This window comes from Saccopteryx leptura, chromosome 4 (assembly GCF_036850995.1).
Source record: "Saccopteryx leptura isolate mSacLep1 chromosome 4, mSacLep1_pri_phased_curated, whole genome shotgun sequence".
Lineage (NCBI taxonomy): Eukaryota > Metazoa > Chordata > Mammalia > Chiroptera > Emballonuridae > Saccopteryx > Saccopteryx leptura.
In genome coordinates this window covers 89611018-89755196 of record NC_089506.1, presented here as the reverse complement: position 1 = coordinate 89755196, position 144179 = coordinate 89611018, and positions in this window count along the sequence as shown.

Sequence of the window (144179 nt, the reverse complement as noted above, 5' to 3'; positions counted from 1 at the left end):
CAGGACCAAAGCACAGAGGCCATCTTTTTGGCTCATTTATATAACAATAATACTTACAATTTTGTGGGTCAGGAATTACATCAAAACATAGAGAGAATGGATCATGTCTGCTCCTTGTTGCCTGAGGTCTCAGTTGTCTGATATAACAGGGGCTTGCATGGGTGGAGATGGTTAGATGAGTCAGCTAGAGCCTCAGTTCTGATTGCCTTATTCCATTCCTGGGTTCTTTCCTACATGACATGTCCTGGGATGAAATGATTGAGAAGCCTTCTTCACTCACATTTACGGTCTGTCTCTGTCTGTCTTTCTGTCTTTGTCATTCTCTATGTCTTCTTTGCAGTGATTATTTTGGGCTCCTCAGAGCATGGTGGCTTCAAGGCATTAGGGCTTCTAACAAGGTGGCTGGTTTCCCCCAGGGAAGGCATTTCAAGAGATCTTGGTATAAACTATAGGGATTCTTGTGGTCTAACCTTTGAAATAACACAAGGACACTTATATTGCCTCTGACAGGACAAAAGCAAGTTATAGTGTCAGTCCATACTCAGGTTAACTAGGATAAATAACGGACTGAATACTGGAAGTCATGGATCATTGGGGGCCACATTTGGAGACTACTGCCACAAAGATACATTTCATGTTATAATTAACATATTTCCTTAAATTAAATGACAGTAACTTAATAACTTGTTTCTTTTCCTTCTAAAAAATAGCTGGTTAATATATGATTTTCTAACTCTAATAATGTACAGGAGAAAATATTTAATTTTTACTAAGGCACTATTTAGTATGAGCTGGCTTAAAAATTTAATTTGATCTGGATTTGAATCAGGTATATCCATACCCACAGCATAAATGTTAAGAAAATATCTAAATATTTAAGTAGCTAGGTACGTTAATTAAGGTTTGTTTTCTTAAATTTTAGTTCTATATTTTGTAATGAAGACATAATACACTGTACTAATAACCAGAGTATCCCAAATGTATCTATTTATAATGGAAATTGTACTGCTTGCTGAATAAAAGTAAAATGGGATTGCAGAAATCATTATGAAATCTTTAGAATAGAAGTTATTTGGAATTAAGTGTTAATTGTTTATATTGTATTTGCTGTTATTAGTTTATTTTATATCTATTTCCAATTATTTTCTCCATGGGATTTATTTCTGTGATGATTTCATTAAATGCAAATTATTAAGTAGAAAGATATTAATATTCAGATTTATTAGAATTACTGAAAATTTTCTTTCACCTTGATATGCATGGGCATGCTTACCATAGGCACATAAAGTAATGAAGTGATCTAGCATGAATTAGAAGGAAATCTAAATGAGTTATAGAAAAATAAAATGAGAATATTTGTGACTATTATTATGTTTAAATAAGCAAACTCTAATTTGCCTTCTAGACCTCAATCTACCATGTATTGTGTTTGTACCATGAAAATACATGAAGTCATTTTATGGACAATTGATATTTGACAAAGGAGGTAATAGCATACAATGGACTTAAAGACAGTCTCTTTAACAAATGGTGTTGGAAAAATTGAACAGCTACCTACAAAAAAAAAAAAAAAGAGAAACTAGACCACCAACTTACACCATTTACAAAAATAAACTCAAAATGGATAAAAGACTTAAATGTAAGTCATGAAACCATAAGCATCCTAGAAGAAAACATAGGCCATAAGCTCTCTGACATCTCTTGCAGCAATATATCATATTTGCTGATTTATCTCTACAGGCAAGGGAAATAAAGGACAGGATAAACAAATGGGACTATATCAAACTAAAAAGCTTTTGCACATCTAAAGACAATATAAACAAAATAAAAAGCAAACCAAAAATGGGAGAACATATTCAACAGTATATCTGATAAGGGTTTAATAACCAAAATTTATATAGAACTTGTAAAACTCATCATCAGGAAGATAAACAATCCAATCAAAAATGGGCAAAAGAAATGAATAGACATTTCTCAAAGAGGACATACAGATGGCCAATAAGCAGATGAGAAAGTGTTTAACATCACTAATAATTAGAGAAATGCAAACTAAAACCACAATGAGATACTAACTCACACTGGTCAGAATGGCGCTCATTAACAAAACAACACATAATAAGTGCTGGAGAGGATGTGGAGAAAAGGGAACCCTCCTGCATTGCTGGTGGGAATGCAGACTGGTGTAGTCACTATGGAAAACAGTATGGAGATTCCTGAAAAAATTAAAAATGGAACTACCTTTTGACCCAGCCATCCCACTTTTAGAAATATATCCCAAGAACACCACATCAGTGATTCAAAAGAAGAAATGCACCCTCATGTTTATGGCAGTGTTGTTTACAGTAGGCAAGATCTGGAAACAGCCCAAGTGTCCGTCAGTGGACAAGTGGATTAAAAAGCTGTGGTACATATACACAATGGAATACTACAGTGCCACGAAAAAGAAAGAAATCTTACCTTTTGCGACAACATGGTTGGACCTGGAAACTATTATGTTAAGTGAAATAAGCCAGGCAGAGAAAGAAAAATATCATATGACCTCTCTCATTTGAAGAATCCAAAGAACAATATGAACTGAGAAACGGAATAGAGACAGAGGCGGGATCAATGGGTCCAGAGGGAAGTGGACAGAGGGAAAGGGGATGATAGGATGGTATCAGAAAAGGGAAAGAGATTGGTGAAATTATACATACATAACACAGAGAGCAGAAAAGCTAATCCTGAAGGGAAAGGGGGAGGGTGTTGCGGGAAGGAGGGAAAGGGGGATGTTGTGGGGAACATGGAGGGGGAGTGCATTTGGGGGGACACTAGAATCTATGTAAATGCAATAAATTAAAATTAATAATAATAATAAAGCAGGTCTTCAAATGACAAAAAAATAATCAAAATAAAACAAGGTACACAATAGGGAATGTGCAGGCACATATAAAGAGATGTGGCATGACCTTTTTTTTTTAAGTAGAATTTAGTTCAGAATTAACTGTACTTTGCAGAATGATCAATAACATTGTCTTCTTAACTATTCCCTTGCTCATTTGGGCAAGTATATTGAGAATAATCTGTTTTAGAAGCAGAATTTAATGCTAACTCTCAGAATAATGGATGAAACCAAAGAAGACCTTATCTTTTCATATTTAGTTGCTTGGAGATGAGTAGCTGGCATCAGAATCTGAAAATGCAACTAACGTGAATGTATTTTTTTAACAACATGTTACTTATGACTTGGATTTTGACTAGGATTATCCCAAAGTGTGTATGTGCATGCTCATATATGTATATATATATGTGCATGTATAATCTCAGAAAACACAATGAACAAATATATATATTGAAAGAAACAGAATTAAATTACATGAGATAAAGCTGTGTACAGGAGAAACTTAGAATGAAAGATCTAGATCGAGTTTATAGCTCTACCACTTGCTGACATGTATTCTTGATTATACTACAGACCTTCGAGTTTTGGTTTCTCTGTCTCTAAAATGGGGTTAACAATCTATTGCAGAGTTTGAATTAGGATTCAATATATAAGGAAAGAGAACAAATTTTAGAAGCTCAGAAGCCCTAATCAAAATTTATGGTACAGAATTCAATTTAAACTTCTACCCACCATATATAGAACAGTGGTAATATTTATATATAATTGCTAAGAAACTGAGTTTGTATTAACATATTAACAGATGAAACATCAGCATATCAGCCAATTTTCTTCTGTTACTAAGAGTTTATAATGTTGGTTTCTATTAGGAGAATACCATTTCAAGGCTGAGGGAAATACCTTTATTTTCTGTATGTATATAGCTGTTATCTTAATAAAGCTCTTATTGCATTGGGTATTTGCATTGATGCAGGTTGCCTAGAATTTCCATTATGTAAATTTAGTCCCTACACAAAATACTTTGTATGGCATTTGCTTTTTCAATTTAAAAGTTTGTCTCATTTTAAAAGCCCTCCCCAAACTTCCATTTTTTTCTTTTATTAACTTAACTCATTTGCAGTCTATAACTTAAACAACAGCTGAGATTAGAATGCCAAATATGAGTGACTTAGTTTTTTTTTTTTTTAAATCTGGACAGAAGATACATCACCTAATTTCTCTTTAGGCTTGCCCAATTTATGAAAGTTCAGTTTATGAAGTTACATGGCTAATCTGTCTTCAGAAACACAACTAAATTAATATTGGATTCAAAGTCTGGAAATTTATTTTTCTCTTAGACAAAAGAGAAACTTATGATGCAATTTGTTCTTCCCAAGAGTAAGGAGATACATTCTTTCTAAACCTGTTTCCAGTGAATCAGTAATTGTTTATTTCCTTTTTGATTATGGATTAGTAAAAATATTCACTTACTTCTAGATGAAGACAGGCGAAATGAATAGGAATTAAAAATTTTAGATAGAAATTTAGCAAGTTGATATTTTTCAGACTTATTTTGAATCTCAGAACCCTTTCCTCTAAGGAAATCAAGTATTGGATAGATGGAAACAAAAAGTGCTGCTTGAACTTTAATAAAACACTGAGGATCTGGTTAAAGTGCTGATTGTGGGCTGGAGTGGGGCCCAAGATTCTGCCTTGTAACTCTCTCCCAGTGGTGGCTGCTGAGGCCTGCAGATTCATGAACCACGTGTAAAAAACGATGCTGTAGTCAATTGGTTCCAAATTTAGCTGAACATTGGACCCATCAGGGAATATTTTAAAATACTGGTGCCTGGCCTCTCCCTGCTCCCACCTGGGATTCTGATTTAATTGATGTGGATGATTCCTGGGTATTAGGATTTTAAATGCTCCTCAGCATATTCTAATGTGAAGCCAAGTTTGAGTACAACTGCTCTAGTAAAAAAGTGTGTGTGTGTGTGTGTGTGAGTGTGTGTGTGTGTGTGTGTGTGTGTGTACGCGCGCGCGCACAGGCACATGTCCATTGGGTGGATCAGGTTAGAAATTTAAGTTTATCTTTCCAGTATCTCTCTCTTACTAGATGATAAAAGTTTAAAATCATATTGTGACTAGAACTATTGTCTGGTACCCTTTTTTTGAATGTAATATAGTAGTAGAAATACATCTAAAAACAGATTGTGGGTGGAAATTTTTGTCCTGTATTTCGTTTTTTTTTTTTTTAATTTTTAAAAAAGATTTAATTTATTCATTTAGGCCCTGGCCAGTTGTCTCAGTGGTAGAGCGTCGGCCTGGCATGCAGGAGTCCCGGGTTCGCTTCCCAGCCAGGGCACACAGGAGAAGCGCCCATCTGCTTCTCCACCCCTCCCCCTCTCCTTCCTCTCTGTCTCTCTCTTCCTCTCCCACAGCCAGGGCTCCATTAGAGCAAAGTTGGCCTGGGCGCTGAGGATGGCTCTGTGGCCTCTGCCTCAGGCGCTAGAATGGCTCTGGTTGCAACAGAGTGATGCCCCAGATGGGCAGAGCATCCATCCCCCCCTGGTGGGCGTGCTGGGTGGATCCCAGTCAGGCGCATATGGGAGTCTGGCTGACTGTTTCCCCATTTCTGGCTTCAGAAAAATACAAAAAAAAAAAGATTTAATTTATTCATTTAGAGAGAGTGGAGAGTTGAGGAGAGGAGAAGTAGGAAACATCAACTCATAGTTGTTTCCTGTATGTGCTTTGACCAGGCAAGCCCAGGGTTTCGAACCGGTGACCACAGTGCTCCAGGTTAACACTTTCTCCACCGTACCACCACAGGTCAGAATTGTCCTGTATTTCATTTTATTTAACAATACACCATGGGTGAACAAGCACAGAAAAACACCACCATTTTTAATGATTGTGAAATACAAATATCTCATGATTTATTTTACTAATCCTATAATATTAGGCATTTAGAATAATTTTTTTCTTTTAATACTAAAATAAGTAGGGTGGAGAATATGATTTATCAAATATTTTTGCACTTATTGCCTAGAACAGTAGAGTAGCAAGGTAAGATAGTAGAAGAAGTCTGACCTGGTGGGGAGGAGTATTTAAATCACTGATATTGTTTCAAACTGCCTATGCATGGTGATAATAAAAGCAAATTGTCCTCTAGTCAGCTTTATTATTGTTGTAAATTCTCCACACACAATGCCTTATTGCCTGCACACGGACATTCTGTTTCCACCACCCTGTCTTTGGAATGAATTCTAAGCCACTGCTTTATAATGAATTTTCAAAATCTCTGTGTGGAAAGATACAGGCTTACCTAGGGTTTTATATATTTATATATATCACCATATTATATGCAGAATGTTATACAGCTAAGATCTCCAATACAAAATAGAGAAATACATATGAAATGTTTATTTCAAGCATTGAGTGTTAGTACTTTTAATATTTAACAATTTGACAGAATTTTTGTATCTTTTTCTACAGAGAGACTGAATATTTATTATGTCTTTATTTGTACTTTTTACTTTGTGATTGAGTAGTTATGTCTTTAGTCAGTTTTTCTTTTTTTCTTTTTTTACAGAGACAGAGAAAATCAGAGAGAGGAATAGACAGTGACAGACAGACAGGAACAGAGAGATGAGAAGCATCAATCATTAGTTTTTTGTTGTGCATTGCGACACCTTAGTTGTTCATTGATTGCTTTCTCATATGTCCCTTGACCGCGGGCCTTCAGCAGACTGAGTAACCCCTAGCTCGAGCCAGCGACCTTGGGTTCAAGCTGGTGACCTTTTGCTTAAACCAGATGAACCCGTGCTCAAACTGGCGACCTTGGGGTCTTGAACCTGAGTCCTTGGTATCCCAGTCCGACGCTCTATCCACTGCGCCACCGCCTGGTCAGGCTCTTTTATTTTTTTTAAAGATTTTATTTATTCAGTTTTTAGAGAGGGGGGGGAGGAACCAGAAGCACCAACCTGTAGTTGCTTCCCAGATTGCCTTAACTGGGCAAGCCTAGGGTTTCAAACCAGCTATCTCAGCGTTCCAGGTCCAGGTCGACTCTTTGTCCACTGTGCCACCACAGGTCAGGCTTTACTCTATTTTTATAATGGTATTTGTGTTTTCTTATTGATATTCAAAAATAATTTATAAAAGCTGTCTTTTGTTTTCTGAAAAATATAAGTAATTTTCCCAGTTTGTTTTTGTCATTTTAATTATTTAGGAAGTAATTATATTTTAAGTACAGAAGTTTAAATTTTTTTTAAATATAGTTTGATCCATTGATCTTTTTCTTGTGGTTTCTTTTGGAGGTGTGCAGTCCTCTTCTCCATGCCTGTAAAATTAACTACCTAAGTTTTATCCAGAACTCTCAAGTTTATGTTTGCCTTTAGCTCTTTAACTCATCTGAAATAATTTTGTAGATTGGCATTATATAGAGAAATAATTCAAATGTTTCGTTGACAAAATAACCATTACTGCTTTGTTCATTCATTAACCAATTTGATATCTTACCTTATTATTATTTAATATATTGAAACATGCTTGTATTATTCCTTAATTCTCTATTTTGTTCTCTGTTTACATCGATTGCTTGTGACAATATTATGTTTCAGAAGTTTCAATTATTTTTTATTATTATTAATTTTAATGGGGTGACATTGATAAATCAGGGTACATATGTTCAAAGAAAACACCTCCAGGTTATTTTGACATATGATTATGTTGCATTCCCATCATCCAAAGTCAAATTGTCTTTCGTCACCTTCTATTTGGTTTTCTTTGTGCCCCTCCTCTCCCTCTCCCTGCCTCCGTAACCACCACCCTCTTGTCCATGTCCCACCTATGTATGGAATCATATAGTTTTAATTTTTTTCTGATTTACTTAATTCACTCAGAATAGTGTTATCAAGGTCCATACATGTGGTTGTAAATGATCTGATGTCATAATTTCTTATGGCTGAGTAGTATTCCATGGTATATATGTACGAAAGCTTTTTAATCTGCTCATCCACTGACAGACACTTGGGCTGTTTTCAGATCTTTGCTATTGTGTACAATGCTACCATAAACATGGGAGTGAATTTCTCCTTTTGAAACAGTGCTATGGTGTTCTTGGGGTATATTCCTAAAAGTGGGATAGCTGGGTCAAAAGACAGTTTGATTTTTAATTTTTTGAGGAATCTCCATACTGTTTTCCACAGTGGCTGCACCAGTCTGCATTCCCACCAGCAGTGCAGGAGGGTTCCCTTTTCTCCACATCCTCGCCAGCACTTATTCTGTGTTGTTTTGTTGATGAGCACGATTCTGACTGATGTGAGGTGATATCTCATTGTGGTTTTAATTTGCATTTCTCTAATGATTAGTGATGTTGAGCATTTTTTCATATGCCTATTGGCCATCTGTATGTCCTCTTTGGAGAAATGTCTATTCATTTCTTTTTCCTATTTTTTGATTGGATTGTTTGTCTTCCTGGTGTTGAGTTTTACAAGTTTTTTATGAATTTTGGTTATTAACCCTTTATCAGACGTATGGCCAAATATGTTCTCCCATTGTGTAGCTTGTCTTTTTATTCTGTTCTTATTGTCTTTAGCTGTGCAAAAGCTTTTTAGTTTGATATAGTCCCATTTGTTTATCCTGTCTTTTATTTCACTTCCCCGTGGAGATAAATCAGCAAATATATTGCTCCGAGAGATGTCGGAGAGCTTACTGCCTATGTTTTCTTCTATGATGCTTATGGTTTCACGGCTTACATTTAAGTCTTTTATCCATTTTGAGTTTATTTTTGTGAATGGTGTAAGTTTATGGTCTAGTTTCATTTTTTTGCAGGTAGATGTCCAATTTTTCCAACACCATTTGTTAAAGAGGCTGTCTTTACTCCATTGTTTGATCTTACCTCCTTGTCAAATATCAGTTGTCCATAAAGGTGTGGGTTTATTTCTGGGTTCTCAGTTCTATTCCATTGATATATATGCATGTTCTTATGCTAGTACCAGGCTGTTTTGAGTACAATGGCCTTGTAGTATAACTTGATATCAGGAAGTGTGATACCTCCCACTTTATTTTTCTTTTTCAAGATTGCTGAGGCTATTCATGTTCTTTTTTGGTTCCATATAAATTTTTAGAATATGTGTTCTATATCTTTGAAGTGTGTCATTGGTATTTTAATTTATATTGCATTGAATTTATAAATTGCTTTGGGTAATATATAGACATTTTAATGATGTTTATTCTTCCTAAATATGACCACATGTTTTTATCTTCCTTGATTTCTTTTATCAATGTTTTATAATTTTCCGAATACAAGTCTTTAATCTCCTTTGTTAAATTTACTCCTAGGTACTTTATTTTTTTGGTTGCAATAGTGAAAGCGATTGTTTCCTTTATTTCTCTTTCTGACAGTTCACTGTTGTTGTATAAAAATGCCTCTGAGATCTTAGTATTAATTTTATATCCTACGACCTTGCTGAATTCATTTATCAGGTCCAGTAGGTTTTTGACTGAGACTTTAGGGTTTTCTATATATAATATCATATCATCTGAAAATAATGATAGTTTTATTTTTTCTTTTCCAATATGGATGCCTTTTATTTCTTCTTCTTGTCTGATTGCTGTGGCTAGGACTTCCAGAACTATGTTGAATAAGAGTGGTGAAAGGGGGCACCCCTCCCTTGTTCCTGATCTTAAGGAGATTGCTCTTAATTTTTGCCCATTGAGTATGATGTTGACTGTGGGTTTGTCATAGATGGCCTTTATTATGTGGAGGTATGTTCCCTGTAATCCCACTTTGCTGAGAGTTTTGATCATGAATGGGTGCTAGATTTTATCAAATGCTTTTTCTGCATCTATTGAAATTATCATACGGTTTTTCTCCTTCCTTTTGTTTATGTGATGAATCACATTGATTGATTTCTAATATCGTACTAACCTTGCCTCCCCATCATAAATCCTACTTGATTATGTTGTATGATTTTATTTATGTTTTATATATTGCTGGATCTGGTTTGCTAATATTTTGTTGAGGATTTTAGCATCTAAATTCATCAGGGATATTGACCTATAATTTTCTTTCATTGTGTTGTATTTGCCTGGTTTTGGAATCAGAATTATGCTAGCCTCATAAAAGGAGCTTGGAAGTCTTTCTTCCTCTTGAATTTTTTGAAATAGTTTGAGAAGGAGAGGAGATAATTCTTTGAATATTTGGTAGAATTCACTTGTGAAGCCATCAGGCCCAGGACTTTTCTTTGTTGGGAGTTTTTTGATAACTCTTTCGATCTCATTTTTTGTGATTGGTCTGTTTAGGTTTTCTGATTCTTCCAAATTAATTTCTGGAAGATTATATGTTTCAAGGAATTTGTTCATGTCATCTAGGTTGTCTAATTTTTGGCATACAGTTCTTCATAGTATTTTCTTAAAATATTTCATATTTCTGTTGTCAGTTGTTATTTCTTCACTGTCATTTCTAATTTTATTTATTTGACACCTCTCTCTTTTTTCTTTGCAAGTCTGGTTAAAGGTTAATCGATCTTGTTTACCTTTTCAAAGAACCAGCTCCTGGTTTCATTGATACTCTGTATTGTTTCTTTAGTCTCTATGTCATTGACTTCCACTCTGATCTTTATTATTTCCTTCCTTCTACTACCTCTGGGTTATACTTTTTGTTTTTTTTCTAGTTCTTTTAGATGCAGGGTCAAGTTGGCTATTTGAGCTTTTTCTAGCTTCTTAAGGTATGCTTGTAATGCTACGAATTTCCCTCTCAGTACTGCTTTTCCTGTGTCTCATAAACTTTGAGTTAATGTATGCTCATTATCATTTGTTTCTAGAAATTTTTTATTTCTTCTTTGATCTCATTGTTAATCCATTCATTATTTAATAACATGCTATTTAGTTTCCAAGAATTTGAGTATTTTTTAGTTTTTCTGTTATGGTTGATTTCTAGTTAACGCCATTGTGATCATAGAAAATGCTTGATATGATTTCAATCTTCTTAAAATTGTTGAGACAACTTTTGTGCCCTAACATGTGGTCTATCCTAGAGAATGTACCATGAGCACTTGAAAAGAGTGTATATTCTGCTGCTTTAGGGTGAAATGTTCTGAAGATATCTATTAAATTGAATTGATCTAGTGCAGTGTTTCCCAACGTGGGGCTCACGCCCCACAGGGGGTAATTCGATAGTTAAGGGGGGAAGTTTGAAAATGGACTCAACACAACTTTAACTCTTTCACCCCAGGCCATTTAAATGCAATGCTAGATATCAGTGCCAAATTTAACAAAAAATGCAATTCTTAAATAATTGCGGTAAATAATTATTAAGTATAATTTCATTTGACGAGACCAAAATATCAACTGGGTGACTAGCATCGTCAAGTAAACTTCGTCCTGGGTTCACCGCGGAGCATGCCGTCTGCTGCGGGGAACCCCGGACGTTTTAAAAACTCGCTAAACAACGCAGTTATTCTCACCTAATTGGCCCATCGCAACTTCTGTAGTGTTTCACATCATTCAGTTGGTGTTAATTTGAAATAAGTGTCAGTCAAAACTGTTGTAAAAGCTCATTGATTTAATAAATATACATATATATTGTATAGATATAATTGGTAAGTATTTGATTTTATTTTTATCAATATTAAACTCTTTATTAAGTACTTCTTGCATCGGGACTAGAAAGCAATAATATTTTATAAATATTATTGGGGCTATAATAGTGCATACACGACAATTTTAATTTTAGAAGCATAACTTTCCAGAAAATTTTGTCAAGGAAAAAATATAGATACCTTTTGATTTGCGGTGGTAGTGTAGTAAATGTGTTATATACATTTAAATAAATATGAATTTTTAGTATACGTTTACTCTATGTCACATTGAATATATTTTAACACATATTTTAATATTAGTTTTTAATTGATCTTATTTTTATTTCTTATAGCCCATAGTAAAATCAGTGGTGCAAGCAAGAATAAAACTCGTCAATATTCGGTGGAATATTTAAAATTTGGGTTCATACCCGCTGTTCACTATGAGCGGATTCCTTTTTGTCTTTTATGCCAGCAATGCTTGACCAACGAATCAATGAAACGAGGTCGTCTTGAGGTGCATTTGAAGGTGAAACATAGTGCTCATATTAATTCAGATTTGAGTTACTTTAAAACTTTAAAGAAAAATTTTGAAAAAGGAAGAACATTAAAGTCTCTATTTACTGCTCATACTTCAACTAATAATCGTGTTTTTGAGGCCAGTTATCAAATTTCTTTACTCATCGCTAAAACTGGAGAAAATCACACTATAAGAGAGAATTTAATAAAAGCGTCAATATCAGCATTTCTTAAAATGGTTCTTGAAAAAGATGACAAAGATGTAAAAGCTATGCCACTCAGTAACAATTCTGTTAGCAGAAGAATAGACAAAATGAGTGAGGATATTGAAAAACAACTTATTGAAAAGCTGAAAACAAGAAAATTCTCCTTGCAAATGGATGAATCAACTTTGAGAGACAGTGAGGCAGTATTGATAACTTACGTAAGATATATTGATAAGGGACATTTTGCTGAAGAAATGTTGTTCTGTAAAAGATGAGAAAGCACCACTACCTCCAGAGATATATATAATAAGCTAAAAAACTACTAAGTTGTCAATGATATACCAATGAAAAATATAACATCTTGTGCTGCAGATGGTGCTCCCAATATGATGGGCAAGAAAAATGGCTGCTTAAAATTGATGAAAGATGCAAATCCAGAAATGATTCTTGTGCATTGTGTTATTCATAGGGAAAACTTGGTAGCTAAAAACATCTTGCCTGTTCTGAATGAAGTATTACATACAGTAATAAAGTGTGTTAATGCTATTAAAGCTAGTGCCAAATGTGAGCGTCTTTTCAAGCTATTTTGTGAAGAACAAAATGAAGACCATGTGAGACTTTTACTTCATACTGGAGTAAAATGGCTATCTAAAGGAAACTGTTTGAAAAGATTTATGGAACTGTTTGATACTCTTAGTGATTTTTTAAGCGACAAACCTGAAATGAAGTATCTGTTAACAATAGATGGTAAAGCATTTGTGAGTTACTTAGCCGATATCTTTGAAAAACTAAATATATTAAATAAGCAACTTCAAGGAACAAATAAAACTCTTGTTGATGCAAAAGCAAAGATATTTGGTTTCATTACCAATATTGAGTTATGTCAGAAACATATTAACAACAAAAACTTTAAACAGTTTCATTGGCTCCAAAAATGTGAAGTAACTGATACCGCTTTACTTGTTATTGTGAATCATTTGAATATTCTATCGGCTGATTTAAAAGAAAGATTTTCTGATTTAAAACAAATTGATTTCCCAACATGGATGATGTAGCCAATGTTAGTGGATTTGTCTGATATATCAAATATGCAGTATCAAGAAGAACTCGCAGAATTGCAAAATGATGAGTCAGTTAAAGCTTTATTTAATATCAAAGGAGCGATAGCATGGCTTTGTGAGGAAACAGAAATCAAATACCCAAATTCAACCAAATGTGCAAGAAAACTATTGCTACTGTTTCCATCTTCATTTTTAGCTGAATGTGGATTTAGTGCTGTAAATGATTTACTGGTAAAAAAAAAAAAAGAAATCGGCTGGATATAACACAACGTGGAGACTTGAGACTAAAGCTAACCAAATTGGAACCTAATATCAAATCTCTGTGTAGCAAGCATCAAGCGCAAGGATCACACTAAATTAAAATAATAAATTAATATAGAAAAATCTGTATTAAAATTATTTGGAATTTAAATTTCTGTTTTTCATTATATGTTTTGAAATTTTACTTACTGTGTTTTGTTAACAATTTCATAGTGATTTCTTCCTAGAACCTATCATTTATGTTTATTAAGTGAACAAATCAATTTTTTAATGTTAAATATTATGTATATTACATGGGGGGGACATAAAAATTTTAGAAAGGTTAAGGTGGGGCATGGCACAAAAAAGGTTGGGAAACACTGCTGTAAAGGCATCAGCCCCTATGAAATCAACTGTGATTACTAAACAGCAAAGTGGCATAATGATTGAGATGAAAAGATTGCTAGTTTTATGGCTGGAAGACCAGCATCCGAGGCATATACCATTTAGTCTAATGCTGATCCAGGACAAAGCTAAACGATTGTTTGAGGCAATAAAAAATGAAAAGGGGGAAGGAAGTGAAGAGTTTGTGGCTAGTAGGGGTTGATTCATGTGTTTCAAAGCTTGTGCCAACTTGCATAACCTTAAGGTGCAGGATGAAGATGCTAGTGGGGATGAGAAAGCAGCAAGCAAACTTCCTAATAGGTTGGCTGAATTAATTAAAGTGAAGAACTACTGCACTAAATAAGTGTTTAAGGTTGAGGAAACAGGCCTTTTTGGGAAGTGTGTGCCTAACAGAACCTACATCACCAAGGAACACCAGGCCATAAAGCAGGCAAGAAGAGACTGACTTTCTTCTTGGGGAGAATGCTACAGGTGACTTCAAACTCAAGCCTCTGTTGCTGTACCAGACAGAGAATCCAAAGGCACTAAAGGCCATTTGGAAGGGTCAACTGCCTGTCATCTGAAGATGTAACAAGAAGACATGGGTGACACTTCAGATTTTTGAGGAATAGTTTTCCAGCCATTTTGTGCCAGCAATGAAGGACAACTGTGTTAGCAAGGCACTACCTTTTAAGGTGTTGCTAGTGCTGAACAATGCCCCTGGTTACCCTGCCCACTTGAGTGACTTTAACCTTACTGTCAAAATGGTTTACCTTCTTCCTATTACCACTGCCCTTTTATAGCCCATGGAGCAAGGTGTCATTGCCTCTTTCAAGGCCTACTTCCAATGAAGGACATTTTCTATGACCATTAATGCAACTGAAAAGGACAATAACCTGACACTCAAAGACTTCTGGAAGTCTTTTAACATTTACAATGCTATACAAAACAGTGCTTTTTCCTGGGATGAAGTGAGGCAAACATAAATGGGGTGTGGAGAAAACTGTGCCCCAGTTTCTGTTTGACTTCCATGGCTTTGAGGAGTCAGTGGATGCTGTAACAGAGAAGGTTGTTGCCATGGGTAAACAGTTTAATTTGGAGGTGGAGGCTGAGGATGTCATGGAGCTACTGGCAACACATGGAGAGGAACTGTCTATTGCTGAAGACTTCATTCAGCTGCAGAAGCAGCTGCCTGAACCGGAAGAGATAGAAACCCCATAACCCAAGAGATTTACTACCAAGGATTTAGCAGAAGGCTTTTTCATGGTAGATGATGGGTTGGCAAAATTTCAGGCCGAGAACCCCAGCAATGACAGATTTAGTAAGAATCTGTCTACAGAGCCATTATGGATGCCTTGGAATGCTATAGGCAGATTTTCGAAAAGAAGTCACCAACATTCCACACTAGCCAGGAACAATTCTTTAAGAAGGTAAAGAGGCCTGCAACAGATCCTGTACCCTCTATATCAGCTGCTTCTTGAGATGAAACATATGTAGTAGAGGTAGAATCATCTCCAGCATCTGTTAGATTCGGGGAGGTGTGCTGTGGCTGCAGAGTGTAACTATTGAAGGAGCAGGAACAGGGAGGCGCTGATAGGGTCCCTGTGAGACTGAGAACTAAGAAGATCAGCATTCTATTGGTCAGAAACCCTTATCAGAATTTTATCTTTGAAATTCGCCACTAAGCTAAACCCTGCCCCTGTTGCTATGCTATGTGCGACCTCCCTAGTGAATAGCTAACTGCCACATCTGCTTCTGTATAATGCTTGCTCACTTAGGATATATAAGGACCTAGTTGTAAGTGCCAGGCGCGACTCTTGTTTGCAGCTCCTTGTGAATACGGTGTCTCTGGACATCTTGGGAGTTCGCCCCTGCGCAGGTTAAACTTGGCCAATAAAGTACGATCTAAGCTCCTGAAAGTCTCCGACATTTGTTCTCGTACCTGGTGGATGCAACAGCATCTATTGCATGTTCCTTAGGCAATCCTGATTCACCTGACCCAGTATCTCCAGCACCTTCTGCAGGTTCTCCTGCCTCTCCAGCTTCCTCCTCCCAATAGGTCACTCTCTCCCACCTTGCAATGACCCTTCCAGTGTGTACGACAACCACAGGAATAAAAGTATGAAATTTTTTTTTACATTCATTTTTTTTGTCATTTTTTCTGTTACTACAGTACAGTGTACAGTACAGTATATTTATGTCCTTTTCCTTTTTCTGTGGCTTAGTTGTGTTTTTATGTTCTGGATTATGATTTTGCAACTGTGTTATGATAAGTAAGTAACATAGGATAGGGTATGTTTTGACTTACACCAAAATTTGGGTTACATCACTGTTGAAGGAATGAAACTGTATTGTAACCAGAGGATCCTCTGTATATACAATCTTACATATACTATTAAGAATAAATAAGCATAAATGTAAAAAGATAGACTTGATCCTACTGAATATCAGTAAATAATTCTTAAATGGATGTGCATAAAATATTCTTGGATGAAAAGACTTCTAGTAAAAAGTTGCCAATGCCCACATATATTAATTTATAAATACAGTGATCATAAATAAAAATCATAAAACAATATTATTTAAAGTAAAAACATCATTCCTTATTATTTTAAAAAATGAACAAACATATAATCTGCAAAAGAGGATTCTGTTATTAAACACTAAAAGGTACTCAAAAGCTATAATAATTGAAACTGGGAACAGCAAGATGGCAATGGAGTAGGCGGACGTACCAACTTCCACCTCCCAGAACCAAAGTGGATTACAACTTAATTTAAAGAACCATCATCTGAAAAACCAACTTTGGACTAAACTAAGAGGACTCTTTAAACAAGGAACACCGAGGAAGCCACACTGAGACTGGTAGGAAAAGTGGAAATGCAGAGAGGGCTGCCCAGCTCCCGGGAGTGAACGGCAGCCCAGAGAGACTCACACAGTGGGAAGTGAGTTTAGCAGAGAGGGGAGGGTCCTGAGCCCCAGAAACAAAGCCCCAGTCTGCATCCCCAGAGCCTAGAAGAGGTGTACAAACAGTATTTAGCTGTGAAACAAGACAGGATACTATTTGTGAGAAAGAGACAGATATCTCAGACCCAGAATTATTCTTAAAGGGACCACGCAGAACACCTCTTTCACAACCACCCACCTGGGGCTCTGGGGGATGAGAGAGAGGAAAGGACTGGAGCAGTGAAAAGAGTGTAATATAGGAGGTACAGGGAGAAACATTTTGAGAGTCAGCCATCCTAACTCCTGGGCTGAGTCACTCCCCAAATCTGAAGCGAATATTTCCCTTGGAAACAGCAATACCAGCAAAGGGAAGCAGGACACCAGCCAAACAAGCTCTCCTGTGGCATTCAGAGCAGAGTCACTTAGAAGGAGGGAGCTTTCAGGACTAGAGTATGGAGTGCTAGGGTCTGAGCTGCAGCACCCCCAACCACAGGGCTGAGGGCTCACCCGAGGGTAGACAGTGGCGGGACGCAGAAGCGTGGTTCTGTCAGCAAGGGCAGAAGCCAGCCAGCCACGACAGAGGCCCAGGTGTGAGCTCAGTCTTGCCGGGCAGGGGCAGAGGGATGCGCAAAAGTGGTCAGGCCCAGCTGCGGGCCCGCATGCAATCCCGCCTGCGGGAGAAGGGCGGGAGCCCCGAAAGAGGTGGAGACCCACTGCTGAGCAAGGGTGCATGGGCATGCACACTCACCTGGCCTGCGGAATCGAGGCTTGTGGCCAGATGCGAAAGCCGGCTCCACCCAAGTGCAAGGGGCAAAAGCCCAGAACAGTCAGAGTCCTGTGACTGAGCAAAGGCACACAGCCCCACCTGGCCCACGGAACCTAGGCTTGCAGCCAACCCAAGCAGGCTCATCCTGCGGGGGTGGGGCGAAAGTCCAGAATAGGTGGAGACCATGACTGAGTGCGGGTGCACAACCCACCTGGTATGTGCAGCCAAGGCTTGCAGCCAACCTGCAAGTGAGCTCCTCCCATGGAGGTGGGGCGAAAGGCCAGAAACAGGCGGAGACCTGCAGCTGAGCAAAGGTGCTCACCCATGCCTGCAGTGCCGAGGCTTGCAGCCTAGAGGAGAGCCGGAAACCACAGCGACAGCCCCAGCAACCTGGCACCAGCAACACCCATACCTGAACACCCTAGGCAGCAGCAACAGAGGGTGTGGCAGGCCTCCAGACAGACCTACCTAGGGAAAACAGAGACCACACCCACTGGACTCCAGTGGTCAAAACCTTCTTATACATAGACAAAATGAGAAGGCAGAGAAATGCAACCCAAATGAATCAAGAGAAATCCCCAGAAAAGGATCCAAATGAGTCAGATATAACCAAATTCTGGAAGCAGAGTTTAAAATAATGATTGTTAGGATGATCAAAGATTTTAGAGCAACAATAGATGGTCATTATGAACACCAAATAAAGACATAGCAAATATAAAAAAGGACATTGAAATAAAAAAGAATCAGTCAGAAATGACAAATACAATGTCAGAAATGAAGACCACAATGGAAGAAATTAAAAGCAGGATGGATGGAGATGAGGATCAAATCAGAGAGTTGGAGGACAAGATAAATAAAGGCAAAAAGGCAGAGCAGGAAAAAGAAAAGAGACTCAAAAAGTCTGAGGGCATTCTAAGAGAGCTCTGTGACAACATGAAGAGAAATAACAACCATATCATATGGGTTCCTGAAGAAGAAGAGAAAGAATAAGGGATAGAGACTTTATTAAATCATATCATGGCTGAAAACTTCCATAAATTCATGTTGAAAAAGGTCTCACAAGTTCAAGAAGCACAGAGAACTCCATTAAAGAGAAAACCAAAGAAATCTATACCAAGACACATCATAAATAAAATACCAAAACTAAGTGATAAAGAGTAAATATTAAAAGCTCCTAGAGAAAAGAAGGCTATCACCTACAAAGGAGTACCCACAAGAATGAAATATGACTTCTCAACAGAAACACTTGAGGCCAGAAGGGAATGGCAAGAAATATTCAAAAAATGCAGAACAAGAACCTACAACCAAGACTATTTTATCAGCAAGACTATTGTTTAAAATTGAAGGAGAAATAAAAAGCTTCCCAGACAAGAAAAAACCCCACTACAACCAAACCAGTGCTTCAAGAAATGCTAAGGGGCCTATTGTAAACAGATCAAAGGGGATAAAGAATATAGAAAAGAGGAATACAGCTTTAAAAAACAAAATGACAATAAATAACTACATATCAATAATAACCTTAAATGTAAATGGATTAAATGATCTGATCAAAAGACATAGAGTAGCTGTGTGGATAAGAAAACAGGACCCATACATATGCTGTCTACAAGAGATACACCTTAAAACAAAAAATACACATAGACTGAAGGTAAAAGGATGGAAAAAAATATTTGATACAAATGGAAATTTAAAAAAAAGCTAGGGTAGCAATACTTATATCAGACAAAATGGACTTTAAAAAAAATGCTATAGTAAGAGATAAAGAAGGTCACTTCATCATGATAAAGGGCATAATCCAAAAGAAAGATATAACCATCATAAATATCTACGCACCTAATATAGGAGCACCTAAATATATAAAGCAGAGTTTGATGGATATAAAGAGTAAGATCAACAGTAATATTATAATAGTAGGGGATTTCAGCATGCCACTAACATCACTAGACAGATCCTCAAGAAAGAAAATTAACAAAGAAACAGCAGACTTAAAGGACATACTAGATCAGTGTTTCCCAACCTTTTTCGTGCCATGCCCCACCTTAACCTTTCTAAAATTTTTATGTCCCCCCCTATGTAACATACATAATATTTAACATTAAAAAATTGATTTGTTCACTTAATAAACATAAATGATAGGTTCTAGGAAGAAATCACTATGAAATTGTTAACAAAACACAGTAAGTAAAATTTCAAAACATATAATGAAAAACAGAAATTTAAATTCCAAATAATTTTAATACAGATTTTTCTATATTAATTTATTATTTTAATTTAGTGTGATCCTTGTGCTTGATGCTTGCTACACAGAGATTTGATATTAGGTTCCAATTTGGTTAGCTTTAGTCTCAAGTCTCCACGTTGTGTTATATCCAGCCGATTTCTTTTTTTTTTTACCAGTAAATCATTTACAGCACTAAATCCACATTCAGCTAAAAATGAAGATGGAAACAGTAGCAATAGTTTTCTTGCACATTTGGTTGAATTTGGGTATTTGATTTCTGTTTCCTCACAAAGCCATGCTATCGCTCCTTTGATATTAAATAAAGCTTTAACTGACTCATCATTTTGCAATTCTGCGAGTTCTTCTTGATACTGCATATTTGATATATCAGACAAATCCACTAACATTGGCTACATCATCCACATTGGGAAATCAATTTGTTTTAAATCAGAAAATCTTTCTTTTAAATCAGCCGATAGAATATTCAAATGATTCACAATAACAAGTAAAGCGGTATCAGTTACTTCACATTTTTGGAGCCAATGAAACTGTTTAAAGTTTTTGTTGTTAATATGTTTCTGACATAACTCAATATTGGTAATGAAACCAAATATCTTTGCTTTTGCATCGACAAGAGTTTTATTTGTTCCTTGAAGTTGCTTATTTAATATATTTAGTTTTTCAAAGATATCGGCTAAGTAACTCACAAATGCTTTACCATCTATTGTTAACAGATACTTCATTTCAGGTTTGTCGCTTAAAAAATCACTAAGAGTATCAAACAGTTCCATAAATCTTTTCAAACAGTTTCCTTTAGATAGCCATTTTACTCCAGTATGAAGTAAAAGTCTCACATGGTCTTCATTTTGTTCTTCACAAAATAGCTTGAAAAGACGCTCACATTTGGCACTAGCTTTAATAGCATTAACACACTTTATTACTGTATGTAATACTTCATTCAGAACAGGCAAGATGTTTTTAGCTACCAAGTTTTCCCTATGAATAACACAATGCACAAGAATCATTTCTGGATTTGCATCTTTCATCAATTTTAAGCAGCCATTTTTCTTGCCCATCATATTGGGAGCACCATCTGCAGCACAAGATGTTATATTTTTCATTGGTATATCATTGACATCTAAGTAGTTTTTTAGCTTATTATATATATCTTTGGAGGTAGTGGTGCTTTCTCATCTTTTACAGAACAACATTTCTTCAGCAAAATGTCCCTTATCAATATATCTTACGTAAGTTATCAATACTGCCTCACTGTCTCTCAAAGTTGATTCATCCATTTGCAAGGAGAATTTTCTTGTTTTCAGCTTTTCAATAAGTTGTTTTTCAATATCCTCACTCATTTTGTCTATTCTTCTGCTAACAGAATTGTTACTGAGTGGCATAGCTTTTACATCTTTGTCATCTTTTTCAAGAACCATTTTAAGAAATGCTGATATTGACGGTTTTATTAAATTCTCTCTTATAGTGTGATTTTCTCCAGTTTTAGCGATGAGTAAAGAAATTTGATAACTGGCCTCAAAAACATGATTATTAGTTGAAGTATGAGCAGTAAATAGAGACTTTAATGTTCTTCCTTTTTCAAAATTTTTCTTTAAAGTTTTAAAGTAACTCAAATCTGAATTAATATGAGCACTATGTTTCACCTTCAAATGCACCTCAAGACGACCTCGTTTCATTGATTCGTTGGTCAAGCATTGCTGGCATAAAAGACAAAAAGGAATCCGCTCATAGTGAACAGCGGGTATGAACCCAAATTTTAAATATTCCACCGAATATTGACGAGTTTTTTTCTTGCTTGCACCACTGATTTTACTATGGGCTATAAGAAATAAAAATAAGATCAACTAAAAACTAATATTAAAATATGTTAAAATATATTCAATGTGACATAGAGTAAACGTATACTAAAAATTCATATTTATTTAAATGTATATAACACATTTACTACACTACCACCACAAATCAAAAGGTATCTATATTTTTTCCTTGACAAAATTTTCTGGAAAGTTATGCTTCTAAAATTAAAATTGTCGTGTATGCACTATCATAGCCCCAATAATATTTATAAAATATTATTGCTTTCTAGTCCCGATGCAAGAAGTACTTAATAAAGAGTTTAATATTGATAAAAATAAAATCAAATACTTACCAATTATATCTATACAATATATATATGTATATTTATTAAATCAATGAGCTTTTACAACAGTTTTGACTGACACTTATTTCAAATTAACACCAACTGAATGATGTGAAACACTACAGAAGTTGCGATGGGCCAATTAGGTGAGAATAACTGCGTTGTTTAGCGAGTTTTTAAAACATCCGGGGTTCCCCGCAGCAGACGGCATGCTCCGCGGTGAACCCAGGATGAAGTTTACTTGACGATGCTAGTCACCCAGTTGATATTTTGGTCTCGTCAAACGAAATTATACTTAATAATTATTTACCGCAATTATTTAAGAATTGCATTTTTTGTTAAATTTGGCACTGATATCTAGCATTGCATTTAAATGGCCTGGGGTGAAAGAGTTAAAGTTGTGTTGAGTCCATTTTCAAATTGCCCCCCTTAACTATTGAATTGCCCCCCTGTGGGGCATGGGCCCCACGTTGGGAAACACCATTTTACAGCTTTACATGCTCTGGTCTTTATCCTTGATAATTGTTGCTATAGTAGAGCAGCTAAGACCTAGCATGTAGCTTATGTTTATTGCTGATCCTCCTTTTCCTGATCTTTTTACAATGTCTAATTTCATTTCCATCATGATGACTTTCCTCTTTTTCAGAGCACTACCATTTCAAGACTCTGACTTTCATTTAGATAAGAGCCAAAAAATCTCCAACCAAAGCAACACAAACAGAACACTTGCACTTTTAACAGTCCAAAATGACGTAGGTAAGCGTACTAGGGGACGCCAACTCCCTCATTCATACGCATTACTACATATTCTTCCGCCGCACTCAACCAAACTAGTTCACCCACATAGTCTGTAAGTACGATGCTAACAGCATAAGCCAAAACACTCACGTCTCAATTTTTTAATGTTTTTATGGGAATGAGCATTGTAAACTCAAAATGTTGTATGTCAAGAGACTGTTGTAACCTGAGGACACTTGAATAAATGCATTTGATGTTATTTTGTGAGAGAAAGAGAGAGAGAGAGAGAGAGAGAGAGAGATGGTGTGTACTAGTCTTCTAAAAAGAAATGGGGAATGTTCCTTTTGTTTCATTTTATTTTTTCCATTTCCTTGGAGCTACTCTAATGGCTTGGTAAAAAATCCTTTACAAGCCACTGAAAAATAAAAATTAAATAATGTTAAGAATAAATATATGCATGCTATAACAATGAGGAAATTGAGGCCCAGAAAAGCTGTCCTGCTTAAAAATCATAGCTTTACTAAGTACCAAATATTTCAAAATAGAATTAAAGTCAATGGACTGAATCATACTAACACCAAGTAACTTGTCATTAGTTAGAGACATTAAATGAGCACAAATGAAAGGTACAGTAAAAAATATGAGACTGTATATGGTAGAAGATACACAGATATAATAGGAAATTAGAATCATTGAAGTTAGAAATATATATGAATATATTAGTGTTTACTAAATAAATATTTTTGTTCAGAGTTCATTATACTAATAAGCAGGACCATGAGAATGTTCTTGGTTAGTTCAGTTTTGTAACATAGTTCCTAAGTCTGTTTTAACCAACAAAGAAGTGAAACGGAACTAACAGCCCAGGTAAGTGCACTCTGGTGTATTCAGCTGTGCTTGGGAATGCAGATAGAAACCTGAAAGTGACCTCTGGAAACTCTTCAGGCTCAGCAGTCTGTGAACATCAAAGGACCTTGAAACAAGTGTTCATTAATGTTGTTTTAAAGCAAGATAATTTCACTTACTGTTTTAACTTTTTTTCTACTCTATTTCTCTGTGTGTACTCAGGCACACATAGATCACTGTCAACCCAACCACCAGCAAATAACACAGTTTTTGGAATATTCACCATTGAATTTTTGTATCTTGCTTTTTATTTCCATAATATTTATGTTTTTTTCTTATTTTTGAACCTTTATACTTTGTCTTACAGCTTTTCCTTTGCATTTGCACCCTATTTTATATAGAGTATTTTCATTTTTAAAATATTATGATTTTACTTTTATATTTGTTAATCATTTGGAAAACTTAAATTCAATTGTTTTAGCACTTGTAATCATTATATTTAATTTAGAATTTGAACCAAAGACAACATAAGGCTGTGTGCTGAGAAAAGAGAAACAAATGAGGTAATACCCACAGTCTTCTTAGGAAAGCACGGCCCAATAAAATCTATCAGTCTCAGCTGGGTTGGGGGACTTGATGTAAATGTCTGGGGTAACCAGGGTGGCTAAAAGTTGTGGGGCAGAATACTTGAAAGGATGGAGGTACATAGGGGAAGAGCTTTGGACATCTGCATAGGGTTCTTTTTGTATTTTTGGCTGTATACCAATGTATGCATGAAAAGGGTGAAGCTCCATGCAGCTGGAGAAAAATTAATGTGGAGGGAAAAATTACCAGAGAATTGTAAGGTAAAAAATTTCCAGAGCTCATTCATGGCTATTTGCTTGAGTGTCTGTCAGTCAGAAGGAAGATATTGTATTGAAGACATGGGATATGCAGTAAAGATTCCAGAAATATCATCTTTTAGTAATGGAGCTACAGTAGCATGGTAGGAAAGGATAATCAAGACTCACTTTTTAAAAGCTAAAAATCAAGATATTAAAAGATTGAACTGATTCATAAATAACGTAATTGGAGTAAATTCCAATACTCAGTAAAAATACAGTAATATGTGAAATCAAAAATGTTTGTGATTCATTAAAGAATTATTAATATGTGAAGAGCAGGAAATTGTGATCCATAACCAGGAGAAAAATCAATCAATAGAAACAAAAATGATAGAGATGATAGAATTAACAGACTGACAAAGATATTAGATGAGTTAATAATATGTTTAATATGCTCATGATTTGCCTGACCTGTGGTGGCGCAGCAGGTAAATGCATCGACCTGGAACGCTGAGGTCGCCGGTTCGAAACCTCAGGCTTGCCTGGTCAAGGCACATACAGGAGTTGATGCTTCCTGCTCCTCCCTCTGTTCTTTCTCTCTCTTTCTCTCTCTGTGTCTCCTCTCTCTAAAGAAATGAATAAATAAAATGTAAAAAATAAAAATAAATAATAAATAAATTGTAATATGCTCATGATTTATAAAACATAATTTAAAAGAAAAATCTGAAAATAAAAATAAATTTTTGAAACAAAAATTATTCTTGATTGGTTTACTATCTGATTAAACATTGAGGGATAAAATGTAAGACTAACATAAAGATAAACTATTAGTGAACCACTTTAACTTAGGAATAATTGGAGTCCCAGGAGAAGAAAGTATAGAAAAAGAAACTGAAAAATAGTTAAGTTTTTTTTAAATTTGAGAAATTTAGAAACCCATAGATCTAGGGAATTAAAAAAACCTGTAGCAAGTGTGACCAGTTGGTGGCACAGTGTATAGAGCATTGGACTGGGACACAGAGGACCCAGGTTCGAAACCCTGAGGTTGTTGGCTTGAGCATGGGCTCTTCTGGCTTGAGCATAGGCTCACTTGCTTGAGCGCAGGGTTGCTGGCTTGATCAAGGGGTCACTTGCTCTGCTGTAGCCCCCTGGTAAAGGCACATAGGAGGAAGAAATCAATGAGCAACTAAGGTGCCACAACGAAGAATTGATGCTTCTCATCTTTCTCCCTTCCTGTCTCTTCCTATCTGTCTCTCTCTGTCACAAAACAACAATGACAACCACAAAAAAACCTGTAGCAAGATAAGAACAAGGAAGACTACAATTTTTGAAAACCTGTGAAAAACAGAAAATCTTAAAATGAGCCAGATAAAAAGCCATAACACCTATATAGATACAAACATAATTTCCACAGACTTCATGAGAAAAACATAAAGCCATAAAACAAAATGTGATGGTTTTATAATGCTACATGAATAAAGCTCATAGACACAGACATCAGTATGGTGAGTACCAGAGGGAAGGGGGTGAGGGAGGTAAAAAAGGGTACCAGGAGATAAATGGTGAGGGAAGGAGACTTGACGTGGGGTAGTGAATGTGGGCTGCAGTGTACAGATAATATGTAATGGAATGGTACACCTGAAAGCTATGTAATTTTATTAATGTCACCTCAGTAAATCCAACTTAAAATAAAAAAAATAAAATGCCGAATACTAGGAAAGAAAAGTCTGTTCATACAGTATTTTATACTAGCAAAATTATCTTTCAAAAATTAAGGTAAAAATTAAATCTTTTTTCAAGGAAAATGTGTGAGAGAAGGTAGATGATTTTAGATCTAAGCCAAGAAATGAAAAGTGTTAAAAGTGATAAATATGTGGATGATTACTTTTTAAATATTTTGTTTCAAACCTTAATTTTAGTCAAAGATACTTGACCACTTAAGGCAAAAATAGTGACAGAAGGAGACTTGACCTGGAGTGGTAAACACACAATGCAATATATAGATGATGTGTTATAGAATTGTACCCTTGTAAGCTATATATTTTTATTAATCAATGTCACCCCAATAAAATCAATAATTTTAAAAAAGCAAAAGTAGCAACAATGTATTTCAGGTTTATAGAATATACCCAAACAAAATAAAGGCACAAACGATGGGAAAGGTATATGAAAGCATAATATAAGGTTCTTATACTATATGCCTGACCAGGCGGTGGTGCAGTGGATAGAGCATCGGACTGGGATGTGGAGGACCCAGGTTCAAGACCCTGGGGTTGCCAGCTTGAGCTTGGGCTCACCTGGTTTGGGCAAGGCTCACCAGCTTGGACCCAAGGTCACTGGCTTGTGCAAGGGGTTACTTGGTCTGTTGTAGCCCCACTGTCAAGGCACAATGAGAAAGCAATCAGTGAACAACTAAAGTGCCATAATGAGAAACTGATGATTGAAACTTCTCATCTCTATCTGTTCCTGTCTGTCTGTCCCTATTTATCCCTCTCTCTGACTCTCTGTCTCTGTCTCTGTAACAAAAAAAAGTTATAAGGTTCTTATAATATAAATAAAAGGACATAACACAATTGAGGGTAGAATGCGTTAATTAAAAATGAATATTACAAACCCTAAAAAAATAAATAAAAGAGGCATAGCTAATAAGCCAAGAGTGTATGTAATATAGAGTCCTAATACTTCACAATTAATCTAAATATGTTAGGGAAGAGGAAAAATGAATAAAAACCAAAGGAGACCATTAGGAAGCAAAGACCAAATTCATAGATTTAAAATCAATTATATCAATCATTACATTAAATATAAATGGTCTGAACATTTCAATAAAAAACAGATTATAAATTGAATTAAAAAGTTGAACTGTATATTTTCTACAAAAAAACCCACAAAATGCAAGAGAGATGACGTCAGAGTAATGGCGGGGTAGGAAGCGATACCAATAAATCTCCCCCAAAACTCAACAAGATCTTCAACCAGAAACAGAAAAACCTATACTTGGAGCCTCCAGATGCTTCGCAATACACCCAAAGGTATGGTCGAGTGAAAAATTGGCTAAATATATAACCAAACCCCGAAGGAAATAGGGAGTAAGAAATGCTCCGCCTTCCTCACTAACCTAAACAGGGCAGCTTTCTCTGGTAACTGTGAATATAGAAACTGAGGCGGGCAAAGGGGGTGAATAGAACCAGGCCGTGGCACAAATGGCCGAACCAGGCTGTGGCACGGAGATCCAAGCCGAGGAAAAACTGATCCTGTGGCGACCCAGGCAATACAAGCTAACACTCGCGCCAAACCCAAACAAAGAAAGACAAGCGGGGCGGCCATTTTACCTGGTCTCCTGGTCGGCGTGCGCGCAGTTAGTGGGCAAGAGATTTCTTCCTAGGCCCCGAGAGTGGGTGCCCGTGTTGCCCCACGGAGAGGCAGGGTCAGAGGCCTTTCTGTGGGCCGAGGGCAGAGTCTCTGGGCAGCCCCAGTGCCCTGGGAAAGCCACGTACGGGAGGGAGTGAGAACTAATTCCAACGGTGGAGATTTTCCGTGCTGGAGGGGGTTTCACTCAGAGGGAAACGCGGCCGGCCTCATATCCTGGTCTGTGCGCGCAGATAGTGAATGAGAGATTCCTCCGAGTGCCTCGGCAGTGCGCGCCCGTGTTATCGCACAGAGGGGCAGAGTCAGGGGCCTTTGTGTGGGCCAAAGCGGAATCTCGGGCTGCCCCAGCGCCTTGCAAAAGCCGCACACAGGGATGGAGCGAGACTCAATTCCAACGCTGCAACTTTTCCCTGTGGTTGGGGGTTTCACTCAGAGCGTGAGACTGCTGGCCGGATATCCTGGTCTGCGTACGCAGTGAGTGAGAGTTTCCTCCAAGCGCCCTGGAAGTGGGAGCCCGCCTGTGGTACCGGACAGAGTGGCAGAGCCAGAGGTCTTTGATTGGGCGGAAAGCCCGCCTGATTATGCTAGCAGCTCTGACTGACTGAGCCTTACCCAGAGCCCTGTGCTGAGTGGAAATAGAGTGGGGAGTTGCCAGCTCTTTGGGCCTCTTACTATCCAGGCAGAGGCAGCAGCAACCCCATACCTGGATTATCAGTCTACTAATTGAGGAAGGAAAGACTAGGAGAAAGGCTCCAGGAACATGGACTCTCTCACTGTCGGAGCCTATAAATGCTAATGAGCCTAGACTGCCAACGAGACTAAAGCACAATACATGGCATTGCCATAGAGACTTATCAACTGCAAACCTCTATCTGAGTGTGCCAAAGGGACAGAACCCGGGGTACAGAGTCACCGACCAGGAAGAGGGAGAGAAAAGAAAAAGCAAGAAGATAACCTCTCAAAATCAAGAATAATCTGCAGACTTTATAACCTATCCCATTTTATTATATTTGTTTGTTTGTTTCTCTTATCTTCATTCTTGATACTTTTTTTCCTCCTCCAATTTGGCCAATTAACTCTCTGCCGGTCTTACTCTCTCCTCTCCTTGAACTACACTACCCATAAGTGTTACATCTCCCATTATCTTTTCTCTTCTCTTCTTTTCTCTCTATGAGGGTTGCACTCCAAAACCCTTAACTCTCTCTCTCTCTCTCTCTCCCCTCTTTTTTCTTCTTTTAGTGGTTCCCTCTTTTTTTCTCTCTCTCTCTTTCTTTTCTCCCTCTATATTAGTTTCTTCCTTTCCCCTTTACATCTCCTCTCATTCAAACCACAATAACAAACAAATTATCTTATCTGGGACTCAAACTTATGTTTGTGGCATTTTAGGGGGTTTTTACTTCACCTTTTTAACTCACTAGCAGTGCTCCCATCCCTGGCTCTCCATTTTATCTAGTTCTTGTTCCACTAAATACAATAGTAATTTTTTAATTTGTCCCCCCATTTTTCCATTTTCCTCTTATTCCTCTCATCATAACTCTTAGACAACCAACACGTAAAAGCAAATCACTTTATTCTTGACCCAAATTTTTTCCTTATTTGCTTTTTGTGGGTCCATACGCTCTTTTTTTTTTTTCTTTTTTCTTTTTTTTTTTTTTTTTTGCCCCTTTATTACTTTTCCCCAATTCAGGCCCTCCATCACAGGCATTGTTTGTTATAATTCATAATTCACCACAAGATTTTCTCAAGAAAGAGGGGAGAGGAGAGGAGAGGAAAAAAAGAGGGGGGGAATAATTTCCTTTTCTTTTAAATATTTATTTTATTTTATTTTTCTTTATTTCATTATTAATTTTTTAAAAAAAAACTCTTCGATTTTTTATTTTTTTTATTATTTTTTTTTATTTTTTTTAACTTTTTATTCTTTATTAAATCTCATTAATACTATCAACAAAACCACCCTCAGATGCCATTAAGGAAGAGAAAATCGAATATCATGGATACAAAAGAAAGAGAGGTAACACAGCTAGATGAGGAAAAATCTATGGAGAAAAAATTTAATATATTGGAAACCTTGGAGCTAAATGACAGAGAATTCAAGATAGAAATCCTAAAAATCCTCCGAGATATACAAGAAAACACAGAAAGACAATTTACGGAGCTCAGAAAACAACTCAATGAACACAAAGAATATATGTCCAAGGAAATTGAAACTATAAAAACAAATCAAACAGAGATGAAAAACTCAATTCACGAGCTGAAAAACGAAGTAACAAGCTTAGCTAATAGAACAGGTCAGATAGAAGAGAGGATTAGTGAAATAGAAGACAAGCAACTTGAGGCACAACAGAGAGAAGAAGAAAGAGACTCAAAAATTAAAAAAAATGAGATAGCCCTACAAGAATTATCTGACTCCATCAAAAAGAATAACATAAGAATAATAGGTATATCAGAGGGAGAAGAGAGAGAAAATGGAATGGAGAACATACTCAAACAAATAATAGATGAGAACTTCCCAAGCCTGTGGAAAGAACTAAAGCCTCAAGTTCAAGAAGCAAACAGAACTCTGAGTTTTCTTAACCCCAACAAACCTACTCCAAGGCATATCATAATGAAATTGACACAAACCAACAGCAAAGAAAAAATTCTCAAGGCAGCCAGGGAAAAGAAGAATACAACATATAAAGGAAGGCCCATTAGATTATCATCAGATTTCTCAGCAGAAACTCTACAAGCCAGAAGAGAGTGGACCCCAATATTTAAAGTCCTGAAAGAGAGGAACTTTGAGCCACGAATACTATACCCATCAAAGCTATCCTTCAAATATGAAGGAGAAATAAAAACATTCACAGATACAGAAAAGATGAGGGAATTTATCATCAGAAAACCCCCACTCCAGGAATTACTAAAGGGGGTTCTCCAATCAGATACAAAGAACAAAAAAAAAAAAAACAGAGCCACAAGTAAATGCTCCAAGAAGAACACAATAAAACGAAATTTAAACTGTGACAACAACAAAAAGAAAGAGGGGGAGAAGATGGAGATTAATACTAGCAAAGGACGATGGAGTGCAAAGTGCTCACAAAATAGTTCGCTACAATGAACAGGGTAGGGACCCTTTTCATTACTCAAAGGTAACCACCATTGAAAAAACCACCACAGAAGCACATGAGATAAAAAAGATAGTAACAGAGGAAAGATGTATGGAATACAACCAAATAAAAACAAAAGATAGAAAAATGAAAGAGAAGGATCAAACAAGACACAAAACTAACAGAAAGCAAGATATAAAATGGCAATAGGGAACTCACAAGTATCAATAATTACACTAAATGTAAACGGATTAAACTCACCAATAAAAAGGCACAGAGTAGCAGAATGGATTAAAAAAGAAAATCCAACTGTATGCTGCCTACAGGAAACTCATCTAAGTAACAAGGATAAAAACAAATTCAAAGTGAAAGGCTGGAAAACAATACTCCAAGCAAATAACATCCAAAAAAAAGCAGGTGTAGCAATACTCATATCGGATAATGCTGACTACAAGAGAGGAAAAGTACTCAGAGACAAAAATGGACATTTCATAATGGCTCAGGGGACACTGAATCAAGAAGACATAACAATTCTTAATATATATGCACCAAACCAAGGAGCACCAAAATATATAAGACAGCTACTTATTGATCTTAAAACAAAAACTGACAAAAACACAATCATACTTGGAGACCTCAATACACCGCTGACGGCTCTAGATCGGTCATCCAAACAGAGAATCAACAAAGACATAGTGGCCTTAAACAAAACACTAGAGCACCTGGATATGATAGACATCTACAGGACATTTCATCCCAAAGTGACTGAGTATACATTTTTCTCCAGTGTACATGGATCATTCTCAAGAATTGACCATACGTAAGGCCACAAAAACAACATCAGCAAATTCAGAAAAATTGAAGTTGTACCAAGCATATTTTCTGATCATAAAGCCTTGAAACTAGAATTCAACTGCAAAAAAGAGGAAAAAAATCCCACAAAAATGTGGAAACTAAACAACATACTTTTAAAAAATGAATGGGTCAAAGAAGAAATAAGTGCAGAGATCAAAAGATATATACAGACTAATGAAAATGACAATACGACATATCAGAATCTATGGGATGCAGCAAAAGCAGTGATAAGAGGGAAGTTCATATCACTTCAGGCATATATGAACAAACAAGAGAGAGCCCAAGTGAACCACTTAACTTCCCACCTTAAGGAACAAAAAAAGAAGAACAGAGACAACCCAAAACCAGCCGAAGAAAGGAGATAATAAAAATCAGAGCAGAAATAAATGAATTAGAGAACAGAAAAACTATAGAAAAAATTAATAGAACAAGGAGCTGGTTCTTTGAAAAGATCAACAAAATTGACAAACCCTTGGCAAGACTTACCAAGGAAAAAAGAGAAAGAACTCATATAAACAAAATCCAAAATGAAAGAGGAGAAATCACCACGGACACCGTAGATATACAAAGAATTATTGTAGAATACTATGAAAAACTTTATGCCACTAAATTCAACAACCTAGAAGAAATGGATAAATTCCTAGAACAATACAACCTTCCTAGTCTGAGTCAAGAAGAAGCAGAAAGCCTAAACAGTCCTATCAGTAGAGAAGAAATAGAAAAAAACCATTAAAAACCTCCCCAAAAATAAAAGTCCAGGCCCTGACAGCTATACCAGCGAATTTTATCAAACATTCAAAGAAGACTTGGTTCCTATTCTACTCAAAGTCTTCCAAAAATTGGAGAAGAAGCAATACTTCCAAACACATTTTATGAGGCCAAGATAACCTTCATACCAAAACCAGGCAAGGATGGCACAAAAAAAGAAAACTACAGACCAATATCTCTAATGAATACAGATGCTAAAATACTAAACAAAATACTAGCAAATCAAATACAACAACATATTAAAAAAATAATACATCATGATCTAGTGGGATACATCCCAGAATCTCAAGGATGGTTCAACATACGTAAAACGGTTAACATAATACAGCATATCAACAAAACAAAGAACAAAAACCACATGATTTCATCAATAGATGCAGAAAAGGCTTTCCATAAAATACAACACAATTTTATGTTTAAGACTCTCAACAAAATGGGTATAGAAGGAAAATATCCCAACATGATAAAGGCCATATATGATAAACCATCAGCTAACATCATATTAAATGGCACTAAACTGAAGGCTTTCCCCCTTAAATCAGGAAGAAGACAGGGTTGTCCACTCTCTCCACTCTTATTTAATGTGGTACTAGAGGTTCTAGCCAGAGCAATCAGACAAGACAAAGAAATAAAAGGCATCCATATCAGAAAAGAAGAAGTATAGGTATCACTTTTTGCAGATGATATGATCCTATACATCGAAAACCCCAAAGAATCCACTAAAAGACTACTAGAAACAATAAGCCAATACAGTAAGGTCGCAGGATACAAAATTAACATACAGAAGTCAATAGCCTTTCTATATGCCAACAATGAAACAACTGAGAAGGAACTCAAAAGAATAATCCCCTTCACGATTGCAACAAAAAAAATAAAATACTTAGGAATAAACATAACAAAGAATGTAAAGGACTTATATAATGAAAACTATAAACCATTGTTAAGGGAAATCGAAAAAGATATAATGAGATGGAAGAATATACCTTGTTCTTGGCTAGGAAGAATAAATATAATCAAGATGGCTATATTACCCAAAGCAATATACAAATTTAATGCAATTCCCATCAAACTTCCAATGACGTTTTTTAAAGAAATAGAGCAAAAAATCATCAGATTTATATGGAACTATAAAAAACCCCGAATAGCCAAAGCAATCCTAAAGAAAAAGAATGAAGCTGGGAGCATTACAATACCTGACTTCAAACTATATTATAGGGCCACGACAATTAAAACAGCATGGTATTGGCAGAAAAATAGACACTCAGACCAATGGAACAGAATAGAAAGTCCAGAAATAAAACCACATATATATAGTCAAATAATATTTGATAAAGGGGCCAACAACACACAATGGAGAAAAGAAAGCCTCTTCAATAAATGGTGCTGGGAAAACTGGAAAGCCACATGCAAAAGAATGAAACTGGACTACAGTCTCTCCCCCTGTACAAAAATTAACTCAAAATGGATCAAAGATCTAAACATAAGACCGGAAACAATTAAGTACATAGAAGAAGACATAGGTACTCAACTCATGGACCTGGGTTTTAAAGAGCATTTTGTGAATTTGACTCCACAGGCAAGAGAAGTGAAGACAAAAATTAATGAATGGGACTACAGCAGACTAAGAAGTTTTTGTTCAGCAAGAGAAACTGATAATAAAATAAACAGACAGCCAACTAAACAGGAAATGATATTTTCAAACAACAGCTCAGATAAGGGCCTAATATCCAAAATATACAAAGAACTCATAAAACTCAACAACAAACAAACAAACAATCCAATAAAAAAGTGGGAAGAGGATATGAATAGACACTTCTCCCAGGAAGAAATACAAATGGCCAACAGATATATGAAAAGATGCTCATCTTCTTTAGCTATTAGAGAAATGCAAATCAAAACGGCAATGAGATACCACCTCACACCTGTTTGATTAGCTGTCATTAGCAAGACAGGTAATAGCAAATGTTGGAGAGGTTGTGGAGAAAAAGGAACCCTCATACACTGTTGGTGGGAATGTAAAGTAGTACAACCATTATGGAAGAAAGTATGGTGGTTCCTCAAAAAACTGAAAATAGAACTACCTTATGACCCAGCAATCCCTCTACTGGGTATATATCCCAAAAACTCAGAAACATTGATACGTAAAGACACATGCAGCCCCATGTTTATTGCAGCATTGTTCACAGTGGCCAGGACATGGAAACAACCAAAAAGCCCATCAATAGATGACTGGATGAAGAAGATGTGGCACATATACACTATGGAATACTACTCAGCCATAAGAAATGATGACATCGGAACATTTACAGCAAAATGGTGGGATCTTGATAACATGATACGAAGCGAAATAAGTAAATCAGAAAAAACTAGGAACTGTATTATTCCATACGTAGGTGGGACATAATAGTGAAACTAAGAGACATTGATAAGAGTGTGGTGGTTACGGGGGGGGGGGGGATGGGAGAGGGAAAGGGGGTGGGGAGGGGCACAAAGAAAACAAGATAGAAGGTGACAGAGGACAATCTGACTTTGGGTGGTGGGTATGCAACATAATTGAACGACAAGATAACCTGGACTTGTTATCTTTGAATATATGTATCCTGTTTTATTGATGTCACCCCATTAAAAAAATAAAATTATTAAAAAAAATGGAAATGAAGACAGCTGAAAAACATGAGAAAATATACTCCCAGTAATTGTTAATCTTAAGAAAGCTGGCGTGGCTTAATTAATATCATAAAAAGTAGCTGCCAGAATAATGAATATTACCAGGTATAAAGATGGACACTTTATCATGATAAAATGGGTCAATTTTCAGGAAGATATACCAGTCTAAAAACGTGTGATTTTCATAGTAATACTTAGAAATACAGTATGAAAAAATATAGTTTACCTAACTGAAAAAGAGAAACGGACAAATGCACAATTCTACCTGGAAATTTCAACACTCTTAATATAATATCACAGGACAAGAGTTCAAAAAGCAAAGGGGTAAAAATCAACAGTGCATTTGCCTTACTTGATTTAATTCACATTTACACAACATTCTTTATCCAACAACCGCATAATATGTAGAAAAAGATCAAATTAAGTCCAAAAAAAAAATAAATAATGAAGACAAGGTAATCGATAGATCATGAGGTACTTTACAAAATTAGTACAGAAATACCTACTCATTGAAGAAACCTGAGGGTGAAAACCTAGCTGGTATACGAGTAACTTATAGAGGCCAAAGATCTTAATCAGGCAAATCTTTTCAGGCAAGATCCAGGTAATTTTTATCTTTCACTCTCTCACAACACCTGCAATGGTGCTCTATACATCGTGGCAGCTCAGTAATGTCTGTTAAGTTGAATGGTATTGCATCATTATGCATGTTTACTAATACCATCTCTGAAGGCATCAATTTTGGAAATAGTCACTATGGAACTTTTACTTTTTTAAGAATTAAAAAGCCAGATAGCTGTTACTGTGTTATCAACACCAGTAATCTTTCGAGCTTAAAACTTCATATATTAGAATCAGTTTCTAAAAACGCTTCATCAGCTATATATGTGCCAAAAATGATTTTTAAAATATACACAAAAATTAACTACATGATCGTGAAAGTTCACCATTGAAGTTTCTGTAACTAATTCTCATCTTTATGGGGAAATTGACGTAAGTGAAGGGTGGTTGGCGGGGAGTTAATAGCTTCTTACCCATGATCTGAGAAGAGGCAGATATTTGAAGTGGAGTGGGTTCATTTATCTTCTGGTTGCAGTGACTCCAGTGAATAACAATAAGTCATTTGGTTGTTCAAGTGCAAGTTCATATAGCTTTATCTGTTGGAAAGCATGGGGCAGTCAGATGAGGTTAGTGAATCGAAGAAGGGAGAGAAGGTTGAATTTGAGATATTTTCCTCCCAGTAATCAAGTTTTTGGGTAAATGATACTGCTTTGCTTGGTGACTGCAAAGTTCATTCATGTTTCTTCAGTTTAAACGTCATTTCCTGAAATAAAGTCTTCTTTAATTTCCAAACTAGTTTTTTTTCTCTGTCATACAGTTACATAGATCTCTGTTCTGCTCCTTTACATTCACTAGGCCTCTAATAATCTGTTCAATGTCTATCTTCTTTGGTTGTCTAGATTCTAAATCCATAGAAGCAGAGATCATGCTTGTTTTATTATATACCCAGGAGCCTCTTCTAGTATCTGGAATGTAGAACGTAGTCATTAAATGTTGAATGAATGAATGAATGAATGAAAGAATGATTAGGATTAAGCAACCATATTAGTAGATTTCTTAGGTGAATTCCATTTTAGAGATCTTTCAGTTTTTAATCTGGCTTTGGCCTTTGTTGGTCTTTATAATTTTCCATATGTACATGTATTTTAAAGGCCCAGAGATGGAAGTATAAGTAGCAGTAATTTACTTATGATTCATAAATCATGGGTGTAACACAAAAATATTTTTTCAAAAATTTACTCTATAATGATCACAACTGAGTAGTTGTAATAATTGCATAAAATTTATAATCTATATAATTTTTTAATTTTTTTATATTTTTAAATTAATTTTAATGGGGTGACATTGATAAATCAGGATACATATGTTCAGAGAAAACATTTCCAGATTATTTTGACATTTGATTATGTTACATACCCCTCACCCAAAGTAAAATTGTCTTCCATCACTTTCTATCTGGTAAATTACTGTCTTCAAAGCTAGCTTTCCAACATTTTACAGATGTCTTTCTCATATTCACAGCAACTACCATGATAGAATAAAACAATCATGTATAAAGCAAACTCTTCAGGCAATTATAATATATTAATTAAGCTTTTAGTAAGTCCACTTATAATTTTTTTAAGGAAAACTTTAAGCAAAGAGTTGGGACTCTAATCATATTAGAAAAAAGTAATTTCTTTGACAATCATGGAGAGATTAGCTGAAACAAGATCTTAATCATTTCAAGGTTTCTGCAGCATTTTCCTACTTTGAACATGAGTTTATGCTGGATTTTTTTCAGGTTAGAAAAAGTTTGGGAATACAAAATATTCTGTGGTTCAGGAATTTAAAAGTTTCACAGTGTTGGCTCTTTGATACAGTTTAGTTTTTGAGTAATTTATATCCCTTTTACAGATTAAAAACTTGGCTCTCCCTGATGTTATTGGTGCACGGGCTCTCTCTCTAATCCTTGCATGCTGCTGCTCAGAAGGGCAGTGGGGTGTTGCACAGTACCTAGAATGAGCCCCATTGCCTGGAGAGACACAAACTATCTCCACATCTGACATGTCTGTTACTGTTACCAGCCAAAATACTTACTATGTTGCTATGTTCGAGATTCCCTCATGACATCATGGCAGGATGTGCAGAATATCTTGTAAAGACTCAGAGAGCCTTACATATTGCTACACAGGCTTGACTTCAGGGAAGTTAAATATTTTATATTCATAGGGGTTTTTGTTTTTGTTTTGTTGTTGTGTTGCCATCCTAGGCTAGCTATCATGTAACTAAGAACTCTGAAGTCAGATCTCAAAAATATAACAGGGATAGAGCCAGAACGAGGAAATATGTTTCTGTCTTTTGAGGTTAGTGTTAGACAGACTTTCTGACAGGGATGTTTCTGGTAAGCTGGACTACCCGTGGCAGTAAGGATAATGTTAAATTCAGCCCACGGATTTCCCCAAAGCAGTATTGAAGTATTTTCCCACTTTAATTAACACATACCTCCACAATCTTGAGTTGCCCTGACATTTTATTGGGAAATGCAGCAATAAAGTTTTAATGTCATTATGAAGAAAACTAATTTTTATTAGTGCTGTGTGCTGGGTATTGTGTTAGATATACTAAAATATATTGTTTCTCTGTGTTGACAGCAGCATTATAATATAGGCATAAATGCACCTTTCACAACAAGATGAGGCTCAGAGACATGTGTAACTTTCAAGTTAAGACCCCCAGAAAAATATTCAGCCCTCTTTTACTTCAAAATACACTTTTTCCTTATACAGCATTGCTGCTCAGGAATTATGCATTAGGGGTGGGTAAGCTCTTGTATGGTTTTACTTAAGAGGACCATACATTTTTTAGGCAGTAGCCTTTTTTAAATTGATTTTTTATTGATTTCATTGGGAGGATATGGATTAATAAAATTATATAGGTTTTAGGTATACAATTTTATAGACACATCTGTATATTATACTGTGTTCTCCACCCAAGTCAAGACTCTTTCCATCACCATTTGTCCCCCTTTCCCCTCTTTTATCTCCCCTGACCCTCTTTTCCTCTTGTAATCCCCAAACTATTGTCTCTGTGTCTGTGAGTTTTTTCCTTTGCTTAATCCCCTCAACTTTTTCACCAGCCCCCTAATCCTCCTCTCTTCTGACAGCTGTCAGTCTGTTTTTTTTTATCTGAGTCTGTTTCTATTTTGTTTGTTAGTTTCTTTTGTTCATTGGAGTGCACATATAAGTGAGATCATATGGTTCTTGTCTTTCTCTGACTGGCTTATTTCACTTAGCATAATACACTCCAAATCCATCCATGCTGTTGCAAAAAGTAAGATTTCCTTCTTCTTTAGGGCTGAGTAGAATTATTTTGTGTAAATGTACCACAGCTTTTTTATCTACTCATGTAATGATGGGCAGTTGGGCTGCTTCCAAATCTTGGCTATTGTAAACAATGCTGCATTGAATATAATGGAGTATATATTCTTTCAAATTAGTGTTTTGGGTTTCTTCAAATAAATTCCCAGAAGTGGAATTGCTGGATCTTAAGGCAGTTCCAATTTTAATTTTTTGAGGCAACTCCACACTGCTTCTCACAGGGGCTGCACCAACCTGCATTCCTACCAACAGTGCACGAGGGCTCGCTCCCTTCTCTCCACATCCTCGTCAGCACTTGTTTATTGATTTACTGATGAGCGCCATTCTGACAGGTGTAAAGTGATATTTCACTGTGGTTTTAATTTTCATTTCTCTGATGATTAGTGATGTTGAGCATCTTTTCATGTCTATTGGCCATCTGTATGTCCTCTTTGGAGAAATGTCCATTCAGATCTTTGCTCCTTTCTTAACTGGATTGTTTGTTTTGGGGGGATTTGGGTTTTTATAAGTTCCTTATAAATTTTGAATATTAAGCTCTTGTTAGATGTATAAGCAAATGTGTTCTCCCATCCAGTGAGCTGTCTTTTCATTTTATTGATGGTTTCCTTTGCTGTGCAATTTTTTTTTAGTTTGCTGTAGTCCCATTTGTTTGCTTTTCTTTCCTTTCCTTTTAGGCAGTAGCCTTTTAAACATTAGTTGCTAAAGAAGGTTGTAGAGTTTCTTCTCTCTTCACAAGCTAAGTGAAACATACTGTCATTTATGTTATTATTGGCCAAATGATAAGAGACATGAACTTTGAGGATTTTTTGAAAAAAGTCACACTGATTTGTTTTTCCACCCATATTCACAGTTTTCTCTGTTACTACTTATCACACACACACAAAGAGAAAATCAGTTTGTGTGAGATAGCTGCTGGTCTACGTGTGTAGGCTACAATGAAGACTCTGTGTATGAAGCAGATACAGAAGGATCAGCCTCAGCTCATTGACTTCACTGCATGTGGCACCTACCCGAGATCAGAAACACTCATGCTCAGACACTAAAATTTTATTTAATCCCGTTTAATATAATAGATCTCTATATTCCTTTCCATTCTAAGGTAACTGAAATTACAGTTAGTTATTGTGAGAGGCATCATTTCTTAACAGCAACTTACTTCTCAGCTGGTAAGCTTTTCAGAAAGCACACTGAAACTAAGTGTCCCATTGGGTTCTGTTGCGTGAGTAATTTAGTGTTTGTGTTCTCACCCTAGGTACATGTAATTTATTGTTGTATTTGTTTTTATGACTAAATTGCATGTTTCTATCTTACCCTTTACTTGGTTAATTTAAACCAAGTGTTACAGGTTTTGAAAACTGCTTCCTATATACTTACGCAATTACATTTTAATAGAACATGGTGGTATCTCTGGATAAGACTATAATAATTTATCAAATCACTTATAATGGCAATGCCATTAGAATAAGAATGATGGTTACAAACTCTACAAGTCAAAATGAGTTATTGATCTTTACAGTGTCTTTCTAGTGCTGTGTTTTTCTACTTCAACAAAGAAAGTGTTTTTTCAACAAAATATGGCATTAAATCCAGAACTGAATCTGTAGAAGGTAAAGGATTGATTTAGCAACAAAGCTGATAACTGTCCCATTTAGTACAAATAGAAAGAGGACAAGCATTACACATTATATTCACTATATTTTCTTTAGCTCAATCTTGGATTGTAATTCCCCAAATTAAAAGTATACTATATAAAAATAATTTCTAACTTAGAATTTGTATTCAAAATTTTATTTTGCTGAATTGAAAGTAATTTTTCATTAGAAACACTAGAGAGGATAATTAAAAGCATGATGTTTATTAAAACTGGTGGTTGCTAGCCTATTGAGTGCACTTAGCACGAGACTGGGGCTTATTTAGGAGCTTTTCTACCCACGTGTACAATATCTTTCTTTTTACTTCCTATAATTACTTGGACTAATGAATAACTTCAATAACTTAATATCTATTAATTGTTCATTTTAAACCACAGGTAAAGGAACAGGGTCCCATTTAGACTGTGTGACAAGTTCTAGGACAGTAATTCTTTAATATATCAGCATACTCTTTGATAATGAAGTCTTCTAAGATTTCTGAAATAGCACTTGAATCAGAAATAGTAATGCAGTAAGAGGCAGTGAGCACAGATTTCAAATTTAGAAGTTATTCCTTTCTGTGGCCACTGATTATACATATGTAATGTATAATCATTCAGGTAGGATATGCAACAATTTAACTTTCTTCTTAGATGGTCTGCTCTAATTTACTTTCTTGGTATAATTGCAGTTAGGTAGGTTGTGCATTATCAAGAAACAATATTTACTGCATTGTTATAGCCTATGAGATACATTTAGACTTATCTACTTATGTATAAGTTTCTTGATTTTGGAACAGATAGGTTTTTTGTACATTCATCTATTCATTCAGATACAAAATCTATCTCTTCATTCATTTATCTGAATATTACTTATTAAGAACATTTATTTTGTGTTATTGGTAATTGGAATATATTAAGCTACAAAGTACTATGTGAAAATAAATAAATAAAACTGGTTAGGGAAAGTAGGATTGTTGCAGCTTTAGATAAGGTGACAATTGATTAAAGATAATTGATTGAAGGAGGAGAGAAAGATAACTGTGTATACGATCTGGAGGATGAGCATTTTAGGCAGTTGGGAACAGTCAGTGCAAAACTCTAGCATAAGAGAGTATCTGGTATTGTCAAGAAACTACCTGGAGGCAGGCCAGTGCAGGTAAAAAAGAAAAAAAATGAGAAGGAGGTGGGATCAACAGTAATGGAGTACAAGATCACGTGGGGCCTTTTAGGCCTGTTTATGGGCTACTGGTATTACTCTGAGTACTTGAGGTAGACAAGGCTAAGATGGGTTATTGAACAAAAACTCCAGAGACAAAAGAGAGTAATGTTAGAGATAGAGATAACGTGATTAGGGATTCAGAAGGAGACTGTATTGTGTCTACACCATAAGAGCAGAAAGGGCCAAAGAGTTCAGGCATTAATTTTGAATGACTCTTTGCATGTAGCAGGCCTTCTAATCACACCTCAAGTTTTTATTATGCATATTTGCTTTAAAATTATTTTTGTTCAGAGTTCCCTTTCCAATTATACTTTTTCCTTTTGTGATCTCATTCATTTTTATAGTTTAGATTAGCATTTCAATGCTGATGGCCCTCTTATTTATGATTCTAAGAGACGCACTGGTCTCTTCTGGGGACTGGATCCATAGTGTTAAATGACTACTTGGCCTACTTCAGAAGAAATTTGACATGATACATTTCACTGAACCAATTGCTAATCATCAACTAACATTATTGCAAAGGAAACAATCATGAAGTGATAATAAAATAGAGTTTAATTAGGTGCATGTTTTCCTTTATTTATTTTTACTTCTTTATAAACATATTAGAAATTGTTCTACAATGATTAAAAAGTTTAAAAAGGAAAGTACCTTGAATACAGTTTTTCTGTTTGACTTCGGTTTTATTGACTGACCTGATAAGAAAAAAGAACAGATAAGTTTGGGGATTTTTTCTTCTCATTTTATATAGCACTGGGAGTTAGAGGATTAAAATACATTATATAGAATGCATGCCCTAGGCTTCTAGTGTGAGTTGGAATGAAAAAATAGCAGAAAAAAAAAGTGTCAAATGTGAATTCCAGGTTTCAATCCAATGAGGAAAAGGAGATTTAATCTTAGAGATTTCTGGGTATATTAAATTTATGAGGTTGAAAAGAGAGGGAGGGATTAGAGGAAGCAAGAGATTAAGATTGTTATTGTGGATTTGGAAGTCATGCATACATTAGCAGTAAAGGAGTGGCACTTTTACTCTACACATGGAAAATTGAATAGTAAAGAGGAAACATACAAGGTATATAGTGTTCTAACTTTCTGTCATCATCAATTGATGCTATCACGACACCATTCTTCTTCTCAGTGAGCTAATCCAGAGTGGAGTCTGTTACTGTTCAGTCATGCCTTGGATTTCCTCTGTTCTTCCACTCCTGGAATTAGTGATCTATTAAGGAGCCATTAAGGTAATTAGCAGGTATTCACTACAATTGTAGTTAAACATAGTGTTTTAGTTCAGTCATGTTTTCTTCTCTTAAATATGGATGTTATAAACCAGTGTTACCTCAATTAAGATAAATTTTAAAAATATAAATATTAGACAAAGGCTGTTTTTGAAAGTTGAAATTTTATTAGGAAGTTTAATCAGTAGTTGTTATTTTACCCTCAGATTAAATATTAATTGTCTGTATTATGACATGAGATAAATAACAATTTTAACAAAATTGCAAACATATTGAATGGTTTAATAAGTTGATAATTGAAATTCAGTGAATTGAAGGTAATTAGTAACTTCCAAACAAGTCTATTCAAATACTGACATAACTTTTGAATGACAAACACTCCTCCCTAGAAGGTATAATGCATTTTATAATTGTCCGATTCCTTGGCTTGAAGATTTACAGTCTATCATTTCTATTCTGGAGTTAAGTGATCTGCATTTGGTATAACTTATCATCTATTAATTAATATATTGGTACCCTTCTGTTGTCTTTTGTCACTGTTTGAAGGGGTATCTCATTAGGTTCTCATGAGCTCCAGTTCTGACTTCATGACATATTTTTTTGAAACTAAAAAAGACTCTAGCAGCATAAAATGGCATTTTAATTTAAAAAATGTGTTGACCTTAAATGGCATATGCAAAAGATATTATGGAAACATAAAAAAAGTATATTTAGTAACATTTTAAAAATATCCAAATCAGTTGATTTTTGCCCCTACTATTTAATTAATAGTAAAATCATTGATACTGTCTAGGATAGCCTTAGAGTTCTCAGCTTGACTAAACTTGAGACAAGTTTCTTTTTACCTCTCTTAGAGCATATAGTTTAGAAAACTTGCAATTTTAAATTCTTTTTCTTCCCCTTTGAGATGTAATCATCTACAACCATGGAATGTCTTTCTCAAAGACCTGGAACAATCCTTTGGAAGTAATGCCCCTGTCTTCCACTCTCTGTGCTAAGGTAGGAGCCTAACTCAATAAGGACCAACTAGTATACACAGTCAGCCTAATCACATGGGACCCCTAATGTTTTATTGTAGTTTACTATACTAGCTCACCCAAACACTTAATAATATACTTCCACCTTTTGTGTCAAAGTTGAGTTTAATCTCTCTCTTCTGTTGTTGTAAACCTCTTTCCTCTATTACAGTAATCTTGAATAAAGTCTTTCTTGCCTTTTAAGCTGGTCTGGTGCATTTTTTTTTTTTTTTTACAATACATATAACTAATAAAGTACTTAGGAAGTGTCAGGCCTATTTCTGAGTTCCTTCATATGTTCTTTAAGTTCATGAAAACCCTATGAGATATGCACTATCATCATTATCCCCACCCATTTTACCTCATCACATGGAAGTGAAGTTTCTCAAGAGTCAGTAGAAAGGAAGCAGTCTCATTCAGTCCCTCACTCTTTGCACTCAGAGATACTCAATCTTAAAAACTCAGTCATTCTTTTTTCTTTTAACTAATACTGTGTTAATTTTTATAGTTTATCATTCATTCTGTTGGTCAATATACTTGTATTGATTTCCATTCTGTGCTAGGGCTAGAGGTAAAATATCAGGTAAGACAGACATTACTGCTATGTCATAGGAATTATAGTCAATGAGCACATGGACAAGAAAGCAAGCGATTTTAATACTTTCTGATAGAGGTGGTAAAATGCTGCTTTGCAGCATGTGGACTGGGCACCAACACATATTTGCTGAGATAGGGAGAACATTCCAGGGATAGTGACCTAAATAGGGGCTGCAAACTAAATCAAAGAAGTATGAAATGGGATGAATGTTCTAGGCTAAAGAAAATATCATATTAGAAGAAAATAGCACATTTGATGCCCAGTGGCAAGAGCAAGCTGAAAACATAAAGGGAATTAAAAAAAAAATTTATTTAGAAAATTAACTTTAACAGGGTGCGTTGATCAATGAGTACATACGTTTCAGGTAAACATTTCTATAGCATTTGAACTGTTGATCATGTTGTATACCCATCACCCAAAGTCAAATCATTTTCTGTCACCTTATATTTGTCCCTCTTTATACTCTTCTTCCCACCTTTACTCTCCTCCTCCTCCCTCACATCCCCTTCCCCCTGGGAACCACTTCATGACTTTTATCTATGTCCATGAGTCTCAGTTTTATATCCCACCTATGTGTGAAATTATGCAGTTCTTAAGCTTTTCAGATTTACTTATTTCACTCAGTATAATGTTCTAAAGGTCCATCCATGTTGTCATAAATGTTACTATGTCATTATTTCCCATGGCTGAGTAGTACTTCATTGTATACATGTACACATCTTCTTTATCCAATCCTCATAAAGGACATTAAAACCACAAAATATGACTGAAACAAATCTATCTGCATGTGTGAAAAGTGGGGAGTAATGGTGGAGGGGAGAGTAAAGGTTTGGTGGTAAGTGAAGGTACTTTTATGACAAATATAAGGAGATAATAGGGATTTGGGGCTTGATCATCAGAGTAACAGGGAGCTATTTGAATAATTTTATGCAAGGTTCAAGACCATATTTGTAACTCTTTGAAAATGCTATGTATAGAAAATGAAAAACTATGTATAGTATATATACAATACAATTTAGAGATTGCATTATAGCTAAATTCTATTTTTTTAAGAAAAGAACTTTTAAATAGAAAAGGATCTGTTTTGAATGTATCTCTTTTATATATTAGTTGCTCCTTTGCAAAGAACATTAGGTTTAGGATTACAAAGGCAGAATCTTGTTAAATAATACCTAGATAAATGTGCATCTGGTCCAGTGGTTCTCAAAGTGTGCGACCTAGAAGATTTCCAGGTGTGGTCTATTGTATTCCAGAGAAATATGTGCCTGTTGGGGACCAAAAAACCAACAGGGTTTTTGGAGTTTAGATTTTGGGGAGACAGAGGTTTGGGGAATTGGCTGTAAGCTGACAGTCTGCCCAACGCCTCACCTCACTTGCCTGATTAAGTTGCAAAAGGCTGTTAAGCTGTGGTGCTGGATTGTTTACACTACCCATCATGTTCCCCAGAAAGACTGGAGGCAAGTTTCTTCTATCCTTTGTTTGATGTAAAGTTAAGATTTGCTAATGGCCTCACTTTGCCCTATAAATATAGCAAGATGTGTTTTTTGGGCATTCCTTGCTCTTGTCAGCAGCAATTACAAGGCTCTCCCAATCCCGTATTTTCTTAATTTGTGTATTTTCTTAATTTTGCACTCTTCCCTCTCGGGACCTGGAATTACTAGCTGCGCTGGTTCACGGCATGTGCCCAGATATAAAAATAAATATAGTTCCTCTATTATACCATTTCATTACGGAAGTACCGCTCTTTTTGTTAACACATTATTATTATATTTATTAACACATCATTATTTTTAGACAAATACACCCAAATAAAATGGATAGGTTTCTCAAAAAGAAGCATAATATTGAAGAATCTGATTCTGGAAGTGAGCAAAAGTTTAGTGTAAATAAGATAGGACTTGAAGGCTGAAGGGCAAAATTTAATTTATAGCATTTTCCATCACTTAACACTGAACAATACGACTGGATTAGAAACCCAGTCATAGAAGCTTCAAGTGATTTTGGTTTAACATTAACCGAAGAAGAAGAACTGGCAGCTATATCCACTGATTGTGGATTGACGTGCCTGACCAGGTGCTGGCACAGTGGATAGAGCATCAGACTGGGATGTGGAGGACCCAGGTTCGAGACCCCGAGGTCACCAGCTTGAGCGTGGGCTCATCTGGTTTGAGCAAAAAGCTCACCAGCTTGGACCTACGGTCGCTGGCTCGAGGAAGGGTTACTCATTCTGCTGAAGGCCCACAGTCAAGGCACCTATGAGAAAGCAATCAGTAAACAACTAAGGTGTAGCAACAAAAAACTGATGATTGATGCTTCTCATCTTTCTCCGTTCCTGTCCGTCTGTCCCTATCTATCCCTCTCTTTAAATCTCTCTCTGTCTCTGGAAAAAAAAAGATAAACATAAGGAATTGTCTCTTGAAGCCTTTTGGATTTCTATAAAAGAAGAATATGTGGCAGTATCTAAAAAAATCTTTAAACATTTTACTACAATTTTCAACATTGTATTTATGTGAATTAGGGTTTTCTACCCTCAACAAAATTAAGAGTAAAAAGAGAGGAATTCTTCAATGTATTGATGAAGAAATGAGAGTTTGTCTTTCAAATATATGCCCAAATATTGAAGAAATCGCTAGGACACATCAGGCTCATGTTTCTCATAAACACAAGAATGAAAAAACTTCACACATTCATGCCGGGACCTGCTGAATTTACTAAATCTTACTAATAATGTATCTACATATATAAAAAAAATAACTTTTTGTCATTTTTTAATTTTTAACCCCTCTTTTTTATAAATTCTAAAAAGCATAATTCAAAAGATGTAACATAAAAATGCTTTTTAATGTCAGAATGAATTTAATTTTGTTGTATTTATTTTGTTTAATTACCATAAAAGCACACTTGGACTTTATATTTTTTCTTTAATATTTGACTTAGTTATTATAACATATTTCTCAGAAATTTGTTTATAGTGCACCTACAATTATTTGTAGGATTTTAAATGTGCCCCTACTTCAAAAAGTTTGAGAACCACTGATCTAGTCATTGGCTGAAATCATTCCTGCTACATTACTGTTTGCAACTCAAGTAGTTAATACTACAATTAGCTCCAAGCAGGTGTGTATGTTTTCACAGTACTCTTTCAGAACAAGGGTCTTTGGCAAACTAAGTATTCTGTTCAGGTTAAAAAAGGCCATAAAGTGAAACAGTACTATTTTACATTTTGATATCATTTCCCAGTTGCTTCTAAGTATCTTGCTATTAAGTACTGTTATTTTATAGTGCTCCCCCCCCCCCCATAAATATGGTATAGTTGCTTTGGATCTAATCAATTTATAATAAATAAACTGTGTATCAGAAAATATCTTTAACATTCTAAGTGCTTCCCCTTAGCTGAAACCCAAGTTAGAATTGAAATTAAAAAAGGGGCTTGAAGTTTTAATATTTTTGTTTGTATTTTACTAGACTGCAATTCAACTAATCCTTTTTCTGCTAGTTTTCAATTGAAGTAAATGAAATTGGCTGAGAGATACAGTACTGAACGAAAGTGTTGGGAATGAAAGCTCTGATACCAAGTGAGCTATAATATTTTTAATCAGAGTTCATTGATGCCAGCTGTGTGGTTGGTGCATTTATGAAGAAAGGTGTGGTTGCTGTTGTTTCAGTTTAGAAGCTGGAAATGGTTACCAGTCATTAAGAATCTACGGATAGGGGCATGCTCTGTATTTATTGTACAGAGAAAATAATGAAGTAGTTCATGTGGTACAGTATAATTTTGAATATTTGTGTGGGACATTTAGTTCTTTCATAATTACACAGGAGCAAATAACAGAGAGGTTATCTAGTTTTTAGCTGATTTTTGGAAAATATTATAGATTTATTTGATAATATCATATATTAATCTATTACAGCATTAGATTGAAACTGTTCTTAAAAGTTCAAATCCATTGCTATATCACTAAACCTTATTCCTGAAAGTTAACTAATATAATTATAATTAGACTCTTTCCAATTTAAATTTACATAAATCTGAGCTGACCACAAAATCCTTTTTTAAAATATGCATACACACAGTGTATTCTCATGAATACTCAGACAATACATATGCAGTATTCACATACCTTTAATACTCATACACATGCATATAGCATACACACATGCATACACAAGAGAATTCCTAAATCAGTGGTTGTTTTGATTATTATTACTTTGTAGTATAATTATATAATTGAAACAACATGATATTGGCAGAAAAACAGACACACAGACCAATGTAACAGAATTGAGAGCCCAGAAAGAAACCAACATATATATGGGCAAATCATTTTTGACAAAGGAGCTGAAAGCATACAATGCAAAAAAGAAAGCCTTCATTCAATAAATGGTTCTGGGGAAATAGGAAAGCCATGTGAAAAGAGTGAAACTAAACTTGTATTTATCACTGTATACAAAAATTAACTTTAAATGGATCAAAGACCTGAAACAATAAATTAAATAGAAGAAAAGGTGCATACTAAATTTATAGACCTTAGTCTTGGAGGGAATTTTATGAATTTGACCACATAGGCAAGGGAATTAAAGGCAAAAATAAATGAATCGAACTATAGCTAACTAAAAAGCTTTTGTACAGCAAAAGAAACAGTCAACAGAACAAAGGGCAACCAAAGAATCTTGTAACTGACTTTCCTAAAATCAACTGTATCATTAGAAAACATTTCCTAATATTGAACCCATCCAATCCATTAATAAACCCATTCAACACCAACTTGCAAGACAGAAAAGATGGGGACATTTTAGAATGTTTTCCCCATGCAATTTTTTTTATATATATTTTTATTAATTTTGATGGGATGACATTAATAATTCAGGGTACATATATTCAAAGAAAACATGTCTAGGTTATCTTGTCATTAAATTATGTTGCATACCCCTCACCCAGAGTCAGATTGTCCTCCGTCACCCTCTGTCTAGTTTTCTCCGTGCCCCTCCCCCTCCCCCTAACTCTCTCCCTCCCTCCCTCCTGCGTCCTCCCTCCCCCCACCCCTGGTAACCACCACTCTCTTGTCCATATCTCTTAGTCTCGTTTTTATGTTCCACCAATGTATGGAATCATGTAGTTCTTGTTTTTTTTCTGATTTACTTATTTCACTCCGTATAATGTTATCAAGATCCCACCATTTTGCTGTAAATGATCTGATGTCATCATTTCTTATGGCTGAGTAGTATTCCATAGTGTATATGTGCCATATCTTCTTTATCCAGTCTTCTATTGAAGGGTTTTTTGGTTGTTTCCATGTCTTGGCCACTGTGTACAGTGCTGCAATGAACATGGGGCTACATGTGTCTTTACGTATCAATGATTCTGAGGTTTTGGGGTATATACCCAGTAGAGGGATTGCTGGGTCATAAGGTAGTTCTATTTGCAGTTTTTTGAGAAACCACCATACTTTCCTCCATAATGGTTGTACTACTTTACATTCCCACCAACAGTGTATGAGGGTTCCTTTTTCTCCACAGCCTCTCCAACATTTGCTATTACCCGTCTTGTTGATAATAGCTAATCTAACAGGGGTGAGGTGGTATCTCATTGTAGTTTTGATTTGCATTTCCCTAATAACTAATGAAGCTGAGCATCTTTTCATATATCTGTTGGCCATTTGTATTTCTTCCTGGGAGAAGTGTCTGTTCATGTCCTCTTCCCATTTTTTTATTGGATTGTTTGTTTGTTTGTTGTTGAGTTTTATGAGCTCTTTGTAAATTTTGGATATTAGGCCCTTATCTGAGCTGTTGTTTGAAAATATCAGTTCCCATTTAGTTGGCTGTCTGTTTATTTTGATATCAGTTTCTCTTGCTGAGCAAAAACTTTTTATTCTGATGTAGTCCCATTCATTTATCTTTGCCTTCACTTCTATTGCCATTGGGGTCAAGTTCATAAAATGTTCTTTAAAACCCAGGTCCATGAGTTTAGTGCCTATGTCTTCTTCTATGTACTTTATTGTTTCAGATCTTATATTTAGGTCTTTGATCCATTTTGAATTAATTTTAGTACACGGGGACAGGCTGTAGTCGAGTTTCATTCTTTTGCATGTGGCTTTCCAGTTTTCCCAACACCATTTGTTGAAGAGGCTTTCTTTTCTCCATTTTGTGTTGTTGGCCCCTTTATCAAAGATTATTTGACCATATATATGTGGTTTTATTTCTGGGCTTTCTATTATGTTCCATTGGTCTGAGTGTCTATTTTTCTGCCAATACCATACAGTTTTGATTATTGTGGCCCTATAATATAGTTTAAAGTCAGGTATTGTAATGCCCCCAGCTTCATTCTTTTTCCTTAGGATTGCTTTGGCTATTCGGGGTTTTTTATAGTTCCATATAAATCTTATGATTTTTTTGTTCCATTTCTTTAAAAAATGTCATAGGAATTTTGATGGGAATTGCATTAAATTTATATATTACTTTCCCCATGCAATTTATATTTCTATTTACCTTTAATATATATTGAGTCAATTTCTCTGCCATGTACTTAAATGAGACTTGTAAAAGACTTTTAGATATTTTGAAATGTATATTGATTTTATAAGTCTGTAATTCAGAGTACATAGTCTCATTATTATAATGAAAAATAAGACAAACAAAACAACTATTTATTTTTGGCCCAGAAAGTTCTCCTCCATAAAAACCCAAACTAAATTTGAAGTTTAAATTAAATTTTTGATAGCTGGCCCCAGTAACATTTATAATTCCTCGACACTCCTTAGTCATTATATATTCTCTCTTTCTCACTTTTTAAAGAAATTATAGTTAAGGCAGGTCGTCTCTGGGAGTACCCGCTATGGTTCTGTAATACTATATTACATTATAATTGAAACCTGGGTTATTTACTGAGGCCCAATATTTTTGCAAAAAAACACACATCACAATTTTCAAAGCTTGCAGTTACAAGAATTAAATCAAGCAACTAAGATATTCATTCAATCTAGAGACACTTATTCTAGCTTTTGTTTTTATCATGAATAAAAATACACATGCTTTGTTCTGGGTTTTTTTGTTGTTGTTGTTGTTGTTTTACAGAGACAGAGAAACAGTCAGAGAGAGGGATAGATAGGGACAGACAGACAAGAATGGAGAGAGATGAGAAGCATTAATCATCAGTTTTTTGTTGTGACACCTTAGTTGTTCATTGATCGCTTTCTCATATGTGCCTTGACCGCGGGCCTTCAGCAGACTGAGTAGCCCCTTGCTCGAGCCAGCAACCTTGGGTCCAAGTTGGTGAGCTTTTTGCTCAAGCCAGATGAGCCTGCACTCAAGCTGGCGACCTCAGGGTCTCGAACCTGGGGTCCTCCTCATCCCAGTTCGGTGCTCTATTCACTGCACCACTGCCTGGTCAAGCTGTTCTGTTTTCTTTTTAATTTTTTTATTACTACTAATATAACTTATTTTCTTAGTTGCTTGATTTAATTCTGTAAATTTCATATACATATACAAATAAATACATTTGTTTTTGTTGGTAACATGTTCCAAAGCATGACCTGAGAAATTATTTTGTGGTTCTAAATCAATCTTAACTCATGGACAGAAAGATTTGCCAATTTTCTTGTATTACTTTCTTTCTTTACTTATAGTTGTTGTTGCTTTTTATCTTGATCTACTGAATGTCATCACCATCTTATTAGTTCTGGATAATCTTCTTCTTTTCTTTCAACAACTGAAGACCTGTAAGTACTAAGTCATCTTGTAATGACTGTTGCACAGTGGGGTCATTTATTCTGAGCCATTTGTAAAGAACACACAGCGCAGTGTTCCACTCAATGTGCACAGTCATGGTCAAGCTAATATAGAAGTTTATTAAAATGGCAGGATGTCAATTTAGTTCATTCCTTGTGAAATATTGAGTTATTTCCTTGCTACAAAGATCAAGATTGAGCCTTTGAAAACAATTTTTTTTCTTATTTTTTTCATACTTTTAGGACAAATATTCTGGAAACTTAGAAAAAGATCTACCAAGCCAAGCAGTACATATATACTTTTTTTTTTAGGGAAATTATCTTTAAACCAACTGTAGAATAATTGAAATTTAACTGGTAGTCTAGATGATTAAATTAAAAATTGATTTAGGGTAGAACATTTAGCTAAAGTTTCAAGCAGTTTCTTAAGTATTATAAGCACAGAACCACAATTAATCACCTGGTTAAAAAAAATACTTCTAATTGATCTATAATAAAGCAAAAGCTTAATTTTCAAGATTTAATTTAGCAGATATTTGTAATTTTTAAAAAGTTTTTTACTGATTTGAGAGAGAAAGAGGGAGGGAGGGAGCGAGAAGCATCAATTTATAGTTGCTTCACTTTAATTGTTCTTTGATTACTTCTCATATGTGCCTTGACAGGCAAGCCCAGAGTTATGAACTGGAGACCTCAGCATTCCAGGTCAACACTCTATCCACTGCACCACCAGATATATGAATTTAAATAGTATTTTTACAGTACAAAATTAAGGAATGCATTAGATTAAAAGAGAACTATTGGCCTGACCTGTGGTGGCGCAGTGGATAAAGCGTCAACCTGGAAACACTGAGGTCGCCGGTTCAAAACCCTGGCTTGCCTGGTCAAGGCACATATGGGAGTTGATGCTTCCTGCTCCTCCCCCTTCTCTCTCTCTCTCTCTGCCCCCCCCTCCTCTCTAAAAAGAATAAAAAAAAAAATTAAAAAAAAAAAAAAAAAAAAAGAGAACTATTACTTTTGTTTTGCAGTTCAGGGACTAAAACTTACATTAGGCCTGACCTGTGGTGGTGCAGTGGATCTTCCATCAACCTGGAATTCTGAGGTCACCGGTTTGAAACCCTGGGCTTATCCGGTCAAGGCACATATGGGAGTTGATGCTTCCTGCTCCTCCCCCCTTCTCTCTCTCTCTCTCTTTCCCTCTGTCTCCCCCTCTAATGAATAAATAAAGTCTTACAAAAATTAAAAAAAAACTTACATTAAATTTCAGTTACAAAAAATAAACATTTATTGGAAAACTACTTGTATTTTGACTTTTTTCTTTTAAGATCGACTAGGTATGAAGAATGGTGAGACCTTGTATGTAAATAAATAATAGGCAGATATTTTAGGGAACAATAATCTATATATTTAGAGAAAGAGGTTGAGTGTGAATAGTACCATGACACTAATTAGAGATTTTAATCCAGCCTACTTGTATTCCATAGTTTGTGTGAACTCTTTTCAGATTCCAGTATATAATCAACTGCTACCGATGTTTTTCTGTGCTGTTAGATGTGTTTTTTTATACATATTCAAATTGCTATTTTAGTGAAAATTTAGAGGAGAATAGAAAAAACTAAGAAAGGTAGGAGTAGTATGAAATGAAAGTAGTTGCACCCTCTACACATCTAAGAGATTTCAGGGGAATTCTTTTCATGATTTTTTCTGAAGAACTAGACATATGTACCTCATTTACAAGCTGAAAATGTTCCTGTGAAAATAATCTGACATACATTTCTAGATATAAATATTATGAGAAATTTACCCATTCAATTCTTTGCTTACAATAATAAATTTTTATATAAGAGATAATAAAGTTTTAAACTATAAATATAGAGTTTAAAATATTGATCTTAATAAATGACTTCAAAAGGAAAATGTGTGCACATTAGATTCAGTCAACACTATGGAGAAATAATATAAAAGTGGTTTATGTTTAGAAATTCATTTCTCCTATTTTGCTAGGAAGGTGAAGCTTCTCACGTTGTCTGGTAGGGAGTATTTTGCAGTTTTGAGATGTTTCAGGCCAGCAGTACTAACTGCACAATTGACATTTTACAAAATGAGCTTTTTCTCTTATCTCTAAATATCGGTACCAGCAAGGATGATACTTAACATATCTGAACAGTGATTTTATGGACTTTTTGGCCCTTCTAGCCTTCAAAGACACCTAACAGTCGATTTAGCTGTAATGTGTCAGTGTGATGTCCATGCCATATAAAACAAACACCAAGATTTTTTTTTTACAGCTACCAGTATACCTGGAAAATAGCTGATTTGTTTTCTCAAGAATTTGAAGTTCAGTATGTCTTATTTACTTAAACAATAAAGTAAGAAGATTATACACTATACTTTTAAGCTCTATATTTTGCCAGAGCAGTAGATAATAATTGTTTAAAAGTATAAAATAGACCAGTGTGCCTTTAAATTAGTAACATACAAATTGTAGCATTTCAAAATCAATGTAAATTTGTTATATGGCAATGATGCCTTTGAAATACTGTTACCTATCATGATAGTATTTGGAGGATTAAAAACCATTTAAAAAATTAGAATATCAGTAAAGCATCAAGAAGTAATTTTCATGAATATCTTTGAAGAGTATCCTATATAACTTTTTCTATATTTTTTAACAGCACATGTGTAGTGATATTAAAGAAATAACTTTAAGCTGTTTTCCTTTCCCCATTGCAGTGATAAGGACATTTTAAATGTTTTATTGTTTATAATAATATTATAAATGTATAGTTAAGTATAAAAATGAGTATCTACTTTATGAGAAAGAATTTATAATTCATATTACATTTGAAAAAAATATCAAACTTACAGATATCACAAAATCCAGAAAATTAGCTTCATATTTGCCCATATAACTGCATGCCATCCTCTAAAATACTCCCCCCCCCCTACATTTTTGACTGCATACTCTTTGATCAACTCTTTATATTACAATGGTTTGTTTATATCTCTTTCTGCACAGAGAAGAGAAAAATAATTATTTTTCCTAACATGTTTGATCAAAATGTATTTATTTTTAATAGCTTATGAGTTCTTTTTAGCTTGATATATTATTGAATGTCATGTAATCTCTAAAATTGTTTTTAAGTCTGTGAAAGCCTCTAAGAGGTTTTTAAAATGTATGAGTAGGATTTAGAAGAATTTTCCACAGACTAGCTCTGGCTCCATACATTTTACAACCAGTCTCATCCCAACTCAGGTTGGGGTGCCTGCTCAGATTCCAGTGTGGTTCAGGTCCTGTAGCTCCTTAGCTCAGTGAGTAGAAGAGTATTTCTGGAAGTCATTCCTACACTGGAACAGGTAGCAATAATCTAGTTTTGTATAGAAGTGCCTGGGCATATTTTTATGAAACCAGAAACAAACCATATTTTAGTCAGTTTTTCTTCTTTCCCCGTAGACTGAGTTCAATGAGATCAAGAAGTATGCTGTTCATTTCTGCACTTTAAACACAAAATACAATGTCTGGTACATATAAGGTGATCTCAAGTACTTTCTGAATGATTAATTGCAAGGGAAGTTTTGAGGTGTAGGTTAGTGATCAACCCACTAAAAACTGAATGTAAAGGTGGGTCAGAGAATAGAGTTACCATAAGAGCTTGCAACCTAAAACAAGGGCAGCATATAGCTTTCTTTTTAGTTTGTTGACTGTGGTAATACTTCTTCCCTCCTTATCACATCTTAGTGAATGTGAAAATCTTAGTGTATATAAAAGAACTTAAGTCACTAAAACATGATAAATCAGATAGTACTGAAATAATTTCAGTATATTAGAAGAGTAATTCACAATTTGGAAACCCTCAGAGTGTGGAAAAATGGATGCAATATCTAAGAGGACCTAATGTATTTGAAGAGAGTATTCATGTTTTAAACACTTCTGACTCAATAAACTTTCACTATTGATGATGATGGTTATGTAAAAAGAGACCATAGAAAAAGCTTTAAATGTTTATTAAAATCAATATTTAAGAAATGATAAATTTATCTGTTTGCCTACCTCACTAGAATACATCTTTTTCTCTCTTCCTCTCTCTAATAATATATGTATGTATATATCAATCTAAAAAAGAGAGAATAGTGTTTAATGTTTTATGTGTATTTATGAATAGACAGAGCCTCTTTATTAAATTGATTTTCTGAAAGTAAATATTTCCCTCTCCCCCACTGCATGTTTTATTTCTTGCCTAGGTTTCTATTGGGCTACTCCTGGAAGGTGTTTGTTTATTGAGATTGTCCACCCACCTAACATTCCTAAGTGCCATCATCCAATTTTATGACATGACCTACTTTATAGTGTGGTTAACTAAAACTCATTTGGATATTTCATCTTTATATTTAATATAGCATCTGAAAGTACTTATAAGTTATTGCAGTAGTTAAAAATACTGTCATATCTCAGTTTTGCCTAACTAGGAATTTATGATAATTTGAACAGGAATGCTAAATTTATTTTTATGTTTAAAGAAAAAATGTGTGTGTAAAAAAATTTCTGTATGTGTATGTGATAAATAATTAATGTACTAAAACCTTAAGAGGACTATTTAACTGTAAAAATGTTTCAAGTCATTAGCACTGCCTCTTTATGTGGAAGTACTCAATGGGTCAGTTAAAATTCCTTTACTTTACGCATTTTATTTGAATTTGTTACTTTACTCAGAACTTATCTTTTTATGATTTTATTTACAATTCATCATTGTGTTAGATATAATTAATAACCTACATATAATATAAATATTATATACTTAGAAATTTTTTTATGTTCAATTTGTGTTCTTCTCTCATGTAAGTTAATGAAATTTTTCTACATAATTGTACTGTAAAGGTGCCAAGAATTGGTTGGATATTATACCAACATAAATTAATACTTAAATACTTCAATTAAAACAGATTACATTCTAGTCACTTATGTAACAGAAAGAACTAGCTAATTCATAGTTCATTCAATTTTTTCTTCAATAGTGAGCACATAAGAAAGTCAATATGTGACTGTCCTCAAATTATTTATTATTATACATTATGTTAAGTCAAGCCTGACCAGGCAGTGGCGCAGTGAATAGAGCATTCGACTGGGATGCAGAGGACCTACGTTCAAAACCCTGAGGTCACCAGCTTGAGTGTGGGTTCATACAGCTTGAGCACAGGCTCACCAGCTTGAGCATGGGGTTACTGGCTTGAGCGTTGGATCATAGACATGACACCATGGTTGCTGGCTTGAGCCCAAGGTTTCTGGCTTGAGCCCAAGGTTGCTGGATTGAGCAAGGGGTCACTAGCTTTGCTGTAGCCCCCCCCCCTCCACATTCCCCGGTCAAGGCACATATGAGAAAGCAATCAATGAACAATTAAGGAGCCACAACGAAGAATTGATGCTTCTCATCTCTCTCTCTTCCTGTCTGTCTGTCCCTCTCTGTCCCTCTCTCTGACTCTCTCTGTCTCTGTCAAAAACAATTATAGTAAGTCAAGAAAGACCACTTCTGATGCCCAAATACATTTCTAATGCTCAGATAATTGATACTAATAAGACTAAGTTCAAAATCCAAATCTGCCACTCATGAGCTCTTTGATTAAGGCCAAGTTATTTCAGTTCCCTAAACTCCACTTTGTTTGTAAAAAGTAGATAATATTGGCTACTGTATAAGTTTTTCCTGAGGATTAAGTAAGATTATGAATACAAATTTCTCAGCATGGTATCTGGCATATAGTACTTACTCCACTGAGTACATAAATTATTTTAATAAAATTAAATGATAATCATTTACTTCCAGTTTCAGTTATCATTACTAAATGATCCTTAAAAGCAGCCATTTAAAGAATATCATTGGTAGAAAGTGTGATACTTATACTGTCTTATGTATTGCATGTGTTAAATATATTTTAAAAATTGTTGAAAGTCTTTGCAGGCTATACCTGTAGGATTAGTAAATGGTTTTGGATACTAAGGCATAACCTGTATTTAATTTTATTGATTAATTTTATGCATTTGTTTTTGTTATTCATTTTATTTACCTTATTTCATTAATGTCCTTTGTGACATACTCTTTGTGTCTCTGGACACATTCAATGGATATTTTCTTTAAATTCTTATTCTTTATATATTGGCTTTACTCACTGCTCTGTCCTCGGATCTCTGCTCTTATTATCTACCACTCTTCAGAAGATTTCATCTACCCAAGGGCTTCAGTTACTATCCTTTGCTAATAGTCCCTCATTTTTTCCTCCAGCATATAGCTCTTTAGATAACAAAATCCAGAGACCTATTGGGTATCTCCATCTTTATTCCCACTGGTATTTTAAATTCACTGTGTTCCAAACTGAAGTGAAATTGCTGTGTCACAAGGCAGTTCCATTTTTAATTTTTTGAGGTAACTTCATACTCCTTCTGACAGTGACTATACCAGTCTGCAATCCCACCAAAAGTGCATGAGGGTTCCCTTCTCTCCACACCTTGCGAACACTTGTTTGTTGATTTATTGATGATAGTCATTCTGACAGATGTGAGATGATAACTCATTGTGGTATTAATTTGCATTTCTCTGATGATTACTGGTGTTGAACATCTATTTTTTAATTAATTAATTTTATTTTTTATTTTTAAGTGAGAGTAGGGTAGATACAGAGACAGACTTCTGCATGCAACCCTACCAGGATCCATCCAACAATCCCTGTCTGGGGCCAATGCTCTGCCCACTTGGGCCACTTGCAACCGAGCTATTTTTAGTGCCTGAGTCAGAGGTTTAAGGGAGCCATCCTCAGTGCCTGGGGATGACATGCTTGAATCAATCGAGTCATGGCTGAAGGGAGGGGAGAGAGAGAAAAAGAGAAGGGGAAGGGGCAGTAGGAGAGGGGAGAAGCAGATAGTTGCCTCTCCTGTGTTCTCTGAGTGGAAATCAAACCCAGACTTCCACATGCTGGGTGGACATTCTGCCACTGAGCCAACCAGCCAGGGCCTGATGCTGAATATCTTTTTGTGTGTCTATTGGCCATATGTATGTCTTCTTTGGAGAAGTGACCAGCTCCTTTGCCCATTTCTTAATTGGATTATTCATTTATTTATTTATTTATTTATTTATTTATTTTGGTGTTGAGTTTTATAAGTTCTTTATACATTTCAGACACTTTAATAATTCCATTTGAAAACTCCAGAGGTCATCAAGAGGAATCAAAATCATATAGCGCTGCATTCAACTGAAAACTTCTTACGTGTTTATGCTTTGAAGTGTCTCCTTGGCTCTCTCTCCCAAAGGGAGCCTTCCTCTCCCTTACTCTTTTCTCACTCAGCCTCAAATTTCAAACATCTTTTTGTCCTTTATTTCCTTCAGAGAAATCTCAATAGCAACCCCTCTTAATTTTACATTTTTTTCAGCTCTACTCTAGTTTCTATCCCTAAGAAATCTTATTGAAATATACTCTAAATAAAGCCAATATATCCCTCCAAGAAATATTTATGTACCCGCTATTGAAAAGGAGAACAGTGGTATGTGTTTACAGTAAGGTTAGGATGTACTGTGGCTGTGTTCAGTTTACTGCCCTTTGCTTACGATCTATCAGGAAGCTAAAGTAAAACACTTACTGCATTGCTTATGTCTGACCTGAATAAATCTGGAGCACTATGTATCCATCTCATTAAAGCAGCCTGTACTTCAGTGACAAAAAATAGGAGTTAACCTAATAAGACTTTGACCCATAAAAGATCAGTGAAGATTATGTATTAATGTGTAGCCCATTGTCATTAGCAACATTCTTTCACAAAACAGATGTCTGTCTGCTCTCTGTAGTGTTGTATATGTGAGATTTGCCATCTCCAGACACGACTCTTTGATTTATGATTGCCACAGGCTAACTGAAGAAAATGTTAAGTCTCAGCTTTGTGATTCATGCATATTTACTGTGTGGTCAGCGAAGGAGAAAAAACCAGATATTTTTAGGGAACAAGGACCATCTGTGTATTGTTTTAAAACTGATGAAATGTGAAACAATCTGTGGCAAAATGACAGCAGTTATAGACTTCAGTGTGTGAGGATAGAAAGGAACTACATTTAAAAGTTGGTAATTAACTAACGATTGTTTTTCCATGTGGTATTATCCCTCAACTTAATTTCCACAGATATCTTTTGGCCATGGACACAATAAGTCAATATTGAAATAGAAAGGCATTTTTGATGATCTTCACTATTGAAAACCAAAATGCTCACTTTTTATCTGAAACTGATGTTAAATGATCTCTTTCCTTTTATTCCTCAGTATTAATTTATGGCACATTAATGTAAGTATAAAATCAGGTGTTATGCAGACTTTGTTGTATGCAGCAGAGAGTGCTTCTTATCCTTGACCCAGCCTTACAAAAGAAAATCTAATTTTGAATATTGTAAATGTCATAAATCTATTTCTTTTAAAGTTAAGAAAAGTTGATTAACTTAAGTCAGTCACGATGTGTCAAGTAACAGTGTAAGCTTATACAGGGGTGGACAAAAATAGGTTTACTGTTGAGATACAAATAAATCTTACAACAATTAATAAATAATACAAGAATAAACAGTGTTTCTCACACTCACATCTGTAAATTTACTTTTTCCCACCTTTACTCCCTTGGTTCCATTATTTATCCATAAGTATCATATAATATCTCTTGAAAAATGGAACTTTTAAAACTCACCATTTTCCTATCCTTTTATGTTTATACCAAGGAAAACACAATATGAAACCGGAAAATCTCAGCAATTAATTCATTTAGCACTCACCTTCAACTGACCAGCCACAACACTAAAGTTTAATACACTATGCTTTAATAGGCAGGAAGCCAATTAAGGCATATTTATGAAGATGTCATTAGGAGGGCAGTAACTGAAGTGACAGTCAAGTGAGTTCTATAAAATACCAATTGACTTCAAAAAATTTAGGAGTAGGAAAGATCTTAGAAACTACATAACCCACATCTCTTATTTTGAAGATACAGGCTTGTAAATAACTTTTTTGAGATTATGTGGAGAATTAGCTAAAGAGCTAGAATCTCTACACTTCTACTCTATCACACCAAGTAATAATGATGGGTCACATTTCATTAATGTGAGACACAGCTCTACTCACTTGATATACATTCACTCATTTAATCTTCACAACCAAACTATTACTGTAGTTATTATTGTTATCTCTGTCTTACTGATGATCAAAGTGAAACCCAAGCAGATGAAGTGACTCACCAAAGATCACACAGCAAATAGACAAAGTAACTGTGATATAAACCCAGGCGAATTGGCTCCAGAGCCTGTGACCTTAACCACTATACTACATTGTACTTTTGGCTGATTATTAAAATTTAACTGAAAAGTTCAGCATAGCCATTGTTTATAAATATTTTTTAAAAATAATTTTTAACTTTTATTTAGAAAATTAACTTGAATATCGTGACATTGAGTACATAGTTTTCAGGTAAACATTTCAATAGTATTTGAACTGTTGATTATGTTGTCTATCCATCACCCTAAATCAAATAATTTTCTGTCACCTTATATTTGTCCTTCTTTACATCCCTCCTCCATCCCCCACCCTCATGTTCCCCTCCCCCTAGTAACCACTTCTCTTTTATCCATGTCCATGAGTCTCAGTTTTATATCCCACCTATGTGTGAAATTACATAGTTCTTAGCTTTTTCTGATTTACTTATTTCACTCCGTATAATGTTCTCAGGGTCCATCCACGTTGTTGTAAATGTCACTATGTTATCATTTCTTATGTCTGAGTAGTATTCCATTGTATATATGTACCACATCTTCTTTATAAAAATCTTTTTTTAATAGGTGATTTAACTAAATTGATGTGTATATATATATATATTAATGGGTATTGTTTGTACAGCAAATATGTGTTTATAACAGTGTATGCGTATGTATTTTTATCTTTTTCTCATTTTTTAAAAATTTTTAAAACCCTTAATAAATGGAAAGTAATACACACTTCCCACTCACATTCAAAAAGTACCAAGTTGCAAAACTGGTAGTCAGATGGTTCTAGATATGGTCTTTGCACTGTGAATTTCAATCTAAACTTGAATTGGAGAGTATAAAATGGAAAATGTCAGTTATTTATTCTCAGAAAAATAAAACATAAAGACTGAGAGACTGATTTCTCATAATGCCTGATAACAGAAAACTAAAAATTTTGGAATTTTCTTAGATGCTGGGGAGTTAATCAGGGATTGCCTCTGATCAATCTTGGGAAATTTTGCATATGGTTTTCAGAGACATGAAAAAGCAGTAACCCAGGTCAGGGTGAGCTCACAAAACAAGCTGAATTGAGCTTTGTTTGTATAACTGGACTGGTTTTGTCTGCTTTGAGACTTTTTAGAGCCAGTCTTTGTTTATGATTTTAACAGACACTAAGTGAACTCTCCCCATTTGCCTTTTCTGCTCATAAATTCAGCCTACCCCACACCCTTAGTGTACTGGCCTAGAGCTTGCAACAGCTAGGGTTTCCCAAGTTGCAATTTCTCTGCTGTTTCCAAATAAACTCATCTTTTTTGACAATTTAGAACTTGTCTTATTTTACCTGGTTTTTAGGTTGACAGAAAAAAATGGGGATAGGAAAGGCAAGTAGAATAAATATAGATATCAAAATTGCTCCTTTTATTTCAAAATTTGAGCTGCTAATTTTTCATAATCATTCTCTATGCTGAAATAATTTACATTTCTCTAATTAGTACTATATAAAGTAGGTTGACAAAAATAAACCCAAAAACTATTAAAAAAATGAACTTCATAGATTTATTTACAATATATATGTATTTATATGATTAGTTCTTAACATTTTGGAGGAATTTGGTTGATCATTGAAAAATTTAAAATTTAAGCAAATTAATGCATTTATACAGGCTCTTAATTTATTTCTGAATCACATTTCTGTGAAGCAATTTGTTTCTTGTGCCATGTTAATCCTCTTTCAGATTTCATTGAAGTTTATCTTTCACTCAATGATTATTTTTCACAAAGAAATACAGATTTTGGCACTTTATTATTTTTCTGCAAAGATAATTATGAGGAAATAACAAAACCACATTGAAATGCAGATGCTGGGCAGCTTGCTAAACCCTGTGGCAGCTAAACAGCATGTGTACTCAAGGATCCTTGAAGATAATCTCATCTGTGTCTCAGCAAATGTACAAACCACTAACATAATGAATCTTTGTTATTCTTGGAGGGTAAAAACACAGGTATTAAATCTGTGAATGCTCAATGACTAGATTTTATAGAAAGAAACTTCGGCAATATTTTAATTAGATAGCACTGAATTCATGTTTTATAAGGTTTAAGATTCTTCTGATGGTGCCACACAGTGCTTAGATATAGGAAAGGCAGAAGTTCTTGTTATTTATAGCTCCAAATAATATAAGGCTATTAGGCAAGGTTGCACTGGGAGTTGTACCTCAAGGCAGGGCAACAGTGAGCTGATGCTGTGGAGGTCACCTCATGGATGAGAGGGGTTATATAGATTTCTTAGGTTTCTTGTTGATTAGTTAATGTGAGCAATTCCATGGGCTCTAGGGTCAGAAGGACAATTTCTAGCTGGCTTGTATATTGTGTAAGGTTGATTAGGCAGGAGCTTAGTGGCCTGGCGTGTGAGAGCTCAAGGGAAGTGGTGGGAGTGTGGTCTTAACAAGCTGGTCGAAAGGAAAGCTGACTGGCAGCTAGCCAGGACTTCGAAACTGGCCCAGCCAGCATTAAGAGATGAAAACACCATAATAAACATTGTCATACTTTGCTATTAAATAAACCTCAACAGAAGTTCATTTTTGGCTTATGTGATAGTCAATGCAGGTGGTTCTGGTAGACGAGAAACTTGCTATGTAGAGAGTCAGACACCTGTGCTGTTTCCGAGGTCTGACTTTGTCCAAGATACTTGTCCTTCATCTTGTACATTGGAGACCTGCTCCAGATTTTCCGGATTCCGTTGGCAGGTGCGGGTAGTAGTGTGGAGAAAGGGCACTTGTTCTTAACCAGAGCTTTCCTCAAGCGTGCATTCCATTGGCTAGAAATAGTCATTTCATTTCATCTGGGGAGAGAACTGTTGAGGGGTTAGTAAATTTAATCTTTGGCTGAGTAGCGATTTCTCAGAAATAGTTCTATGGAAAGGGAAAATGATTGTTTGGTAGACACATAGCTGTTTTAGCAAAAGGACAGCTTTAGCATATGTACCTGTGTGTGTGTGTGTGTGTGTGTGTATATATATATATACACACACACACACACACATATATATATGCATATGTAATGTGCACACATATACTATGTGTGTATGTATATATATATGTATGCACAATGTGTTTTATAATGAGGGATAATTATTTTATTAAAGATCTTAGGTAAAAAATGAATTTATCTCATAGATTAGCTCAACTTTGATATACGTGTTGACTCTGCATAGCCCACTGAGATTCTTAGTTTTCTCTAGAACAGGGGTCTCAAACTCAACCCAGCATGTGGGCCGCAGAGCAAGATCACAGCTGTTTGGCGGGCTGCACTAGGTCTACAAAAGGCAACTGTTATGCAATACTTTTCTCACTGCAGTTGAAAACAAAAAAAAATCAGTACAACAAGCACAATCGTACATGCAGTTTACTCAGTGTCACAAAACGACCAGAAACTGTAGTTCGCATCACAACTGCTGTTAACTAAGCTAATATCTAACTAGGATGCTAGAGAAATGAAAAATACAAGTAGGCCCCTAGGCTTACTTAATTTTATCCAAAATATTTTGAACTTCGTGGATTAGTCTGCAGGCTGCACAAAATTGTTCGGCGGGCCGCGAGTTTGAGACCCCTGCTCTAGAAGATATTTTTTCATGGCCTGAAATGTACATTTGTCCTGGAAGGATTTATTGCAGATTTTCAATTACTTTAAACAAATAAAATCTCACAACATAATATCAAATGAACAAAGCCAGGTACAAAAGGGTTTGTACTTCTCTCTTGTTCAACATTACATCTCTGAGATTTAGTCATATTGTGGCACATAGTTGTAGAGGTTCATTCGCATTGTGGTATAGTATTCAGCTGGGTGAATATCACAGCTTATTTGTTCATCCTACAGTTGATGGGTTTTTGAATAGTTTCCCGTTTGGAACTAATATGAATAGTGCTATCAAAAATACTTTAGACCATGTTTTTTTGATGAATCTATGCACATATTTGTAATGAGTATATACCTAGAAGTGAAATTCCTGGCTTATAGAGTTTGAATATATTCAGTTTATACACTTATTATTTTCTAGCCTTCTTTTACTGGCTGTTATCCCTATACTCTTATTTTATTTTGTTGCACAAAACTGTGTGTAAACAATAAAAATATATAAAAGACATCTAGAGGGAAAGTTCTGCTAATTCCACTAACACATGAACTGTTTTTCTTTCCATTGAGACCTTATCAACCTTAATTAATTAAATACAGGCTTTGTATTAAGCCTTTGTATTAAATAAAATTAACATTATTTTATGAATATTTATACGTATTTCTGTACTGTTCATAATTATGCATTTTCATGATTGCATTGAATTTATCTACTAGAAGTGGCAACTTCTTTTTATAGACTAAAGTATTTTTAATTTTTGCTAATTCTTTTTGAAACAATTTATATTTTTAAACTGTACTGTACTTTTGGTACCAGTTTCTTGGGTTTGCTATTATGTTCTTGAGTAAAGAAAGTAACACATGTATTCTGTCTCTGACCTTTAGCAAGCTTAGAGAAAAAGTACAACTTTTCATGACAGTACATCAACATACTTGCCTTTGAATAAATTTACACTTACTCTGCCTTGAGCTGGAGTAACATTACATTTCTTTCCAGAAGTTTAAATTGGCAAGGTCTCATCAACCAAATTCTTGGTTGACATATGGACATTTGAACTACCATGATTTCTTACTTCTTTATCACAAAGCTTGACATGTTTGATATAGAAATAGGAGAAAGTTTTTTTCTTTATCGCCAAGCTTTGCCGGTTTCACTGTGCATCTTAATGTCTATCTCCCTGTCCCCTACTCCCTATACTCACACCCATCCCGGGATCTTTTACATTCTACAATAACTATAATGAGGGGCAGGTGAACAGGCTAAAGCAATAATAACTTTAGTAGGGAAACATCACAAGCAAAAATACATCCATAATTATGAACCTAATGCTGTGACTAGGAATTTCTTCAATGCATTAACTTTTGTTTTGATTCCCAAATAATGTATATTCAAGAATATTAGGACTCAAGTATTCTAATTGACTATATACATTAAAGCAGGAACTGAGTTATTTAGTGACAGATCTAAATGCAGACTATAGCTCTGACCTTGCTGAATAATTCCAGTGAGGATAAGGTGTCAAAATAAAATATGATAATTAAATGTGAGGCACAAAAGGATAAATTCAGTCAGTGCTTACAGCCAATTACATTTTGGCAGTGTCACTACTATTTCTAAAAACCATTTGATTTGCATTTAAGTGATTAAGAGGAAAAGTTGCAAAGTAATTGGCATATCCTAATATTATGAGTAATTTTTTTCCCTCAACACTTACTTCATTTGAAAATTGTCAAAAAGGATATACTAGTGTTTTAAAAGTGACAGGAAAAGTTTGGAAATCCTAAGAGACTGAAAGTCACCTCTTCTAGAGAATGAATAGCTTTCATTTTTAAATAACCAGTTCCTATTTATTTTTAATCAGGCAGCTTTATGTAGCTAAATGTTTTGAGCTCAGTACTTTTTTATGGACAATCTACATTATAAAAATCATGTTTTTATTTTTAACTATATAATTTCTTAGCAGACCCCAGAAAACAAGAAATCTTTTCTCTTACTCACAGGAGCAACAATATTCCTTAAGAGTTTAGTGAAATTCTGGAATGAGGACCCTGGTAGGAGGATTTGAGGCACAAATACTTCAACATTTCTTTTTTTGATCATTTTATTGAGATATGATTCACATGCAAAAAGCTGTGCATATTTAATGTATAGAACTTGATGAGTTTGGAGAGAAGCACATACCAGTGAAACCATCAACTGGTAAATGCCATAACTTACCGATGACCTCCAAAAGTTCCTCCCACCCTATTATTATTATCATCATCATCATTTAAGTTAACACTACTGTACTGTATAGTTAAATAACTTATTAAAAGGGTAGATCTTAGGTGTTCTGACCACAGAAATAATAAGTAAATATTCCAGAATTTCTGTGCTTCCTAGTAAGGCAATTTTATATGCCACTAGAATGATTAATTTCAGTTTAATTACCAAAATTAATAGAGCAAAGTTGTCAATGTGATTCTTTCTCTTTAATTTTTTTCTATGTGGAAAACAATAAAATATGCCTTACTGCTTACTGATATAAAAGCATTTATTTTTTTCTAATACAGCTCTGATGAGCACAGATAATCCTCTACTTTTTTCAAGGATAATCAATTGAATATAAGTATTGTTTAACATGAAGGATAATATTTCCCCTGGTTCCCACTAAGGAAGTGATATACAGAGTACAATACAGTCAAAAGTTACCACATTAATGATATATTGGTATTCTCTGTTTAAATAAGTAAGTATAGTATTATCACTGATTACTAAAGATTTTTCTTAGCACCTCAGTAGTCAGTTATTGACATAGACAATTCTTTGTGTTTTACTAGCATAAAATTACAATAAAAAACTGAATTGCAATAATGTCTAAAATGCCCTTGAAATGAAAAGAGAAAGTGACTCAGACCATATTTCAAAACTTAATATATATTTCTCATTATAGAAAAAATAAATTAAGTTTGTATTCATTAGACAGTCTTTGAAATAATCTTCAATTAAACAGAAAATAGATTGCTAAATTCTACAAAAAAATCTTAATCTTATACAGAATATTTTTAACAGTTACTGATCTATCATGCTTAAATTGTTTCTTCTTGAGCTTATGCTAACAAATACTTTTTGGAAAAGGGAGAGGTAATGAAATAGGATTTTGAATTCATATTAATATAACATATATAAATGTTAATTCCTATTAACATTAGATGTGTCAGCCTTTGCTGATTAAGGAGTACAGAAATGTGAGAAAAATCACTCTTCTTTTGGGTGTATTTCTTAAACAGAACTGAGTCATTTATTCTCATAATTAAGTTGGCAAATATTATACATTAATTATAATAATCTGAAATATAAAAATTCTATAAAACCATTGTACATAGATTATCTAACTTAAGTCTTATCACAACCCTTTGAATTGAGTCCTATCACTAAGCTTGACTACGCAGGGGAGGAAATTTGCTAAGAAGTTATAAGTTCCCAAGAAAAAAGATGGCAGCGGAGTAGGTGGATGCACAGACGCCCTGCTCTCACCACCAAACTGGAATACAAATTAATTTAGGAAAAATCAGCATGAAAAACCAACTCTGAACTGCAAGAACGGCTCTCAAAAACCAAGGAGCAAAGAGGAAATCACAGAAGTCCTGGTAGGGAGCCCCTGAACCTCCTCTCCTTGCCAGAATGGAGGGGGGTGGTGGGGCTGAGAGCCCAGAGAGGATCTCGGAGGGAGGGGAGCAGAAACTACTGCTCACAGCCACTTGCCTGGCGACCAGGGAGCGAGGTGCGTTGAAAGGACCAGCTTATCTCCCAAGTGGAGAGGACAGGGAGAGGGACAGACTGTGAGGGGATAAGGAATGCAGGAGAGGAGCTAAAAGGGCTGACTCATCCGTGCTGTAGGTGGCCATAGCTGGGGGAGGGACTGAACCTTTCACAAAACAGAGCTGAAGTGCTTCCGGATCAGAGACCTCCGGACATCTCTCCAGCTCCAATCAGCGCAACAAGACACAACTGAAAACAGGAAGTGGGGAGGAGGGGCAGTAACTCAGGTCTCCATGGAGATCTGAGATACACCTCCCCCTACTGAAGCTGAGAAAACACCCTGCCCCCAGTGAGTCTAGCTGGCTAAAGAGGCCTTCAGAGTCTCAGGTTACACCCACCGCATTCCTGGATACAGTTTCAAGGAAGCCCCCTGCTGAGATCAGTAAACAAGATTATCACCTGTTAAGAAAACAAACAAATCTTAAGACTTCAAATCTGAAAGGGGATTACAGATAACAGCTGATACCAACCCAAGAAGACCTAGAAATAACACAACTGAAAACTGGAGGCAGACAACACCAAGCCTAGACTCAACCAACTCTACAAATAAAACAAACAAACAAAAAAGAGGATGAGAAGACAAAGGAGTGCAATCCAAATGAAACCACAAGAGACACCTTCGAGAGATGAACTGAGTGATATGGAAATAATCAAACTTCCAGATGCGGAGTTCAAAATAATGATTGTAAGGATGCTTAGGGATCTTAGAACAACAATGGAGGGGCAGTTTGAAAACCTAAATAAAGAAATAGCAAGTATAAAAAAGAATCAGTTGGAGATGACAAATACAATATCAGAAATAAAGACCACAATGGAAGGAATTAAAAACAGGATAGATAGAGCAGATGATCGAATCAGCAAGTTAGAGGACAACTGGAATGAAGGCATGAAAGCAGAGAAGAAAAGAGAAAAAAGACTCAAAAAGTCAGAGGAAACTCTTAGAGAGCTCTGTGACAACATGAAGAGAAATAACATCCGCATCATAGGGGTTCCTGAAGAAGAAGAAAAAGAACAAGGGATAGAGACTTTGTTCAATCATATCATAGCTGAAAACTTCCCTAAATTAATGCAAGAGAAACTCTCACAAATCCAAGAAGCACAGAGGACTCCATTAAAGAGAAACCCAAAGAAACCTACACCAAGACACATCATAATTAAAATACCAAAGCTAAGCGATAAAGAGAAAATATTAAAAGCTGCAAGAGAAAAAAAAGTTATCACCCACAAAGGAGCCCCCATAAGGATGACATCTGACTTCTCAACAGAAACACTTGAGGTCAGAAGGGAATGGCAAGAAATATTCAAAGTAATGCAGAACAAGAACCTACAACCAAGACTACTTTATCCAGCAAGGCTATCGTTTAAAATCAAAGGAGAAATAAAAAGCTTCCCAGACAAAAAACAACTCAAGGAATTCATTACAACCAAACCAATGCTGCAGGAAATATTAAGGGGCCTGGTGTAAACAGATCAAAGTGGGAAAAGAATACAGAAAAAAAAAAAAAAGAAAAAGGAATACACCTTTAAAGAAGAAAATGGTAATAAACAACTACATATCAATAATAACCTTAAATGTAAATGGATTAAATGATCCAATCAAAAGACATAGGGTAGCTGCGTGGATAAGAAAACAGGACCCATACATATGTTGTCTACAAGAGACACACCTTAGAACAAAAGACACACATAGATTGAAGGTAAAAGGATGGAAAAAAACGTTTCATGCAAATGGAAATGAAAAAAAAGCTGGGGTAGCAATACTTATATCAGACAAATTGGACTTTAAAACAAAGGATATAGTAAGAGATAAAGAAGGCCACTACATAATGATAAAAGGAGTAATCCAACAGGAAGATATAACTATTATAAATGTCTATGCACCTAATATAGGAGCACCTAAATATATAAAGCAGACTTTGATAGATTTAAAGGGCGAGATCAAGAGCAATACTATAATAGTAGGGGATTTCAATACCCCACTAACATCACTAGATAGATCCTCAAGAAAGAAAATTAACAAAGAAACAGCAGACTTATTGGAAACACTAGATCAACTCGATTTAATAGATATCTTCAGAACCTTTCACCCTAAAGCAGCAGAATATACATTCTTTTCAAGTGCTCATGGTACATTCTCTAGGATAGACCACATGTTAGGGCACAAAATTGCTCTCAACAAATTTAAGAAGACTGAAATCATATCAAGCACTTTCTCTGATCACAACGGCATGAAACTAGAAATGAATCACAACAGAAAAGCTCAAAAATTCTCAAACACATGGAAACTAAATAGCAGGGTGTTAAATAATGAATGGCTTAAGAATGAGATCAAAGAAGAAATAAAAAAATTCCTAGAAACAAATGACAATGAGCATACAACAACTCAAAATTTATGGGACACAGCGAAAGCAGTGCTGAGAGGGAAGTTCATAGCACTACAGGCACACTTTCAGAAGCTAGAAAAAGCTCAAATAAACAACTTAACCCTGCATCTAAAAGAATTAGAAAAAGAACAGCAAGTAAAGCCCAAATGTAGTAGAAGGAAGGAAATACTAAAGATCAGAGCAGAAATAAATGACATAGAGGCTAAAGAAACAATACAGAAGATCAATGAAACTAGGAGCTGGTTCTTTGAAAAGGTAAACAAGATTGATGAACCTTTAAGTAGACTCACCAAGAAAAAGAGAGAGAGGACTCAAATAAATAAAATTAGAAATGAGAGAGGAGAAATAACAACTGACATAACAGAAATACAAAATATTATAAGAAAATACTATGAAGAACTGTACGCCAAAAAACTAGACAACCTAGATGAAATGGACAAATTCCTTGAAACATACAATCTTCCAAAAATCAATCTGGAAGAATCAGAAAACCTAAACAGACCGATTACAACAAAGGAGATCGAAACAGTTATCAAAAAACTCCCAACAAAGAAAAGTCCAGGGCCCGATGGCTTCACAACAGAATTCTACCAAATATTCAAAGAAGAACTAACTCCTATCCTTCTCAAACTATTTCAAAAAATTCAAGAGGAAGGAAGACTTCCAAGCTCCTTTTATGAGGCGAGCATAATTCTGATTCCAAAACCAGGCAAAGACAACACAAAGAAAGAAAATTATAGGCCAATATCTCTGATGAATATAGATGCTAAAATCTTCAACAAAATATTAGCAAACTGGATCCAACAATATATGGAAAAAATCATACACCATGATCAAGTGGGATTTATTCTGGGGAGGCAAGGATGGTACAATATTCATAAATCAATCAATGTGATTCATCACATAAACAAAAAGAAGGAGAAAATCCATATGATAATTTCAATAGATGCAGAAAAAGCATTTGATAATATCCAGCACCCATTCATGATCAAAACTCTCAGCAAAGTGGGAATACAGGGAACATACCTCAACATGATAAAAGCCATCTATGAGAAACCCACAGCCAACATCATACTCAATGGGCAAAAGTTAAAAGCAATCCCCTTAAGATCAGGAACAAGGCAGGGGTGCCCCCTTTCACCACTCTTATTTAACATGGTCCTGGAAGTCCTAGCCACAGCTATCAGACAAGAAGAAGAAATAAAAGGAATTCAAGTGGGAAAAGAAGAAGTAAAACTATCATTATTTGCAGATGATATGATATTGTATATAGAAAACCCTAAAGTCTCAGTCAAAAAGCTACTGGACCTGATAAATGAATTCAGCAAAGTGGCAGGATATAAAATCAATACTCAGAAATCAGAGGCATTTTTATACACCAACAATGAACAGTCAGAAAGAGAAATTAAGGAAACAATCCCCTTCACAATTACAACCAAAAAAATAAAGTACCTAGGAATAAACTTAACCAAGGAGACTAAAGACTTGTACTCGGAAAATTACAAAGCATTGATAAAAGAAATCAAAAAAGATACAAACAAGTGGAAGCATATACCGTGCTCATGGTTAGGAAGAATAAACATCATTAAAATGTCTATATTACCCAAAGCAATCTATAAATTCAATGCAATACCAATTAAAATACCAATGACATACTTCAAAGATATAGAACACATATTCCAAAAATTTATATGGAACCAAAGGAGAACACGAATAGCCTCAGCAATCTTGAAAAAGAAGAATAAAGTGGGAGGTATCACACTTCCTGATATCAAGTTATACTACAAGGCCATTGTACTCCAAACAACCTGGTACTAGCATAAGAACAGGCATATAGATCAATGGAACAGAACAGAGAACCCAGAAACAAACCCATAGTTCTATGGACAACTGATATTTGACAAAGGAGGCAAGGAAATACAATGGAGTAAAGACAGCCTCTTTAACAAATGGTGTTGGGAAAATTGGACAGCTACCTGCAAAAAAATGAAACTAGATCACCAGCTTACACCACTCACAAAAATAAACTCAAAATGGATAAAAGACTTAAATGTAGGCCGTGAAACCATAAGCATCTTAGAAGAAAACATAGGCAGTAAGCTCTCTGACAGCTCTCGGAGCAATATATTTGATGATTTATCTCCACGGGGAAGTGAAATAAAAGACAGGATAAACAAATGGGCCTATATCAAACTAAAAAGCTTTTGCACAGCTAAAGACAACAAGAACAGAATTAAAAGTCAAACTACACAATGGGAGAACATATTTGACAATACGTCTGATAAGGGGTTAATAACCAAAATTTATAAAGAACTCGTAAATCTCAACACCAGGAAGACAAACAATCCAATCCAAAAATGGGCAAAAGAGATGAATAGACACTTCTCCAAAGAGGACATACAGATGGCCAACAGGCATATTAAAAAATGCTCAACATCACTAATCATTAGAGAAATGCAAATTAAAACCACAATGAGATATCACCTCACACCAGTCAGAATGGCGCTCATCAACAAAACAACACAGAATAAGTGCTGGCGAGGATGTGGAGAAAAGGGAACCTTCCTGCACTGCTGGTGGGAATGCAGACTGGTGCAGCCTCTGTGGAAAACAGTATGGAGATTCCTCAAAAAACTGAAAATCGAACTGCCTTTTGACCCAGCTATCCCACTTTTAGGAATATACCCCAAGGACACTATAGAAGGGCTTGAAAAGGAGAAATGCACCCCATGTTTGTGGCAGCATTGTTCACAATAGCAAAGATCTGGAAACAACCCAAGTGTCCGTCAGAGGACGAGTGGATTAAAAAGCTTTGGTACATATATACTATGGAGTACTACTCAGCCATAAGAAATGATGACATCAGATCCTTTACAATAACATGGATGGACCTTGATAACATTATACGGAGTGAAATAAGTAAATCAGAAAAAAACTAAGAACTACATGAATCCATACATAGAAGGGACATAAAAATGAGACTCAGAGACATGAACAAGAATGTGATGGCAACAGGGGTGGGGGGTGGGGAGTGGGGGGAGGGGGGATGGGGTGAAGAAGGAGAGAGAGGTTGGGGGAGGGGAGGGGCACAAAGAAAACCAGATAGAAGGTGACAGAAGACAATTTAACTTTGGGGGAGGGGTATACAGCACAATCAAATGTCAAAATAATCTAGAGATGTTTTCTCTCAACATATGTACCCTGATTTAGCAATGTCACTGCATTAAATTTAATAAATAAATTAAAAAAAAGAAGTTATAAGTTCCCAAACTCACATAGCTGTAGGGCCAGAGTCAGGATTTATACATTGTGCTCTATGCCTGTAACACAGACACACACATGCTCCCTTACGTGTTACATTGACCAAAATTCAAGGGTTTGCAGCAGAACTTCTCTGGTCTTATGGTTTCAGTAGTGCTAAACCTGGGTGATAAGCAAATGCTTGGAGATGGTCCCTTTTTAGTTTAACTTTTTTAGATTTGCAACAACACATCATTACTGAGAGCAACATATGGAAAATAAAAAAATTATGATATGGTATATTTTCCTTTCTTTACCCATGTCTTTGCTTCTCCATACATAGTATGTGTGGACACCAGCAATTCTCTCAGGACTTGGTAGAATAATAGCACAGTGTGATTTACAATGTGCATTTCTTTAGACACAGCATTTTAACAAAAGTAAATGGCTGTTTTTTACTTTGTGACATTGCAGAGCTTGAGTGTTTTGGCATACAACACATGTAAGGCTTTTTCCTAAGGGGTTGTTAAAATAGAAAACAATTTGAAAATGTGTTGATCCCAATATATATTTTTGATTAGATATTTCTTCCTGAAATTGTATTCCCAAAGTGCATGATTCTTCATTTTTTAATTAAATCATTTGCAGACGATTCTTTAAAACTAGTTATGAGGGAGTTGTCATCTTTTCAGCTGTTTGAACCAGAGAAAGTTGATAATCACTGGGGAGAGATGGGGTATGTGAGCAGAGGGAAGAAAATATGGCTACTGGAAACTCTCTGGACAGGAATTAGGATCAAATGTTGGCTCTTGGAGACAAATTAAACCATTCCTTGTCCTGTGGCAAAGTCTCGGGACAAAGAGAGGTCGCTGGTCTTTGGTGTGTGAAGTGTAACAGGAAGGCTGGTAGAGTGAGATCTTTAGACACTAGGAGATGCCTAAATTAGTTGAGCCATCTAGGTATCCATTCATAAAACACACATTTTTCAATTTCTGTTTTGTGCAAGTCTGAGCAAAGTGTGGGAGATAGATCAATGACTGAATTAATGGGCTCAAATGTATTATGCTTTTAGTTTTCTAAAGGTTAAAAACTAACAAAAAGATAATCTTAATGTGGTTTTAAATGTCAGTGTTTTAAGACCTATGATGAGGATAGTGTGTGTGTGTGTGTGTGTGTGTGTGTGTGTGTGTGTGACAGAGAGACACAGAGAGAGGAACAGACAGGGATAGACAGACAGGAAGGGAGAGAGATGAGAAGCATCAATTCTTTGTTGCGGCACCTTAGTTGTTCATTGATTGCTTACTCATATGTACCTTGATGGGGGGTGGGTACAGTAGACTGAGTGACCCCTTGCTCAAACCAGTGACCTTGGGTTCAAGCTGGCAAGCTTTGCTCAAATCAAATGAACCAGTGCTCAAGCCAGTGACCTTGGGGTCTCGAACCTTGGCCCTCTCCATCCCAGTCTGACGCTCTATCCACTGCACCACTACCTGGTCAGGCCTATGATGAAGATTTGACTGGATAGCTTATTCTCTCATTTTCTGTTGCTAGATACTGAGGAATCAGTGAAGTTGGTTAGTTTCTTTATAGAAATGCATTTGCTAGCTTAGTATTTGTAAATCTTATTGGTGACAAAATTTGGTATGCTATGCAGAGTTAAAAAATAAGGTCCTTGTAGGCCATAGGACTGGCACAAGAAAGCTGGAGAAAACTATTAGGCACAGAGTTGAAGGGTCTGAGGAAGCGGAATGAGCAAAATTGAGGGGAAATAATGGAATCCGAAATTTCAAGAAAAATCCTCTGAGAAGAGCACCAGTTGTGTCTAAAGAGTGAAATGCTCAACATTTATACAAATAAAATAGCAAGAGATATGAACTGGTAGTGAGTCCTTGGATGCTGAGAGTGTATATTCAGGGGTGTTGGGGTCAGGGGAGGAAGGCCTGTGTGCTGTGCTCCATTTACTTGAGGGAGAGTCAGCAGCCACTCAGTGGCCTTGTAGGTAACTAACTGCTTTTCTTCTGCTACTTTTAAGATTCTCTCTTAGACCTTAACCTTTGCCATTTTAATTATGATGCATCTTGGTGTGGGCCTCTTTGGATTCATCTTGTTTGGGACTCACTGTGCTTTCTGGACTTATATGTCTTTTTTTTTTTCTTTCACCAAGATAGGAAACTTTTCAGTCATTATCCTTTTCTAACAAGTTCTTTATCCCATGATTTCTCTCTCTTTCTCTTTTTCTGGTAACCCTAATATCCAGATGTTGTTATGCTCCTAGTTGTCCCAATGGTCCTTTAGGGTATACTCATTTTTTTAAAATTATTTTTTCATTTTGCTACTCTGATTGGGTAATTTCTGCTACTTTGTCTTCTAAATCCTTGATTTGATCCTCTGCTTCATCCATCCTCCTGTTTACTTTTTTCATTATAGTCTTCATTTCCAAGTGATTACTATTCATGGTTTCTATGTCCTTTTTCATGCTTGCTATTTCTTTGTTGAATTTCTCACTAAGTTCCTTGAGCATACTTATAATCATTTTTTGAACTCTACATCTAGTAAAGTGCTTGCCTCTATTTCATTTAGCTTTTTTTTTCCAGAGATTTCTCCTGTTATTTCATTTGGAGCATGTTTCTTTGGTTCCTCATTTTGGCTTTCTTTTCATGTTTATTTGTATATATTAGGTAGATCTTCTATGGCTTGCAGTCTTCATGGGGTGGCCTTATGTAGTAGGTGTCTTGTGGCACACAGTGGTGCCATCTTCTTGGTCACCCGACCTGGGTGCTCCAGGAAGTGTCCCTTGTGTGGGTTATGTGGGACGTCCTGGTATAATTAAGTTTTGATTGCTATTGGCTCATTTCCGTGTAGGGGAGTTTACCCTCAGGCTGGCTGACTGTGGGGGTTGACCCCGAGTATAGCATATGAGCTGCTGTGCAGGCGCTGACCACATTAAGCAAAATTTACCTCAGCAGGATCTGGTGCATTCTCCCTTTGGATATACCACTTGTGAAGTTGACTGGGTCTTGCTCTGATGTTGTCTGAAAGTGGCCAATGAGTTTGTTGGTTCTGGGGCCTCTTAGGAGAGACTCTGGTGCAGGACAATGTCAAATGATGCCTGTGACTGGCCCTGGGCAACTTATTTAAAGCTACCAAGTGATCCACAGTTTGTGGCTGCCTCTGTTGAGCTTGGATATGCACAGGAAGGACCAAATTGCACACCAAAGCCAGCTTTTTCCAGCATTGGGCCCTGGGGAAGCTCAGCAAAAGTCCCAAAGCACCCTGAGATCAGCCTCACCTGCCTTTGCCCTTTGGCTGCCTGTTAGGCTCAGTCACTAAAATATCTTCTGGTGTTAATTGAGTTGTATGAGGTAGGTTCTCAGTGAGTCACCAGGTAGGGGCGAGTGGTTTTCACCAGACTGATATAAGTTCAACCTTGGTGCCAGAGCTGGGTCTTAGGCTGCTCAGCAAATGTACCATAGTATACCAAATCTAACTGCTACCCTCTGGGTGCTCACACACCTTTGTGGTGTGGCAAGGTCTCAGGGAGTCATCAGGGTGAGGCCAGCAGATTTTATCAAGCCGAAATAAACCAAGATATGCCCATGTAAAAAGAAAGGGCACTGCTAGGATATATGAGGGGGAAATGGTCCCACTCATAGATCCAAACAACTCAGTCTCTTTCAGATTCTGCCCAGACCTCTGCAGGGCAGAGCCACCAGAAGTCTGGAGGAGGGGACTAGCAATAGCCAATGAGGGAGAAATGCCAGTCAGGTTCACATGAAAGTGAGGGGAATGGGTCCTGCCTCAAAGCCACACAACTCAGTCAATAAACCCCCTTGAGTCTGCCCAGATCTCTATAGCATGGTCCAGGCAACTGATCCCTCAGCAAGGCATAAGCTTCTCAGGGTGGAACTACTATAAGTCCAGAGGGTGGGGCTATTGTTTTCCCCCAAACTGATGCTTCATGGAGTGGAGTGCTCCACCCAAGAAAGATGGCATCTCAGTGAGAGAGAATGACTCAACACAGGTATCTTGGCAGCTGTCCCTTCAGTACTCTTCCACAGCCACAAACCTCAGTCTTTCCTCACACGACTTTAGTCTACTCTGCCCTTTTCTTGCCAGATCCCAAGGTGAGTGGCTGCAAATAAAATTTTGTGCATTGGATCTTTAAAAGGGAGTTTGTGTCTCTCACAGACTCCAGTATCTTCCTAGCGGACAGAACCCTCACTGCTTTTCATAGCCAGTTGTTATGTGAGCGCCTCTACGTGGCTCTGGTGCTCTGGGCTAGAGACCTCAGCTTGGGGTTTAGATCCTAAGAGATCTAAACTTCTCATGAGAAATCCTAACCCCCTGGCTGCCCCTGTTCCTGCAGCTGAAATATCCCTCCAGAACCTCAGCCTCCACCCAGCAGGGCAAGCACATTTTGCAGCTCTGTTCTTTCTAGCAGTCTCAATGTGGCTTCTTCTGTAAACCACTGGTTCTAAGACTGCTCTTCAGCTAGTCTTCAGTTGCTTATTCAGGTTGATTGCTCTATATTGCATTTGCAATCCAGGTTGGTCCTGGGAGGAAGTGAGTATAACATCTATTTACTTACCCTGCTGTTAACTTGGATCTCCACAGATGTAAAGTTTTCAATTGGAAACTATATTTGTGGAATTTATTCTTTCTCCCCTTTCAGAAACACCTTAGGCAACCTATCCTTTTGCATTCAACAAAGCCTGTATACGAAAATCATTTGCTAGTCATAACTATAAAATACATCTCAAAGCCAGAGTGCTGAATCTCCCAGGGGCAGTCTTATATCTCATCTTTATCCAGTGACAGATGTTATTCCTTAAGTATTAGTGATTGAGTGAAAGAGCTATCTTGACGTCTCTGAGTGGCCCTGAAACCCTGGCACATTGTGATCCTGGGGGTTGCTAGCCGTTCCCAGCACAGTGGAAAAGTAACAGCAGTGTCTCTGAATGCTTAGGAGAGTTAACTCAGCTTTAAAATTTGTTGGGAAACTATCACCATGTTCTCTGCCTGAAAGTGCCTAGCAAAATATGAATTTCAGGAGACTCGTAGAAACAAAGTAGTAAATTGTAACCACTCTACATAGAAATCTTCCAACCTTATCTTGCATTTTTTAATCATAAATTTGGTGACTTTGTTTCCTTCTGTCTTGTCTCAATACAGTCTTTCTTTCACCTTCCTACAAGAGTATCTATCTAAATGCAAATCAGATTATGCTGCTTACTTGCTTAAAAATCTTCAATTAAAAATAAAAATATACAAAATGAAGTGGATAGAGGATGTTATATTGAGTAGGAAATTTGAAACTATGTCAACACAATAAATTAAAGATAAAAATTAAGGCCCTGGCTGGTTGGCTCCGTGGCAGAACATTGACCCAGCATGTGGAAATCCTGGGTTTGATTCCCAGCCAGGGCACACAGGATAAGTGCCCATCTGCTTCTCCACCCTTCCCCCTCTCCTTTCTATCTCTATCTTCCCCTCCTGAAGCCAAGGCTCTGTTGGAGCAAAGTTGGCCCAGGAGCTGAGGATGGCTCTATGGCCTCTGCCTCCAGCACTAGAATGGCTCCAGTTGCAATGGAGAAACACCCTAGATGAGCAGGGAATCACCCCCTCATAGGCATCCTGGGTGGAACTCAGTCGAGCGCATGCGGGAGTCTGTCTCTCTGCCTTTCCGCTTCTCACTTTAGAAAAATACAAAATAAATAAATAAATAAAAATTAAAAATATATAGCCATCATTTTCAAAATTATTTGAATTTGTTATTATTAAACTAAATGGTAAAGCTACAAAGATCATTAGGAAAAGAGTCGTAACCTATGGGGAAGAAAGACAAGTACAAAATGAAATCAATACAACATCTGTAATAAGAGTATGTATAAGATAGTAAAGAGCACATAGAAGAATTAGAAATACCAATCAAGAGGCAGGTTCAAGATAGTGTTAAAGAAAGAGTATGTTACCAAGTGCAGACTGCATCTTGAATACATGAGTTGGAATTTACTAAGATGAACATTAATGGGAGATTTCGTGGGAAAGGATGGGCAAAAATGCAAAGGTGCAGAAAAGTGCTTTAAGCCAGGAAACCAGTTTGTGTAAATAGATGTCACCCAATTAATTTAATTAAAAACTAAAATGTAAAATAAATAAATAAATAGGTAAAGTTCTGGAAAGCTGACACAGAAATAGTTACAAGTGACTTCTCTAAGAAAGTAGAGAATTAGAGTTTGGGGAAGTCTGAGAAGTCGTCACCGGCTGCCATCATGACGTTGGAGTTCATGGTGAGATTTGTTAGGCTATTGAGGCTGATCTGCATGACCTCGTGAAAGTAATGGCTTCCAGTTTACTTCAGATTCTAAATCTTGTTTTAATTTTGTGCATTGGCAAACTTTAACCCAGAGCCTTAAAGCAAATGCTTATAAAGTCAAGTTGACAACATAATTCAATAAAATAAGTAAAATACATGTTCTTATGCCTGAAAACACAAGGTCCTGACTTTCAAGCTCCAACCCACCTTCCTGTTGTTTTGTGCCTAAATTGGCCCCCTCCACTCACTCCCCAAAAGCTGTGCATGGAGCAAACACGGCTCTTCCTTCTGCTTTGTTCAAACCTCCTTCCCTCTTTCTTCCTGAGCTTCTCTACTTCTCTCAAGGTCCTGCCTGACCTTCCCCTTATATCCCAAGTAGTATTTACTTACCTTCTCTGTTGCATAATTTAGAATTGCATTTAGCTGTTTGTAACAGAACAGTTTATAGCAAGGGTTGAAAGAGATAAGGTTTTAAAATTTTTTATTTTTATTATCTTATACAATGAGAAATTTAGAGGTTACGGAGTATTGACATGGGAAATCAACATGTGTCCTGCCATTATTAGCATGTGGCTTTTGTCATGGTTGCAATCCAGATGGCCCAAAAGCAGGGATCATATCACATTCTGGGTAGGAGGGAGAAAAGAGGGAGCCCCAGCAGATGTCTGCTTACATTTATTTCATTGACCAGACTGAAGAGCAGAGCAATCCCTTGCTACAGTCCCTTTCTCATTCAGTAATTCTGAATTCTGGGTTTAGTTAATTGGTTTATAGTTTAACAATAGGTTTTTGGTTTGTAAATCTCTATAGAAGAAATTAGTAAGTGAGTAGGAGTAAGCATGTTGATGGGGTAAGTTAATATACAGTATCTGCCACACTGTATTACTCAAAGTACTTTGAATACAGTATTTTCACAATGTATCATAATTATGTTCTTGTCTGTCTCACTGAATAGGATGTCAGAATTAGAGGGACAGTGGCATTATCTCATTTATCTTTCCATCCCAAACGTGTAGAATTAATGAACACCACATAAGAATATATTGATTTTATTTATTTAGTGACAATTTGAGGTGTCATTGGTTAATAAAATTATATAGGTTTCAAGTTTACAGTTTTATAATGTATCATAGATATATTGCATTATGTATTCACCACCCAAAGTCACACCTTTTTTTGTCACCGCATATTTAACCCCCTTTATTCTTTTCTGCTTCTTCCAGGCCCCTTTCTTCTGGTAACTGCCATACTGTTGTCTGTGTCTATGATTTTTTGTTTGTTTCTCTTGTTTGTTCATTTCTTGTTTTCAGTTTTATATCTCAAATATAAGTTTAATAAAATAGAACTAAGTATTATTGAGTAAGTAGATTCAACTAGAATGTGAAAATCTGAACCCCCACAAACGATGTGATGTTATGATATTAAGTGATTAAAATACTTGTGTCCATAGTTGGCAGTATGGATGGTACCAAATTAAACAAAGTAGAAATAAGTATTATAACCACCCTGACTAGCTGAGGTCTGAGCATATAAATTATATTTCCAGATCTAAAGTACTTGAATATTTTATTGATAATTCTGTCCTTTGATTCAGAGAATAAATGATGATGCCATTAACACTCTATGCTTTTTTAAATGCCATTTCCCTCAATCTATTCTAGGACTGTTAGGTTTCTTTATTAGAGATATTAAATAAGATGAAACCATATTCTAAACTTTTCTCATTCAGTAATTTTGAATTCTGGGTCATGTCATATTATTTATCTTTAGAATCTCTATAAGAATTCTTTTTTCTCCAAAGAGGAGATGATTTAACAATCCAAACATACCACTTTATTTATCACAAAAAGAAATAGACTTTTTAGAATAAGAAGCATTTTCTGAATGGCTGACTAATTTGAAACTCTGATAGATTCCAGGGCTTTTTGAATCGATTCTTTTAAATTCACTTAATAATATACCTAATTTGTACCTTGCATTTTAGCAAGGCTATGTTTCTCTAACAGTCAAATTTCAAGACATCCTCAGAGAAAATTCATGTCAGTTTTCTCTTGGTGGTTAGGTTTGGGATGCGTTCTCCCCTGGCACTGTCTCCAGTTCCTTTCTGTTTCCTCACCTTCAATCCCTACTGTGTAAAAATATATTATATGATGTAGTAGTGTATCTCCTATAACTGCTGTTGTTCCAGAATAAAATAATTTTCTGTTCTTGCTGGTTCAAAGAAAAAAAAGGGAAAAGAAAAACTATCTGCAATTATTGAATAATCATTTGTTCTCTTCAGGTAGAAATAGTCAATGGTTTTAACTGATCGCTCTTCGAAATTAATAATCAAATTAGCCTTGGAACGAAATCCTTTAACTTAAAAATTATTGTATCATTATAAATAGCATTGTCATTTTTAGAAAAAATAATAAGTGGAGTTGCATGTTGTGATATGGGAAGTTTTCTTTTTTTCTTTTATTTTTTAGGAGGTTTTCTTAATATTTACCAGTATATAATGTCTATATAGAATTTAAGTAATTATTTGTGCTTTACACTTTCATTTCAAAGATACTTAAATCCAATAACCACATACCCTTTTTTATATTGAGTGTCATCCACATCTGGTTTTGCCCAAATTAACAAAGCCTTACTTGCTTTGCTCAGTTTTCAACTTAACTGTGACAGCAGAAATAGATGATAGATAGATAGATAGATAGATAGATAGATAGATAGATAGATAGACAAATAGATAACACAAGAAGGTGTTACTATTGGCATTAAACCACTTACTGAAAAAAATTTAGCCATTTATGCTATTTGCTATTATTGGTTTATTATTGACTAATTGTTCATATTAAATTATTCCCATTTAGTTTAGAGAATTCAAAGGCATATTTTAGGAAAAAAATGAGATGTTAATGACTGCATTTATCAGGAATTGACCTTTTATGAGGACTATTTAGAAATGAGAGAGTATGAGCTGTCATCCAATAGATAAATCCTTATGCAAACATCCTCTTCATGTAGTGTTTCACTTTTGTTTAGGTATATTGTAATATAAGTGTGCCTCTCTTCTCCACTTTGCCACCTTTCACCCATCTTTCTGATGCATGGCATTTCTTCTGCGTGTAGATAGCTGAGCTTGTGCGGAAAGGAGCCTGTGTTGTCTATCAAGGAAGTTCATTTTTAAAGTGGCCTTTATCTTCAATTTGGAACTTCAGAAAAATCATCTGGGGGTGTGTGTGTGTATGTGTCAGAGAGAAAATCAGAGAGAGGGACAGACAGACGGGAAGGGAGGGAGATGAGAAGCATCAATTCTTTGTTGCAGCACCTTAGTTGTTCATTGATTGTTTTCTCATAATATATGCCTTGACCGGGGGGCTACAGCAGACTGAGTGACCCCTTGCTTGAGCCAGCGACCTTTAGCTCAAGCTGGTGAGCCTTGCTCAAACCAGATGCGCCCGAGTTCAAGCTGGCAACCTTGGGGTTTCGAATCTCAGTCCTCTGTGTCCCAGTCCAATACTCTATCCATTGCGCCACTGCCTGGTTAGGCATCTGGATTTTTTATTTTTCTATTTCTTCACTAGTAAAAGAAATGGATTATGTTCATTTTATTTCTGAAACTAGAATGTCTGCCACACCAGCATAAAAACTTAATCTGTTGTATTTACTGCTGTATCCCAACACCTGAAAGAGTGCTTTAAATGCAGAAGTTTCTCAATAAATATTTGTTGATTTAAATAATGCATTCCAGTTACTCAAATTTAAATCCCAATTATTATTATAAAGGGATAAAAAACAATATTTCTAACATATGTGAACAGAGGAATCAAGAGTATACAACACAAACATCTTTAATCCTGCCACGCAATATGAGTAAGAGAACACCATCAATTTCTTAGAACTCTCCTGTGTGTTCATTCCTATTTCAGCCCTTTTTGATTTCCCATGAGCAGCCAGTTTCCAGCTTTTCTGTCTCTTATTCTTTTGTACTTCTTTACTGTTTTACCACATGTGAATATACTATTTCTGAAATATACACCATTCACTTTTATATAATCTGGGTTTATAGCAATGGAATAATATTTCTTTTGTGATGTGATTTATGCTCAGTATCATATTTGTAACATTCGCCTGTCACGGAACAACATTATTTTATTCATTTTCACTCCAATCTAAAGTCTCCATTCTATTTTATTGGTCTGTTTCCCTACTCTTGTCCTTACTGACACTTTTAATTATAGTAACATTTTAAACAGCTCTCTATGTCTGGTGTGAATCCTCCCTGGTTCTCTTCCAGGTGTGTCTAGTCCTTCTCAGGTACTTCCTCGTACAGAAACAGTATATTCTGGTTACTCAAGAAATGCTACTAAAAAGAGTCACTTTATAATTAAGATTTCCCTTTGAGGATTTTTGAACCATCCCAGTACTGTGATTTGAGGGCACAAATTTGAGTAGGTCCAGCTCATCATTAGAAATTATAGGGGGAAAATATTTTTCCACCTCAACCTTATAATAAGGGGAAGAAATGAACTTCTCTTGCTGCCTTTCTCTGTGCATAGCAGGTTTGTTTTAGTGTAATGAACATTCTAGCATCATTCAGTGATCTTTTTTCAGCTCACTAATTTGGGCAGAGTTAACCACTCCTAACCCCATTCCTAACACTTTGTACCCACCAGACATTAAAAAGAAACCTCAAATTCACTTCTTTTGCCTTTTCTTTTACTTTTGTGGATTTCTGTTTCTCTTTTCAACCCAGTAGTGGGTTTGAAATGATGCTTTTCATATTCTATGCAGCAGTTTGAATTATTTTCAATGAAAGAGTTACTGAGGAAATCAAATCCTCAATAATACCAAAAATGCATATCTCTATTTTGTTTTCTATTTAAAAGAACAATCAAAATCTATCAAAAGTGACTGCAAGCTTACAGCCATTCTTTCAATATTTATTGTGTTAATTATGTATGTCCTATATATGCTGGGCATCAGGGACACAAAGGATGAAATAGGATCTACCTTCCTGGAGCTCACAACCTCCAGACCTGGAGACTCTTGAAAACCAATCATGTAAAAACCTTGAAACCTAGTCATTTTGATAGAGAGTAGTTTTGTGGGAACTTAGTGGACCATTTGTAACTGGCTGTGAGCATCTGTGGAGAGCTTAACTGAGGAGGAAATAGATGAGCTGATTTTTGACAGCTCAGCAAAAATTGGCAAAAGAATGGGCTTAAGGAGGCATTGCAAGATGAAGAAAAACTAAAAGCAAATTTGAAGGTTCTAGAAAGAGTTAGGAATGTTGAGGATGCTGAAGATGTGGTAGGGGTTTGGGATATGCATTTGGCAGGGTGTTGATAATGTTGGAAAAGTGGATTTTGAAGGATTGCTAAATTTAGGCATTTGAAAGTTTTATAGTATGAAAAATATTCAGAAGGCCCTGGCTGGTTGGCTAAGTGAATAGAGCATCATCATCCTGGCGTGGGGATGTCCCGGGTTCGATCCCCTGTCAGAGCACAGATGAAAAGCACCCATCTGCTTCTCTCCCCTCCCTCTTTCCCTTCTCTCTCTCTTCCCCTGTCGCAGACAGTGGCTTGGTTGGTCGGAGTGTCAGCCCCAAATGGGGGCAGGGGAGGGTTGCCAGGTGGATCTTGTTGGGGCACATGCGGTAGTCTGTCTCATTATCTTCCCTCATCTCACTTAAAAAAAAATTCAACAACCTGGAAATTTAATGAGGAAATGAAAATATATTAGAAGATATTTATGATACATTTTCTCTTAAAATAATTGGAAGACAATTGAACAGCTTTCTTATTTGAGTAGAGATTTGTTCTTTTAACTTAATTATAAGTTAAAGCTAGTAATATAGGTAAATTAGATTTTCTCCCAAATGAATGATGTTTTATGGAAAATGGTTATATGTGTACACACACACACACACACACACACATATAATTTATATATATACTACTTCCCTAAACTCACGTTTTTTTCTAGCTTCCTGTTGAATTATCAAAAATTAATGTGTATACACACTCATGTACTCAAAATCCAAAACCAAAACATTGAAAAAACTTGAGGTTTTTCACACTGACTTTTTAGAGAGGATTTTCCCTTTAGAATCTGAGACATTATTTTTCTTAGCACCTAGGAATAATAAATGCATGCAATTGTGCAGCACAAGAAGAACAATCTAAGGCACAGAAAGCCTTAAAAGGTGGAATGCCTGAACAAAACATTTGTTGACTCACCGTGTAGCTGAAAAGAGAGGACATTTGTCAAAACAGGTGAGCTTGCTAAAGCAGTGTGAGAACAGGTGACTGAGGAGAACATAATGAGCTTGCCAAGGGAATCAGATAATATAGTATTGCTGTGCTCTAAGGAGACATGAGGAATCCACAGGAGATGCTGAGCCACATTATCGACCAGCATCATTGCCAGGGGTGTGTTAGGAAATTGAGAAGCCAGCCATGTATGGCAAGAACATAAAATATCCCAGGAGTCACTGTGGAGAATATGTGACCCCAACATTTTAAAGGGAAAGACAAAACCAGAGGTAAGTTCATTGTATTTGCTCCAATGCACAAAACTTTTGACTATCTGCTGAGGGCGGAGTACAGATTAATGTGCTGATATGTTAAAGAAGCGAAGAAAAGAGTCTCAGTCTTTAGGGTTTACTGTCTAGGACCATGATATATGCAGATATATTTTTTTAATACTGTGAAAAGAGATACAAGGGTGCCATAATGAGTATGAAAAATAAGTGCTAAGTTTTTAAAATACATTGGTTATAGTGAGAAAAATAGATGGTCAAAGCTTAAAAGAAGAGGTTGCACTAGACTAGAGTTTTGAAAGCCAAGTATATCTCAACCCGGGAGGGCAGAGATCTCGTGTGAGTCACTTCCTTCCACTTAGTCATAGCAGGTATCACATCAGTCACGTCTCAATACAGTGTTTCCAGGAGACCCCAAGTTTCATCACTAATGTCACTAGAGTTGAAAAAAATGTTTACCCTTTCTGATTCACACAGAGAAAAGAAAATGGCATTTCAGGCATAGGGTAGAACATGTGCAAAATATTGGCCTCGGGATTTGAGTTCTAGAAAAAGTAAGAGTCAGGATTTACATTGAGTGATAAAGGAAGGGAATTTGGGTAATTACAATGTGGCCTAACAGTAATGGGTCATAAGTGCCCAGCTGAGGATATTAGTCTCACACAGTTGCCGTGAATTAGTGGGTTATTTTAAACCACTTAATTGAGATATGGTCAACATGCAGAAAGCTGTACATACTTAGTGCATACAACTTGAGCAGTTTGGAGATAAGTATATGCCCATGGATCCACAATCTGTGCTATAAACATTCATCACCTCCAAAAGGTTTCTTCTGCCTTCTTTATTTATAATAATTATTATCATTATTTATTTTGTGTATGTGATAAAAATACTTAACAAGCAGTCTATTCTTTTAGCGAACTTTTAAGTATACAATGCAGTATTGTTAACTGTAAGCTTTATGCTCCACAGTAGCTTTCTAGGATTTATTCACCTTGTATAAATGAAACTTTGAACACTTTGACTAATACTTCTCATTTTCTGCTCCCACCTTGGCAACCACTGTTCTACTCTTGGTTCTGTAAGTTTGACTGTTTTAGATTTCTCATTTCAGTGATACCATGTAGTCTTTGTCCTTCTGTGTCTGGTTTATTTCATATAGTATACTATTCTCCAGGTTCATGCATGTTGTTATAACCAGTGTTTTGTTTTTTTTAAGCAACTGCATGAAAAGATAATTGAAACAAAGTTAGGTTGTTATTGATAGGAAAGGGAATTTATGTGGGGATTTGTCATTATTTCAGAGCTTAGCCCCTAAAACATTCCCAATAATTTTAGAATGTTTCAGTTCATGTGGCAGAGCTCATTTTTGTTACTATAAAATGAGCAAATACCATCCCCAGGCCCTTTGAATGGGCACATTTTCTAGAAGGTTACCCACGAGGAAGTCTGGTCCACACTGGATTCAATCTGAGAACAGCTGCAGTTGGTAGGATCAGTGGCACCATCAGCAATTGAAGGAGCTGCTACTTCCTGTTTCCAGAGAAAGCAGAGGCAGCAAGCAGGATACCAGGATCAGGGCAAGTGGAATTGGCAGAGCGAGGAGTAGTGTCTATGCCTAATCCAGACGAGATTATCAGCCATCCTTGCAATGTTATACAGCAGTTCCCGGCTGTCTGGGCTCTCACAGTCATGGTTTGACTACCCTTTCAACAAATGCCGTTTTTGTGGAAATTGACCAGAATTGGTTTCTGTTGCTCGCAGATCTGATCCAGGGGCATTTTGGTGAGTGTTGAAATAATTTAGCCATATATAAGTGAGCTCCTGAGCAAGTATGGTGGGAAAAGTAATTTTCAGGGAAAAATGGAAAGTTGGAGTATCTGATTGTGTATAAAAATTAAGGGTGGGAAAGTTTTTAAGTACTGGGATGAGCTAGTGGGAAAATACTGGAGGGCATTAGTGGGAGGTTGGTTAGTGGGTTGTAATGAGCACAGTAAGTTATTTCTGAATTTGCATATGGTTTTCTTTGAGATTAGGCCATCTGTGCCAGCTACTTAATACCCATTGAAATTAGGTTCCTATTCTCTCACAGAGACTGGGATTTAGTGGTTCTATCACCCTTCATTTAAAAGGAATGACTCTTAGGTCCTTTAGATAGACTTTGTTGGATTGTAACCCTGGCAAGAAGCTTTTTACAAGATTTACATTTCCAAAGGGCAGAGAAAGAACTTAGAAGTTTTTCTAAAGTAAATGTTCTAACAAAAGGGAGAGAAAGGCAGAGTTAGGAAAAGCTTGTCTCAGGTTTAGTCAAACTGAGGGTCACCCCTAAATTCCTAATCAGTTTCCTGGTGAATCCCAGGAAGGGGAAAGAAAAACACACACCAAAAAAATGGAAGTTATTTTTATTCCCCATTAGATTGATGAAATATGTAGACACAGAGTCAGAAATAGTATTGTTACATAATATATAAAACTCCTAGACTTATTGCACACTTGGTGTGGCTACTGAGATTCATTACTATACATCAGAAGATTTTTTTTTCATTTACTTACTTCTTAGAGAAATTTTTAAAAAAACTACTTATAGCTCTCCCAAACTACCAGCACAGTCACAAAGTAATAGTCAGTAATCACTAATACTAAAGATTCCCATTTTTTTAAATTATATTATTCACATCTATGTAAATGTGGTAAAAAGCTACAGGACACTAGTGTTTTTTTTTCATTCTGTATAGGAAAATCAGGAAATAGAACAGTAAGGACTGTAAATTCAGTAACCGTTTTTAAGAAAGACAATAATTTAATATTTATGAATGTGGTTAAGAGAGAATAAATATCCACTAGCCAGGGCTAGTTACATCATTGGATACAACATCCTTCTAGCATACCACTGGTCGCGGGTTCTACTCCTGGTCAGGGCATGTCGAGAAGCAACCAATGAGTACACAATTAAATGGAACAACTAAGTGAAATGAGTTGATGCTTTATCCTCTCTTTTTTCCCTTTTCTCTCTTTCTCTCAAATCAATGAAAAAATAAAAATAATGTAAATAAATGATGAATTTTTAATTAGTGTGACTATATTATAAGGGATGGTTACTATATGTGCATATAAATGAATATATATTTAAAATGTGTTAGGATATCGGTTTCAAAAATGGTTTAAGAAATTACAAAATGACAGATGAGTAAAACATGAATAAATTACAAAACTGCTCCTAAATTACATTTATTTCCTATTTTCTAAATAATTTTCTGATTAATCTCAATGTTAGTAGATCTATAAATTGAAATTTTAGTCTAGTATTTTCATTAGAAGTTGAACTAATTTAAATTATTAGGTTAAAAAAATTCTTTTAAGTGAGAGGAGGGGAGATAGTGAGACAGATTCCCAAACATGCCCTGACCAGAATCTACCTGGCAACCCCCGTCCAGGGCTGACACTTGAATCAGATGAACTGAGTTATTTTTAGTGCCTGAGGCTAACATGATCAGACCAAACAAGCTATCTTCAGTACCTCAGGCCAACAAGAGGATGAGAGGATGGGATCAGAGAAGGGAAAGAGATTAGTGAAATTATATATATATATAATATTAGTGAAATTATATATATATGATATATAACCCAGCGTTTTAGAGAGCAGAAAAGCAAATCCTGGAGGGAAGGGAAGGAGGGAGTTAGGGGAGGGGAGAAATGGGGTATAAATAGGGACACAGGTAGGGGGTGAGGGTGTTCAGTGGGACACTTGAATCCATGTAAACACAATAAATTAAAATTAATAAAAATTAAAAAAAATAGTAAATAATACAGCATTCTGCCTGACCAGGTGGGGGCGCAGTGAATAGAGCATCAGACTGGGAAACAGAAGACCCAGGTTCAAAACCCCAAGGTCACAGGTTCATCCAGCTTGAGCACAGGCTCACCAGCTTAAGCGAGGGAGGGGTCGCTGGTTTGAGCGTGGGATCATAGACAAGACCCCATGGTCACTGGCTTCAGCTTAAAAGTCACTGGCTTGAGCCCAAGGTCGCTGGCTTGAGCAAGGGATCACTTGCTCTGCTGTAGGCCCCCGGTCAAGGCACATATGAGAAAGTAATCAAGGAACAACTAAGGAGCTGCAACGAAGAATTGATGCTTCTCATCTATCTCCCTTCCAGTCTGTCTGTTCCTATCTGTCCCTCTCTCTGACTCTCTCTCTGTCTCTGTAAAAATAAAATACAGCATTCTTAGATAAACCTAAAAATATCTGAAGCAAGGGAATTAAGATGTTCACTGAATTTTAGTTTCAGCAGGTGTCTTTCTATTTTTATGTTAGATTTGAATATGGCCTATTGTCCTTGTCTTTTTTCACCCCCTCTTACTCTCTTATTGAATTATTGATGGGAAGGGGAGAAGGTGTTAAAAAAAGATCATCTTTCTTTTATTCTGTTTGTATCTATGCTCAAAAATGAGGAAAAAGTTATATTACTTTTTTTATACCTATGTCCTTGGTTATTGCATTGATTAATAAAGTATATATTCAAGTATAGCTTTATTTATGCAATAAATGGTTATTGAAGTTGTATGTACCTAACTAGAATTTTTAAGACTTTAATTTTTTTTTCAGAGACAAAGAATCAGAGAGAGGGATAGATAGAGACAGACAAACAGGAACAGAGAGAGATGAAAAGCATCAATCATTAGTTTTTTCTTGTGACACCTTAATTGTTCATTGATTGCTTTCTCATATGTGCCTTGACCGTGGGGCTACAGCAGACTGAGTAAGCCCTTGCTCGAGCCAGCGACCTTGGGTCCAAGCTGGTGAGCTTTATTCAACCCAGATGAGCCCGCACTCAAGCTGGTGAACTCGGGGTCTCAAACCTGGGTCCTCCGTATCCCAGTTCAACACTCTATCTACTGCGCCACCGCCTGGTCAGGAGAATTTTTAAGACTTTAAACATGTTAAATATGCATAGGAGTGGCTCTGTATGAGTTGGTGTTCAGTCTCTAGAGAAATTTTCACTTCACTTTAGTCACTTCTGTCTTGGTCAAGGATCAAAGTTACATCTTCACTCTTTCATTCCTTTACCCTCTGTTTCTGAGTTTGCAAGTCTGAAGTATGGAAAAAAGGGAAAAATATGATTCTGCATAAATGATCCCTTTATTAAAAGGGTTTGTCTGTGTCTTTCTTTCTGATTATTGTGGGTACCTGTGAAAAGACTGACAAATGGATTTTTCATTTAAGAATTCACTTACTGTTTGGGAAATGTAATAAATATTGTAAAATAAATGGGAATTGATAGTAACTGAGTATTTCATTATTTCACCTGATAATATACATCTTTCTACAGAAATGTGTTGCTATAATTCACACTATAGATGAATAAACTGAAGTTTAGAGAAATCTGGAATTTGGCCGAGATTGAGCAGAATGAAGTCTGATTTCTAAATCAATAGACTTTATTTTATAATAAGCTGCCTCCTATAACAATAACAGCTCACATTTATTAAGCACGTATCATGTGCCAGAAATTCATTTAAATATTTTAAAAGTATCAGTGCTCTCCAACCACTCCTCCACTTGACTAATTTGGAATTATGACTAATTAGATATAATGAGAAAGAGCTCACATCACAGGAAACCATGGGGTGTCTGAGAAAGAAAGGATTTAAGAAATTTATAACATTTGGGCTTAATATACTGATGTGGGTAATTTCCATGGTGGTAAATCTCTGACTGGTTATGCTAATCTTATCTAGAAGGAAGATAAGCTAGGATGAAGCCTAAGCTATAACTGAAAAAGAAACAGCAGTCACTCATTAGATACTAGGGCAAAACATTGTTTGGGTCATTTTTGTTGTTTGGACAATGTTCAGGTTTTTTACTGTAGTTAGGCATGATTATAGAGTGGCTTTGTTTTGGTCTTGATTCATCATAGTCACATAGCCCCAGATGGCCATTACAGAAGTTGATGTTCTGTAAAATGGTTTATGTTCAAAAGGAGAAAACCAAGGCTAATTCAATAATGTAGGACCAGTTCCAGATGTCAGGGGCCACTTATCTCTTTCTTAGTCCCCCCTTGCAGGCCAAGAGCAGATGACATTGGGCCACGGCATTAATCCTTGACATCCAGAGTTTCACCATTGTTTAGATTTTGTTGATCGGGAATTTCTTTGGAGAATATAATTTGTGGTTAGACTAGAGAATCTCCTTTTGTTATAGAATAAGTTGAATTCTTTGATAGGACAATAGCTGCAGGGCCACATTTAAGATCCTGTACAGAATGCATTGGCTGAATGTACTATCAACAGTGATCAAAACCAAAATGATTACTAGACCTAGAAATAAGTTTGAAGTCAGGAGACTATATTATGAATACCAGGCAGTATATCTGCTATGTTTAAAAAAGAGTCAGTGTAGACTACTTGCTATATTAAAATATTGAGAAGAAACATTAATAGCTATAAATAGGTATTAAATTATAGTGAATTAGTAAAATACAACACTTTTCATCCAGTTAAAAATGGTATTGTAGAAAACTATTATTGGCATTGAGAGATACTTATGATATACATATAAGTGAAAAATTCAGGTTACCAAACAGAATATTGCCATTTAATATAAATGCATAGAAAATGTGTGGAAATAAGTTTATGAAAGTGTTAATAGTTATATCTAAGAGGTGTGCATGTGGGAGATTTTAAATTTACTTTGCCTTTTGACTTATCTCTAGGTTCTCATTTATTGTAGTCAAAAATATTACTTTTTTAATGGGTAAAAAAAGATAAGCAAATGTTTCTTTGCACAGTAGAGTGAGTCATGGTTGATTTCTATTTCCTTTTTTATACATTTTGTGATTTTTAAAATATCCTATAATAAATTATCAATATTATCAACTAAAAAAAAGAACACAGAAATAAGTTAACATTGAAAAAGTCTCAGTGTACATAAAAATATAAAATTGTGAAACTAATAAGGTCAGGAATAACTCAGTTCAAATGCAAAGTACTACATATACTGAAGTGACTGATTATTTTAACTTTATACCAAGATTTAGTACTAGGTGATTTAGTACTAAATTTAACTTTAGTTAAATTATTTTAACTTTATACTAGATTTAGTCTGGATTCTGATTACTCTTCATTTTTAACTGTTCAGTGGAGGAAGGAAAGCTCATCTCTTTAATTTTTAGTAAAAAATATATATAATATTTTGAATTTTTGTTAAATTCAATATTCATATTTGTTGCTTCTACAATTATGTGATCATATCTGAAAACATTTAAAATTTTATTCCTCTCTTTCAATACATAAGGCTTTTTGTGGCAATTACTTCCTAAATCTTAGTAAGTTTTAAGAGGATTTTAGGGAGAAGAGAGAGAGAAAAAGAAGGAGCTGGAGAGAAGCAGGAAGCATCAACTCATAGTAGTTGTTTTTTGAATGTGCCTTGACTGAGCAAGCTCAAGATTTCAAGCCAGCAACCTCAGCATTCCAGGTTGATGCTTTATCCACTGCACTACCACAAGTTACTGCAGGCTAAATCTTAATTATTTTGAATAATGGTAGTACTAGTTAGACTCTTGTTCTATTCATGACCTCAGTGGAAATTTTATAAAAATCTTCTCTTTAGTTGTTTAGCCACTAATTCTTTTTATTTTTTATTTTTTTAATTTTTTAATTTTTTTTAAAAGTCTTTATTTATTTTAGGAGAGAGAGAGAAGGGGGGAGGAGCAGGAAGCATCAACTCCCATATATGCCCTGACCAGGCAAGCCCAGGGTTTCAAACCAGTGACCTCAGCATTCCAGATCAGTGCTTTATCCACTGCGCCACCATAGGTCAGGCTAATTCTTTTAACATATATTCTAACAGCAGGGTATGGGTATTTTAGAACATGCTAAAATGGTATTATGTATTTTATCTTAATAGTTTAAATAACTAATTGATATCAAATTTTATGAAAATTATGGGAGATTATTTATTATTTCACCAAATATAATCCTACTCTTTTCCTATCCTTACATTCTCAGAATATATATGACTCAAATATAATATATTATTTTAAAATAGGATGGAATTAATCTGAATTCTATGCTGATTTCTGTTTAGGATTTTTTGCTTCTTTGTATTTGAATTTGTAGAAGTTTTCTTCCTATAGTTTTATTGTCTGAAATCATAGATTTATGCTGGGTTTATTCAAAGAGTTGGGATTCTTTTTATATTACTTTGTTAAGAACTGCAAAAGTTTTGAGAATTTTACCTTTCAAGTTAACAAGTTAGCTTGCCACAGTTTCAGGACCTCTTACAGAAGACAAGAGACTCCTGGATAGGTGACAAAAGACAACATATGACTTATAATAATAGCAATAGCTAAAGCAGCATACATTCTATGTAGCTCCCCTAAGCCCTCGTTACCACAGGACAGCAAGATGAGTGCCAGGTGATGCCTGTACACACAGTGGGGTATGTGATAGGAGAACCTGGAGTACAGGAATCCCAATCTTACATGGAGACCTGCTAGCAAACCATGCAAGCCCGTGATGGCGAACCTTTTTATAAAAACCGCCCACTTTTGCAGTGCTGGTCAACCTGGTCCCTCCTGCCCACTAGTGGGCGTTCTAGCTTTCATAGTGGGTGTTAGTGGGTGAGAGGGACCAGGTTGACCAGCACTGCAAAAGTGGGCGGTTTTTATAAAAAGGTTCGCCATCACGGATGTAAGCACAACTGTTCCAGAGGGAGAAATTATTTTTATCGTATTGGACAGTTATTTTAATAATACTTCTCCAGTTGTAGATGGTGTCTCTGTCATTCAAAGCTGCTATACAAAGAACTTTGAAAAGATTGTCTAAAGCAAATTAGATATCACAGAATAATTTCAACTTTTTTCATTGATTATAAAGATTACTTTTTATAGTTTCGTCATGCATAATCATGGTCCTGAAATACCATGTAAAGTAAGGACTGCATAAACTCTCTTTCTTTCTCTCTTTCAGATAGATCTTACAATTTGAATTCACTTTTAAAATCAACTTATCTATACCTATTTTTATTATGAATTTTTCATTGTTTAATGACAAGTGTTATATTGCACTCTCCATTCTTGAGCTTACACTTGCTTCATCTCATATTTACATGTAGTATAATTTTTAGAAATTTTTTTATTGAAGTATAATTAGTACACAATATTGTTTGTTTCCAGAGCTCAAGTCATCAAAATTTCATTAATGACATTTATCATATCCTTATTTTCCCTCTTTAAATGCTTTAGAATTGATTTCTATTCATTTCTTTTATGCATTTAACTTAGCTAAGGATCTAATTTTGTGATATTCACTTTATTCCATACTCTCATTAGATACTGTCCTGTCGCACTCAGAAAGTCTGGAGTAAACATGAGTTTATCACGTTTTTTTTGTTTTGTTTTGTTTTTAGCAAGAAAAACAAAGAGAGATAGGAAGACAGAGAGAGGAACAGATAAACAGGAAGGGAGAAAGATAAAAAGCATCAATTTTTGGTTGAGGCACCTTAGTTGTCCATTGATTGCTTTCTCATATGTGCCTTGACTGGGAGGCTACAGTGGAGACAGTGACCCCTTGCTCAAACTAGCGACCCTGGGTTTAAGCTGGTGACCTTTGGGCTTAAGCCAGCGACCATGGGGTCATGTCTATGATCCCGTGCTCAAGCCAGCAAGCCCATAATCAAGCTGATGAGCCCGCCCTCAAGCTGGCGACCTCTAGGTTTTGAACCTTGGTCTTCAGCATCCCAGGTTGATGCTCTATTCACTGTACCACTGCCTGGTTGGGTTGTATCACCTATTATAGAATCTGAAATAACAGAACTTTGTGCTTCTCAATGGAATGCACTGTTGCCATTGAGGATACATGATGGTGTCCCAGGTGTTATTTGAAGGGCAAATATAGCACTCGTCCTCTTTCTTAAGAGTCAATTTTGAACAAAAGTGGTATGTTTATGTTTTTAAATACTAAAACATTTAAACATATAGTATGGATCAGAATAGAAAATCTTTATGAATTTTTAGGATGAACAATAAAAGTAATTTGAAAATTCCTCTATGTCATCGGAAATTTAGGCTTTGTTCTTTAACTTCACTAAGGATATTTTCCCCTTTTCATAGTCATTAATGATACTCTGTTAAAAATGTTTGAGAATAACTTAGATAAACTTTATATTCCAGTAACATTTATTTCTTTCCATGTCTTCATTATGAGTTTTGGAATTACATGTCTCAGAATTCATGATATTATAATTAGTCTTTCTTGTATTGCTAAGGTATTTTATGCTAAGATAGACTTTGGCAAAAATGGTTGAGAGGATTACTGTACTAAGCAAGACAGCTGCATTAGAATTAAATATCTCATTCTACTTGCTAATTGGAAGGATTGGTGATTTTTGTGGTATTAAAAAATGTTCCTTAATTCTATATATATATATATATAGAATATATATATATGCATGTACATCTGTGCATTTGTATGTATACAAACACAGTTGGGATAATAATCTCACAAGTATTAAGTGCTTATTTTGTATCTGTCATTCTTCTGAAAACTACAGTTATTTATTCATTTTATTCAGGCAAATGTACAAATTTGTCCTTTATTTTATCTTAAATAGACTTAGCATTTTATTTACCATTATTCTTTTAAATCATTGTTTTAATCTGTATAGTATTCTATATATCAGAATATTTGAAACAATTATTCTGTCCTCAAATTTTTAGGTTATTTCCAGATTTTAATTATTATAAATATTATTCACTATTTGTCAATATAATATTAGCATCATATATAATATTTTCTGCTCAACTCTGCCTTTTTTTAACACATTGAGTTGCTAAATAAACATATATGATTATTTTTAATGCTAATGATGCATTTTTTTTCTTTCAGAAAACTAGTACCAGTTGGCAAATAAAAATACTTTACTAGACTTTTTTTTCTAAACCTTAACTGTATTTCTTTAACAGTATTCTTGCCCTCTAAAATGTCCTTGCCAATTTCAAAAGCTACTATATATATATATTTATATATATAGAGAGAGATTTGAGCAATTCCAATGCTACTTCCCCATTAGAGGCAAGTAGCTCTTCCTAAGCACAAGAGAAAGCCCTTCATATCATATGACCATACAACTCTGGATATAGCCAAAGGGATTGGGGGTGTGGGGGAGTGATGCACCTGATTTAAAACAAGTTGAGTTAACTAGATTTTTTTTCAGTGAGTAACATTGATACATGAAAACTGGATAACTTAATTGGAAACTCTAAAGCAAATATCATCGTAAGCCAAGAATTCATGTTATCATTTTAGGAAAGTTATGGTTGACCCTGTGCAAGTCTGTCAGTGAGTGGAGAAGTGGATTTTCAGGAAAATAATGCATCAGATTCACTTAGAGAGCAAAAGACAGAGTGGGGCTCCAGGAGGAGAAGAAAACAAACAGACTGGTCCACTGATGCTTTATTACTTCTCTGAATCCTGGATATGTTTTCTAATATTGTGTTCCATGTAATTATTTTGTATCCTTTTTCTATTAGACATATAAACTGCCTGTTTTTAAACTTTACCATAATGGGATTCCTTAAGACATATTAATTAATATTTAAAGTAGGGAGGCAATCAGAGTTTATTTGTCCCTGAATCTCTGAATCAGTATGATCAGTAATCATCTCACTTATGTGAGCCAATACAACCTCAGATTCCCTAAATTCTAGGTGGATATATTGGAGTTGCTGTGACCACCATTCCAGAAGATTAGAAGGATGTGGGTAGAGTCCTTTGCAGGCAAAGCAATGCTATAGATGGAGTGCTGGAGAGACAGGTCAAGGTCATGCTGTTCAGCTATCTTAGGAAGAAAGAATGGAAGGATGTGCTAGCTAGTATTAATTAGGAAAGTCACATCTAAGAAATAGAAATATGGTTGTGTTGAACCTATCAGTGGGACACTTTCTGGAGATGATTATGATAAAATGTTCTTTGAGAAAATACGTTCACTCTCCTCAGGCTTTGGCTTTGTTTTTTATTGTAAAAAAAGGGGGGGGATACAGGGTCACAGGGATCAAATAGACAGCCATCAGAGGGAAGGGGAAAGAGGAGATTGGATCAAAACAGGTGAAGGGATAAGCCAAAAATGCATATACATAACACATATATACAGACAATAAGGTAGCAGAGGGAAAGGGGGGGGTGGAGGTGACAGGGACAAATAGGGGTGGGAAGAGACGTGGGGGATATGAAGGGCACAATGCAATGTGCATATGGGGTTATATTGAGTGGGACACTTGAAATTATGTCAACACAATAAATTTTAAAATAAATTAAAAAAAACAAAAAGCATAGGATGTCAAGAAGCCTAGGTTGTTTCTTTATTCTATATGTTTCTATGCATTTTAGTAAATTAACTAGCTTTCTTATAAATTATTTTTTTCTTTTAGTCAATTTGGGAGAAAAATATCTGATCTCCTACTTCACAAATTTATTAACTGGAGAGAAGAAAATAAAGGTTCTAAAATGATCTAAAAATTAAAGCACTACTGTCATTTATTTATTATATTGTTATATTAGGGAGACCATCTTGTTAGAATTTGACCACTGATACTAAATGGTCAAGTTAACATTGGAGTTAAGAGTAATTTCTGTGTAATTCGGTCTGAAAAGGTTAGCAGAATGCTGATGAGTGCTTATTTTTGAGCCTGGCAGCTAATAGTATACGAAAACCTACTATTAGTGCTCTAAAAACTGCAAAAATGTATACTTGCCAAAAGGTTTTGGCCAGTTGACATTCAATTATTTTCAGCTGGCTGAACATGGCTAAATTGCTAATTTAGTATTTTTTTTTTGAAGATTAAACTTTTTTGAATGTTTTTCATCAAGATCATAGTTATTCTTTTAATTCAACTAATCAGATTAGCTAACAGAGCATGCTGTAATAGTAAGCTGAATGATTAGATAACAACATGACAAGAGGTAAAAATATATTTCTTAGAAGTTATTCTATCAGTTATTTTAGTCCTCACAAGATCCTTTTAGACATTCACAGCTGAATGACTATTTTAGATTAATAATCACTTTATTTTTATATCTTCACATTAAATTGACTATATTTGACAATGATTTGCATTATGTCAGGATGACTATACAAGCAGTTCAAAATATACTAATGTTATCCTGATCTTATAATTTCTATAAAATATAATTTAATATCATAATCGGGTATGGAATTAGTATATGTTTTTGATTCATAAAATAATTCTAAGAACACTTATATGAAAGTAAAAAGGTTAATTCTTAAAGAATTTTATTATTTATAAATGTTTATGAACATAGCTAGTAACCAAATTCTTGCTTTAAGACCTGTATAAGAGTATTAAAGCATAGTTAGAAACTATAAATAATGTTTGCAATGATAAGAATATAAGTAGTAGTTTTATACATTGTAAATTGTATTTCAATAATAAAAATTATTCACTTCATTTATCCATGTGGAATCCCTTCTTCTTAACATAGTTTTACTTTAAAAAATTATTTTTTTTTGGCAGAGACAGAGTCAGAGAGAGGGACAGGGACAGACAGACAGATGAGAAACATCAATTCTTTGCTGCAGTTTCTTAGTTGTCCATTGATTGATTTCTCATATGTGCCTTGATGGAGGGGCCACAGCAGACCAAGTGATCCTTTGCTCAAGCCAGTGACCTTGGGCTCAAGCTGGTGAGCCCTGCCCAAACCTGATGAGCCTGTGCTCAAGCTGGTGACCTCAGGGTCTCGAACCCAGGTCCTTCACATCCCAGTCCAATGCTCTATCCACTGTGCTACCGCCTGGTCAGGCCTTCTTAACATAGTTTTAACTGTCTTTTCATGTAATCTCTTACTGTATTTTACTGGTAAGTTGTACTCTGATGTGTTTTTGAAATAATTTAAAATTTTTATAGTAGTACTATTAATTCTGAATGAGAGCCCTAGAGCTCTTACAAGAGTGCTTCTGTTATATATAATTAATTTCAAATTAACCTTTTAGTAACATAGTAATATATTACCCTTTTAATACTCTTTTAATAGCATAATAATATATTATTATTATTTAATAATAATATAAATTACTTTTTTAATCAACTGTATCCATAATACAAGAAAATTAAGACTTAATTTTGCAGTAAAAATTTTCAGTTTAGTTAGGGGGCTATATATTGTCATGGATTTGGAATTAAAAATTAACGTAAAATCAATTACTGACAAGATGAAAATATTTTAATCTTAAATTTTCATAACTTCATGTGAATTTTAGTACTTCCTTCTCTCCCTCACATCTACAAAAAATTCAGAAAGTGAATCACAAGGACAACTAAAATATCAGTCTAAATCATTACAAAAGAAATGATTTCTTCCTCGGTGCTTTAGTAAAATTATAAATAATATGTGCATTTTAACCAATATGAAGCTTTTGTTCTTTGGATTTTTATGTCAAACAAACATTAAACATCAACCGGATGATTATAGGTTCTCTGGGAGATTGCTTACATGTATTTGTTTTGGAATTATTCAGCAGGCAGTGGAGGCTCTTTTGATTTTCTCCTCAGTAGAATTAATTACTTTATAAGTTATTGCAAGAAATTTTCTAAGATGTTTCTGGCCAGTGGTGAGCCGGGTGTTTTGGTAGGGGAAGAATTTGATGGGGAAGAAGAATATCGGTGGCCTAATATTGAGGCTGAAATCTAGTAGAGTGGATAATAAAAATTGATAGTAGAGATTGTGCAAAAGAAAATACTAATTGATTTGGTATACTACATAGTGAAAAAGATTCCCCCTCATGATACCAGAAGTATAGCCAAATTAGAGATTGAAATAAGTAAAACAGGCTTGAGAGCAGATAAAGCAGAAAAAACTAATTATTTAATTGGGCAAAAATGGAATTGGTGGCAATGCCAATGTGCAAAATAATAAATACAAGTATTTGAAGTGATGGTATTAAACAAATTAGGGGTAGAATAGAGAGGGAAAGTAAGAAGACCTAAAACTACCCAGTTAGTATAAAATTAAAACACAGCACATGAAAGTATTGCAGAGGGGGAACCCTGGGGATTCCAGTGTTTTTGGAGGCAGAGATAAGATGGTGGAAAATTAAGGAAAAAAAGTGTGACTTGTTTACTGGTAAGCTTAACTTCAAATAATTTTAGTGGATGTTTGAAGATATCATGGGAAACATTGGAATGGCAAAGTGAAGAAGAGAGGAGATGATAAGAAAATTGGAGCAGAAGTAATAGATTGCTTCCCTGATGAGTTTAGAAGAAAAGATATAAAGTAAAAGTTTCTTAAAATTTAGTGCACTTTTTGTTTCTGCATTTTTTCTTCTGGGTTGAAATGAGCATATGTCCCCTAGAAAAGACAGGACCTGTGAGGTGGAAGTGCTGATGACCTATAGAGGGAGAGTGAGAAGTACAGAGAATGTATAGTATTCAGATCATAGGGGAACTTAAGAAGGGTTTCAATAGTAAAACTTCCTCCAGATTTAGGTATCCTTTCAAATTAGTCAAAAATGGGTCACAAACTATAGAAGGGACAGAATGAGAAGAAGTACTACATGGTTTTTTGTTTGTTTATATGTTTTTGTCTGTTTTTACCTTCAAATTTACTCTCCCTCATTTGTATCACCTGTTGGGGAGGACAGGAAGGGAGGGATGACTTTCATGGATTGCTTTTGCAAGGGATGCCTGGAGTTGGACGAATTGAGATGGGCTGTTTGCCTGGCCCCCTGATTGCCAGGATCAGCCTGTGCACCAGCCCTCCTGCCTCTATTTCTTCAATAAACAGTCTCCCTATAATATTTTTCTGATTTTCAATGTCATCTATTTCATACCAATATCATAATTTATGAAGAATGTTTTCTATTTTTTAAATTTTATTTAGAAAATTAAATGTAATGGGGTGACATTGATCGTTTAGAGTACATAAGTTTCAGGTAAACATCTCAATAGCATCTGAAATGTTGATTATGTTCTGTACCTATCACCCAAAGTCAAATCAGTCTCTGTCACCACATACTTGTTCCTCTTTACTCCTCTCCCTCTTGTACTGAAAGAGAGAGAGAGAGAGAGAAAGAGAGACAGAGAGAGAGAGACAGAGAGAGACAGAGAGAGACAGGGAAAGAGAAACAAGAACATTGAGCTGCTCCTGTTTGTTCCCCGAACAGGAATCAAACCAGCAATCTCTATGCTCCAGGATGACACTCCAACCAACCGAGCTATCCAGCCAGGACTTAACTCTTTATTGATTTTTTTAGAGAGACAGAGAGAAGGGAGAGAGAAGGGAAGGGAAAAGGAAGCATTCATTTGTTGTTCCATTTAGTTGTCCAATCTTTGGTTGCTTCCCATGTGTACCCTGTCCGGGGATCCAACCTACAAACTTGTAATTTTAGGACGATGCTCTTAACCAACTGAGCTAACTAGCCAGGGCCAGAAGAATGTTTTCAAGACTAGAAGAAGTGAAGGAAGGGAACAATATATCTGTAAAAACTCTAAGTCCCTGGCTGGCTAGCTCAGTGGTAGAACGTTGGCCCTGCGTCTGGAATTTCAGATTTCAATTCCTGGCCAAGGCGCACAAGAGAAGCGTCCATCTGCTTCTTCATCCTTCCCCCTCTACTTTCTCTCTATCTTTCTCTTCCCCTCCTGCAGCCAAGGCTCCACTGGAGCAAAGTTGGCCCGGGTGCTGAGGATGGCTCCATGGCCTCAGCCTCAGGCACTAGAATGGCTCTGGCGGCAGTTAAGCAAAGCCCCAGATGCCAGATGGGCAGAGTATTGCCCCTGGTGGGCATGGCAGATAGATCCTGGTCGGCTGCATGTGGGAGTCTGTCTCTCTGCTTACTGGCTTCTCACTTCAGAAAAATAGAAAGAGAAAAACAAACAAACAAAAAACACCCCCCCCCCAAAAAAAAAAAAAAACCCTAGTAGAGTGATCCAGAGTATAGATTCTGGATGAAAAGAAAAATTATGAAAGAGTGGAAGGTGTGGTTTAGGGAAACTTGTTAGAGACCAGGTTGTTTTAGCTATAGCTAGGCTTTTCTTTGTAAAAAAAATTCTACCGTCTTACAGCCTTTACACATATTCAGATAGTTCTTGACTTAGAACTTGGTTTTTGAGTCTTATGTGATCATATGTGGTTGAAAAAAAAACAACAGTAAACCTCCCATGGTTTACATAGCCCTGGTAAAAAAGAATTATAATATTTAAATAATATAAAACACTTCTAGAAACCGTTTCTTAGAAACCATTTTCTCATGCCATAGAGGTTTTTACTCTGATGTGAACTTTGGAAAATTATCATAAGTTCTCAAACCTTTGAATACTGTTAAAATTATATAGGCATTTAGTCATTAACCAAATATTTTTCAAGTGCATTTTTAAAATTGGAGATAATAGAAAATAAGACAAAAACTATTCCTATGACTGTAAACATTTGTAGTTTACTGAGGCAAGCAGTGAACAAATAATAAATGGATAAGTAAGGTAATTTTAGCTAGCATTGAGTTCTATGATGAAACAACCCAGGGCCTTATGGTAGTTAGAGATGACTTCTGTTATGTTAGAGATGGAGCCTGAAGGGAAATAAACGGTGAGCTGTGCATGGATCTTGTGTTCCAAGCAGAGAGAAGAGTTCGTGCAAAGTGCTGTGGCCAGGGGACGGTGTGCAAGGGCAGCAGGAAGGCTGTGTGGCTGCTGCACAGTTAGGAGAGGGGGCCATTACACAGTCTGGGGACAGGTCACCACAACCTTTCAGGTCTTGGTGAGGGGCGTTTATTCTCAATGTACATGGGGCTCCTAGAGGGCTCAAGCTAAGTGGTGACATTTTTTTTCCCAAGTTATACGTGGGGAAGCAGTCAGACAGACACCCTCATGGCCTGACTGGGACCCACCCGGCATGCCCACCATGGGGCGGTGCTGTGCCCATCTGTGGTGTCACTCAGTTGCGGCCAGAGCCACTCTAGAGCCTGAGGCAGAGGCCATGGAGCCACCCTCAGCACCCAAGCCAACTTTGCTCCAATAGAGCCTTGGCTGCAAGAGAAGAAAAGAGAGATAGAGATGAAGGAGAGGGGAAAGGATGGAGAAGCAGATGGGCGCTTCTCCTGTGTGCCCTGGCCAGGAATCAAACCCAGACTTCCACATGCCAGGCCAATGCTCTACCGCTGAGCCAACTGGCCAGGGCCTGTTCTCATTTTTAAAAAGATACCTTCTGCTGTTTTGGGAAGCATAGATTGGAGGTAGGTAGGAGCAGAAGCAGAGACTACTAAAGCTGTTTGTAATAATAATAATACATCAGTGTTTGCTATTAGAAAGCACTGCATTATCTCCTTTAACTTTAAAACCCCTACACTGCAGGACCATCACAGAGGAGAGGTGAAGCTGTGGGTACAGAGGAAGTGAGCACGTTACTCTGGGTCACATAGTTCGCCTGTGAGGGGAGCCCTGGTACTTTGAATACCAGCACACTGTTGCCAGAATCTGGGATTTATAGTCATTAGAGCTGGCTGTAGCCCAATGAGCAATATTAAGATCTTCAAAAATAATCTTATTTTGTGAAAACTGGTATTGGCAAAATATTCTGGAGTTAGAAAATGTTCACACCATTTGCAGCAAGTAAGGATAAAAATGAATAATCAACATTCAAAATGTTTTTGTTAGGCTGTGCCCTTATGAAAGCTTTTCCCTGTCTGTATTGAAGCCAGCATTAATAGATCTCAATTATATTTTCCTTGAAATATCTATTTTAAGCTGTATATGGATTCAGAATGCAGGATTATTTGGAAAATTTATTAATATGGAAATTGCAGTGATCTCATCTTAAAAGCTTACAGAGTTCAACACGAGTTTCCCACACATAAAGATTCAAATGAGGTGTCATTACTCCAGTCATTCCTTAGCCAAGAATGTTCCTTCTCAAAGCACTTCCAAAAATAAAACAAGTTGGAGGAGGCTTACAAAGCACACTTGTTTTGATAACATCAATGACAAGTGAGAAAAGAGTGGCGAATGGCTAAGACAAGTTCATTTCAAGATGACCACATGCAGTTTAGTCACCTTTGGCCAGGAAGTACACCTCCTTCCCAAGTGAGAATGACCGACAAGTAGCTGAGTGCTCAAAAGCCTCAGGATACCATTTACACTAGTTCACTAAATTACTGAAAATCTGTCCATTTGTTTGGGCCAGTGTGGATCACAAGTGATTTGGATGTGGTAAACAGTAACAATTTTGGAGATGACAAAGATTAGTCTTAACCTTCTTCCAGTCTCTACCTAGGAAATAGATGCTGGTGAATATCTCTGAAATATTCTCTAAGGGATTCACTAAGCTTTTATTTGAAACATAAATGAGAAAAAAGGATACTTAAATTTTAAATATAAATATAGTCCAAAATTGGATACAAGACCATCTTTAATGTACAGAAAAACTAAACCTTTTTGTCTGTATCTGCAAAGCTTGAAGCAGTATGTAATTTCATACAACTGCCTTACTCACTCTACTGACCAAGTCCTAGAAATTTATATTGGCCTTTAGCAGAATGACTTCTAGCAATTCATCATAACCCTTGGCAGTTCCTATTTCCCTGTATTGCCTCCACTCTAGAACCTAAATGTCATCAAGATCAAAGAACAAGATATATTCTTTTGCTCTGTAAGGTCTGCTACCCATATGACTTCAGACATTTCGATGGCTATCAAATTGGGAACTTGGAAATCTTATGTAGAATTATTATTTTTTTTTTAAAAAAAGCAATGTATTTAGGAATGAACTAGTAAAATTAAGTGATAATTAAGAATGCCAATTTTTCAAAATTGCATTAAAAATTACTACTTTGAAACAGGCTTTAAATAGTAAAGAAACTAAAAAATAATCAAAATGAAAGTTTATGTGATATTTTAAAATGCATTATTTTCTTAAAAGTAGTACTTATGAATAATTTTTAAAAATAACATTGTTCATTTTTTCTCCTGTAATGGGACCAGTATATACCTGTGTTTTTTTTTAAGTAGGGAAAGTGAATTTGGCTTTATCAAAACAACATTTGCAAAATTCTGTGTGCACTTGGAGTGCTCAAACAGAAAAAATTTGGACTTTGAAAATAGCTCTCTAAATATGGAGTAAATTATGCCTGAATACAGTACAAGTCAAAATGTTTAAGTCATATATTTTACATCAAAGAATTTTCCATAGCTTTAATGAAAAACCAGGAAGCTAAGTGAACATCATATTGGGATTTAAGAAAAGAAAATTTAATTTTGAAAAATAATGAACAGTTCAATTAAAAATAGACAACTTTAATTCTTATATGCAAGCAAGAATATTCTCTTTTTTAAAAAAACATATTTGGCCTCAAGATAACAATGATGGTGACAGAGTAGGTGGATGTTTCAACTGCCACCTCCCAAAACCAAATTAGATTACAACTTAATTTAAGAACAATCATCTTGAAAAACCAAATTTGGATTAAACTAAGAGGAGTCTATAACCAAGGATCACAGAAGAAGCCACATCGAGACTGGTAGAAACGGTGGAGATGGGGAAAGGGCTGCCCCGCTCCCGGGAATGAGTGTTTGCTGAGGGTCTGGAGGGACTCTCACTGTGGGAAGTTTGCCCTGAGAGGTGTGGGTCCTCAGCCCCACGCCCAGAGCCCCAGCCTAGAACCTAGAGCCTAGAATAGGCACCCAGACAGCATTTAGCTGTGAAAAGAGCCGGGATCCTGTCTGCGAGAAAGAGACAGAGCTCTTGGATGCAGACTCCATCTAAAAGGGCCTGCACAGATACCTCATTCACAGCCTCTTACCCAGGGCTCTGGAGGGGGAGAGCTGAGAGGACTGGAGAGTGTGAAGAGAGTGTAAAGTTGGAGGCCCAGGGAGAGACAGTGTGGGGGATGGCCACAGGAACCCCTGAGCTCAGTCATTCTCCAGTGCCACAGTAGCCATCTCTCTTAGGTGGAGCATCCCCTCTGTGTGGCATCAGCCTGAGGAAAAGCAGCTTCTCTGCCCTCAGGAGTCTCTCCTACCTGAGTCATGGCTATGGGTTGTTCTGAGAGGCCAGGAAGCAGGGGGCACATCAGTGACTCAGTTTTTTGGTGTTGAGACCTGAGATCCCCTCTACACTCTCCCGAGTCTATGACTGGTGCTTCCACCTCATAGGAGACTCAGTTGAAACTGTCTGAATAGTGGGCAGACCACACCCTACTTAGATCTGTGAAAAAACTATGGACAGGCTCACACCTGTGGCCTAGGGGCAGAGCCACACCCACCACCATTCTTAATCCTTGAATTGCCTCAAGCTCTAGACCAGTGATAGTCGACCTGGTCCCTACCACCCACTAGTGGGCGTTCCAGCTTTCATGGGGGGCAGTAGTGGAGCAACCAAAGTATAAATAAAAAGATAGATTTAACTATAAGTAAGTTGTTTTATAAAGATTTATTCTGCCAAACTTAGTGAAAATCTGACATAAAGTAAATACTTGGTAAGTTATTATTATATGCTTTAACTTGCTGTAACTCTGCTTTATAAATTTTATAAAGTAAAGTTACTTCCCTACTTTATAAATCACCATTACTGTGGAACCGGTGGGCTGTTAGAAAATTTTACTACTAACAGAGATACAAAAGAGGGCAGTAGGTATAAAAAGGTTGACTATCCCTGCTCTAGACTCTAGCAGAGGTCTTTTCAGCAGCTGAGACCAACATGTGGCCAGCAGACAGAGGCTGCAGAAGGCAGGGCTCAGAGAACCTTGACCATTTGAGAATACTTTCCTCCAGGCCCCATGTGGATAAAAGCCAGCCTAGGAGGGCAGCTTGGTATTTCCATGTACACCTGGGCCTAGCAGAGGCAGCCACAAACTCTGGGTTGCTTGTAGCTTCAAGAAGATTGCTGAGGGCCAGTCATGGGCTGTGTCTCCTACTGGTCTGAGCTGGGTTCCTGCTAGGGAGGCCCAGGGCTGGCACATCCAGGGGCCAGCTGCAGAAAACATCTGTTGAGGTCCTAACAACCATTCCTGGAGTGATATCCTAAGGAAAAGCTCCTCACACCAGGCCAGCTGAGGCAATTTACACTCTCTGTGATCAGAGCCACCAGAGGGCTCATGTGCATTGGCTAGGGTGGAGATTCACAGTCAGCTGGATTAGTGCTGGATATTCTGTCCTTCTAGGCTAGATTCCACAGGGTAAGGGAGAGAGGCTTGGAGCATGGACATTTAATGTGTGGGTCCTTGTGAGTCTGTTGTTGGATCTGGTCGAGGGGCTTAGCCACCTTAGGAAGAGGACTCTCTCAGTCTTCCTCCCTGAGACCAGGGTCTCACCAGCTGAAAGAACTTCTGCAGAGGGAACTGTCAGCCACACTCAATCTGAACCTGTTGTTCACCTTGTTGGGGAGAATAAAATTTGAGTGTCTAGCAGTGGCTGAGGGATCAAGCTCTGGAGTAAGGGCCACATTCCCCGTACTGAGCTCTTGACCAAGAGACTCCTAAAGTAGGGGGTCCCACAAATATTGTATTCACAACCTCAGCTGCCCACACCCACCAAGCATGCAACCTGTAGAGGGGTTGGATGGATGAGGCCAATCTGAGCCCACACTACAGTCTTACTATAGAAGTCTCTGTGGGAAGACCAGGCAGCTGAAAGAGGAGGAGGAGAAGCTAAAAAGTGGAGACAAATCTTACAGAGCTTGGGGATTTTATGGAGCTGCAGTCATTTTTAAGCAGGAGGAAGCTGATCTTTATACAAAGGTTGGCCCCTCCCACAGTACACAGGCACAGAAAACACAGACACAAAGAGCAAAAAGTGCAGTAGCTGCAGATTGATAGCCCACAGTGGGTTACAAACAATAGCTGATGCCAACCCAAGAAGAACTAGAGGCAACATTACTGGTAGTGGGTGGCAGACAGCACCAACCCTAGACACGACTACTTACACAAGCAGTACACCCAAAGGTTGTGTCTAGCAGACAGCAGACACTGTGGAGAATAAATAACACCCAACAGGACAGACATTGCAGAGTATGGAATACACAAGGTTGACCATAGAGCCAGCCAACCTGAAGGGATAACCATACCCATGAAAGAACCAACTGCATATAATACATAAAAAAAAGAGGGAAAATAATACCCTCAGAAAGCATTCATAAAATAAGGAAAACAAGTGGCCTGGAGAACAATACCACCGAGCCCATCTTCTTTATAAAGACCACACAAAAATGTCAAAGTCAGACAACACTACCTAATACACAGAAAAAATGGACAGACAGAGAAATGTGACCCAAATGACTCAACAAGAGAAATCCCCAGAAAAAGAACTGAATGAGATGGAAGTAACCAAAATACCAGATGCAGAGTATAAAACAATAATTTTTAGGATGCTCAAGGATCTTAGAGCAACAATGGATGGACATAATGAGCACCTAAATAAAGAGATAGTAAGCATCTAAAAAGATATGAAATCATAAAAAAGAACCTATCATAAATGACAAATACAATATCAGAAATGAAGACTGCACTAGAAGGAAATAACAACAGACTGAATGAAGTGGAATATTGAATCAGCAATTTAGAGGACAAGATAAACAAAAGCATGGAAGCGGAGCAGCAAAAAGAAAAGAGGCTCAGAAGGTCTGAGAAAACTGTAAGAGAGCTCTGTGACTACATGAAGAGAAAGAACATCCACATTGTAGCAGTTCCTGAAGGAGAATAGAATAAATAAGGGATAGAGAATCTGTTTCAAGAAATTATAGCTGAAAAATTCCCTAAATTGATAAAGGAAAAAGTCACACAAGTTTAAGAAGCACAGGGGGTCCCATTAAAGAGGTACCCAAGGAGGCCTACACTAAGACACATCATAATTAAAGTGTCTAAGTTAAGAGACAAAGAAAGAATATTAAAAGCTGCAAGAGAAAAGCCAGTAATTACCTACAGAGGAGGCCCCATAAGGATGACATCAGACTTCTCAATAGAAACACTTGAGACCAGAAGGGATTGACAAGAAATATATAAAGTGATGCAAAGCAAGAACCTACAATGAAGACTTCTTTATCCAGCAAAGCTATTGTTTAAAATTGAAGGAGAAATAAAAAGCTTGAAGGAATTCATTTCAACAAAACCAGTACTGCTGGAAATGTTTAGGGGCCTACTGTAAAAAAAGCAAAGAAAAAAATATTTAAAATAAAGGATTGTAGCCTGACCTGTGGTGGCGCAGTGGATAAAGCGTCAACCTGGAACACTGAGGTCGCCAGTTCAAAACCCTGGGCTTACCTGGTCAAGGCACATATGGAGTTGATGCTTCCTGCTCTTCCCTCCTTCTCTCTCTCTCTCTCTCTCTCTCTCTCTTTCCTTTCTCTCTCCCTCTCTCCTCTCTGAAAATTGAATAAAATCTTAAAAAAAATAAACAGTGACATATCAATAATAACCTTAAATATAAATGGATTAATTTCTCCAATCAAAAGACATAGGGTAGCTGTGTGGTTAAGAAAACATGACCTGTACATATGCTGTCTACAAGAGACCCAACTCAAAACAAAAAATACACATAAGCTAAAAATGAAGGGATGAAAGAATGTATTTCACACAAATCGAAAAAAAAAAAAAAGCTAGGTTGCAATAAACTGTCAGAAAGAGGAATTAAGGAAACAATCTACTTCACTATTGCAACAACAACAACAACAGAAAATTACCGAGGAGTAAATTTAACCAAGGAGGTAAAAAACTTGTACTCAGAAAATTATAAAACATTGATAAAAGAAATAAAGGAAGATAAAAACAAGTGGAAGCATATACCGTGTTTATAGATAAGAAGAATAAACATTATTAAAATGTCTATATTACCCAAAGCAATTTATAAATTCTATACAATTCCTATAAAGATACCAATGGCATACTTCAAAGATATAGAACAAATATTCCAAAAATTTATATGGAACCAAAAAAGAACACAAATAGCCTCAGCAATCTTGAAAATGAAGAGTAAATAAGGGATAGAGAATCTGTTTCAAGAAATTATAGCTGAAAAATTCCCATATCACAGTTCCTGATATCAAGTTATACTACAAGGCCACTGTACTCAAAACAGCTTGGTACTGGCATAAGAACAGGCATACAGATCAATGGAACAGAACAGAGAATCCAGAAATAAACCCACGCCTTTATGATCAATTGATATTTGACAAAGGAGGTAAGAGCTGATAATGGAATAAAGACAGCCTCTTTAGTAAGTGGTGTTGGCAAAATTGGACAGGTATATGCAAAAAAATGAAACTAGACCATGAACTTACACCATTTATGAAAATAAATTCAAAATGGATAAAAGACTTAAATGTAAACATCTTGGAAGCAAACATAGGCAGTAAACTTTCTCATATCTCATAGCAATATTTTTACTGATTTATTTCCACAGGCAAGTGAAAGAAAGGGTAAAATGAACAAATGGGACTATATCAAAGTAAAAAGCTTTTGCACAGTAAAATACATCATGAATAAAATCAAAAGACAACCCACACAATGGGAGAACATATTGCCAATATATTTGATAAGGGGTTAATAACCAAAATTTATAAAGAACTTTTCAAACTCAACACCAGGAAGGTAAACAATCTAACTAAAAAATGGGCAAAAGAACTGAATAGACTTCTTCAAAGAGGACATACAGATGGCCAATAAGCATATGAAAGAATGTTCAATGTCATTAGTCATCAGAGAAATACAAATTAAAGACACAATGAGATATCACCTCACACCTGTCAGAATGGTGCTCATTAACAAAACAACACACAATAAGTGCTGGTGAGGGTGTGGAGAAAAGGGAACCCTTCTGCACTGCTGGTGGGAATGCAGACTGGTGCAGCCACTGTGAACTGTGTGGGGTTTCCTCAAAAACTAAAAGTGGAACTGCCTTTTGACCCAGCTATTCCACTTTTAAGAATATATCCTAAGAATACCAAATCACTGCTTCAAAAGAAAATATGCACCCTCATGTTTATTGCAGCATTGTTTACAATAGCTAAGATCTGGAAACAGCCCAATTGTCTGTCAGTGGACATGCAGATTAAAAGGCAGTAGTACATATACATGATGGAATACTACGTGGCCACAAAAAAGAAGGAAATCTTACCCTTTACAACTGCATAGATGGACCTGGAGATTATTAAACTAAGTGAAATAAGCCAGGTAGAGAAAGAAAAAAAATATCATATGATCTCACTTATATGTGGAATCTAATGAACAAAGTGAACTGAAGAACAGAATAGAGGCAGAGGCAGGGTCACAGGGATCAGAGGGACGGCTGTCAGAGGGAAGGAAGATGAAGGGGAAGGGTTGGGATCAGAGAAGATAAAGTCATTAGTGAAATTATACACACACACACACACACACACACACACACACAGGTATAGATAACAGGACAGCAAATCCTCGAGGGAAGAGGGGAGAGAATTGGGGGAGGAGGGCCAAGGGGGTAGAAAAAGGGATACAGGGGTGGGGGTGAGGGAATTATATTCAGTGAGACACTTAAATCTATGTAAACACAATAAAAAAAAAGACAAGCAACACAAAGCAAATAGATTAACAGTGAAGAAAATAAATAAATAAATAAATAAGTAAATAAGTAAATAAATAAATAAATAAATACATAAATAAATAAAATCTGGCCTCACCTATGGTGGCACAGTGGCTAAGCGTTGACCTGGAATGCTGAGGTCATTGGTTTAAAACCCCTGGCTTGCCCGGTCAAGCCATTTTTGGGAATTGATGCTTCCTGCTCCTTTTTCCTTGTCTCTCTCTGTCTCTTTCTTTCTTTGTCTGTCTCTGCCTCTCTCTCTCTCTTTCTCTCTCTCTCCCCTCTCTATAAAATGAATAAATTAAAAAAATAAAAATATATTATTGTGTTTATCTTCACTGAATTCTTTTCTATTACTGTTATCTGTCACTGAGGAGACTCCTTGTCAAGATATATAAGGCATATCATATGGAAACAGATAAAACTATTTTGAATGACTAGACTTTTCTTGGGAAAACTTTTATTTTGTTGTAAAGTTCAATCTAAAATTGCAGTGAAAATTGAGATCTTGAGGCACATATTACATTGCTATTTCAGATGCTCAGTGGAACTCAGTGATGGAAGATTCTATAAGATTGTGGCAGGAAGGAGCACAACCTTTGTGATCAGATCTGTATTTTAATCCTAGAGCAAAAGTAACAACTGGCAAATTTTTTTAAAAGCAAAATTAAAGTATTGCCAGTTTTTTGATGCATTATATAAATCCTTATGAGTTTTAAAAACTGCTTTTTATCAGCAAATACTTAAATAGTTTTACTTGCAAAATGTGTTTATAATTTGATACGTATTTTTAAAAAAGCGTAAGCAGGAAAAGCTTGGAGACAGTAAGGTAAAAAATTGCATTTTCTTCTAGATGATGAAGATCATTATTCCAGAGCTCTGTTCTATTTGGTCCAAAATGCAAAAGGTCAAGCACCATCTAAATCCCAGAACCCATCTTCAATTAAAAAAGAAAATATTGTTGAAGTGATAAAAGTGATTCTATGTCATTGTGAACCCTGACATGTGATATATTTTATCATCTTTTAGACACTCACTTCTCCCTCATTCATTTACTTATTCCTTTAATAGATATTTTATGTTTTATGTGGTTCAGATCTGGGTAGATGCTGTGTTATTTGGCAAACATGTCATTGAGAGATTGGCATTTTTTTAAAAATTTAATTTTATTTATTTATTTTAGAAAGGAGAGAGAGAGGGAGAGAGACAGAGAGAGAAAGAAGGGGGAGGAGCAGGAAGCATCAACTCCCATATGTGCCTTGAACAGGCAAGCCCAGAGTTTCGAACCGGCAACCTCAGCATTTCCAGGTCGATGCTTTATCCACTGCACCATCACAGGTCAGGCCTGAGAGATTGGCATTTTAAGATCTGTAAAAAATAACATGAGGATGTTCACACACAAAAGAAATATATATTTTTTCAGTTATATATTATGCGTCTTATGAGGCAAGAACAATTTTATAAATGTGTTTTCTATAATTTTGTTCAGTTACAGTGGACCTTCATCTATAGTGGGGGTTAGGTTCCAGAACCCCCTGCGATAGGTGAAAATCCATGAGGTAGCGACCTTGTATTTATTTTTAATTTATATTTATATATATTTTAAGACTTTATAAACCCTCCCCACATTTTTATAAACCTTTCCTAAACTGTTATTAACCTTTCCCACACTTATTTTGCTTATCTTACCACAAAAATAATTAAAATATGAGCCTGACCTGTGGTGGCGCAGTGGGATAAAGCGTCGACCTGGAACACTGAGGTTGCTGGTTCGAAACCTTGGGCTTGCCTGGTCAAGGCACATATGGGAGTTGATGCTTCCTGCTCCTCCCCTTCTCTCTGTCTCTCTCTTTCTCTCTCACTCCTCTCTCTCTCTAAAAATCAATAAATAAAATATAAAAAATAATTAAAATAATAAATATATAAAAATACCTATATACTGCCAAATCCCGTGATATAACAAAAAGTCTGTGATACAAAATTAGATACCTACATATAATTTAAAAATCTGCAATAGAGTGAGACCACAAAAAGTTTACTGTGATATGGCAAGGGACGAGTGTACTTTCTTATTCACTCGGCAAACACTTATTAAGCAGTTAGTATCTGTAAAGCACAGTGCTAGGTACTTGAGTCCAAGTCTTTGTTTTACTACTTTGTCCATAGCTTTTGGGCTCACTACATTTCAAGTATACCTTATTTTGAGTCAAAATCTTTACATGAATTTTGATAATGGAAAAAAAGTCTATTTTGTCCTCTTTATTTAATTTATTTATTTTTTAATAAATAATCTGCCAAGGCCTTTATGTTTTCAAAGAATTCTGCTTCTGAAATTAAACCTTGTGCCTAGGGATATGACTATATAAAACATACTTTCATCATGCCTGACTGTATCTATAAATTGCCTGTTCTAAATTTATTTTTTGTAGTTCCCACAAGAAAAATGTAAATGGTCAGTATGCAAAATGTCCTACATCTCTGAAATTCAGTTAAATAAGGATGAAATACCTTGCTTTTATTTTTTTGCCCTCACCTGAGCAAAGTTAAAAGCAATACTATCTATAATTTATGAAACTTTAATGACACTAGCTTGTTTATAAACCTAAGGCAAAATTGTCAATGATAGTTTAATAAGTTCATTACATAAGACATTCTAGATTAACAGTATTTTTTAAAATTATGGTTTTACTTGGGTTTCTCCAATTAACCATCTTCTGTCATCCTCATTTTCTTTCTCTACATAATAAACAGTACTTTTTCTCTGGCTGTATCTAAGAATTCTTTATGTCACTGGTTCTGAACATTTTATTATGATTTGTTAGTTCATGATTTTAGTGGTTTGTATTTGTTGAGCTTCTTGGCATCAGTGGGCTTATCATTTAATCAAGTATTTTTTGCCTTGCACCTCCTCTCTTTTAAGGACTCCAGGCACACTGGGCCACTTGAATTTGTTCCACAACTCATTGACCCATTATCTTTTCATTTTTTTAAAATTTCATATTTAGACAATTAAATTTAACAGGGTGACATTGGTCAACTAGAGTACATAGATTTTGGACAGATATCTCCACATCATTTGGACAGTTGATTATGTTGTATACCCATCACTCAAAGTCAGATCATCTTCCATCACCTTGCATTTGTCCCTTTTTATATCCCTTTTCCTCCCCCATCTCCCTATCTCTTCCCCCTCCCCCTTCCCCCTCCTCCTGGTAACCACTGCACTCCTATTTATGTAAATGAGTCTCCATTCTGTGATTCACTTATGTATTGAATTATATAGTTCTTAGTTATTTTTCTGATTTACTTATTTCACTCAATATAATGTTATCCAAGTCCATCCATGTTCTCATAAATGATCCTATGTCATTATTTTTATGACTGAGTAGTATCCATAATATATTTATATATGTACCACTTCTTCTTTATCCAATCATCTATTGAAGGACACTTTGGTTGTTTCTATGTCTTGGCCACTGGGAATAATGCTGTGATGACTATGGGGATGCATCTTTATGTACCATTTTATTTTAGTTTTGGGGGTATATACCCAGTAGAGGAATTGCTGGGTTATATGGTAGTTCTATTCTTAATATTTTTAGGAATCAACATAATTTCTTCCACAGTGGTTGTCCTAATTTACATTCCACCAACAGAGAGTGAGGGTTGCTTTTTCTACACAGCCTCTCCAACACTTGTTATTATCTGTCTTCTTGATAATAGCTAATTTAACAGGTGTGAGGTGGTATCTTGTAGTTTTGATTTGCATTTCTCTAATAACTAGTGAAGATGAGCATCTTTTCTTATATCTATTGGCCATTGTTATTTCTTCTTGGGAAAAGTATCTGTTCATATCCTTTCCCCATTTTTTTTAATAATAAATTTTTTAAAATTAATTTTAATGGGGTGACATTGATAAATCAGGGTACATATGTTCAGAGAAAACATCTCTAGGTTATTTTGACATTTGATTATGCTGCATTCCCATCACCCAAAGTCCAATTGTCTTCCATTACCTTCTAACTGGTTTTCTTTGTGCACCTCCCCTCTCCTAACCCCCCCTCTTCCTCCCCCCCACCCCGCAACCCCCACACTCTTGTCCATGTCTCCGAGTCTCATTTTTATGTCCCACCTATATATGGAATCATATAGTTCTTAGTTTTCTACTGATTTATTTATTTCACTCAGTATAATGTTATCAAGGTCCATCCATGTGGTTGTAAATGATCCGATGTCATCATTTCTTATGGCTGAGTAGTATTCCATAGTATATATGTACCAAAGCTTTTTAATCCACTTGTCCACTGATGGACACTTGGGCTGTTTCCAGATCTCTATTGTGAACAATGCTGCCATAAACATGGAGTTGCATTTCTTCATTTCAAACAGTGCTATGGTGTTCTTGGGGTATATTCCTAAAAGTGGGATAGCTGGATCAAAAGGCAGTTCAATTTTTAATTTCTTGAGGAATCTCCATACTGTTTTCCATAGTGGCTGCATCAGTCTGCATTCCCACCAGCAGTGCAAGAGGGTTCCCTTTTCTCCACATCCTCGCCAGCACTTATTCTGTGTTGTTTTATTGATGAGCGCCTTTCTGACTGGTGTGAGGTGATATCTCACTGTGGTTTTAATTTGCATTTCTCTAATGATTAGTGATGTTGAGCATTTTTTCATATGCCTATTGGCCATCTGTGTGTCCTCTTTGGAGAAATGTCTATTCATTTCTTTCGCCCATTTTTTGATTGGATTGTTTGTCTCCCTGGTATTGAGTTTTACAAGTTCTTTATAAATTTCGGTTATTAACCCCTTATCAGACGTATTGTCAAATATGTTCTCCTGTTGTATAGTTTGTCTTTTTATTCAGTTCTTATTGTCTTTAGCTGCACAAAAGCTTTTTAGTTTTATATAGTCCCATTTGTTTATCCTGTCTTTTATTTCAGTTGCCTGTGGAGATAAATATATTGCTGGGAGAGATGTCAGATAGCTTACTGCCTATGTTTTCTTCTAAGATGCTTATGGTTTTATGGCTTACATTTAAGTCTTTTATCCATTTTGAGTTTATTTTTGTGAATGGTATAAGTTGGTGGTCTAGTTTCATATTGGTCTGTAGCTTTCTTTTTTTGTGTTGTCTTTATACCAGGTTTTGTTATGAGGGTTATGTTGGCCTCATAAAGTGTGTTTGGAAGTATTATTTCTTCTTCATTTTTTTCAAAGACTTTGAGAAGGATAGGAACCAGTTCTTCTTTGAATGTTTGGTAGAATTATCTAGTATACCCATCTGGCCCTGGACTTTTATTTTTGGGGAGGTTTTTGATAGTTGTTTTTATTTCCTCCCTGCTTATCTATCTATTTAGGCTTTCTACTTCTTTGTGGTTTAGTCTAGGAAGATTGTATTGTTCTAGGAGTTTATACATTTCTTCAAGGTTTTTTAATTTGATGGCATATAATTTTTTATAGTATTCTGCAATAATCCTTTGTATATCTATGATATCTGTGGTAATTTCTCCTCCTTCATTTTGGATTTTGTTTATATGAGTCTTTTCTCTTTTTCCCTTAGTGAGTCTTTCCAGGGGTTTGTCTATTTTATTGATATTTTCAAAGAACCAGCTCTTTGTTGTATTATTTTTTTTCTGTAGTTTTTCTGTTCTCTCATTTATTTCTGCTCTAATTTTTATTATTTTCCTTCTTCTGCTGGTTTTGATTTGCCTTTGTTCTTCTTTTTCTAGTTCCTTAGGATGTGATGTTAGGTTGTTTACTGGAGCTCTCTCTTGCTTTTCCTTATAAGCATGTAATGATATGAACTTCCCTCTTGTTACTGCTTTTGCTTCATCCCAGAGATTCTGATGTGTCACGTTATCATTTTCATTTGTCTGTATACATCTTTTGATCTCTTCTTTTATTTCTTCTTTGGCACATTCAGTTTTTAGAAGTATGTCATTTAATTTCCACATTTTTGTGGGTTTGCTTATTTCCTTTTTGCAGTTGAATTCTAGTTTCAAAGCCTTATGGTCAGAGAATATGCTTGGTATAATTTCAATCTTTCTGAATTTGTTGGTGTTAGTTTTATAGCCCAGCATATGGACTATTCTGAGAATGTTCCATGTACACTGGAGAAAAATGTATACTCTGGAGTTTTGGGATGAAATGTCCTATTGATGTCTATTATGTCCATTTGTTCTAGTGTTTCATTTAAGGCCAATATTTCTTTATTGATTTTCTGTTTGAATGAACAATCTAAAGCCATAAATGGTGTATTGGGGTCTCCATGTATGATTATATATTTTTCAGTTTGCACTTTTAGATCAGTTATTAGTTGTCTTATATATTTTGGTGCTCCTTTGTTCGGTGCATATATATTAAGGAGTGTTATGTCTTCTTGATACAATGTCCCCTTTATCATTATGAAATGTCCATCCTTGTCTCTGATTACTTTTATTATCTTGTAGTCAGCATTATCAGATATGAGTATAGATACTCCTGCTTTTCTTTGGATATTATTTGCTTGGAGAGTAATTTTCCAACCTCTCACTTTGAATCTATTTTTATCCTTGTAGCTTAGATGTGTCTCTTGAAGGCAGCATATTGTTGGGTTTTGCTTCTTCATCCAATATACTACTCTGTGCTTCTTTATTGGTGAGTTCAATCCATTTACATTTAGTGTAATTATTAACACTTGAGGATTTTCTATTGCCATTTTATATACTGCTTTCTGATAGCTTTGAGTCTTGTTTAATTCTTTTTTGTTTTTCTGTCATTTGTTTTTATTTGGTGGTATTCCATACTTCTATCTTTCTTTTTTTAAGCTATGTATTTCAGTAGTGGCATTTTCAGGGGTGGTTACCTTTAGGTTATTAGAAGAAAAATTATCATATTTATTAGAGTCCATTATCTCATGAGTGCTTCTGCACTCCATCATCCTTTGTTACTGCTGATCTTTACCCTCTTCCCTTTTATGTTATTGTTGCCAGAGATTATCCTTGTTTTTATTGTGGTTTTGTTAAAATTTTTTACTTGTAACTTTGTCTTGTTTGTTCTTTTTATCTGGTTGGATAACCCCCTTTAGTATTTTCTGTAGTGAGGGTTTTCTGGTGGTAAATTCACTCAGCTTCTGTATATCTGTAAATGTTTTCATTTCCCCTTCCTGTTTGAAGGATAGCTTTGATGGATATAGTATTCTTGGTTGGTATAACACCTCTCTTTCAGTACTTTATATGTTGGAGTCCACTCTCTTCTGCCTTCTAGAGTTTCTGCTGAGAAATCTGATGGTAGCCTAATGGGCTTTTGTTTATATTATATCCTTCTCCTCCCTAGCTGCCTTGAGGATTCTTTCTTTGTCATTGATTTGTGATAATTTCATTAAGATGTGCCTTGCAGTAGGTCTGTTTGGGTTGAGGTAACTCGGCATTCTATTTTCTTCTTGGATTTGAGGCTCTAACTCTTTCCTGAGTCTTGGGAAGTTCTCATCGATGATTTGTTTCAATATGTTCTCCATTTCCTTTTCCCTCTCTTTCTCTTTTAATATACCCATTATTCTTATATTGCTCTTCCTGATGGAACCAGACAATTCTTGTAGAGCTTCCTCATTTTTTTAAATCATGAATCTTTTCTTCTCTCTGTAGTATCTCTAGTTGCCTGTCTTCAATGTCACTGATTCTCTTTTCTATCTGGGTTGTTCTATTGGCTAAGCTTGCTACCTCATTTTTCAGTTCATCTATTGAGCTTTTTATCTCTGTTTGGTTCTTTATTATAGTTTCAATTTCCTTAGTGAGGTACTATTTTTGTTCAAGTTTTTTTTTTTATTTAATTTTAATGCAGTGACATTGATAAATCTGGATACATATGTTCCGAGAAAACATCTCCAGATTATTTTGACATTTGATTATGTTGCATACCCCTTACCCAAAGTCAAATTGTCTTCTGTCACCTTCTATCTTGTTTCCTTTGTGCCCTCCCCTCCCCTCCCTCACCCCCTCTCTATCCCTCCTCGTCCCCTCCCCCATTACCATTAAGTTGTTTTTTCAGTTCACTAAATTGCCTTTCAGTGTTTTCTTTTATCTTATTGAGTATTTTTAGAGTTTCAATTTTGAATTTTCTGTCATTAAGCTTCAAGTTTTCCATGTAATTGAGATTTTTTTCTTGAAAATTTTTCATCATCTATCTGCGCTATGTCTCTGTCTTGTATATCCATATTTGATTTCTTTTTCCTTGATGGTATTTGTGGGTGATATTGTCAATAACCCCAATAAGGAATAATTATTCCCTTTTCTGGCAGAAGGTGCTGCACTACCAGATTTGTGTCTGCAAGATTCTTGGGTATTCTGCTAAGGCTTAGCTGTCTCCTTTGTAGTGATGCAGGCAGAGTCCTTGCGTTGGTAGGATGACATTGTTGCTAGGGTTTTGCCAATCAGGAGTTCTCCAGGGCCCTCCCCCATGGCCCAGCAGAGCCAGTAATCTAGTATCCAGGTGCCCCTACCTCTCCCAGGAAAAAGTAGACTGGAGACCTAGTGGAGGGGGGCCACCACCACTGCTATTCTCACAGCAAGGAGAACAGCAAGGAACCCGGAGGTTGGGGCGACACAGTCCAGTCCCTCCTCCAATCACACCAAGTACAGCCTTGGGCAGGGGCTGCACACCACAAGCTGGTGTCCCCGAGCTTTGGGAGCAGCTGTAGCAGAGATTGCAGATCAGAGGCTCCCGGCCCACACATGCTAAACTCCCTCCGGCAAGCCGGTGCCAGCTTCAGAGCAGGTGGCGCACAGATCCCAGATCAAGTGCTTCTGGTACCACAGGGCTAAATTGTGGCAGTCAGGCAGGCAGATCAAGTGCGCCCCAGTGTCCTGACAGCCTATCTTCACAAGCTATTTGCCCACAGTACTTGGGAGCTTGCCACTGGCTTTGTGTGCACCCGCCCAGCCCTGCAATCTCGGTGCAGCAGATGCTGGGAAATGGCCCTGCTCCCCATTCTTGGTCATCACTCCTGTGTCTGCTCCTTCCCCCCAAACTCCTTCTGGCTCCTCCGGTCTGAGACAAAGCCTGCACCAACAGTGCCTCCCTCCCTCAGGTCCGTGAGGAAGTAGAAAGAGTCGATCCTCTGGTGTTTTTTTTTTATTTCTTATGTGCTTTGGCCCACCTTCTTGCATGATCATACCTTTGTCTAGCCAGTTTGTGTATATTTCAGGTTCATCTGTGTTTTTTTTTCTCTGCATATAGTTGTAGAATTTGTTGAATTTCAAGGGGAGAGATGAGGAGTATCTCTCATGCCGTCATTTCTCTGACGTCACTCTCCTGGCTTTCTTTGGACATCGGAGACTGCCCTCTATAAACATTTATGATGGTTCTTTCCCAGGTTTTGTATAGCTTTCTCACAGACCTGTGCTGTTCAGTACTCTGCTCAATACTTGTGGTGGGCCCTGCGAAGTTCTCCTGAGTTTTCTCTCTGTGTAGCTTTATCTTTGGTGCTCTGCCCTATGAACTCTTGCCCCCTTGGTATCCTCACACTCTCAGCTCTAACTATTCAACTGAGGAAGTATACTCAGCTCCTCCGGGGCTCCACCTCTCTGTTCTACTACCTGGGAAATCTCAAAGCAGTAAACAGGGTAACCCCATGCCAACTTCCAGCACTTACAGAGCTCCTGAAAGTTGGAGTGCGTAATGCCAGAGCTTTAGTAGTTTCCACTCATCCTGCTCTGAAAATAATTTCTAAGAATTGGAAAGGATATGTGGATTTTGGAAATGTCTAGAAAAATGAAGTCTATATTATTTGTCACTATACAAACAGCAGTTATATACATAAATGTGTGGACTAACACATAAACATTTATTATTGTGAAAGGCATACAGATTTCAAAAATTCATGGAGCATTAAAATAGTTACTGTATTTAGGAAGTAAATTATTCTGAGCTGGCCTTAAACTATTTAAGTTTTAAAAATAAACTATTAAAATAATAATTACCAGCTTATATTTCTTTGAAATTATATTTCAGATTGAAAGAAATCAAATTGAATTATAGATACCACATTTTTCTGTATTGCACTATACTAAAATCCAGGGCCTAACAGGGAAATTGGCAAATTTTAGAAATTTTTTTCCTGCAAATTATAAATTACTATGGTTAGATAAGAATATACATATAGATGACTGAATGGGAAATGACTTTAAGGGGAGCAGTTTCTTATGTTAAACTTTGTGGAAGTCACAGAGGACTAGTCATTGAAATTTTTGGAACTTTGGTTTAACCCCTTCTTTTAAATTCTGTGATCTAAAGTCTTTTTTTATTGCATTTAATTGGAAAGTAATCACAGCCATGAAGTAGCATGTGTTAAACTGTTCTTTGCTTTCAGGAACCAAGGTACCTGTAAGAAATATGGGCTGTAGTCTTAGATTCTGAGGTTTTACAAAGGTGACCCTTCTCATGGGAGGTCTGTAGATTTCCTGCCCTGGTTGTTAATGCATGACTTAGTCAGTCTAATTGTATGACTTAATATTAGGAGGCCCATTGTTTCACATGTATATGTATACAATCCTATGTAGTTTCATCAGTAGTAAGGATAATTATTTGTCTCCATATGCTGATTCTTTTGTCATTTTTAAAAAATAAAAACAGGTTTGGAGATGAATTAAGGAAAGGAAAGCTATTTTAATTGACCCCTTTATAACCTCCATCACCTCCTAATCTGGTAGCACAGTGTCTTAAAGAGTAGGAAGCCCTAGATATCCGTCTTGTCTCTGCTGTAGTTCCCAAAGTGAGAGATCAGAACTGCTTCTCATGAAATATTTGCAATCTTGCCCCTTGACCTTTCTTATTAGTAACCATTTATCATTCCTACCAAATTCAAAAACCTGGAAGATTTTAATGAGAATACGGTTCACTTCTTTTTCTTATTCTGGTTCAGCAGTGGGAGGAGCTGAGTACCACATAAACACAGACCTCCCATCTCTTGTTTTGGCTGTTATATTTCACTATTTAACACATAAGTTTGTAATTCCTTCCTTTTTAAATGACTACTGTTAAATTTTTACTAAATTTTTATTATATTTTATGCTTTTTATTGACTAGTGGATTCAGCAGATTCTAAATTTTTATTGACTAGTGGATTCAGCTTACTTTACTTTTCCAAATTTTCCCATATATTACAAAGAATACAGAAATTGAAAGTGCATAGATATTCATAAAAGTAGTTTGGGTAGAATTTTCCAAGCCCTCTGAGCTGCATCATATCATGAATTCCAGTGACTGAATTATGCTGCATGCAGAAACAAAGATAGGTGTTTCATGTTCAAAATCATCTGAGCGAATTAATCACAGCTTTTTTTTCCTTTCCTTCCCTAGAAACATGCTTGTTTCAAGCAAGTATAAGTGCTAATCTCAAGAAAACCAATAACTACACCTTAATCTTAAGATGTTGAAATAAGGTGGTGATCAAATATTGTGTTAAATATTGGCAAGTAATAGAGAATAAATAACACTGTATATTCTCGTGGATGGCTTAATCTGTCCTAGACTCACCTTGTATCATATTAGCCAAAAGGTAACTTATCAATGCTAATTATGATTTATTTTTACCTAATAGCTGGAACTCTGACAACAATAGAGCGACATTAAGCAAATAAGACAAAGAAAAAGTAGTATAACAAATAAGTAAAGGTCCCCATTTGCCCTGTTTGACCTCCTGAATTTGTTGCTATTTTTTGAGTCCCGGTTTCATCGTTAATGTCAGAAAACACAAAAGTGTTGTCTTTGAGCGTCGAGCAAGAAACATGGGTTCTAAAAGTTCCAGCATATAATATAGAACATTTAGCAGGAAACCAATAACCAACAATTTGTGTAATTCCAGAATGTGAGGATAAAGAAAATGATGACAATATAGTAATTTCATCATAATGACTGCTAAGCAAGCTAGTTAGCAATGAAGCCATCACAAACACCTGCAAGGAAAAAGAGTACCTTTTGTGTTCAACTTTCGCTGTTTGAAGTGTGACTGTGTCCTGGCGGGTGGATAAATGATTGAGTATTAATTATCACTGCCTGCTTGGCAGTGCTTCCTGACTTTCTTGGCAGTGCCTGCTACAGTGGTTAGCTTGTTTTCTAGACTGGCAGCTGCTTGTCCCCTGGAGAAGCACTCATGCATCTCTTTCCCTGCCTAAGGGATAATTTTACTTTTCCAAGTTTCCTCTCTTACACTTAAGACAGTGAGAGCAAACCCCACTCACTAATGTTTTCTGTTTTCATCTTATTGATCAGGCTTTAGGCAGACATCCTGGGCTGCCTCAATATAGTTTGCTATTCCCATTCTTGGTTCCATTTGCTCCAAACAAGATTTAGCCAAAAGCTTAACTAACACTTTCTGCTAACTTCTCAGTATTTATTTATTTGTAATAGAATTTATCAGGGTGATGCTGGTTAACATAATTATACAGGTTTCAGGTGCCAAATTCTACAACACACATTTGTACACTGTATTGTGTATTTACCCCCTCCAAGTCAAGTCTTTGTCCATCACCACCTCCATCCCTGGCAATCACCACCTGTTAGCTTTATTATTTATTTTTAAATATTGATTCCTGTTTATCACTACAGCACAGTGTCTGTACATAGTGGACATTCAGGAATCTTTTTTATTTCAGTGAATGATAAGAGAAATTACAATATATTTTATACTCATTTTTATATGATAATATAAAATGTACAAACAGAATTTATCTTGTATTGTGACTAAGAGACAAAGTACCTTTTCGAGCAAAAAAGAATAACTGTTTGAAGTCTAGAAAATTAATAAAAAAATCATCCTTGCTTTCCTAAATGCATCTCAGAAACTGAGAAAATATAAGAACATTTCTTTTTTTTTTTTAATTTTTCTGAAGCTGGAAAAGGGGAGAGACAGTCAGACAGACTCCCGCATGCGCCCGACGGGGATCCACCCGGCACGCCCACCAGGGGTGACGCTCTGCCCACCAGGGGGCGATGCTCTGCCCCCTCCGGGGCGTTGCTGCGGGAGGGGAAGAGAGAGACAGAGAGGAAGGAGAGGGGGAGGGGTGGAGAAGCAGATGGGCGCTTCTCCTGTGTGTCCTGGCCAGGAATCGAACCCAGGACTTCTGCACGCCAGGCCGATGCTCTACCGCTGAGCTAACTGGCCAGGGCCTAGAACATTTCTTGTTTTAATAATATTTCTAAATGAAGAAGGACTTAGAAGATTCATCTGAATCATTATCTTTATCATCTGGTCTAATTTTAGCTCCTGTGATGCACAGCAGATATTTTTAAAGGAAAAGAATTGAAACAAATCAAGTTACTCTGCAGAAACTAAATTTAGTTCAATAGCCATAGATTCATTTAGAATGTTCTAAATTTAAAGAGTATTACTGAAGTCAAATTTATTTTACCAAAATGAGATAACTACTTGGGAGTAATTTCAAAATTTAGACTACAAACAAAAACAATTAAAAAGAAATTTTATTTTCATTTTAACTTTATTGGGCTATAATTTATTTTGTTTGTATTTATTTTTTAATTTTATTTTTTCAATAACAAAATATTATATATATAATTCAGTATAATAATAACTGAATATTATTTTGTATTACTTTAAACCAGTGGTTCTTAAAGTGTGTGCCCTAGAAGATCTCCAGGTGCACCCTATGGTATTCCAGAGAAATATGTGCCTGTTGGGGACCAAAAAACCAACAAGGTTTTTGGAGTTTAGATTTTTGGGGGACAGATATGTGGGGAATTGGCTGTAAGCTGACAGTCTGCCCAACCCCCCACCTCATTTGCCTGATTAGGTTGCAAAAGGCTTTAAGCTGTGGTGCCGGATTGTTTACACTACCCCCCATGTTCCCCAGAAAGACTGGAGGCAAGTTTCTTCTAATCTTTGTTTAATGTAAAGTTAAGATTTGCTAATGGCCCCTCTTTGCCCCATTAATAAAGCAAGATGCGGTTTTTGGGCATGCCTTGTTCTTGCTAGCAACATTTACAGGGCTCTCCCAACCCCATATTTTCTTAATTCTGTATCATTCCCAACTTGGGACTTGGAATTACTAGCTGCGCTGGTTTGCAGCATGTGCCCAGATATAAAAATAAATATAGTTACTCTATTATACCATTTATTTATGAAAATACCACTTTTTTGTTAACACAGGATTATTTATTATTAACATATCATTATATTATTTTAAGATAAATACACCCAAATAAAATGAATAGATTTCTCAAAAAGAAGCGTGATATTGAAGAATCTGATTCTGGAAGTGAACAAAAGTTAAGTGTAAATAAAATAGGACTTGAAGGTTGATGGGCAGAATTTAATTTATAGTATTTTCCATCACTTAACACTGAACAATACGATTAGATTATTAACCCATTCATGGAAACTTCAAGTGATTTTGGTTTAACATTAACCGAAGAAGAACTGGCAGCTATATCCACTGATCGTGGATTGATGATTAAACATAAGGAATTGTCTCTTGAAGCCTTTTGGATTCTATAAAAGAAGAATATGTGGCAATATCTAAAAAAGCATTGAACATTTTACTACAATTTTCAACATTATATTTATGTGAATTAGGATTTTCTACCTCAACACAATTATGACTAAAAAGAGAGGAGTTCTTCTATGTATTGATGAGGAAATGAGAGGTTGCCTTTCAAATATGTGCCCAAACATTGAAAATATCACTAGGACACATCAGGCTCATGTTTCTCATAAACACAAGAATGAAAAAACTTAACACATTAGTGCCAGGACCTGCCAAATTTACTAAATCTTACTAAGATTGTATCTCTCTCTCTCTCTCTCTCTCTCTCTCTCTCTCTCTCTCTCTATATATATATATATATATATATATATATATATATAAAGATAACTTTTTTGTCATTTTTTTATTTTTTAACTTCTCTTTTTTACGAATTCTAAAGAGCATAACTCAAAAAATGTAACATAAAAATGTTTTTAATGTCAAAATAAATTTAATTTTGTCATTTATTTTGTTTAATTACCATAAAAGCATGCTTGGACTTTATATTTTTTTCTTTCATATTTGACTTAATTATTATAACATATTTCTCAAAAATTTGTATATAGTGTGCCTACAATTATTAGTAGGATTTTAAATGCACCCCGACTTCAAATAGTTTGAGAACCACTGATTTAAACCAAGAAGAGTAGTGATTTTCATCAGAAGCAATAAAAAGAAAAATTTTAAGCTTCAATTTCATGCCCTTTGAATCAAGGAGAGTAGCAAAAGTGAAATTAGGAGGGAATGTGTCCAAAATAAAAGTAGTGCTCCTGTGACCACAAAAGCAGTATGTGACTTTTCAAGTAATGTCTCAAAGAAGGTGCAAAAGTATATTAATGTTTAAGAATAATGTGGGGAAAAGGAAACCGTTATGCAGTGTTGATGAGATGTAAATTTATTCAGCCAGTATGGGAAACAGTATGGAGGTTCCTCAACAAAGTTAAAAGTAGAACTACCATATGATTTAGCATTTCCACTTCTAGGTATATATCTTCTATATATATATATATATATATATATATATATATATATATATATATATATATATATATATATCTGAAGAAAATGTAATCATCCTCTTAAAGAGATATCTACACCCTTATGTTCATTGCAGCATTATATAATATTTATAATATCCAAGACATAGAAAGAACCTAAGTGTCAACAATGGATGAGTGAATAAAGAAAATATGATATATTTTTCAGCCATAAAAAGAAGGAAATCTTGCCATGGTGACAAAAGGGATGAAGAAGGAAGGCATTATGCGAAGTGGAGTGAGCCATAAAGTAAAAAATACCATATGATCTCACTTACATGGGCAATCTAGAAGAGCTTAACTTCTATAAACAAATAGTAGATTGGTGATTTCCAGGGACTGGAGGATGGGGAAGATAGGGAAACATTGATCAAAGGGTACATATTATTAGTTAGAAGATGAGTAAGTTCTGGGATGTAAGGTACAGCAGCGAGTTTCAAGTTTTTTCATCTCGTGGCATGCATAAACTAATTAATAAAATTCTGTGGCCCACCCAAAAATGTCTTTTTTGCTGATCTGGTATAATATGATTTATTATGCCTATACAAAATATAGGTATAATTTGATTTATTCACACAAGATGGCTTTTGTTGATTTGGTTGTTATTTTTTATTTAGCACTCTAAGGGAAAAGAGGTCAGTGACCTTGACTAAATAGTCAGGTATTGCATGTTTTAAAAATTATTGTGGCAAATCATTTGAAAATCACTGATGACTGTAGTTAATAATATTGTTTTGTATACTTGAACATTGCTAAGAGAGTAGAACTCAAATGTTCTCTCCATATATGTTGAGAGGATAGATATGTTAACTAATTTTACTGTGATAGTAATTTTGCAATATATACCTATATTATATCATCTCATTGTAAATCTTAAACAATGTTTTATGTTAATTATATCTCAATAAATCTAGGGGGAAAAGAAGTTGGTCTTTCTGGAAAATTAACCCAGGGAAGATGAAATTGATATTAAAGAATGCCTGCAGTGGTTTAAGAAAAAAAATAATTTGGGGCATCATTATCAGTATTGTATTTTCCATCAACAACAGAAAACACTTGTGGAATACCTGTAGTTTCAATGAAATGAAAACATTAATTTCATATTTAATTTACTGTGAAAAGAAATATATGCACATATATGCATGCAAACACATATATTTTGTTGCAAAAAAATAAATTTACACAGATTTTATTTTAGAAAAAGTATTTAGTTAGATAACCTTACATGATTTTCTAAAATGTATTGGTTGCCATGAAACCTGTGTGTTACTTTCTGTACTCTCCACCTCACTCTTGTACCCAAACTAGCTGAAAGGTTTTATTCTGATTTTTATCTCTTTGAAGAAGCATCGTGGCTCTGCTGATATTGAAACAGACTAACCCTGGAATAAAAAACAAGTAAAATGTTGGCATTTTCAGCTCAAAATCTATTTGCAATCTACTGTGGGTTATGAAATTAGAGCTGCCTTATTTTCCAGAGCAATGAGTCAAATTATTTTTTGAAAAACATAAATGCTGATTAATACAAATACTTTTGTTTTAGAAATACTTGACAGATTAGATATATATATTATTTTTTTAATTTTTAATTTTATTTTATTTATTCATTTCTTTTAGAGAGGAGAGAGAGAGGGAGAGAGAGAGACAGAGAGGAGAGAGAGACAGAGAGAAAGAAGGGGGAGGAGCTAGAAGCATCAACTCCCATATGTGCCTTGACCAGGCAAGCACAGGGTTTTGAACTGGCAACCTCAGCATTCCAGCTCAATGCTTTATCCACTGCACCACCACAGGTCAGGTTATATTATTTTTAACTTATAATATGGATACTATATTAGTTTTCTATTGCTACTGTAGCAAATTACTACAAACTTGGTGGCTTAAAAAACACAAGTTTATTTTCTTATGGTTCAATGTGTTCCTTGGGATAAAACTAAAATATCAATAAAGCAGTATTCCTTCTGAAGGTTTGGTAACCTCATAGTGGACAAATCAGGCAATCACAATATTGACCAAGTGGTCAAGTTTAACATCATTAGTAATGAAACATATTGTCATTTATTTACTTACTTTTATTTTTATTTTTTTTAATTAATTAATTTATTTTTTTGTATTTTTCTGAAGCTGGAAACGGGGAGAGACAGTCAGACTCCCGCATGCGCCCGACCGGGATCCACCCGGCACGCCCACCAGGGGGCAACGCTCTGCCCACCAGGGGGCGATGCTCTGCCCCTTCGGGGCGTCGCTCTGTTGCGACCAGAGCCACTCCAGCGCCTGGGGCAGAGGCCAAGGAGCCATCCCCAGCGCCCGGGCCATCTTTGCTCCAACGGAGCCTCGCTGCGGGAGAGGAAGAGAGAGACAGAGAGGAAGGAGAGGGGGAGGGGTGGAGAAGCAAATGGGCGCTTCTCCTGTGTGCCCTGGCCGGGAATTGAACCCGGGACTTCTGCACACCAGGCTGACACTCTACCACTGAGTCAACAAGCCAGGGCCTATTTACTTACTTTTAATACAATGGTCTGATAAAAGTAAGACATCATTTTATACAATAGTATTCTTGCCAATAAAAATTTAAGCATTATATATTATTTTTAGTTAATTATATCAGTATGTTAAAATCACTAATAATAAATAGTAAAGCCAGCATTAATTTAAACTTTGTTAAGTCAGTATGTTGGTGGTATATGGGATCAAGTGGTTTTACTAGAGGTTACTCTTCCAGACTCTGTCATGTCTGTACCTCTGAGATACGATATAACAAGGCAGTGTGGATCACTTCCTGTTTTGGAAGTCTTGGGCAAATTCTCAAATCAGGACTTACTGTTTTTTCTGTTTATTTATCTTGCTTAGTCTTTAAGCTAAAGAAATGGTATATTTTACCTCTTTGACATTCCTAGTTTCAAAGATTAGCTAGCAGATTTCTCATATGTTCTTCTTTGCTTTTCCTTTTAGTAAAGTGGAAGAAATAATTAAGCTCTTTTTCTAATCATCAGTTTCCTGATGCATAGCTTTGCATTTGAAACTAAAGCTTGGGTTACAAACTATTTTAATAGGCAAAATTTCTGTATGAAACGTTACTCTCCTGGTTCTCTTAATAATAAGGTTAGCTGGCTTTTTAGCTCATAGTCAAACAGGGCTCTGATTCCAGTTACTGTCAGTGGTAATTTGAGTTAATTAGAATATAACTTTTAAAACACATTTAAGCCAACATGGTAAGTTTTAAGTAAGGATGTAAAATTCTTTCTCACAGTAATCTTGAAAGATCAATGAAGTTTGCTGGGCCTTTCTTTCCTTCCTACAAAAAAAAAAAAAAAAAAAGGTCTGACCTGTGGTGGCGCAGTGGATAAAGTGTTGACCTGGAAATGCTGAGGTCACTGGTTCGAAACCCTGGGCTTGCCTGGTCAAGGCACATATGGGAGTTGATGCTTCCAGCTCCTCCCCCCTGTCTCTCTCTCCTCTCTCTCTCTCTCTCTCTCTGTCTGTCTGTCTCTCTCCTCTCTAAAATGAATAAAGAAGAAAAAATTAAAAAAAAAAAGAAATAGAGCTCCCTTTATTAAAAAAAAAAAAAGACTAGTGATTCTCTCATTTAATTACCAACATTCTTTGAAGAGTGAGTAGTCACCGTCGGGGCGTGCCCTAAGAAAACATCAGCATCTGAGTGAAGACTAACCAGGCACCTCTGGTTAAGTGCCTTGAAATTTAATGTCACGTGAAAGAAATCTTTGGTTCGTCTATGTCTTCTAACATTCCTAAAAATGGGAGGAGATTTTGATAATGGATTGAAATTCAGGGGCTTTTAAATACTCCTCCAGCAGCAGGGCAAGGCTGGGGCACAGTCCCCATAAAAAGAGCCCAGGGGAGGTTATTTGACCCACATGCTTAGGTCAATATTGTCTTTTAATATCTTCATTGTTTCCTTCTCTTATGTTGCTAAGTTACTCTCAAGCAATAAGTTCTAGTAATTTGAATTCCTCTATAAATTGCAACCTCTTTTTAGAAGGGAGTGTTCCTTATTCAGTTTTAGAACTTTATAATATACAGCACACTGCCTTACATATAAATGCTTAATAAATATTGGTTCAATTGCCTGACCTGTGGTGGCGCAGTGGATAAAGCGTCGACCTGGAAATGCTGAGGTCGCCGGTTCGAAACCCTGGGCTTACCTGGTCAAGGCACATATGGGAGTTGATGCTTCCAGCACCTCCCCCCTATCTCTCTCTCCTCTCTCTCTCTTACTCTCTCTCTCTCCTCTCTAAAATGAATAATAAAAAAAAATATTGGTTCAATTAAGGAAATAAAACCTTTAAGTTTTAAAACTTACCATTAAAAATCATTAAAAATTCTGAAAGAAAAGTGTGTGTGTGTGTGTGTGTGTGTGTGTGTGTGTGTTTGAGGAAGGCCAAGCTTGGAAGAGGGAACGAGAGTATATAAAAAGTCTGTGTGAAGGGACTGTGCCAGGTGTTATTCCAGGCAGCACTCTGCTGGGCAGTGGTTCTCAACTGGGGGTGACTTTGCACTTCATGCGACATTTGACAATGTCTGGGGACATTTTTAGTTGTCATGACTTGTTGCCAATATAATGTGTAGACACCAGAGGCTGCTAAATGCTCAGGAATGCATAAGAAAAATAATTTATCTGGCCCAAAATATCAATGGTGACAAAGTTGAGAAACCCTAGTATAGAAAACATGGGGTCAGTATGATACCATAGGAAGGGAATTCATTATGACCTCTCCCTTCTTTGAAAAACTGTAAAATAATTTTTATTATGTACCTGCTTTTTTTAAGTATTTATTTTCCCCCTCTCTTTCCTATTTCATACAATAGTATTGTAGTGTTCTAATTTAAAGTTAGAATTGAAGGAAGACCTGGAATAGTCTTCTTTCAGGAGCTTTCTTAGTCTGGGAACCCTATTTTCCCCCTCTTCTCTATGATCTTACCAGAGAGCCTGCTAGACAGACTCCTTGTATTGCTCCAAACCAAAAAGGACGAACAGTTTCTACCTTTTGTTGTTTGACAACAACTTTTCCTTCTTTGCTTTTATGTGGCTGAATGTAGTTTGAGTTAGGGATTTCAGTTTTCTGTGGAATACATTAGTTGAATTTATAGAGCATCCACTTAAATGTGTTTAAAAACAGAGCCATTGGAATTACTTATGATATCAGAAATTTGGCAGTCCTGTGACCCTGTAGTTCATGGCACAATTTGGCTAAAGAAGTCTGTCCGGGACCTGGAAGCCCGGAGGTAGTCTTGTAACTGTCTTGATTTCCCTCACACTTCCTGGATTTACAGTGATTCCGGGCAGAGTCCAATTTCTTGAACTGTTTGCAAGTACAAGTCTTGAAATCTTCCCAGTGGTGGACTTCAAATAATTTAACAACGGGTTCTTTGCCCTAATGATCGTTTTAAGTATAAAAAAAAAACATTATGCTGAAAGGTAGTTTACTATTTCATGCATTTAATATTTAAATAAGAACAATAAAAGATGTGCACAAAACTAGATTGTGTTATAAAAAAGAATTTTAAAATATTAATAAAAAATATTAAATAATATCTGACAAAAATCAGTACAAGTTGCCACCCCTGGTTGTTTGGCACTTTTTCTCTTTAGGTTATATGTTTGTTTACTGAAGTAACAAATGCGAGGGAATTAAAACGTAGAATTTTATCAAAGGTATACTGAGTTTTATTAAGTGAATAAATAATTATTATAAGCATAATTTCATCAATTTTTTTTTACCTGTGGATGAAATGAACATTACTACAGATGCTTAGAATATGCTGTTGCGCAGATGAACACTAAAAAAGAGTAAGAAATGTAAATATGTGATTTCCACATTGGGCGGCTGCCCAGTTGCCCACCTTAGAGAACCCTGATTATAAGTGCCATTTTAACAACCAGTTCATCAAATTCAACAAAAAATTAGGTATCGATTCTGCCAAACCAGTGCAAATCGGATGAATACCATCACTGGATGTTCCTCAGCTAGTCGACCAATGAATAGTCAGCTCAAGGTCATCTTTGTATCATGGATAGAACAGGTTGTCAATATTTAAGACATAAAATTCATTTTGTTGGAATGCCCCAGGCCACTTGACATTACCCTTAGGTAATAATCTACTGTGCTTGTTGACTTGTTGCAGCCATATATTCTTCAAGTTCTGACTCTAAACTAGTGTGTTTACGGTAGTTTAATCAATAATATGAACAATCTGCCTACAGGCTGAAATATGAAGTATGATGCCTATTATTATAAATCCACCCTTACTGCAAGCCCAATTCATAGTTATTAATGTGAACACCTCTGTCTTTTTGCTTTCAACTCCTGAATTTTTATTGTCTGTATATTTCCTGTGATGAAGAAGGCGTTTCATAGCTCAGCAAAGTCTTAGAACATTTTTTTTATAAACAGACTCTTAATGGCAGCTGGATCTAGCTATAAGACATCAAGCAAGTGACACAAGGTTTGTTTTTCTTGTCAGTGTCTGTGTAGATAAGGCAAGGACTCACTCTTGGCCTCTACTCAGCAATAATGCAAAAACCTAAAGCTTTTAAAGTAGGAGAGGAACCAGAGAAGGTGATCTTTTGTTTTACAAAGAAATCTTAGCAAGCTACCAAGGGGAGATACATTATTAATCAGCTTCTCTGTTGATAGTACAGGATCAGTTTGTTGATATTCATCATGTCTGTTGGTAAAAAATAAAAGGCGGTAGAGGGGATTGAATCATGTCAGTATCCTTACAATCAGTCTCTGTTTCCACTTCTGCTTGGAAGTTTTAGTACAGAGCATGGCTGTTTTAGTCATTTTGGTACAAAAAACATCTCTGGGGGATGGTTTAACATGTTTGTCTCTGCAAAGCCCCATAGCAAGCATGTGTATCATCGACCCCCTAACAACTCTTAGCAGTGGTAACTACCAACCACACATCAGGGGAATGATAGGTAGAATTTACATCCTGATATAAAAAGTTTTAAAAAGAAGAAAATTTGACCTGCTGAGAGTTTCTCATTAACTATTTGGAGCTCTAGTGCTTGTTATTTCTTGGTTTGGTCAGGAAAACCTTTGTTTAGCTTTGAGACTGTACAGCTTTGAGACTGTAAATATTCTATCCCTCTAATGTTACTTAAACTCCACACTGCACAATCTAATTTTCCATATCTTATTCTTTGTAGAATTTCCAAAACACATATAGAGATGCTTTGAAAACAGATTCACTTGTTATTGCCAAGAATGTTGATTCTATTAAATGCCTCTATAAAAATTTCATGATTTGGGATTGGACTGGCTACATAATTTTTTGGATACAGTAGAAATTGCTAATGAGAGGCCCTTTGTTTCAAAATTATTAAGAACTTCAAGATGGCAACAGCAGAGCATTAAACTAAGCACGGAACACTCTGTGGCTGCACAGACTGCACAACCAAAATCACACCCACAAAGCGAGCATGTCTGAGAAGACGCATGTTGGTAAAGGTTGCTTAGAATTGGTACCTGTTAAAAGCATTCTGCACAAGGAAAGCACTGAACATATAATTTTTAAATTATAATATTCTTCATGTTACTTTATAGTGCTTCTAACAGTATTTCTGTTTGTGTGTTGAAGAATGCTTGGCATGCCCAACTCGTGCCATTATTTGTAACTTTATTGAAGTATAGTCGAAGTAAACTAAACTGGTCATATTTAAACTCATCAATTTTCAACATATCATCCATTCAAGAAACCGTCTCACAATAGAAGTAACAAGTATTTCTATCATCTTCAAGAATGTTCCCATGCTCTTTTGTAATCCATTCTTCCTTCTCCCTATCCTGTCCCCTAGCAACCACTGGCAGTCTTTTCCTCACTGTAGATTAGTTTGAATACTGCAAGCATAGAATGTACATTTGCCTGGCGTTTTTCACTCAGCATAAGGATTTTGAAGTTCATTTATATTGCTACACATATCAATATTCCATTCCTTTTTACTGCTGTTTATTCTTTTGGATAAACTATCACATGTTGATAGACATTTGAGTTCTTATGTTTGGCTCTTAAGTATTAAGCTGCTATCAATACCCTTTCTTGTCTAAACCACATTTTTTAATTTCTTGGATAAATATATAGCAGAGAAACAATTGATATTAATTATAATTATATGTCTTAATTTTTTAGAGAGTGCCAAATTGTTTCCTAAATAGTTGTATCATTTCACATTCCCACCAGCAATGAATAAAACTTCTAGTAGTCCCATAAACTCAAAATTGATATGGTCAGAGATAATGAAATCATGCAATATTTAATTATTTTCAAATATGTATTAACTTAAATTTATTTGGAGAGAATTTCTCATAGAATTCTGATCTTTAGTTTTTAAATTTTATTATAAAAAATTTGAATAGAAAAGTTGAAAATTTTATACAGTGAATATAGATATATACGACACTAGATTTCATAATTATTATTTTGCTATATTTGCTTTACAACATATTCTTCTATCTAGTTACCACCTAATTTTAAGACAGAAGAATACTCATATATAATAAAGATCTCTAGCAGATTATTAACCCAATAAATTATGCTTTTCTCTAAAAAATGTCACTTACATCTAATATTACTTTGTTAAAAAATTACTTTGTTAAAAAAATTAAATCTAGCCTGACCTGTGGTGGCACAGTGGATAAAGCGTCGACCTGGAAATGCTGAGGTTGCCGGTTCGAAACCCAGGGCTTGCCTGGTCAAATCACATATGGGAGTTGATGCTTCCAGCTCCTCCCCCTTCTCTCTTTCTGTCTCTCTCTCCTCTCTCTCTCTCTGTCTCTCCCTCTCCTCTCTAAAAATGAATAAATAAAATTAAATAAATAAATAAGTGTCTTCTCTTTAAAAAAAATTAAATCTAGAATGGTATTTGGAGATCATGTAGTTCTCAACATCCTCATTTTCTTTGTTACACAGTTGAGGAAACTGGCCAAATTAAATGATTTGCACAAGGTAATCCAAAGGTTAATCATGAACCAGATTTCATAATTTCTAGATCAAACTTCTGTGCACAAATCCACATTTCCTCAAACTATTAATAATTTATATTTTAAGCAAACAATGTGCATTTTTACTACAAATACTGATAGACTTATGACCTATGCAACTTACGACCATTTGACTTTATGACCACAATCACTAGCCACGACTGCTCCGTGTCTGGCAGTACAAGCATTGCCCAGCTGGGCGTATGCCAGTGCGGACCAGCTTCCAGCAGCACTACCATCTCCACGTGCACCATTTCAACTGTTATCCCAGACTCGGTACAGCAATTTGTGTTTTGTATCTTGCATATTTTTCATCAAACCCCTCCCAAGATGTCTACCAGAGGCAACTGTCTTTGCAAATAGTAAACCAGTTGTACTGGTAATGCAGTGTTTTACTTAAACCTGACAAATGTAAAAATAAGAAACAAAATGGTGTAGAGATGCTACAAATGGCATAAAATTAACAAAGAAAATTATGATAAAATATGACTTAAAGATTTTTATAACATCATTTCACAGTACTGCACATATAGCCTACTCAACTTACAACCAAATCGTGTTACGGTCGGTCTGCCAGAACCAATTGTGGTTGTAAGTCGAGCACTAGCTGTACTGGATTGTAAAAAATTATTTTGCTGTCCATTGATGGAGATACAATGCTGTATTATAATCATAGACAAAGTCATGTACTTTTAAAATTGGAAGGACTATTAGTCCTCGATTTTAGTGCTCATTTGAAAGCTGACTCTACCTTGAGTGAAACAATACTTTGAAATTATGTAATAATGTTCAGGCAATTTAGTTATTCTTTCTAGTTTTATTTATTTGGAGTGAAGCATCAAAGGTGTAAATGGTCTGTGTTTCTTGCTCCGTTTTCGTCCCCTCTTACCAATCTTTGGGGTGTTGATTTTCAGGCCTGCACCTCCATCAAAGGATTTTTCAGCTGAAGGAAGAGGAAATGGAACTTAGAGAGGTCCAATTTTATTTGTTAATAAGAAAGAGGTTGAAAGTAATGGTTCAGATTGGATTTTGGGACTATCAGTGGATGTAATTTATTCCATCACGCTGGGTCCCCATTTGCCTTCTCTTTATTCCAGGTAATTGAGAATTAGTCACACTGGTTATTTTTAGCACTCCTGATTTTGTCTGGAAATGGGAATGAAATTACAAAAACAAGTAAAGAAAAACTATCAAAAATATTTAAAAAAATTTTCTTTCTTGATTTAGTTAGCCAAGAAATATCAGGAGACTTGAAAAAGGATTATTTTAATATTTAAAATGAAGTGGACTTTGTTGGCCTTGATTATTCATTTTCATGTAAATAATCAAGACTGAACCAGTGTGCTGAGAAGGTCTCCTTGCCACAACATAAATCCTGAGGCGTGTTGGTTGCTGAAAGTAGGGGACACTTATTTTTATTTGTTTTGCTACAAATGCTTGATTTTGAGGATGTGAATTTTCTTATATGCTTTTGAATAGCATTTTAAAATTATATTTTTCTTCCTTATTCCTGAAATTTTACCCATTAACACAAGCTGTGGTTTGTGTTTTTCAAAAAATAAATGTTCTAGATGCATTTAAAAGTTAAATGACCAATTGACTAAATTTAATATAAAAAAAAGAGATAAATATTTGTAGGTACCCTCAAAATACGTAATAAGTAGAGCTTTCTAATGTTATTACTTTGTAAGGATTTAAATTCATATACAGGCTGTTAATTTGAAGGGCATTTGAAGTTTGAGTTATAATGCATCAGTCATCCTTGAAAACACAGGCAATTAATATACAAAAATGCAAAATTCCCTAAAAAATATTTTTGTCCACACTTCATTTATAGATGCATATAAGAATTACTCATGCTAAACTGCAATTATCATATTCCTGGTCACAAAACAAATCACCCTGTCATTTTATACTTAAGGATGTTGATGTTTAATACTGTTTTCAAAATACAGGTATGGCATTTGACTGCAAATACTTAGTGATGCCAAGGTTCTCAGTAGCAGATGGAAAAATGATCCATTTTAAGAATTACTACAGCAGTTAACAAGTATCTGTGTAATAAATTACTGTTTCCTAGGTTAAAATGATCTTTCACTATCCTGGGAAATTTAACATATCTACCAAGTGGAAGTAATTCATAAATCACCATAGAAACCAGAATTGCCACTTTAAAATACATATATATATATATATATATATATATATATATATATATACACACACACACACACACACACACACACACACACACACACATACTTAAAATAATCACAATGCCTGTGCCCCATTTTAGGTCTTCATCACTTCTTACACAAATGAATTAACCATGTGCCAATTTTCTATTATTGAAAATAGATAGAACTACTGAGCAAATAACTTCAAAGAGCAATGTCTATTACACACAGGCATTCACAGGAATTTACAAATGATTTTCAGTATGTTTTTGTGAGCTATGTGCCAATATTGTGTTCATTCCACCTTTGATTTTTTTATTTTAAAACCAAATGATAGTGTTTTTTATCTAACTTTGCCTTACATCTTATGTATTCAGATCCTTCAGAGTACACAGAAATTCTTAAGAATTCAAATGGGAAGGTACTCATTTGGATAAGAAATGTGAACAATTTTCTGATCATATTAATGATTTTAAATGTTCAAATTTAATGATTAATAATGGTAAAAGTTACCATTTATAGTTAATTTGATAAAAGAGTTACCAGGGTTACTGATGCCTAAGATTGGGAGAAGGTAAGGGATATATTCTACCAATGAATAATAATGGAGGTGAGAACCAGAGATTTTAAATTTAGAGATTTTTTGCTTGCCTTTGATATCAACAGAAAGTCATTTTCTTTACCTTTTTCCAAGACTTTTATTCCTACTTAATTTTAGTCTTATCTTCTCTAACACTTCACTGTAGGACTTATTCATATTCCCAAATCAGTATAGAAAGCTTGGCATATTTAGAGAGTCATGTGGTTTTCAGGAGTAGAAGCTGATTATAACTTCTGTACCCAAAATAAAAAGTGGGTTCTCACTCATGAATATTAGGCTTCTTTTTATAGAAAAAAGTTTTATAAGCTCAAACTGAGAACAAATGTTCTGACAGATACAAGTTCGTCTCTGAAGAAAATAGGACAGCATATTTGGAATGTGTATGTTCTTCAGAATTGCAAGACAATCATAAATTCCTGGATTTGGAACTGTCCTTAAGACCTCTCCTCATGACTCCAGGACCTACACATATTTCAATTATCTGTTTGATTTCAGCCACATCATCCCCTTTGATCTTGGAGCCCCTATGAACCTTTATTGGGTATTTGATTACTGTTTTTTTCTCCTTAAAATTTTTTATTTCCTTTTCATATAAACTTGAACTTCTCCATTTGATTGGAACTCTGTACTTTCTGTTTGCAAATCACAGGACTTGTTTCTGCTAAAAGAATTACCAAGCTCATAAAAGCTCCATATTTCTAGGATGTATGTAAAATTAGGGCAGCTGCTGCCATGGTAATAAGCAGATATTGTGGCTCCTTCTGGATCCTGTTTTTTTGTCTTCCCTGATTTTCACATCATGCTTTGGACTCCAACACAGACACAGAACACCCCAGCTCACTCCGAAGAAGTACTTCATTTTACAGAGTACAGTAGTTATTCGTTTTCTCTGGAATCTCAGGGCTTTTCTTGTCATTCACAGCTTGTTGTAGCATCATTCTGGGAGCCCTCCCCAACCACCTGGTCTAATTAAATTCCAGGCCCTTTCTTTCTTCCTTATTGCTCTCACTGCTTTGTATTTGTTACTGATTATTCATTAATTTGTTTACTTGCCTTCTTCCTCCACAAGACTACAAAGTCCATGACCGTAGGGACTAGGTCTCTCCTGTTCACTCCTGCAGCAGAGCAGGGCCTGGCATACAGCACATGCAGTAAATGTTGGTTGGATGCAGACTGTATATTTGTTAAAGGAAAGTCTTTCTAAAATTTCTGATGCTAGATATCACTAAGTGTAAAACAGTAACAATTAAAATGGCATCTTAATTTTACTTAACAGAATACATGGAATTAGATATACTTTAAAACATTTTTTTTTTTAGTGAGAGACAGAAAGACAGGAAGGGAGAGAGATAAGAGGCATCAACTCATAGTTGTGGAATTTTAGTTGTTCATTGTTTGCTTTCTCATATGTGCCTTAACCGGGGGGCCCCAGACACACCAGTGATCCCTTGCTCCAGCCAGTGACCTTTAGGCTCAATCCAGCGACTATGGGATCACACTGGTGAACTTGGAGCTCAAGCCAGATGAGACTGTGCTCAAGCCAGTGACCTTGGGGTTTTGAACCTGGGACCTCAGCTTCCCAAGTCAATGAATGCTCTATCCACTGCATCACCAACTGGTCAGGCTACTTTAAAACATTTTAGAAAGAATACTAAATATTAAAAATATCAACTCTAACAATATTCTAGATACAGCTAATTTGCTCAAAAATATTATCAATAATTATGTAATTGGTTTTGATGGGGTTTTTTTATTTCTGAACATCATTAGTATGGCTGCAAGCTGGTGAAAATGAAAACATTCCTTTCTACTTCTAATGGTATTTTAATTGGAAGGTAGAGTCACTTTCACGACCTTGCACTTGCCGCCAGGATTCCAGCCCATCCTATACAAGCCTCTGTTCTTTGAGCTGGCCTCCACCATATGGCTTTCCCACCCCTTGAGGACAAGTTGGAGCAGGAGACCAAGGGTGACCTCACTGGCTACACCAAGGGAATCTTTGGGTTAAGGAGCTAAGCAGGCTCTTCCTTGGGAGAAAGGAGAGATTCTAACTCAACCTGTGTTGTGAGAAAATTCCAGCAAGTTTCATGATATTAAACCCAGGTCTGGCCCTGGCTAGGTAGCTCAGTTGGTTAGCATCATCCCAAAGTGCAGAGGTTGCCGCTTCAATTTCCTAGTCAGAGCACATACAGGAAGAGATCGGTGTTCCAGCCTCTCTCTCTTGAAAACAAATCAGTAAAATAAACATTAAAAAGACAACAAACAAACATTAAACCAAGGTCGACACTGGCTCAGGACAGGTGTGTAAATAACATCCTCAGCCCTACGTCCTATTTTTTGTGGGTTTGTGCACTTACACCGTTAACCATGTGCAAGAAGGGCTCCCTGTTGTTTTCTGGTAGATGTATGCGTGCTCCCTCTGTCCGTTCCTCCTGGGGGAGGGCCACTGCCCTCCGGTCCTGTGGTCTCCTGCAAGCTGTGATTGATTTGCTTTGGTCAGTAGTGTGTTTGGAGAGGAAGCTCACATTAGGCATAGATGGGGTTTGGGGATGTTTTATCCCATTTCTTTAGCACCATGGATTTGAAACAAACTCCTCCTTGCAGTATCTAGAATCCCTTGAAAAGTTTGTTCAATACTAGGACACATTGGCAACATCACCCCGAATTACAGTCAGCCTTATCCCCCTTCACCTCCAAATGAAAGTAAAGA